General features: G+C 40.6%; 1 protein-coding gene across 1 annotated transcript; it reads right to left on the reverse strand.

Annotated features, from left to right (window-relative positions):
* Nucleotides 1-14,014: 14,014 nt before the first annotated feature.
* Nucleotides 14,015-108,408, reverse strand: LOC111652970 (transmembrane protein 132C). The gene is made up of 9 exons (XM_023403390.2): nt 108,321-108,408; nt 105,292-106,222; nt 74,593-74,736; nt 50,892-51,081; nt 34,703-34,846; nt 28,016-28,224; nt 24,023-24,332; nt 16,991-17,182; nt 14,015-16,422 (listed from the first exon to the last, which is right to left on the reverse strand). Exons 1-9 carry the CDS (start codon nt 108,406-108,408, stop codon nt 15,340-15,342), a joined length of 3,291 nt encoding a protein of 1,096 aa, XP_023259158.1. The 3' UTR covers nt 14,015-15,339.
* Between the last annotated feature and the right edge of the window lie 35,771 nt (nt 108,409-144,179).

Below are 144,179 nucleotides of genomic sequence, written 5' to 3' on the forward strand. Positions count from 1 at the left end.
TGAATCACTTCCTTCAGGTGCATTATCATCTTACTCCAAGAAGCACAGCACAGTAGAGACACACACCCTGTGCAGCTGTGCTGAAGTTATTCTGCACATACAGTTAACCTTACTTGCAAAACACAGCTTGTAGAGAAAAAGAACAAACAATAAGGGCAATTGGCAATAAATGCATACTGTGGTCTGAACTATGGACTTTTATTTATATTCGTTTACATATATTTATGAGATTATGTGTGTCTGCACATTTTTTGCACATATGCTGCATTTCTATATTATATTCTCACCATAATTACCATACTGTAGACCAGAGGCTCCCAAAAGAGGTGCTGTGGGACTCTGGTGTACCTTGACATTCTGCACAGATGCCACCAGCAGTGCCCCTATCCAAATTGGGGCATTCTGTCCTCTTGCTTTCTACAATATATCTACGTCGAGAACAATGTGTCTAGCTTTTTTGAAAGGTGTAGGAAACTCAAAATTGTGAATTTAGCTCAATAGGTTCTTATTGTCGGGCCGTTACCTCATCAAGAAGCTGCTTTGTTGTTTCTTTACCAAAAATTTCATCATCTTCATCGCAGATTTCCAATCCCTCCTTAACACTGTGTCCCATGTTTTATTGCCATATGCCACATGTCTCCAGATGCTTTGCATGGGCATGGTGTGACACATGTATTTAAATAGAAATGGAAAAAATGTAATTCCAAGTCAAGCTTGCAATAACTTTGGCCCACGTCTTAAATATTGTAAACGTAATGTTTTGTTGCTGTAGCTTTGTAAACTGCCTTTCTTTCTATTCTCATGTGATACAATTTGATTACTCTCAACACACCAGCGGCACACCCACACAGGTGTTTTTCAATAATTCTCACTCTTCTCAGGAGTGTGTGGGCATGTGCAGGCTGGATTGACATCTTGATCGCTCTCCTGTTGCACCCGTGACATCTTTCCAATTGTTAGGTTGAATTTTATCTAGTTCTCAGCATAGTTCATAGTTCTTACTCAACCAGAGGTTGAACCACCTGTGTGGGTGTGGAGGGCATTTATACACCTATATTATAAAACGTGAGGAAGACTGGTTGGAAGTGGTTTCGTGACACAAAACCTCTTCTCCATGTATACAATAGTTTTTCAAGCTAAGCCACCTCATGTCAGTAAACTCATTACTTTTCTCTTCTGAAAAGTCCAGACGGCAACACAGCAGAACCAGAATTAAGTTTTTTATTGTTTTTAAACTCACCCAGCTTGTAGCAGAAACACTGTATGATACTATCAGGGTTTTTTTTTCTGCTCCATGTCCATTTTTCATTTTCTTCAAAAATTTAACAACCTTCTTAGGAATTATTTCACCAGTTGTGAGGAATGTAGTCAGTTTTCTCACAGAAACATTATCATTTAGTGAAGAAATGGGCTTCGCACCAGTTTGCACAGGCATTTTATTTATCTGTTGGCTCACTTCGAAACAGTCTGCAGTATTTCCATCAGCAGCCCTTCTTTGTTTTGTAAGTAAAAAGAAACATTTTGGCAGTGGTTTTGTTTTAAGGTATGACAGTGACCAGACGTTTCCTCAACTGTCGGAGCAAACTCTGCAGTACAAACTCAGCTTCTCCTTTGGCCACACAGGGCACGATGGACAGAAAGGAATGAGTAGGAGAATGAATATTGATTTCTTTCATATGATCATAGAGATAAGGATCGCCAACAATGAAATCAGCAGGGGCATGATCCACAGGCCGGGGCTGTCAGCTGTAGGACTGCTAAGTATTATATTTTATTATAAATTATGTCAATGTTAATATTCACTTATCTTAAGATTAAATAGAAAATACTCTCTTCAATAAATATTATCAGTTTCTGCATCATTCTGTTCTGTGTGGGCCTACTTTTTTCCCCACAAAGGAAATTGATCAGGAATCGTTAAGGGAACAGGACCGATAAGCAGAATCGATAATTGGTATCTATAATATCTTATGTATTCCTTTCCACAGTGCCCATTATGTAAACACAAGTTAGATAAGAACGCAAGTGCAAATGAAACAGAAAAAACTACATGGCAATCTTAACCCGACTTGATGACTATCACTCTCTAGCACAGTTTACATGGTTATTAAGTTAGGTTGGACGAGAGAGCTTCACTCAAGAGTCAGCAACCAGGAGAAATTGGCACAGAGTATAACCTTCAAACTACAGAAACAAAGAATAAAATTGAATCACTGGAGCTTTTTGCTTGTGATAAGTATGGTGCAGAGCGGGACTGGTACCATGGACAGCTCCCTTTCTGCTGACAGCAGCAAGACCAGAACCTTGTTTCTACCTGGCATCATAATGCAGTCTGTATCTGTATATGTTATGTGGATAAGGAAAAACAAATGATAATGTCTGCTGTAAATGCATGCAAAACACACTGGGATCAGAATGTGATCTGAGCAGCCACATTTGGAAGCGGTCAGGCTCATATTGTGATCAGATCTCAGCAAGGTGCAAATGCATGGGGAATCTCTCCCATTACCACCACAACCACCACATGATGTGAACATGACATAGTGTAGAGTCATCCAGCATGCACTATAGCAAGGACCTACTGTATACTTGTAAATGTAGTGCTGCAACTATCTGATCCGTTAAACTCTTATCAAACTCGCTTCTACTCACTTGTTGGTATGACACAATTAATGCTTCAACTTTTGTTTTGATCATTGTCAACTTTCTTTCTTATATTTTTCAGCATGGTGTAATAGCCTTGACGTGACCATGTGAAATGTTTTGTTTTTTTACTCTTTTGGTCTGTTAATTAGTTATCTACATAATTTACTTAACGATAGAGACTCCATTTAACATGGTTCTTTATGGCTTAGGTTAGAGAGCTTTCATATCATCAGTTTGCAAAGTGGGGTAATGTTCCTGAAAGGGTGATTCAGCACTGACTCTCATCTTTTGGATTGTTGCCGGTACTTTGCAGCACTGAGAGAAAATTGCCACTCTGTAGCAAATACACATCCTCTGAGTCATAATTCTGGGACAGAGCCAATGACTGCTGTTGTCCTTTCACTCTGACATGAGGTGTGTAGTAAAAGACTCTTCTTTGAACACCAAAATTACCTGTTGTGTGCTGTGTCAGTCCAGGAAAACTGGCAGAGGCCTGTTGTTTTTAGTTATACGATAATGAGGTTGAAAACATTTCATTACATTTTAGTACATTTGTGTATATTGCAACACATGTGAGGTACATCATTCTTTCATGCATATTTTCCTTTCATCAGTTGTATAATGAGGAGCGAGATACATCTGGACACTCAGCAGGGCCATTTAAGCCACCGGAGTATTACAGGCTTTATATGGAAAACAGTAGGACCCCCTACCCAAGAACAATCACAACGTTGAAGCTAACACTTACACACAGCCTCTTTGTAGAGTCTGTATTGATGCATGCAGGCCCCATGGTCTGTATCATGCAGCCTTCATCCTCTATCACAGCCTCCTAATGTCCTGCTGAGATCTCTGACCAGATCGTCTAGGGCTCTGAATTTCACCAGCCAATCAGAGGAGCCGTGGTGAGAGGGCAAACAGTGCTGAAATAACACACTTGCATACTGTATACAACTAGTGGAACATAAAAAGTGAGCAATGGAGATGTAAAAGTGAAAACTGTGAAAGTACTATTATTTACCGTTTCACTGTTTACATTACCAGCATTGTACTATTTAATTTCCTTGTGGGCCGGTGAAGTTACATCTACACAGTAGCCACCAGCTGGTTCTCTTTATCCCGCAATGCAACCGTGTACTGTCAGTATCCGACTTGTGGAGCTCTGGCATCTGGATGGATGAATGGAGGGGAGGGGGAAGGAAAGGAAGAAGGAAGAATTTGCTCCTGTAATGGGGCTATTGTGTCCCCACATGCTCTTTTCCTTCTCTCTAGTGACTAGAGGAGGCATGTGTTGCGCTGGGAGACAGATGGTTTCAAGCAGATTTCTTTTGGAGCCAGGAGGGAGATGGAGGGAGGTAGAGGGAAATGAATGAAAAAAGTGGGAGGGCAGAGGGAGAGAAATATAGGGGGAAAAAAAAAGTGAAGAGATTATGCTCTGGATCCAGAGCTCGCTGTTGGAAATCCTTTGATTTAAAAACACAGCAGTTACAGTAAATCTTGTGTGTTTTAGACAGGATGAAGAATGAAGAAAAACCTCACAGGAATTGTTATAGATGGTACGTTATTTTATAAATTGTCAGAAATAGGTCGGTTCTTTCTATTATTAGTAGTATGCATTGTATGTAGCTAAGCTAAAAGTATGTCTTTCATATGTATTGTCATGCATAGAAGGAAAGTTAGAGGATCACCAAAGCTAGTAGAATTCATCCTCTGGGGAACATGAATGTCTGCACCATATCGTATGGCAATGTCATACGTGTCAACATGCTGGTGGCACCAGATTTATTAATTGAATTTGGGTTTATACAGAGTTGGCCAATATCAATGTTCTCTTTGTCTATAGTGTTATGTAATTACACATTTAGATAATCATTTAAGTGAAAGCAGCAATATTTGTATGATCTTGTATTAAAGCACTCTGGTTCCCTCAAACAGTGGCCTAGATATAAATTTTCAGGTGGAAGTACAGTAATTGCCTGTACGGAACTGGGACTCTGACCTTTCCAGGCGTTAATAACTAGGCCTACTCTGGCCATCAATAATGGTAATTCCAAGTGAAAGGTGCTAACCGTTGCCAAGTTGAAAAAGTGCTTTATCTAAAAGCCACCACTGGCCAGTATCAGGCCCCTGATTCATTTTCTAAGCTGCACAGCAGATTGTTTCAGCCTCCAGAGTCACTTAATCGTGCTCTCATTTGCTGCATAAGTAAAATGACATTTCTCTGCTGCTGCTTCCTCCCAGGCGGTTGGTAAAACGGCACCCAGAATTATTTCCACATTTATAACACTTTTTAATTGAGCTGCCATGTGCTCCAGAAAGCGTTTCTCCCGTCTGCTGCGGAAGCTCCGTTTTCGGCCGTCCATCTGTATTCCAGGGCTCTCCGCCGGTTTGTGAGGCTTTCATTGGTGAGGTTAAACGTCTGGCTGCGATTTGAGCTTCCTACTGTAAGAGGGTTAATTGAATCAGTAATCTATTTACACTTTGCCCCCAATTACTGACTTTATCAAATGCTGAGTCACCGTGGATGTCAGTTAGCACTGAGACAGAAAGATAGCACTTATTAGATTCAAACCACAGTCACTCACTTATCAAAATACCAAAATTAACTGCACTTGATCCACTCTAAACTCTTACTTACAGGAACTCTCAAACTTAAGTTTTAAACAGGTGGAATGAACAAAAAGTGTATTACAAATTGCATTACTTGGATATTAAACTTGTCATGATGCGTGATAAAAGAATACTAGCTGAGTTTTTGTCAACATTGCAAAATGCCTCAGTAAAGGGGTCACAAAATGGTGCAGGCAGCCTTAGAGAAATTCACAAGCTGCAGACTTAGCAGTACAGTAAGCCCAGCTCCCTGACAGAGAGGCAGAAGGGGCTTGACAGGGTATGTCAGGGCAGCAAATAAATGTTTGAATGGGAGAGTGGGCCCTAAGAAAGGAAGCATGCACTTGCAGACAGGCTGACACCACCCAGATAATGGAGCTGCCAGAGCCTCTCCCACATTACATCTCACCTCACCAAAACACAATCGCAAGAAAACACAACCACTTGCACATGCAGAGACGGTCCCACACACAAATACGCACACACATTCTTTACATGTACTGTACACAGATATGTCACATATATACGCTCTCAAGATTTACCCTAGAGGAAGACGGGTAGAAAGTGTGAGTAGACGATGCTTCATTGATTAGAGGCTAAGGCGTAGGGCTCAACTGAGAAACCACCTCTGCTCCATGTATTGGTAATCTCCCCTGTCAGCTCTTAGAAACAAGCTGTAATTTGATAAATCGCTGGGCTCAGAGGAAGTGAAAATAGGCTTGACAGTGCGGGGGCCTCCCATCCCCTGACACTGAACATCTGATCCTTTTTAACAGCACATTAAATATAGAACCCTTTTCTTCCATGGCTTCATGTTAAGAGACATGCTAACACTTTGTGTTGCCAGCAAAAGAGTAGGATTAAAAAAGCAAAAAGCTGTGGTTATCACAACAGAATGGCAGGAAAAGTGCAGGCCTGTATGACCCGGGTTATATTTTCTCTGAAACAACTCACAACTGTGAACCGCTACCTTTGATCAGTAGTTTGGAGTGGCTGTTTCAGGTCTGTTCACCTGTGTGCACAGGTGGTTGAGCCAGGCAATAATAATATCCCGAGCAACCCGAGTACAATGCACTGCACAATAATACAACACCACAAACTAGTCTCAAAAGTGACCATAGTGTGAATCAGCACCCCACTGACAATCTTATTGGAAAAAAGGGAAAAGAAAGAACATTCAAAAGCTATAAAAAGGTAGCATTGTTGCAAAGGTATTGCATTGGATTGCATTTATATTGTAGAGGTTTACCAGTAATAATTGTGTGTACCTGCGGTATGTTTTTCATTGTCTGCACACTATAGCAGGGGCCATCGTGTGTTCTTTTCTATACACAATAGTAGTATAAGAGGAGGTTCATGTATTTTTACAATATGATATCTTTCACTTTAAAGAGGTGTCAGCTGGAGTGTGTAGATATGCAAAGTGGACTCTCAGCCGCAGCAGCGGTCACAGTCTAGGCTGAACCTCTCCTACAGTAACTTGCAGCTTATTTTGTGCAACATGTGTAGTGTAAATGAAACTCTGTGTCCAGGTGCAGAATCATTACTCGTTCCTGGTAATGTGTGAAAGGAGAACGAAACAGAAATACTGAGTCAAGGCATTTTGTGTGTCTGTTAACACGGCATATGCTGTTCGTGATACAGCCTCGTTCAGGGTCCTCCGAATAAATTCTCAGTGTTGGGCAGTCATGTTGCTACAAAGCACTGCTGCATGTAGGTCAAACTGTAAACTGAAAAAAAAACCTGGTTTACCTGTTGGACTGTGGAAAATGATAAAAATACTGAATTGAAATGTTTGAACCTGAAGACAGCACACTGACATGTACCTGTTCATTTACTGTAGAGAGGAAAAAAAAAAGATATGTTTATCACAGAAGCTTCCTGTAGGAAACGAAGCTTAAACATATGCTCTCCCGAAAAGTGCTGATATCAAGCGGAAAAAAAATGTGTGTGTGCGCGTGTCTGTGTGTGTGTGTGTGCTTTCTCCTGCTGGCATTGTTTTTTTTTCTGTAGATCTTTTACTGGGAAAGTGCTGGCCAATATTTTTCTGTCTATGACTATACACAAAAACAAACACACTTGTACAATGCTGCCTGCTTAGTGCATGAACAATAGCAGAAACACACAAAAAACACAGAACACATTTGGTGTAAGCAGCTTCAACTCATTATGTTCTTGGTACCTGCTGGCAATTGTATTTAATTATTTTAACCTGAATATCCAGGGTTTATTTATTTGAGTTAAATTAGTGGCAAATTTATAGAGATTTGTGTCCATATCTAAATGGCAAATACTGAAATGCATTGTGTTCCAGATTTATTCTTCCTTCTTTTTTTTTTCCTCTCTTCCTTTTTTTAGCCTTGGGTGCTGCTTTGCATGAATAACACACCCATTACATGATGATAAAACACTGCAACACAGGGCAAGAGGTTTCTCAGCATGAAACTGACAGCTTTATGAAATATATATATATATATATCTTACTTATCAGTTGTTTCACAGGTTGTGGAAAGTAGCTCTACTTCTTACTATTTAGAATGACAAATGCTAAGGAGAGGCAGCGTAATAATAGTATGTGCAATGACAGTGCAAGTTGAAGGGCTGGGACACTGTGATCTGTGAGACCATTTTGCAACTTCACACTTCCTTACTCTGTAAAGTAACTTGTGATAATGTATGCTATGAATTAGGCGCTGTGTAAATAAAATTGAATTGAAAGTGATTTTAATCCTATGTTGTGCTGCCTGTTTAAATGCAGGATTGGCACAGCTATGCAGCCTCATTGGTGACTTCATATTTAGTACTGAAAAGAGGCCAGTTTGTCCTGCAAGATATCTCTTATCTCCATTTTTCTGCAGTCATTTAATCTGTTACTGAAACCTAAACCTGTTTTCCTAAAACAAATGAAAGAGAAACAAGCGTCTCATCCACATCAGTGCACAATAAAGACACCAATTTCCAGGAAACTTATTTCCACTGTGGGACCTCCATCATGGTGAAGTCATGAGCGCTGCGATACAGTAGTAGATAGGAGGTGCTGGGTTGAGCAGGGTTTAGCGCTGATAGTTGTAGACACAATTCTCTCCACAGCTCACCGTCTGACAACCAGACAGATTGAACTTAGGAACACAGACACCAAAGAGTCTCCTCCTGTCATTTTTTTGGCAGCAAACAGACAAAAAAAAAAAAAAGTGAGTGGGGCAGGGGATGCTCGTCAAAAATTCATGTCACAAATAATTTAGGAGATGGCTTTAATTGACTGTCACACTTACTGTTTGTTTTTTTGGGGTTTTTTTTTTATAGGAAAAGCTTTAAATAGTATTTTTATTTCACTGCAAAATGTCTTTTTTTTGCTTGACTCTGGCATGCAGTTGTGAAATTATTTTCCAAGTGAGCTCTATAGATGTTAGCAGATTGTTTCTCCAAAGTGGTAGCAATAGGATAAACTGAACCGAATGCCAAATGCAATGTCCAACATCAGTGGTGAAAGTCAAGATGAACACAATGCTCTCGCTCATCAAGTGCAAATGCTCCAACTGCTTCCCAGTAGTCTGTTTACTCCATGGCTTCTGGTGACAGAACGCCTCATTTAACCATGCTGCATTAGCACGATGACTGTGTGTAAAGACGGGCCAACTGGGCTTTGAAACCAGGCCAAGCAAGTTTTAACCTCTGAGGAGTCACTCGGACTCTGGCACACAAATCCGCACAAGGGGATGTCACAGGCAGCGGAGTAAAGGCTTAAACCTGTCCCATAGTTAAATTCCAACTTTTGAAGGCCAGAACCACAGACTCTTGGGTATCAGGACAGTCTCTCACTGCATTCATCACTCAAACCCCCACATCAGATTTCCCATTGACGCATCAGCTGTTGAACAGACTGGGCAGAGGCAGTCCATCACCAACCTATTTATTCTGTGTTACTGTCCCTCTGCTGCTTGTGAGCAGCATAAAGCTTATTGTAGCATAAAATAGAGGAAACGGTTGGCAGTGTGACACTGTTAATATGGCAGGTTTTGCTAACTGGTATCATTATCATCCCAGACCAGATAATCAGACTTTGAAGCTGATGTTGCAGCAGTTCTGTTTCTCTTCAGTGATCTGTCTGTTTGCTTTGGTTTTATCATTGAGGGAAGTCAGATAGGAGCCGACCGACTGTTTTATGGAAAACACCGGAGGCAATCTGAATTGTGAAACGTGAATGGCGGGTATCTCCATTTGAATTAATGACTGGTCAAAACTCAAATTCAAGATATCTTCAGTGCTGTTTTGAGTAATTTTGACTACGTTCAATATTTAATTTGGCACATATACAAAGATCTCAAACTAAAGATATTATGAGTCAAAATTTTATTATAGATAATCAGAGACTGGACTTATGACCAGTCAGAACTACATTATGCATGTCTTGAATTTGAGTTATGACTTGTCATAATTTGAATGAAGATATCTGAAATGCATATTTTGGACTGACAGAACTGCATGTAGACATCTCTAGATTCTCTCTTAGATTCTCCATATAACACCACGGATAAGTCTCACTAATGGGAAATATCTTACATTTTCACCAGTAAAATATAATTAGAAACACCTTAAATTGAAGTTTAGTTACAGTGTAGATACTTTTAATCTAAAGTGTCAATCTTACACATGTGAAAAGGGCTCGCTGTATGTTACCTGTTACTGCAGACTGACAACTTAAAAGGTTCACCAATGTGTAGATTATCAGATACTCAATTTTTTTTTCTTTCAATAAACTTTTCTTTAATCCAGAAGACATTTTGGCAAGGCTTTAACACTATATTGTTAATACATTAACAACAACTGGCATCTGTTTTTTTTTTAATTTTATTTAATTTTATTTTTTTATTCCTGAACTTCCCTTCTCTACAAGACTATTTCCAAGGGCAGATCTCTTAGCCTGGTCTGTCATTGCGGCATCGTGCTGCAGAACAAAGAAACCAGCGAGCAAGCCATCATTATCACTTCAGGGACCCAGAATACACATTCCCCATAGGACGATGGCAAACACAGACCTAAAAACAAAAATACCATCAGAGATAAAATAAGCAAAAATTAAATACCAGAGGAAAGTAGAAGTGATGCTCTATGTTCTGTTGAAGGGGGTGCGTTAACAGCTGCAGCCTCATCTTGGTGCTCAATAAGGCCATCACCACAGGGATTTCCAATGATCAACTGCACGTAGCTAAAAATGCCACCATTCGTTTTCCTTAATGAACTATTCATTGTTTTTCAAGGCTGCATCAAGTCTCTTATTATGACATTCTCTAAGGCTCTGATGCATCTCACAGAGTTGTGTACAACTATAGACGGAGCCGGTTCTCATTTGCTGTCTTTATCCCCACCAAGAGCAGTGTTTCAATGTCAGCAGAATAAAGGAAACAATACCACATTCAAACCTGCTTTAATTACACTGGTCTAACCCATAAATCACATTGACGCACACACACATGCAGCACTAACACACACATTCACACAAGATAATTCTTCTCAGTTTATCTACACCCACCTGATGACAAGAACGCATGCAGTGTGCCAGCAGGAATCGCCCTGGCCAGTGTATAGTGTACACAGGCATGTAAACAATTGTAATTCTTGCAAGCCCTCATGTCTCCAATAGCTTCTACACACGACCAAGGTTTGTTTCCAAAATAAATTTGGCTTAAATTAATGAACAGAGCAACAATACTTAATCATCATGTGTGACACTGTATTTGTGCAAACACACTTTAATACACGGGATGTGGATGGAGGCACATGGATGGAGACGGCAGACAATAAATTGCTTTGTGGGATTAAAAAGGAGGGCTAGTTTTGAATGTTTTTTTATTTATTCAGCATAAAGGAACTGAATGTGTTGGTTTTGCTGTTTTTCTCTGTTCTATTGTTGATTGAATGTTTTTGTGTTTTGTACTGTGGCTTAGACAAAACGAGCAATCTTTGGTATAATATTGGCCATGGTTGTGGCGTGGCTCTTGCAGTATCAGTTGGTTGGTCCACCACCTCGGTCCAAACTGAAATATTTCAAAATGTTTTAGATGGATGGCTATGAAATTAGCTATGGCTACCCATGATGCTCAGAGGATAAATATTAATGACTTTGCTGATTATCTTTCCTCAAGTGCAACCAACAAGCAACCAATCCTTTTGGTACATTCATTCATGGTTCCCAGTTAATGACTCCTAATGACCCCTGACTGCCATTGTGACCATGTTAGCATGCCAAAAAACACACTCACAGTGTCGCCAGGAGCTGCTGTAGACTTTTGCAGACTAGACAATCGATTTTAATTGAAGAAAAATTATTTTAGTTTTATTTATGAAAATAGTTTGAGCCCTATTGTAATCTACCAACATAAGACTATGGATCCTCATTTGGATAGAGTAAGACTCTGTACCAAAACAATTTTCAGCTATGTAACTGCTTATAGTCTGAATATGAAGAAATTGGGCTTACTGTAAAATCTATTTTTGGAATACATATTCTTGTATTTCTAGCTTAAAAAGAACTCAAATGGACCCGTTCCCTTTTTTTTTTTTTTTTTTTTTTTTTTTTTTTGTGGACAGTCTTCTTGGGGTTCCCAGACCTGTCTCTTGGAATCATTTTTTGAGAGTGCAAACCGACTTTAGAGGATAGGGTAATGAGTGCAGCGTAAACCCTGGATGAAGGTCAATTCTCTGCAAATCACATTTGGTATCTCGTCATTTCGTGTCAGTTCGTGAGTCGTGCCAGTTTTGTCAGCGGTGACAGAGAGATGGCCTCGAGGTGGTGGATTGATAGGGGACATCAGCAGTGTAATTGGTGATGCTCGGCCTAACCCGCATGTCAAAGGAAAGAAAATGAAAGGAGAAGCAAAGGAGAGAGAGTTTCGTTGAGGATTGTTGGCATAGCAACGGTTGGAAAATTTGTGAAATGGGATAACTAGTGATGTATCCGCAGAGTGAATGTCAGTGGAGATGGTTTGTAATGGTGACAGGGTTCTGTTCTATTATACCTGATGGGAGCTGTCAGTTAGTTAGGGTGCTTGACTTCAAACTCAGAGAGCCCCTGTGTCAGCCACAGGAGTACCTGGCAGTTCAGTGTCGAGGACATAGGCGCAAGTCTGAGAGCTTTAAGAGTGACGAGTGAAAGGCAGCTGCAGCAGTTTGGAGTGGCTCAGTGACAGGGGGGCAGAGAATGGAGCCGAGGGGAGTTTGTGGTCTAGTGTGATAAGAAGAAGCTCCACTGAGATGTTGGTAAGAAGATTTTTCGAAAAAGGAACAAAAGAAAGCAACACAGGTATTCAGGTTTTTACATGAAAAACATTGAGGTTGGTCTTGCAAAGATGGCAAAATTAATGACTACAGACAGGTAGGACTCAACCAGAGTGGTATTTAAAAAAAGATGACAGGAAAAAATGGAGTAGACAGTTAGCGATGGGTTCAAGGAGTAAGGAGGGGGTGAAGACGGACAAGCTGTGGGACTTCATCTGTGGGGTAACAACAAGACGTAGTCAGGGAGATGACAGTCGGGCCAGAGGCTCACTAATAGTATCTGGCAGAATTGACCCGAGTCTTTCACCCTTCGCTTCAACTGAGTCTTTTATATATTACAGACGTGCCACTTATAATTAATAATGAATAGCACCAGAAGGCCATGTAGCATATGAGAGAATGTGTAAAATATATTATAGGCATTGTCCCTTTATAGGTACCTTCACATTAATAATACATTGAACTATTTTGGAATCGTTGTTTAACTAAGAACTTAACGTAGAGTTGCACAATATCAATTTGGATGTTGAAATTAATTGACTTAAATAAATATAAAAAGTTTTGTAAACAGCATCACTACCAATCACTGTTTCTTTTTCAAAATAAAATGTTTACAACCTTTAGACTTTACTGGTAAGCTGGGGACATGTCCTCGGGTTCGCATTAATTAGGGGCCAAATTATATCTGAGTAGATTCATAGGTACAGTAAGTGGGAAAGACAAATTGCATAGGAAATGCCACATTAACATGTAATAAGACTACTAAACTAAGTAATCTCTAATTAGGTTGCCCTTTTAAAAGGGTGTATGTCTGTGATCCTGTGGAAAAAGACTAATTGTCTGAATGGGTTACAAGCTTTTTAGGGTTCTGGTGGACTTGGCCTAGAACCTTTTTAACAGCATATTATGATACTGAAGTGATACAGGTATTATTACACTGTGCTTAATGCAGATGATAAGAGCGCTGGATACTGCTTTATTTTTGAATAGTTATGTTTGACTTCTTGTGCTTAGGTATTTCTGTTTCTCCAACTCACTGCTTCTTTTTATCCACTAATGCATCAATCAACATCTAAACATGTGGCCCCTATAATGACGCTCATGAATATGACATTTTTGCCTTTTTGCCTAATTCTAATCACAGTGTGAGGTGGAACAACTCACAGATAAAACTAACAGATACCTTTTTCCTGATCATTTTCTCTTTTACAGATAAATGTCTAGCACACAATTAGGTAGAGAAACTACAGGAATATCTGGCTGCATCAATGGTTCATAATGGCGGGATGATCGGTGCAAGATAACTTATCTTTCCTGCCTCAGCTGACAGCTGCACCGACTGTCAACAACAACAGGCACTTCATTTTGATATTTGAGGAAGCCACTGTCTGTGTACTCACATACACCCGTCGGATGAGCAGAACTAGACGGACTGAAGGAAGAATTCGTCAGACAGATCAATGAATCACACAGCAGCATGATGGAGAAGAGTCACCTTCAGTTTTAATTAGTCCAGCAGCCAATTTTTAAAACAGAGATATAAAAGGATGGGCTTGACTAATACTGACACATGACAAACGTAGTGAAGAGGTCAGATTTGGGCTTTCATTCACACAGTTTGTGATCATTTGTTCACTGACTGTCATGACTCCTTCTGCGGGATCCCAAATGTCATTTTAAGAAATTGTATTTACTGATCTCCACCTAATTCAGGCCATATTAGCTGTAAACTGGACTGATTTTTATGGAACATTATAAATGAAGGAATTGAGTTGACATTATTTATGTGATTGTCTATTGATACTCTCGATGGTGATCAGTGGTTTAGCGTAACTTGTTCTGATTTAATTGTAATGTCAGGCCGTTTATATTTAAATGTAAAAAGTCTAGAATTTATGATGTATGCAGCAGAATCGAAGAGGGTCGTATAAATAATAACATTAACCTAAGAAGGGGACATGTAGGGGGATAACAAAAGTTTGTAAACCAATATCAACATATTGAAACCAACCCAAAACTCAGCTCCACAATGAATGAGTGCAGTAATACTAAACTGACATGTCTCCAGAGGTATTGGTATTAGCTATCTACACACTTTCATTTCAGGTGCCAGATCAGCCTCCTCTTTAATAACGTCATGCATGGATCTGGTTTCTGGAGACAAAACAGAAACAAAACTAAAAACAAAGCCAAAACATAACCAAACAGCACTTTTACAAAATGTTACTATACATATCATACCTCCAAATCAAACTCTGCATTTATATACAATACAAAATTGCTTTGAATTCTTCTCTCCTAGAATCTATAATTGCTGACAGGTGGTACAGGGCATACAGCAACTCTAAAAATAAAAGCAACAAAGCGCAAAAAGTACAACAAATACAACATTAAAACATGATGATTAAAAAAGAAAAGAAAAAAAAAGAAAACGTTAAACAAAGTACATGGCGCATAGAAAAGGAAACTGAACCTCAATTAAAGACAAAGAACAAACATTTAAGTTAAGCAACAACTATCAAGTTCACATTTCCCCCTTTTTATAACTATTCTGTGGTGTTGTGGCAAATCATGTCTTGTGGTAGTCTGTTTCTTGACCCTTTCTGAGTACTGTCATGGTAACAACAGAGGCTGAACGCACTGCCCTGTTGTTGGAGTGAGGTACAGTTTAACAGCAGTCCCAGTCTGTTTTCTGCGCCCACCATACTTTTCCTCTTTCCTCTTCCTCCCTCCAGCCCTCATCCCCTCCATATTCTGAAGGCATTCAGGTGAGTTTCTCTTTAGTTCGTTGAAAACACCCAGCACCCCCTATGCAATGTTCTTAATTGCATTCTCATTCAGCTTTTCCATGTAGTTCCTCAGATCCTTCGAGTCCCCAAGCTCAATGTCCGGACATACCCATTTTATCTCACTGGTCTGCACTAGTGCTAATGGGCTGAGCACAGGACAGCCATTACTGGACTTGACATTGGAAAAGGTGGTGAACTTCACCCTCTTTCTCTTGGTTGTTGGTGAGTTAAGCGACTCATTCCTGTGATCCCTCCCACTCGAACTACATCCTCCCACACCAGTATTACCACGCTGGACGCCTCCATTTAATAGTTGACTGCCTTCCTCTAGGGTGCCGCTCAGCTCATCCTGCTGCTGTTGCTGCAGACATAGCCCCTCCTCTTGGCCCAGCCAAACCCAGTCGTGAGCGTGGGGCATTGCCTCCGGGGCCTCCAGGGACAGGTGCTTGCTACGGTATTTGTATGCGTAAGAAATGCAGTTAATGAGAAAGACCAGGATGGCTAGGCAGAAGACTCCCAGCAGGGCATACATACCAATCTCCAGGTCTGTCAGGCCTCGGCGAGACGGCAACAAGTCCTCATCAGTGCTGCGGCTCCGAGGCAGCTCAGCCTGGTCTGGATATTCAGAGAATTCGCCTGGGATTCTAGTACCACTGTCGGCCGATAGACGGCCCCCATTAGGCCTCACTGGAACATGGCCTCTGATGGTAGTGGCTCCACGGTTGATCAATCCAGTTTCCATGTCAGAGATAGATCCACCATAATATGGAGGATCAGGCCTTGTTCGCCGATCTCCTGGTTGTCTGTATTGCTCTTCTGGCTGACTAAACCTTACCTGTACGTTTGCCATTCCAGTGGCTAAAACGGTACGTCGCTTGCCCTTCTGGCACACTTCTGACGGGCTCATTTCAACACGCACAAGCAAACCTTGACCTTCGCCCTTGGGCACAATGATGGGCCACTTCCAAGTTGGACTTTGCTGCACTGCTACCACTTGTTCATCCAAAGAGGTGGCTGCTAGAGTAAAATGGGCGGTGTTGTAGTTGTCTAGAGGAGTCATGGATCCATCGCTGAACTGAAGCCATGCACTGATGAGTGACTCCTAAAAGAAACAAAAAATAACAGACACAGACAAACAGAAATTGGTACAACAGCAGTAACCCAGTGTAAATAACCCTGAAAATAACTCCAAAAACAATAATGTGCTTATTTCCTATTAATGCATAAAGATGACTGGAAACAGTGGAACATGGTGAAGTCAAAGTGAGGCTTAATTACAGTAGAAAGGCTCGTTGAAAGAATTGGATAGAGTGCATTTGAAACTATTCTCCTGAAAGCCAAATATTCTCTTCTCTCTAAGGGAAGAGACAGTAGCCTTCCTCCATTTGAAATTATAATTACAGGAATAACAGAGCGGTTCACTGGTAGGATATGCAAATCAAAGAGATGGCTTCCCTATATCAAGAGTGAATTAATTATACAAGAAAAATTACAATGAATATCATAGACTCCATAATAACCCAGATCCAACCCTGAACTTGTAATCCAAATACAATGCACAGTACAGTGCTAGTACAGTAAAGATTAGACTTTCTCTCCTCTAATGACACGTTAAAGGATGATTAATAGTGTCGAGTGCTGCAAGATATTTGGATGTCTTCGAGTCGTACCTGTTTGAGTGATTCACTGACTTCCTGTGTGGTTGCAGTGGCGACGATGGCCCTGTTGCTCCCTGGGCTGAGCTGCAAGGACAGCGAGAGTCCAGATACCAACTGCACCCCAAGCTCTGTCACACTCACTTTATCATCCAACACCCTGATTCTCCTCTCAGCCAGGACTGATGACGTGAGAGGGGACAGCACCTGAAACACATGTAAACACTTGCTACTCATGGTAGTCTATTAAGATCCGAGATGACATTGTTAGTGCGAATTAAGAGGAAGAGCCAATTTGCTAGAGGCTATTGTTGTTGACGAAGGTGTCACTGTAGATGATAAGATATCCAATCCAGGAACTGTGCAAGCTAAAAGCCTGCACTCTGTTTGTCGAGAAATGCCTTTGTAGTTGCTTTTCTGAATTTAGTCATACTCACTGGGTTCTAGTGGTATGCAAAACAAAACAAAACATGCATTAAAACTGATATTGAGACACATTCACCCACAGCTTTAATGGGTTGCCACCCTGAAGCTGAGTGTTATAAAACAAAAATACACATTCTCAGAGTACACTGCTTTATGTCAAATATAGGCCTATATCTCTACTCAACAAGTCGTACAGCGTTTGGAACCACCCTCCCAGACGACACTTATAAAACTACTATTGAAAGGGCATTGCTTATCAGTGTCTGCAAAAATCTATACAAGTCACAGCTGGAAAAATACATTTACACTATAGTAGTATTTGTATTTTGTTAATGTTTTAAACATTACATTTTGGTTGGGGTAAGAATTATTACCTTGTTTGGACTGGGACCTTTGTCGTCATTTTTCCTATCGTAACCACATGATTATTGTTAATGGGAACAATCTCGGCCATGGTTAGGAGAACCTAACATTGCCTGTCTGAAGGAAACAGGAAACAAACAGCAGTCTCCTATGACAAAGTTGTAAGCTCTGTTGTTAGAAAAACATCTTGGTTTGAGTTAAAATGACCAATTTGTTATGGTAAGGAGACCCTCATTGTCACGGTTAAAATAATTATCACATGGCTGGGGAAAGATTACAGTCAAGGTTAAAAGGAACCAAAGTTCAGGGATTTACAGTGGTCTACTGTGGCAAAGGCTGTTTGTTGACACATCTATCCACCTTGATCTCCTCTGTGGAGTTTTCTGCTCACTGCTCTTGTATGATTTTCTGGTTTGCTGCCATTGACCTAGACTCATAATTACTGTGGCTGCTTTTTAAAGTTAAACATTTTTAAGCATTTGCTGAACCAAGATATGTTGTTGTTTTTCTTGGAAGGACAGTCTTGCTGCACTGTTCTGGGTACAGGGTCAATAAAAATGTAACGTAAATGGAAAAAATAAAAATAAAAGATCTCTTTTCTGTATTCTGAACTATTATATTCGGTAATGGAGACCACATGCCAAGAATTGCATAGAAACGGTATGATTATATAAACAAGCATACTAACAAACATATTATCTCCCACCTACTAACACATTATACACCTCCCTGAGTTGCCAGAGGTGTAAGCATGTAAATTGTTGTGATTTTGTAATAAGACGAGAACCCCTCCCATCCGCTCCAATTAGGGTTCCTGTGTCTCCTCCAACCGCCCCCACACGGCTGCGTTTACCAGCCATAATGAACTGTCAGCACCGATCACTGCCTCATTTGTGCAGACCCTTTTCCCTGTTTTCATCTCTTTGGTATACTTCTTTTTTATTTTCCCTTTTGGTCCCCACACAGTCAAACGGATATCCTTGAATGATAAAACGCAGCTAGAATCAGTGTAGTCTTATAAAAAAAAAAAAAAAGGGAAATTTGGTTTAACCTCATCTCTCAGCTGTGGGAAAAGGTTAAAAAGACACACTGGTGGTGATTTTTACGCGAACAATTAACTGTGCACACTGATTGTTCTTTTTTCTTTTTCTACAGATGAAAGGAAAGCAAAATAAGCAATGGCACAAAATGTTATTCATCTGAAAATTAGTTCCATGGGCCACTGGTTTTGTTATGAAATGAAATATGGACAAACAGACTGGGTTAAATTAAATAATGCAGTAGACCAGCTGCACAACTTCTGCATACCTTAAATTGGCAGTTACACTTCAGGCAGCCAGAGATCATTCTAAAACCAGCATCATCATACTTGCTTTACTCCAGCTTTGGGGTGTTTGAGGGCATATCATTATAGGTGACTATTGTTATTATAATTATTGGTGAGAATTCAAAAGATGCCACATGCTGTGCTAACTTGTAATTTAAGCTACTGAAATATAAGCAGGTAAATGGGCACCTGAGTGTGCAGTTTAATAGGTAATGTATCACTTTCTCTTAGCAGAAGCTGCCGAACTTCCAACCATGAAAAGAATGTCTTTCACTTTTAAAGATGCCAGGTTGGAAAATCTATAAACCTCCAACAGAACTATCCACAAGATGTCAGAAGCATTTTTTGCATTCCTCAAATAGATCAACACTTGCCTCAACCTTACCCTGACTACATACTAACAAATGTTCAGACTTCCTGCTGCTCTCATGTCAGAGATGTCAAGGCTCCTTTACTTGATTCTGTGGTAGCAGTCAGGTCCCTTCTCCTTCCCTTTATCAGAGTCCTTTGTCCAATTTTCAGAAATGTCATGTCTCTCCTCCATCCCATTAGAAAGACTGCAGGTCCTGCCTTTAGCCCTGATTCCATAGTTGTGAGATTTCCCCCACCAGACTTCCAGACATGTCAAGTCCCTTCCTCACACCAGTTCCAGAGTTTACAGGCTGCTTCATTCCACCCCCAGGGATCAATTAAAGATCCCTTCCAGACTTCCCTCTTCCTACCCAAAGCTGTCAGAGTCTTGTCTTGTATGATTTCTGTCCAAATCTCCGAAGGCTTCCTCTACCTGACCCCACAAAATCCCATTTGCACCTGCATCTAGTCTTGTGCAACCAACAATATTACCTTTCCCAGACCATGTGTCTCTGACTCATCATACTGACACTTTTGCAAAGGTTAATAGCAAAATGCGTTTTGCATGCAAGTAGTCTATCCATAACATGTCAGAGAGATGGTGCTTAAAAGGATTCATTCCTTTCTTCTGATACACCATTGAACTTGCAGCCCAGTGTTTTAATGATCAAATTGCCAATTCTATGGCCTCTACGGAATCTTCTAATGTATCAGTGGCCTTTTGAAGTCCTTGGCTTCCATTTAAATGTCAAACCCAAGTCCTTAATTGCAATTATTCACAGTTTGATCCAAATAAAATTCCTAATACATAATGTATTTAAAGCCTTAAGACATTTTAGCATATATTATTTCTATGTTTCTTGGACTTTTGACAGTGATTGAGGAGAAAGGACAGAGATGGGGAAGAAACAGCCCTCAAATTCACAATATCCTTTTTGCATTGTCCATATTTTCTTATTGTGTGTCCTCTGGGTTTGCCTCTCTTGACAGCATATCTCATGAAGCCAGTGCTGTTCAGCAGCCAACTCTCATCTCAGATTTTGGAGTCTCTCAACCAGCACATGAACACACATGACATAGGTGAGCAGTAGACTGTGGAAATCAGTCTATAGACACTTTCAGCTGTACTACCATTCAACAATACGGTAACACTGAAAAAGATTTAAAAAAAACAAAGGTATATTTCACATACCGTTGGTACAAAAAGATATTGGTTATTATTTTCCCCCAGTGGGCTTTCAAATATAAATCATAATAATACATTTTGTTAGAATTAATAAATTAAAATCCATTGGTCAATATTTCTTCTTATTCTATTACTTCTATTACACAATGTTTGAATAACAAGATAATGCAGGAAAAATGCAAAACAAATGTTTGTTCTTCTTACACATCCTTTGTGCTTAGCTGATTATCATAGTCAGACCCTGGAACATCCCCATAGCACAAATGTTGCTGGAAGCCCAGTGTGCACCTGCATGCTGCTGTATTTTTAAGAGCGTGACTGAGATGCTTACAAGGAGCCAATCAAGGGAAGAATGTAGTTTTGCTTCACATCAACTGTGAATTAAATACAAGGGAAGTAAAGGTCACAGGAAGTGGTGATATTTAAATGGGTTGCGTTGTTTTTAGGGAAATTAGGAAAGCCACTCGAACACATAACCCTAGTGGTTCGTGTGTTGCGCTTCAAGTGTTTACATGATTTCTCTGGATTAAGCCCAAAAGCCGTGTCCTAAATCAAGAGCGTGCTTTCATTCAGAATGGCTTAACCTTTCCACGGGGTACCTGGGCAGCATACCAAAGGCTAGGCCGAGAAACATAACTTACACTTTGAGTGCAAAATGTTGATTGAATAGTAAAAACATTCACAATCAAATCATGACTTCATTCAGTGGTACAATTAACCTTTATATTCATGTAATTTGCATTTCAAGGGAGAGACACTAACTTATTATAGGTAACAGCAATTAAAATTTGCTAAGTGAGATCTAAATCAAGCTGCACTATTTATGAGAACCAAAAGCATATTTGAAATGGTTTAATTGCCATGGAGAGATAATATAATATATTTTTCATGGCTTAAAATCCCATGTATTTGTATAGACTGTCCTTGGTAACTGCAGTGATTTTACTTTGATTGCAGTGTCAACAATTGGAAAGCACTTGTGTTGGAAATTGGACCTAAAATTGATCTGAATCAAACAATGTCTCAGTCTCCTTAACACAATTGTCAATACTCTTGAGTTTACTTAATTGATTAGGTTTAAAATGAAGGAAGTGATGGAGAGAGCAAATGCAGGAATACATTTTGTAGTAAGAGGAAGAGAGAAAAAGCTTTTTTGCATATTTACCCTCACTTACATATACTGTATATATGCTTTTATTCTGTTCATTAAGAAGTATTCACTATGATAAACCAAGCAGCTGCTGTCACCAGGACCAAGATCTGAGGCCAACGAGGCAAAACAGCACGGCTAGGAGATGATAGATACGTTTTCCAAAAAACGTCAAGTTCCCAAAAACCACAGCAATTGCCACTGCAATACATCGTCAGTTATTCTTTCATTTGATGCAGCCCCTGTTCAAGTACACTAGTGAACTGGCCTGAGCTGAATGTGTCATAATCAGACCTGTATCCATTACTGGTGATCAAGTCGCAGCATTGGAGTTTTTTTTTTTTTTTTTTTGCAAGAGTTGATGTAATGTAAAGTGTCTGTTTTGAGCTACAGTTTGAAATATGGCCAATAGGGCATTCACCCGTCTGACATCAAACTGCCACATGATAACTTTGAAGTAAAATGAGCACAAATGGCTGCACGCATTGTTAGTTTCCCCTTATTTGGCTGGAGTGTCCTCATTGGCTTTCAAAAAGAATTGGGCTAAATGATTTCCATTAGGGGGTGTTTATTGCTTGTTTATTGCTTGTTTATTGCTTGCCCTGTTGCCAGTGTAGCGCATTTGAAGCAACCTCTCAAGGAAGTCTCAGTTTGCTTTGCTGAGACCACCTCTCGAGGTGTGCTTCAAGGAAGGGTTCACTTGACCTGTGCATTGTGAACACAAAGCACTCCAGGTTCGCTTCACCTTTCGCCATTGCATTTAAGTTCTGCTGTAGGCGGATCACATGCTGCTGCACTGGCACGCTCGAAAAAACATATAGACGGAACCATGGCCGCTGGAAATAGAGAGTAGGAGAGAAGCGAACGTATAAATGGCTGACACTGGCTGAGATCCGGCAGAATGCGACCAGCCTATGACGCAGTCCAGCATATACTATGTTTTGACCTAGCTTCTGTTTCATGAATATCAAACTTAAAACAAGGTGATCTCATGTTTCTCTTTGTGACCTTCCCTTCCGTTTTAAACCATGTCCTGACCAACAGTCAGCCAGCACTGTGTTACATACATAATCACTCCTGTGGTGCACACACAGCTCTTGAATTGATAAATAAAGAGAGGGAGACTGATTCCAGTCCACTGCTTCGACAATGTTGCTCTGTGTTGTGCTATCTTGTAAATGCCAGATTGGTGTTGATTTACAGTGTGAGCGGGTACTCGGGCCGTCCTGAGTGAAGACCTGGTTGTTGTATTAGATAAATAGTTTTTAGAGTGTGTGTGTGTGTGTGTTTGTGAGGGAGACAAAGAGAGAACGCAGAGGTGCAAGCTTTTATTAGACGTGCCACGAATGCATGTTTCTCTGTCAAGTCATGATAGGCTTAAGTGTTTGTGCCATGCTGCAAATCAATGTAGTTGTTTTTCCAACTCCTTCCCTTTCCACTGCCAAACCTGTTCTTTCTTACTCCACATTCTCTATATGCGTAGCCTCCTTGCAGCCTCTGTCTTGTATTTTTCAACTTTCACTGTCTAGACACGCAAACTACTTAAGCAGCATTAATTATTTCGGCTGGCTATGTGGGAGCAAAAGAGCCTAACAACAACCTGAAAAACAAAGACTCTTGCATATTGTTGCTTTATGAAGTTGTTCTGGCTTATGTGTCTGCAGAAAATTGGCTATTTTACACATCCAGCAGACGCACAACAACATCAGCATTCATTTGGAGTTATGTTTCTAGCTACATGATGAATGACCATTTACACACACAAAGCTCTCAGAAAATTATTTTGGTTTTGCTAGTTGTTATCTTTGTCTGTCGGCTGGACAGGTAGTGTACATGGGGGTTTATCAGAGCGTTTTTGGCTGTGTACAGATGCTTGTTGCCACAGGAAACAGGACTGAGAGTCGAATCTGTAAACTTTACAACCAAAATAATGAGTTAAGAGAGGCCAAAAAAAAGTCAATCAGCTTTTATAAAGGATCTAGACTGGGGATGTATTCGTCCTGTGTCAGACTCAGAAAACTACTGATGGGAACTGATGCAGCTTGACAGCTTGGTCTAAGTTGACATAGAGAAGTAATAACCTATAAAACAACATATTTCTTTGATTGACATGACAACATTCAGTTACTTGCTCCTAACAATAACCTCTGCAGCCTCTGCGTCAGCTGAACGAGACAGATGTGTCAGTCACTACTGACTGGTGAAATGAAATGGCACGCACAGCATACACACTCATACAACAACCTGTAGTTTGGTGGTTCCTGCGCTCAGTCCTATTAGGACCTGGCCCTCCAGCAGTTGCGCAACCTTTGGGTCCTCCACCCTCAGAGAATCCTTGACCAGTTGTGTCACCTCCACCTGCCAGTCGCTACCCAGGAGGAAGTTCTGCTGTCCCAGCCCGTCCTCCTCCGCGGCTCCTCTGACTTCTTCTGTATCTGCTATGAAGTGCGTGAGGACGCGCAGGGTGGTGCTCTGATACTGGGGTGCACACGCATTCTCTGTCCTCTCATCCGCTTGATCACCATCATCCTTGTCATCTGTGACCCTCTCGTACCTAAAGGAGCAATGGGAACAAAGCTTGATCAGTTATTTACAACAGCGAGGAGATGGCATAAGTACACTCCAGTTTTATTCTAAGGTGAAAAGTACTGAAAGCCTTTTGTTTTTGAAGAAGTGCTCAGGAGAAAAAGACACTTTAAAGGTTAACACTGATATAATTCTACTTTTTTGACAATTCAATGTGATTCATTTTTATTCTTATTACCATTAATGCCTACAAAGTCTAAATCCTGTGATGAATTAACTGCAGTCAAGGCCTCTACTGTCGGTCGTGCTGCAGTTTTTTTTTTTTTTTTCTGACCTCCCAAAAGTCATAGGCTCCCAGTGTTTTCAAAAATCCATTAGAACAGCTTGCAGAGACAAACTACTGCCTTGCTTGCCTTCTCATTTTCTTTAAAAGGGCAGCTGATATTGCTGTATGTCTGCCATTTATTTGGCCCACGGCAAACACTTTGCAGATATAGCCATCTCAGAGGATACGTTGGGTAGCAAATGAATGTTTGCAAACCCAGCAGTGGAATTTTTTGAGACACATTTGTCCTATTCTTTTTCCTCCTATTTAAGCCTGATGTATACAGCACTTTATCACATTAACAGACCCACGTTAAGACTGGAGACGGCTGGAGAAGGAAAAAAAGAGAAAACAACTCTTTATGCGCAAAATGCTGTAAAGGATTACAGAAGAGGGCTAATGGGTGTCTGAGTGCACACGACAAGACACCCAAACAATGATATACGGTGCAGAATGAATATGGCACCCAGATGTTTGATACAAATGTTATTGTACTTCAGAACAAGTTAATGAATTTCTAAAACACGAAATTTGAACTTAAGATATCCTAGATCAATTGATTCTATTCTGCTCGACTACGTTGTATTTTCTAAGCAGTTTGTCTTACTTGATGATTAATGCCCCAAAAGTAGGATCCAATTCTTCCCAAAAAAACATTAAAACGGCTTGTAGACACAAACTACGCCCCTGGGCTCCTGTAATACATCATATTAAACAACAACATATTGTATTTTTTGGGCTCCAGGCTGAGCTGTGGGAACTGCAATGAAGGGTAAAATGTGGCCTTGGGACATAGATCTGCTCCAAAGTCTCGACCCTGTTGACGATGAAGAGAAACATCGCACCGGCTGTTAGTCACGTACGTCACTCTTATCCATCCGCCCTTCATCGTCCATCACTCTTTATCACAGGATAGGTCTATTTTGTTGCTCTGTGCATTGCCACTGTCACCTCTCTCTCTCTTTCTCTTTCTCACACATTGCAAGTCAGGCTCTCACTCTGTATTTCTCACATCAGTTCCTAACATGACTTTCCTGTAATCTATTTTTTAACTCTCTCACTTTGCCTGTTCTCTCACCTTTATTCTTACTCTTTCAAGCTGCTGCCTGCATCTGTCTCTCTACCAGTCAGGTGGCCAGAGGGGAGTGACAGTGACAGTTTCCATTAGGTTTAATGAGGCATGGCCGGTCAGGCAGAAAAACGGGCTGACAGTTTAACATGCTGTGGCCCAATGGCTTGGCTTAGTTCCTAACCTCCCTTCACCATCCCCTCCCCTTGCCTTACGCCACATCAGTGAAGGGACGGCAATCTAAACCAAGGTGACATTTGTGGCTGGCAACAGAAACAAGAGGTCAGGTCATGTTTGTAGCAGTGAGCGACAGGTCAGCCAAGGTGTCGGACTGTAATGAGGTGGCTCGCACGCATAGTCGGAGCATGCTCGCATTGATAAACCTGTGCCAACAAAAACATTTGGCTTCCCCTCCATGTTTTTTGTTTGCCCACAATTTTGCAGAGAAGCTTCCCATATCATGCAGTCTTCATGCAGAGATGCACATGACAGACATGACTGGTGTGATCAGGCACGGATAGCAGGGGGTATTTGTGTTAGAGTGCCACCCTGTGGGTTGTTGGGCCAATGGGAAATGACACTGTGAGTGACTTTGTGGCAAGAGTGTAGTTTGACAACACTTTAAGTCCCCTTATTTAGCATTTATAAACACTATATGAACACTTAAATGGGTTAGAGTACACCATACTGTAATTCAAGATGCAGATGTACTGTAAGTGTTTGTTAATGTATTTGTCAACAAGTTTAAGTCCACCTGTGGTCACCCATAAGCAGATGCTGGTGATAATCAATCGCAATATAGTAAAACATAGTTGCAATGATTTAAAATATGACTTCATAGTAGAAGTTGTGGCTGACAAATATTTTACATGACAAACTTAACAGTGTCCTATCGCTGTGGACAACTATAGTGTTATAAAAAAATGGTAAATGTTTGTATACTGCCTAGAAATGCCAAATAGAGGTGAGTAAGTAAATGAAATATTTTATGTAGAGATGTTTAAAAGCAGATAACAGTTCTTATTTGGGTTGTATTTAAAATATCTGCCTTAAATCGGGCTACTGAATCTGAATCACTAGTACCGGAGCTAGACATTTAAATCGACCAGCCTGATATATCAGCCGACGTTAGCTTGTAGCAGATGAGCATATCAGTATTTTTCTATAGGTCGGCTGATAAGTGAGATGAGAGGTTGCAGTACAGGAATGCACAACTAACGTTTGAGATAATATAGAAACAGTGTCACCATCACATAGTATTATTATTATTATTATTTTTTTTTACTGTTAAATATTCTGCTTAATATGTTCAAAAATACTACAGGCCAAAATGGTGATGTCCGTATCAGCTTAAAGAAACCTTAAAATCTAACAGAAATATAACAAAATATAAGCAACTTTTCCCATTTACTCTATACTGAGTTCATATTGTGACTTGAAGCTGTCAGTCATTCATCTGAATGAATCACCAACAACAAACAGGATGTACACGTATGTCAACTGGCAACGTCATGTGTTTACTGTTCTGTCCACAGTAGGAATTGTGCCTGAGGTCTCTGTACACAAGTCACAGTTTCACTCCTTATTTCCATCACAGACACTCCAGTGCCTCATATCTTATTTTCTGTATGATCATAGGAAACAACAATGATAATAGCTATTCTTGAATGTAAATTAGTAAGTATGCTTCACTGATCATCTATTTTAATTTGAATAGGATTATTTCTATTCTAATTAGCCACATTCGTATTAGTGGAAAAAAATCACTGATTTACATATTTTTATTAGAACCGTCTTGTGCAACTCACGATACGCTGCACAGATCATTATGGGCCGTGTCACTTTTTTAGCCTCAGGAATTTTGTCCACTTCCTCAAAATTATTAGTAATTTCTTGTTCAGTATAAATACCTTTTGGGAGACCGGTCCAGTGAATTATTAGACACTCATTATAATTTCTCTGCAGCTGCACCTGCATTTTATGCCTCATATGTCTGCACCAACAAGCCAAGTAATTGTAGCCACCAAGTGAAGAATGTGATTCTCAAGCAGGCATTGTTAAAACCTTCTCAGGTTAATGACCTAAATAAAGAGATTTGGTCTTGTCTTGGGACTATTTTAAAATAGCCAACCTCTGGAGGGATATGTGGGTACACACTGGATAAAGGCACAGAAATCACTTTGCTTCTGGTAGCTGTCTCCAAAGCTGCTGATGTGTTAGTGTAGTGTTTGCTTTATTTAGAGGTAGGTGTCAATTTAAAATTTAATGCATAATACAGCACGCTATAGTACAGATGCAGTAGACAATCAGATCTCACCTCCTGTTGCCCGCGCTAGCGGGAACCCTCCAGCCCTTAATCTGGCTGAGCTCGGGGTCGGCCACGTCGATGAGCAAGGGCAGGCGGGGCATCCATACGCTCATCTCCAGCTGAGCACTCAGGAAACTGTAGGTGAAGTTGAGCATCACCCTGCTCTTTCCCCTCGTCTCCTTTCCGTTGACGTACACATAGTCACATCGCTCTGACACCTGAAGAGAAAAGGGAAGAATATGAGAGATGACAGGATGAGAGACAGACACAAAGACGCAACGAAAGAAGAAACGGAATCAGCGTCAAACTGAATACTTTTACAAATGGTGATGCAAGTATGCAAATCCTGCATAGGAGGGCATATAAATAGTATGAGAAGTCCTATAAGAGTAATATTTCTAAAGTTTATTGTAGCTGTAGGAGTCAAATTTTGTCGTTTTAACTGCTTTGATGAAGATTACTTCTGTTCCTTTGTCCAGCTGAAGTTTTTCAGTCAGCAGCCTCTTCTGATGCCGAAGGGTAGAAAGATTTGGCATCGCTTGAATGAGAGCTAAAGTCCTAGGTCTGCTCAGTTTCTTTGTGTGTGTGTGTGTGTGTGTGTGTATGTGTGTGTTTCTGCAGATGCATATTTAATGCGAGTGCATGCAGGATAATATGCGTGCAAGTAAATGTGACTTTGGTCCAACTTAACAGATGGAGCTGAGAAAGGACACAAACCTGCTACATCCAAATGGGGAACAAAACACTCGCTCAGACTGGATTATGATTGGCTGGATAAAGAACAACTGCAGTCCGTTACCGAGGTCTCTCAGATGCATCTCCAACACACAGAAACGATATAGCAGGAACATCAGAAGTGTCTGTCATTATCTTCAAAGCACCAGAATCTCCTCATCAAACACTTTTTCCTCACGACAGCCAAATCTATTTAACAATCTGTCATTGAATTTTATTTGTAAATCGCTCGCATTTCAATTCATTTCAATCACAAATACCATCATAAGCTTGACTGGCACAACTGATAATTTCAGCACGTCTTCACTACTGACAATTGCTTCTTTATAACAAACCAGTCACAAGAAGACTGTCATCTGTCTCCACTTCTTTGCATATAGCTTGGCAGCTTTACTCTCAAATGATGTCAGACCAACCCCTCTCTCTCTAAGAAACAAAACTGACAGCTTGGGATCTGTCAGTTCTCTCCTCCTCCTCCCTTTCACTTCCTCTTCCTCTTTCTCTCCCACTCTTTCACCCTCAGTCTTCTGCAGTGTTACTGTACATACTGTCTTCCTGTAGAGAGAACAGACTCTACTTCAAAAAGTACAGTATTTGTTGGGATAGAATTAAAGAGGGTGAAGGTTCAAGTTTCATAAGTTAAATAAAGGTTCAACTGTCATGAGTTTTACCATGACTGGTTGTTGTGAACAATATCAAGTTAATGTATGGTTAATTAAAAATGATTAATTTGAAAGTGTTGCGTTTGATTAGGGTTGAAATCAGTGGATTAATCAGTTAGTTGACTGTCAGAATTTTTTTTTTTTTGATAAACAATTAATCATTGAAGTCCTTTATTAAAGAAAAAAAAGGCTTTTATTCACTGTTTCCTGATTCTCAAAATGTGAGAAGTCTGTGTAGTGCTGGGAGCCGGCCGTTCGCTGATATTCGCGTACTCCACTTCTAAGCTACTGTTGGCCACTATTGCACACTGTTGGCGCTGCAGGGGAGTGGAAGAGAGGCAAGGCTCTTGGCAGAAAGCATAAACCTTGCAGCCTTTGGACTTTCCGGGAAAATTCATTCCTGAGTCCCTTTACATAGAAATCAGTCCCCAGGCTGTTATAGGCAGCCGAGAAAGTTGGGAAAGGTCTCATTTTTTGAAGTTACGTTACAATCCGTTCACACATTGGCAATAAAAAATGATTAATACATGTACATTGCTGCACATTCTTACATATATAGTACCTTTGAGTTCTGGATGGTCCATGAAACAAAACAAGACATTTAAGACTAAGCAAATAATTTATTAATTGTTAAAAAAATAAAATAAAATAAAATAAAAAATTGACAGAATAATGAAAAATGCAACAAAACATGCAACTTGTCTTCATATAAACCCTGTACAGCCAGTGAAGGGAAAATAAATAATATAATACTCATACCAGAAACACTTTTAGTGCTTATGACCTTCCACAAGAAGAAAAAACCTGACAGTTATTAAGTGTGAAGCAGCCGAACCGGAGTGAGATCTATTTTTAAGCCGACACTGGAGCACCCTTGGGGAAATCCAAACTGTGACTCCACTCATGTAACTCGGTAGGCTACGGCATATGGACAGTCAGTGGAGCACTGCACTGTGTGTCTCATATAGTATTTTACACTGCAGTATCCTAGGTGCACATGTACACTGGTATAAGAGAATTTTTTTTTTTTTAATTGTTTTTATGCGTGAAGAATGAGAGTTGTCAGCCCTCGTTGTGGCTGAACAACTCATCGCGGTGCGATGAGTTGATGATAATGGATGATATACTGTATGTAAATGAATCTATTTGTGAGTTTTGTGTAAGCCGAAACATGAACACACACATACACGACACGCACTAATGTGCAGGGTTTTCTAAAGGCAACCAACCAGAAAGTGAGCTGAAAGAATCCACTTCACTCCTCATTGAGTCTCTTAAGCCTCACCTCTATTCTTGTCCCTTTTTGCTGTGATCATTCTCCCTCTCTCACCCTGGTGCTGAAATCTATTTATTTCAAACCATCTCATCTCTAGTTTTTTTTTTCTGGTGTCTTTTCTCCCACTTTGTTTCTACACTGTAGTGCCATCTTTATCTTTCCTTATGAAAGGTATCGAAGATGATAACCGTAAAGATTTAACTGAGATCTCTGGAAGGTGACATCTTCTGCGCTGCATGAAAAATTTAGCACTTGACTGATCTCTGCAGCCTCCGTTATCACCATGAATTTGTCATGAAACCGCGCACAAATCAATGTCACTTCGCCATGGAAACAATCCATTGTGTTGCTAATCATGCAGGCATGGAATTTATCCGGAGTGACACGCACAAACACAGATAAGGACACCGCGGAATCCAATTGTGGCGTACATGGGTGAGTTCTTGACTGAAACGATAGTTGACGAAAAGTGACTGAATGTCCAGAGAGAGAGAGAGAGAGAGAGAGAGAGAGAGAGAGAGAGAGAGAGAGAGAGAGAGAGAGAGAGAGAGACTCACAGTACACTGGGACATTTGTGCTGTGGGCATTTTCTAAAGGTTATGTAGATCTTTTTTTATTTTACTTATATGTTAAATTGTTTTAGCTGAAATTCAGAACATTGAGCCACAGTGATTCTTTTTTCTTACCTTATTCCCGCCTACAGCAGCAAGAATGATGTGCAATTTCCATCATTGTAAACTATAAAGACTTCTTCTGGTGGGAGACTCGGTGGTTTATTGGATACACCGCAGGGGGTCTACACCATTGAGATAAAGGGTGAAACATCTATTATGACTTATATTAAAACAGAAGATGAAAACATTTTCTTGTTTTGATTCTCTTTGTTAGTATTTGTCTTAATTTATGTTGAAATCAATGTATGTTTTTTAGAAATAAACATAATTGTAGTCCCTAACTTTCAAGGTAGTTTTGTAGATTTGATAGATATAATAACACTCCCCTGAAACCCATTCTTTTTCTGTTTTTATTGTAGTAGAAAATACTACAATATACAATATTTGTTTTGCCCAGTCATGAAGCATGAACATGAGCTGGAAGTCAGTGGAAAGCAGCGAGGGTCCACTGAGCTGTTTTGATTCCTATGGCCTCACTTGCCAAGGTACTGTGTGCCTTATGACCCTGATATCAGGTAAAGCTGAACACGAACAAGCTCATCAGCATGGATCAGAGGAAGACACTGGTGTGTGTTGCGCCGCTTCACTATATCATGTCTAGAGAAGGGCATTTCAGCAGAAGAGGGCTGGACTTGCCACAACAAAATGGGCAATCTGTTAGATTGGCTGTGATTTATATTACAGATTGTAACCCATTTGCAGAGAGGAAGCGTTGTTGTCTTTGCGTTTAAGGATGGTGGCCAAGTAGCAGCCTTTCTCATTGAGGGATATGAGCGAGTTATTCTTATTCTAACCACATTTTGTGTGTTTGATTTTCCAGCAGCATGGGCTGCCAGTATCTGATACTGACGCTCTCTTGAATGTCACAACAGAGACACTTTTCAAAGCAGTCCCTGGTCAGCATGACAAGATCCTGCCAGATGATCTTGTAACTTTGATGAAAAATTTAAAAAGTGAACATAAACAAAAGTACGAGTTCTCGCTGTGATAGATATATGGGCAGGGTTAGAGTTTTCAAGCAACTTTTTAAGTTGCAACTTTTTGTCTGTGCCACTCTGCTACAAGAATCTACTTAGAAATCAGTTAGGGCTAGTAATAACTAATGATTAGTTTTATGCCTGATTTTTGAAAAAAGAAAATTGTCCTCTGCTTAACCGGGGGAGTTTGAGATAATTTACCGCTTTTGAAGCTAGACCTGGCCACAACGGTTACGATAAGCCTGCGGACTGTTTTCTTAATGAATCAATGATTTGTTTTGGGGGTGTAAATTGTCACAAAGTAGGGAATAAAAACAATCATGTCTTCAAAATGCTTTAAGTATCATGGAAGACTAAGCAAATCAGCATATATTAAATAAAAAATAAAGCTGGAAAAAGTGAATTGTTGCCACTTAAGCTTTAAAAGGGACTTGAATTAAGCCATTAAAAACTCATGCTGTGATATCAGTTCTCTCTAACATACAACATATATAGTTTGTAGTAGTCAAACGAACGGCCTGGTTTAGGTTGGAGTAACGTGAGCGTACAGGCACCGTGGTGGAAATGAAGGACTTCACCCTCAACGTTTGAGTGAAACACTGAGGCAGGATGAAGATACCTCCCAATCAAACAGTGTTTTATTTTGAGTTTCCTTTGAAAAGAGGGTAGAGGAGGGAGAGGAGGGGTGCCGCATACTGTTCCCAAGCCAGACGGGTGGGCAGGGGAGTATGCTACCGAGGTCAGCGTCACAATGTGCGGTACTACTTCAGTGGATAATTAAACCCTTTGAGAGATCTGCCTCTTCTCTTCTCTCTGATATGCATGTATGGTACACAGAAACGCACCAAATCAGCTCCTCAATACAACACAGGCTCGCAACACCGTTCTTTTCCTCTTGACGCACACACTCACAATTAAAAACAAACAGTTTATTTTTCTCAGTTCTCTCATGACATTTTTTTTTATTTTTTGTCTTGCTTCTGCTTTGGCATAATACAATGGGGACGTGTTGAAGGGCAGATATTAAATCTTATGTTGCTACAGTCTTTACATATATTATATTTACCTGCTGGATTAATACTAGTGGTTTTGCATTTTTCAGATGAACAATGAATCCTGTGTTGCATTTCCCAAAGCGTTCAGTAAGGTTTTGTATTAATTACCTAAGCTCTCTGAAAGCCAATGAAAATCAACTTACAGAGATTTGAGACTTGCTTGAGACAGGAAATCGCTGATGGTGAACATGTCGTCAGCTTTATAGTTTGTCAAAGTTATGTTATTGGCAAGTGGTAATGAAGCTGCAAACAGTGGCTTCTTGTTACAGTGGCTTTCAAACCACAACACCTTTTTAATGCAAGGAATGACCAAAATTTATACTGTTTTTCCACAACATAGGCTGCTGCATATGCAACGCAAAGCCATTATTTTAACATTAGTCTGTAGCTATGCACCAGTATCTTACACCCTCCAAGCGATAAGAAGAATGAACAGCAACTTCAGTATAAAATGAATCCGTGCTGCTGTCGTCTTGAATTTTGGCTCCTCATATCAGACGAGGAAGTATAGATGTCAGGTTATAAGATGATGAAAAACAAGCACAGACTGGTAGAGTTTATTTTTTCTGTGTTTTCTCAACTCTTTTACAGCTACTGTTCTAACATTTTTATATATTCTGCTGCTTGTCTCTGGAAACACAACTTGTATTTTTAGTCATTCACCCTGAACATTAAAATTAGGGCTAGAATGATGCATAAATACATAGATATGCACAGAATATGTCGCACTGTTTATGTTCATCCTCTGTTTATAAACTGGCGTTCTCTGCCCATCGGGTTTGCCAAATCAGCTGTAGCAGTAATTTATGGTATTCTGGCCTTTTCTGCATCAATTAAACTCATTTTAGACACTTGGTTTCCTTATAGAAATATGCACACAGTCAATGAAAATCATGACTTTTAGCCAATGTCACAAAAATGCATAATGGGCCACAGGAGTGCATACACCTAAAAACAGAATACAGGGAAACATGCTCTCTACCTGCAGTATGGTAAATGAAGTTACCCAAATACCTGCTAATTGTTGCTGATTGTTTCTAAGGTACTGATTTGTGATGTAAAGAAAAACTTTTAATTTCTGGCATACCATTCAATTAAAAAAAGAAAAGAAAAAAAAAGCCCATTTTGCTGAAGGGAATTCAGGAACTTCTTCCTTGACTACTATGCACAAACCACTTCTACACCAGCGCAACACTGTGTTCATTCTGTTTACCCGCCCAAGTATCACTACAAAGCTACCCGTGAAGCAGAAGGCAACAAAGATGAATTGGAAAAAGTAAAATAAAAGCATCTGCTCCAAACACAAGCCCCACTAACCTTGATAACCTGTTCATCTGTTGACTTGCACTCCACCGACTCCGTCACATCAGAGACCGCGCCGTCTGTTCCTACGGTGACCACCTTCACTGGCATGGCGACCGTGCGGCCATTGAGGACGGCCGTGTTCAGGATCTCGGTGTCCTGCAAAGGGAAACCAAAAAACCTCAAATCAATATGTCTGTGACGATAGAGTTACTGTTGGGACTAGAAACTTACCAATTCTGACTTTTTAAGCCCTGCCAGTATTGCTATTTATATGTTTACATCTTTTTTGTAATTAATTAATAATTATATTTCAACCAATATTCTTTTTTTTAACATGATCACATAAAATACACAATCAAGGATCCCTTAAATTCGGTCGTCAAAGAATATTGACCGAGACACGAACCAAATGGAAGATTTCACGGTTGAAAAACATCAACTACAAATACCCCCATTTATACCTTTGGCATTTCTGCGCTGCAATTTATTGGCAGACATGCTTTATTTGCCAATATTGGGGATGAACAATTAATAAAAATATCATCAAAATCGCAACATGGCCAAGTGTAATAACCAAATTGCAGGAGCTGGAATTTTTTGATAAAGTTAAAATGAGTCACAGCACACCATACATGAAACGTTGTGGTGCTACAGAGATGCTACATATACATATTTTCCAGATGTAAGAGAACATGCTTATTTGGTACGGACCACAGATAAATCACATCATCATCCATCACATTGTTGGATTTTCTTTCAGTGAAAATGAAATGCAAATTGATCATTTCTACTAAAGTCATGACTCGTATCCAAAACACAATATCTGTCAAAACAATTGTAACATGCTTCTTCTGCAATTTCTTTTTTTTTTTTCTGCAAATCTTTTTGCCCTCGAGCTAAGGCCACAAATGATGAATATTTTTAATTGTCATTATGTTTTTTGATTAATTCATCATTTTATTAAGTAGAAAATTGGGAAAAATGTCTCTCACAAGCTTATTCATTTAGATAGATAGAGATTTTTCTCACTACACACTCAGCTGTAGATTGTAAGTTTCTCTGGTCTAAAATCTCAGTGTTGGTCTTCACTGTTTTCTAACTTCATGTAGCTTAAACCGTTCCTCCTTTGTTTCAGTCACAATATGGCGTTACTCTTCATCACTGTTGCTGTCACTGCAGTCAGCTACACCTGGTTAGGATTCCTTCAGTGTCAATTCATTCAGGAGGTTTTTACAGGGAGCTGAATTATCCACAGGGGTGTCCTCTTCTCCAAAACAAACAGACCAGGTGATTAAATTGGGTAGAAACACTGAATAAAGCGGCTTCGCATTAAAAATAGGCCTGGAGGGGATACGATACGAGCCGAGCTGCCGCTAATGTCTGCTCAGCTTATGAACTTATGATCCAGGTGTTCTGAAGGTTTTTACCAGGGTCCGAATTACCCGCAGAGGTCTCCTCCGCTCCAAAACAAATGGACCCAGTGATTAAATCCAGTAAAATCACAGAATAAAGCAGTTTCATGTTAAAAATCAGTGTTTCTCTGTTTGCGCAGCTTGTTTTTCTGATTAATAAAAATTCAGACGTCCAATGACTAAAATCCTTCATCTGGTTAAAATATGCACTTAAAAATTGACTAACATGTAAAAAGTGTAATTTAAAAATGTGGCTGAAAATAAGATAAAAAGTAAATTTCCATTGCTAATGGAAAACAACCACAACGTTGACGTGCGCATAGGGGATATGTTGCTATTGACGCGTGACAAAATGAAACAGACTATTACTGTGATTTTTAAAATGATAGATATGTCTTTTGTTTGAAAATTCAAATTTCAAATGCTCATGGCTAAGTTATGGAGGAGCTTGCGGATATAATGTGTATAGTGATATTTCTCAGTGTCACAAGTGAAAACAAGTCACACAGTTAACTTGAATGTCTCAATAGTTCAACAAGGTTTCATCAAACAGCCGCTAATGCCCTTCACAGTCACCTGATCTCGACCCAACTGCACGGCTATTTTGTAATACCGTGTTAGACAGCTCTCTCCACCGCCATCACCAAAACACCAAATGAGAGAATATCTTTGGAGTGTTGTTCAGAGACTCAGAGAATCTATGACAAGGAAGCAATGAAGCTGTTTTTGGAGGCTGAGGGTGGAACAACACCTTACTAAGACACTTTATGTTGGTTTTCCCATTAATTTGACACCCATCTTTGTGTAGCAGTGCACCCCGAGCTCTGTAAACAGACTTTGATGTGCAGTGGAGTTCCCCTTTAATGAATGCTTTACACTGAAGTAGGATCACACTACAGTTATTTTAGTCTTTATATAGCGATTTCCCAGAACTCATTTGAAGCGGGAGGGGAGAAGGAAAAAAAAAAAAAACTTTGACAATGATACTTTATGTCAAATTGCAGGCATTGAAGAGATATCAGAAGATCCATTTGAGAGTGGAATGCCTTAAAGAGGAGCTGGAAGAAGATAATGAGATCAATTAAGACAACGCCTGGTAATCCTTGAGCTCTCAGTGTGTTGGTTGTACAGAGGATTTGCTATAACGGTGGATCCTGTTCATCACAGCTTAGTTTCAATAAAACGCTACTAAGAGGCCTAAACCTTTTTGAAAGGCAAAGGAAAACTGGTCTCCAGACAGCTCTTTGTTCATCAAAACCGATGCCACCGTTTGCTTTGTTTCTTCACACTCATGCTCCTTTTGAGAAAAAAAACAAAAAAAAAAACAAGATACAATTTAAAGTTTAACTTCAAATAAAGGAATTCAAAGGCTGTTAATAAGAGGTCTTCTCTGCTTTGTTGCTTTCTCTCTTGCACATCTGAAAGCTCTCTCTGACATATGTTTGGAAGTTATTTCACCCAGATTGTCAATAGATTTCTTTTTTCTTTACCCCTATCTACTGAAGGTGACTATTTTTAGTACAGAGCTTTGGTGTCTCATTTTCTTTACAGCAAAATCCAAAATAATGCCAACAACAGTTTCACCACAGGCTGGTGTGACTTATTGAAAATACCAAACTTATTTAACCACCACCTTTTTTTTTCTTTAAAAAAAAAGATTAGAAAAAGAGTGAGACTGAAAGAGTGAAAGGGAATAGGACTGTGTCCTTTCTTACTCAAGGCAAAATCTTATAGAGAAGACTCAAAGAAACCCGAGTCATGCTCCGACACAGGTAATGTTATTGACTATCCACCATGGCTTTCATACAGACAACAGTTCGGGCTCTTTTTAAAATAAACAATACCATCCAATCTTAGCTTTTCACTGACGTATCCAGGGAAATGTTACCTCACCTTGAACGCGCCGGTGATTCCAAGCTTTTCTTTCACATTTCCCATATTTTAAATGTGTGAATGACTTTCAGTGTTTATCGCAGAGCTTTCTCTCAGCATCTGTGAATTTGTTTGGTCTGCCACTAGGGAAACAAAATCCGCTCCTGAACATTAGGTAGTGGCAGGGGAGAAATGAGGTATTCTTTTGCTCTGGCAACACTGAGCTAGTTAGTGCTATTCTGTACATAGTCGAGGCAAAGTCATTAGGCCTCTAATACATTTCAGGTTTCGTAATGATATCTTGCGAGCTTGTGGGTGTGTGCTAGATGTGTTTCACATAATGCGTATGTTGGGAGTTTGGGGAAAGAAAGAAAAATGAATGGAAGACACAATGCCATACAGTCCCTCCCTCTCTCGACTTGAACTGGAGAGTGAATCACATTTCCCACGGACTAATATGCAAATGACATTTACGTACACTGGCGTGCCATAAAGCCAACGCACGCCATCTGAGACCCTCACATCAACCCTCAGCCTCGTTCCTCGGTGAACAATGAACGTCGTTGCTCGTAATTATATGATAAGACAGAATGTACAGTCTCTGGTGGCAAATAAAGCACCTGTAAAAAGTGGTGTGTTCTGTACTTCTGCATGTGATGGCAAGAGTCTGTTGACTTAATGAGCCATTAACACTGGAATTTCATTATGGAAAGGGAGGTCTTAATGAGCTCCAGAAACATCTATTATGGAGAGTGTTTGTGCCACAAAGATCTGAATATTGAGTGAGCTCGGATATAATACACGCGATTACAAACACACTGAGTGAAATAAAGTGAAATTTAATGAGACGGCTCGAGTCACGCGTGAGGTCCAAGAGGCTGAATCTTTTTTCCCATGAAATTCCCCCACCTGTCACCGAGCACCAAGCGGTTGCTTAACACTTTCCTGGGCTCATGACGTACGGGAATGCACGTCTTAATCATGTGGCCAATTTTTACACAACAGCAGATGAAACATTTGCGTCTCTGAGTGGTTGTTTTTACTAGCATATACACACACACATGCTACACGTTCAAACCAGCCACACACATACACACACATGTATACGCATGCAGATATATTAACTTTGACACAAGCACAAACACACCCTTGCTTGCTTGGCTTAAAAAGAAAAAGAGGCATGGCTCCCTCCTCACGCAGCAGCTTATCTTAACAACCTCTCATTGCAGTGCAGACAGCAGAGCAAGAAAATAGAAGAAAGACGGCGAGCGAAAGAAGAATCGATAAAAGGCCATTACGCTTCTGTGCAGCCGCGGTACAAGGGTGGAGTGTGTGGGGGCTGATATGGTTGTGGATGAATGATGTGTAAGGTAGCAGACAACCTCCACAAGCATTGCTTAAAGAATAGTTACTGTATATGAGCGTCCGCAAGCTCAAGGACAAAATCTGCTTTTGGTACACAACACTGTGCCAGTCTATTCTGGTGGCCGTGGAGAATGTTTGTTTGAAAGCGCGTTTTTTGGATTTGTCTCCCATTCGGAGCATTAGAGCATTGTGATCCTGACAACAAATTGTTGGACGGCCACCTATGCCATCATAAATCCACTCTGTTAAATTATAGTTAAACTGTGGTGAAGCACTGTGGGTTGAAGGAGTCCTTGGCCTGGATTCATCCATTTGAAAACACAAGCCAAAGGTGGGAAAAATAATCCCAGATGACTCATCGGGCGATATCAACTTTTTAAAAAAAAAAAAATGCTTAAGGCTCCAGGTTTTTTAGTCATATTAGTGTCTCAGTACACTGCTGCAGCTTCATTGTTCCTTCCATGTGTCCTTATGACAATTTTTTGATTTTTTACTTCCCATATGAGATAATTTTTTGTGACAATCCATTGGCCATTGTATGGAAAAGCATGGATGGCGTTGTAATGCATCCTCCATCCTCACATAGGTCTAACACATTGGGTGTACGCAGACAATTAACTCAGATTCACATCTACGAGCCTACATTTGTTCTGTGGGTGGTTTAACACCTGACCTGTTTGGTCCGGTTTAAACAAACTCTGGTACGTCGTCGAAGGTCTTGGTCTGCTTCCAAACAGAATCCGGTGAGGTTTGTTTGTTGGTGGATTGAGAGCAAATTGACCAACCACAGGACTGTGTGAGAGTCGAAAGATGATTTCAGTTGACTTCGAAAGCTAAACTGCTTCTCTGAAAGCTTCTCTTTAATCCACCTGCTAAGTTACACGTTAAGAAAGCAATCTCCTGATCTGCATAAGCGACATTTAGAATTAGAATAATTTTCCCTACACAGTCAGTGGAGAAGAAGTGGCTGTAAAACATGAATACAGTTTCCTGAATGTGGCAAGCCACCCAAAAAAACAAATTCATTCAAATTTGGAAAAGTCTAGAAAAGTCATGTGATTAAATTATTTTAACCCCCTCATGTGTGTTAGAAGCCAACAGCAAGTCAGCTGGCTCGGCCAGTGGAAGACTTGGAAGCACAAGCTCTCAGCCGGCTTGACTGGAGAAGGACTGTAGCGCACATGGGCCCAAGAACGTGGAAGTAGACTTTGGCGATTTCTACCAAATTGGAAAATGACGATGTCCACAGTGAAGCATTTTGATGGAATTTGACAAAAATTATTTTTATGTTTGCGTCTACTGGGGCTGTAAGTAGTGTAATTAAATAAACTGTAGCTTATTATGAATAAACCCATCCTTCATTTTTTGCGCTCTCTGGCAGACTCTCCTTAAGATACATTTTCATCAGTTCTACAGTTCAACTTGATCTTCAGGGAAATCCCCGCAAATAAGTAATGAATAAGAGATAAGTAATAAATATATTATATTGAATATATAATATTGACTACATCCTTGGTGTTACCATTTTAGAGTGAAGATTTTTTCTAATAATTCAGAGGAGTTAAATCAGAGTTGTGTTGAGCGTGAGCCCACCTACTTTCCAAGTGTAGTGACCACACAGTAAGCCGCCTGTAATATTACAGCACAGATGCCTCCGTGTTTGTCTGCATGCCGCTATTTATGACATGTAAGGTTCAGTCTCAGTCAGACTCATAATTTCCTTGTGTGCTCTTTTGACAGCAGAGGAGATACAGGTACAGTAAAACGCTGCGTGACGTGCTTTCAGTCACCGGAATTGGATTTCCCCACGTGGGTCAATGTAGCAATCGTGGCGCAAGATGACATCACCAACGTTGTCCAATCAGTGAGCCACCTGTCAGTCCGAATGACTCGCTCACAGCTTAAAGCTCTTTTTTTCTTTTGTTAAATGAAAAGCCAGCGTGAAAGCCGGTGTGGGTGGAATATAGCTACAAACTCCACACTTCAAGGCTTTAGCCGGCTGGTAGATTTAAACTCATGACCTTGCAGAGGTATGAGCGCCAACCGCCGCACCACTGTGCTTCCCCTGTGCTATTGTCAACAGTGGCTTTCTCTGGCATGAAGACATCACCTGTGATTGTGGCACAATGTACAAAATGTGTTGTGCCAGAGGGGTTATGGCGAGGAGGACTAACGGCTATTGATATGTACTTATTCAAAAGGACGGGAGGAAGGGAAAGAGACAACGGAGGTATGTTTAGCTTAGATCATGGCCGCTACGGCCGCTTAACACCGGTCAGCGATGTATTATTCATTGACTGAACGGATGCCTCTGACCCACGTTGAACCGCAGCTCAACTAAACACAAAATCGGCTGAGATTGACAATAAGCTTAGTCCTGTACTGTTTTGGCCTACAGCGCTTGAGAAAAAGGATTTACAGTATATTGCAACTGCAGCACTCTCAGCTATTCAGTTCCTATCAATTATCAATAAAGAGAATCTGTTCCCTGCAGCACCTATACACCCTGCCACTCGCAGACATCCGAACCTCTCGTGGCGAATAGCGGGAGATAAAAGGAAAGCAAGGGCAGGGGAATCGACACCTACAACAGTTTTGTTTATTCCGTTTATTTATTTATTTTTCACATCTTTTTTCAAAAGCAGTGATACAACAGCAGGAGAGAGCCGTGTTCATAGAATGTAATCTCTTTATGGTTATGGCTCGGGGAAAAAAGAAAATAAAAGGCACAGGAGTTATTCTGCACTGCGATGTTCAAGTCGGAGAAAAGTCGGAGCAAGGTGCTGATAACTGAAATGACAGGGGATGTGATAGAACGGGCAAAAAGATGGAGAATTACTTTTTTTCTTCCCACCAGTGAGGAAGATGTCTTTTCGGGTGCAGCTGTTGAAACTTTTTTTTTTTTTTTTTTTTTTTTTAATTACCAGCTCTTGGAGATAGGGGAGGTGCGCCGAGATGAATAAAAACAAAATACCTTATTTACTGAATCATTTACCAAGATCATTTTGTGTCACCTACGCTGCACCTCCTCAATCTAAAAATAAGTCTTCTGAGTATAAAACAAGCTGAATAATCAACTCCCGTGTCTCCACTTGGCCAAGCAGCTACAATTGCAGTATTCTGCCATGACCAGGAGTAAGAAATACCACTATTGATTATTAAATCAGGACCTGCAGTGATTTATACTCTCCTCATTAATTAGATATTGATTTATTACATAACCTGTTGGCCTGACAATCTGTTGGATTTTGTTATCGTGTACCGTGAGCTCTAAATACTTTTAGTGAGATTAAATATTAAGCCTCTCTTGTTTTTTCACCCCCTCATACTTTCTCACTCTTTAACATTAGGAGAGGAAAAGCCGAAGTCAGCAGTGGTAAATTGGCCATCTCTGATGAAAGCTTGCCCACAGTTTAAGGACCCCTCTCCTGTCTCTGGAGGTCATTTGATTAGGAATAAACCCGAGAGCTGCTCTCTGCTCGACCCTGGCTGGCCAAGGAAAAGATTCTCGAGCCAGACTGACAGAATGGGGGAAAGGGCGAGAGAAGGCAAGGCAGTGAAAAATGAACAAACACACAACAACAAATTACAGAATGTGCAGGCTTAGCTTCAAAGTAAAGCCTGACTGACATACATAGAAGCTGCATCCTGGGTCCTGGGAGAGGGAAGAGAAAGATGTTGGGTGGCAGGAGTGAAGTAACGTTTGTGTGCACGACTGCTGAACAGAGGACATGCATGCTACAAATATGTGTGTTGTTCATCCAGGGAGTGTTGCAGTTACAAGATGCCGTGACTCCTACTCCGGCCACAGAGCAACTGCAGTGGAGCAAATGGCGGCCATCTAAATTGCTCGAAGGAATCTTGGCCTCAGTTTTTTTTAAGCAAGGTGGGGGGGTTCTCATTGCTAATGTATGTAGGCTAGAGTCCAACCGATACACTGGATTGTGGTTATTCAGCCTGTAGCCTATCCACACATTTTCTTTCTATCTGGAGTCACAGGGGTTACGTGCGGACATGGTCCTTACTTTATCATCTACATATCTTAACCTAGTCTGTTCAAATAAGTTTATGTATTCACCCGAAGGAGAGCAGGGTAGACGTGCGGGGATTTCCTGGCTCCTGACACACATTAAAGCGGTTATAATATAATTTTTTAAAATTTTATTTTAGAATAACAATGAATGTGCCACATTAAACAAATGATTATATTTAATGTGAAAAGAGTCACTCGTACTGATGAACTCACAAACAGTTATCACCTGACTCTGCAGTTCCTCTCTGCATTATGGAGCTCTTTGTTTTCCTTCCATTGTTTTGCCTTTTCAACCCACGACTGCACCGATTTGGTTCACAGACGAGATTAGCGACCAGCTTGTTAGCAGCAACAGAGTCAGATATTTCTTTCACAAATTAATGGAGACCACAAATAGAGCTAAAATGAAAGTGGCCAGAAACATGGCTCCAAATTAAAGCTAATGCTTGCTGTGTATTTGCTGGATATGCAAGTAAAGAACCACATCAGCACATGCAGGTTCATCATCAGAATATTAATATGGAGCTATTTTTATGATCAGTTGATTGGTTTTTGGCCCTAATATCAATACAGACGCATAAATTGTTTTAGAAGAAATTGCGGTGCAGAAATGGCAAATATGTCTTTGAGGAAATTTTAGAAACAATAATCATCTCACAGTTTTTTTATCAAAACATTTGATTTGCATATTTTAAACAAATATTTGTGGTATCGGCTTCAAAGCCCAGGCAACTGCGAGGGAAAAGACAAAGAAAAACCCCAACAAAAAACACAGCATTCTAGAGCTAAATAAAACAAACAAGTGTTGGTGAGTTGAGCAGAGTTTCCCTGTTCTGATCTCTCTCTGTCTGTGTTTCTGTCTCCCTCTCAGACTTTCAGAACAGGATGATCAAGACAGGGAATGAGAAACAAGCCTGGTGAATAAGGCTAAATCCAGCGGGGGTTAGAAACGGAGAATTAATGCTGTCAAAATGCACAGGAGAAACATGGAGCAGTAAATTACAGGCTCACACATATATATACACAGACACACACACACAGGAGGACTTAATTAAGCTGTTAGGGGCATTGTGGCTGCATGCAGATGCTGCCTTGAGGACACTTAGCATGCCAATGGAAAACCTCACTGCACAGCCTATTAGTGCTCTGCCAGGCCATTTCCAAATACAGTTCCTGACAGTGTGACAGTGTGACTGATGGCAGCCTGCTACAATACAGCTGGCTGGTCCTGATGCAGCGATAGCACTGTGTGTAAATTACAGACATGAGGACCGCTTTCTTTTTTTATCTGTTTCTCTTGCCTGCAGTGGACACAGCTCCTTATTAATTCTGTTGTCCTTGTTGCCTCAGTCTGTCACTATCTGTGCAGCGCTGCTATAGAGTCAGTATGGAGAGAGCAACATTTGGTCAAACCCTAATTATTCTAGACAAAGGCGCTCACCCGTGATACAAATAGGGGAGAAAAAAAAGAGAGATAGATAGAAAAGAAAAAAAAAGCTAATGTTGAGCTTCCTGCTAATGGCCCTGATTATAATGTTGTGGGACCGTGAGCGCAAAGCTAATGTTATTGAGTTTGAAATGCGGTGAGTTTCAGAGGCTATGAATAAAATGCTAATGATAGCATTTGGGATGTACTGTAAAGAGCTATGGGGGCCACACTGGCTGCCTCTTCTAATAAGAGAACAGAGAGGCACAGCGCGGCAAGCGGGAGATCAAAAATTCATGGGAGGATGCCGTAACAGTTGCGCACTCTCAGTCGGCATGTTCCCTGCATGTACTGTTTTTCAAGCTCACTAATGAAACACTTTCACCGCCTCTCTTCCCGTCTACCTTGTTGGTTCCAGGTTCCACTTTGTACTGTTTTCACGTTTGAGTTTCACAGTTTCCCCTCTCTCTGATTCTCCACTTGGAATCCGAAAAAACAACATTATATTCGGCAAACAATACAGGCGTTTGTCTTCAACTTGAGTTCAGTGATCATAATATCAAGGGGATGCCTCCCGTACAGTACGAGGTATAGGGTGTAACGGGGGCAGTGTCTCTGTAAGTAAAGACAGCTTCCTCCAAGCTTCTATTCCTCTGTTTCCACTTTTGATCATTTGAGAGTTTTTAGGTCATTAAATGTATTGATTTAAAAAAAAAAAAAAAAATTCAAACATAGTATCTTATAAACTGAGGCACAGAATCACACAAGGGGTAACGGTCTCTAAAAGATACACTACAGTACAAAAACTCTTCATCTGAAGACACCGTGGAAACTGTTATTGAATCCTCAAAGCATACTCTTCTTAACTCGATCGAGGATTGGGACTGTTTCCGATACAAATCAACTTGTTCTTAAGATTTTCCCATCATAGTCCAAGTGTCATTTCCTGATATTAGCACAGCAGTCTCTCTAATTCTGTCCAGTTGGAAGATAATGATACATTAAACATCCTTGAAACAAGGGGAAATTGCTTTGAGAACCAGTGTTATTATCTTATCCCAATGCCAATATTCCTCTTTCATTTTTCAGAAAAAATGAAAGTTTGAACCGCATGTGAAATTATTAGTTGAGATAAATGTTTTCTGCAGTGTATTGAGCACTGAGCTAGCATTCTGAAATATCCGGTCTATTCACAAAAGAGACAATGTTGTGAGTCATTGATTGGACTACAGTAAAAATTGTGCGACCAAATTTTTTGGAAAAGGACCTTGAGATGATGGCTTGATCCATTCCTGCAGAATAAATATCCGCTGCTGATCTTTCTTGCTTTTATGCAGTGATTACAGTCCTGAGGAACACGAATGAGTTAAAGAAATAGCACCTCTCTTTTCCTAAAGTGAGCAAAACTTACATACCGTTATTGTCTGTGTAAAGCTTTTCGGCTGAGTTTTTGTACTTCCTCAGACTCTTCCGTGTCTTTTCTCCTCTCTTTTTACTTTTTAAGTTCTCAAGACCTCTGCCTTTCTCCATTGGTAAATATATTTTTTTTCTCGCAATTTCAGTCACTTATCCTTGAGGACAGTTTATAGCAGCTGTCAAATCAATATAGTCATGTAGGAAAGGCCCTGTATTTCATGTTTTGCAGGCAGTGTGTGTGTGTGTGTGTGTGTTTCTGTGAAGGACTGTGGGCCAGAAATGATCAGCAAGAGTTTTATTGAACAGATTCTTCAACTTCTACAAACCTGCAGTTTAATTTAATTATTTGTTGACACTGTCAAAACATGTGCACTATTTTTATTTAATGCCAATTAACTGAAAATGTATTAAATTATTACAACAAAGAAATAAAAACACAGTTTTAGAGGAATCCAGCACAACGAAGATGATGAGATGTCTACTGTAGAGTCACACTCGTAATACTGTATCACTCGTTGCTGTTGATATTCACTATCAGACCACATGACAGGAATAGAAACATGTTATTTGCTTATGGCTTATGGTTATCAAGCCTGCATTGTCTAAATTTCTCATTATATCGGTGATGATATCAATGATAGCTATAACTTATTTCTCTGTTTGCACATTATGTAAATATCTTTGTAACTAGCTATACAAATCTCTACAAATGAAGGTACTTATGTATATACCTCCTTATTTATGTTGAGATGTCATTTTTCTGCTTTATTCTGTGGTTGTACTTGTTTTTTCTTCTACCTTGTTCTCTATGCTGCTGTAACAAGTGAATTTCCCTGGTGTGGGATCGATAAAGGTTTATCTTATCTCATCTTATCTTATCATTAGCAAAAGAGTATCTCCAACCACAGCTAACTCTCTGCCTTTGGTTTTTATATTCCACTAGACAGATGGATACATTAATAATAGGAATTTCATATTCTTTACAATGCTATTTAAATGCCCGCTTGTACAAAACTTTAACGGTACAAGCAAGTAAAATGAAGTTACTTTTACTTGGCCAAAAGTCACAGTACAAAAGTAAAAAATCAAAGTTGTGGCAGTGTAAAGTCATAAGTTACTCTAGCTTGGAATAAGTTAATAAAAATGTAAACTTTTAAGATGTAGAAACTCGAAGACAAAGGGAAATTTAAGTTGAGGTTTTGTGCAGAATCATGCCCACATAGGAAACACTCATCCTGTCCTCCCTGCAGGCCATCCCACTTCATTTTAGATAAAACTTCACCTCACCTCTACAAATCTCCTCATGTGTCTCAACAGCCACGTATAAAACTTCAGGCAGAAAAACATGTCTCTTGGTTGATCTCTTCACTTGGAACAATCTCTCTCTTGTGTTTACGGAGCTGCACTCTGCTGGTGTTTTTATATCCAGTTTAAAAACCTATTTATTTCCACTATCCACCATCATTTGGTCAGTTTTGCTCACTATTAGAAAAATGACTCAATCCCTTCTCATATTTTGAGGTTAATCAACTTCAGTGCGAGTTCACAGCTGTTTGTCTGAGTGGGGGGAAGCATACGTGTTTGTCTGCAACCTGCTCCGGAGCTTTGTTTGTAGCAGTGTTGGCATCCTAATCACAAACCTGCTGCTATAGATGCACCAGATAAACATTTTTCCTGCTTAGGTTCAGTTAAATGATCAATGCAGAATTTCTGGCAGTTTTTAGCATCATCTGTATGTCACCCTTTAAAATGTCAGTTTAAGACGCATACCTTGATGAGACCCTGAATTTCAACACTTCAGTCGATGATTAAATGTTCAAATTAATGGGGTGTTGCAATATACTGGTATTGACAATAACTGTGATATTTAAAAAAAAAAAAATGAAATACTGAAACTGTGTTAATAATACACGTATAATACGATGATGTCAGATGTTTTGCCTTGTGGATCTTTTTGGATGTGGATCTTTTTTTTTTTTAATCAGTTCATCTGGTTTCCTTTTCACTATCCATTAACTGTAGTTGTTGTTCTTGTTCGCTTTTCTACAGTTACGGTTACACACTCTCTCCACCTCCCTGCACTTGTATTTGAGACGAATTTCTTTGCCAACAAAGAGATGGCCCTGATTCAATGAATGAAATCTAATCTGGTGGTTATAATGATCATTTAATAACGTAAATGGTTTTTTTTTTGCTGTATTTCTAATTCAACATTTATCGATTACACTTCCCTACACACCTGTTGACCAGATGTGCATTAGTCATTAGTCCATTAGACAAACACACAGTTTGTCTATTAATCAAATCAAAATGCCATTTCCACACTGACAAAGAAAGCTGCTCATTTTTAAAAAGACATTAAAAGTTGAGAAATGTAGTCAAAGTCTCAAGGCTACACCAGTGGCCAGAAACTATAAATCAGTGCTGAACTGCTGCTTCACCAAATTGCCATAATAAAAGTTTATAAAGTGCTCGAAGGCATCTGATTTTTACGTGGCCATTATCAGAGAGGAAAATTAAAACTATTCTTATCTATTCCCAGCATACTGAATAGTTTTCCTTTCATTGTGGAAGAAACAATTATACAACAATTTATCACGTTTACATAGTAATTAACATAATGCAATTAGCAATCTGAAGCCCCTCGCCAATTCAACCATGTTTGGACTGTCTAAATCCAAACACAATTAACTTCTCAGTCAGCCAGCTGAAGGCCGATTGAGAACTAAGAGCTGACAGTTTGTGGACAGTTTAAAAAGGACAAGCATTGTGTTAAAAATACTTGAGCCAGACTATTTTTTGAAGAGGCCACTGGATTGGAATAATTTATCATAATTTCTTCTGTCACCATTAGTCAAGAGTCTAAATGCTCAGTCAGAAAAAAGGCACAGCCCATTCTGCACCAGATTTATCTCGGAGCGAGCAGAAATCCACAACAAGCTGTGCAATACCACATGGTGCCAAGGCTGAGAAGCCCTCAGCACAGAGTAGAGGATGCTTCTTAGACAGAGCTATATCTGCTGCTAGTCACTGAGTCTAACTGTGTGCAGACATACACGATAAAAATAGTTTGTTCATAATATTGGAAAATATGGTCTTTACACAGAAACATTGTGTTTGTTCACTTTCTCTGTTGCTCCTTAGATAAATGTTACAGTAGTCATTCTAGGAAATGTCATATAAAGAGGTTGGTGTCTATGTGTGTGTGTGTGTGGCATCTATTTTGTTTAGCTGTCTAGTTTGCTCTGTCAAAATCTGAGGTTTACTTCACTTTCCTTATCGTTTCTTCCTCTGCCTCTACAGGTAGGAGGTCAGGGAGTCTGAAGGCAGTGTTGCCTCTGTGCTCCAACACACTGGATTTGAAATGAAACAGTGGCTATCTCAGATTGAATCTGACGGTGTTTATACCGACATCAGCTGAACACCGTAGAAATTATGGGCCCTTTTTATACCTTGTTCCTCAGCTCTGGGGGAGAGACAAGTATGTTCAGAAGTTAACAGCTTAAAAACAAAACAATCTGGTTTAATATTCAGTAAAAATGATTCATTCAGGGAGTTCCGAGGTCTGTGACTGCTAGATATTAGAATACAATGCTATCTTCTTTTGGTTTCGCTTTTTGCCTTCAATCTGGTCTTCAGGAGGTGAAAAACATACTTGGTTAGGTTAGGTTAGGTCAGCTGACTGACTCAGCCAGTCAAGAGCATGGTTGGTATGTTTTGGCTCACTGTCCTGAAATCGGAGTTCTTTGGGTAAAAAGGACTAAATGTGTGCTACACTGTTCATCAAGTAATGATGGAACACACTCACACCCTGAGCTGAACATCAGCACTTTAACCTCCTATAGTCAATGTTGCATTTGTGCAGCAATGGCTGTTGCCCAGTGTGCTAGAGCGTGGCCAAAAGAATAAAGAACACCGGATGTTTTCTGGCTGCACCCTATGATGTTTGTTTGGAGTCTTAATGGTTCCACTCAATATTTTCTAACCAAGGCACAACCAGAATTATATTCAGTCCCTTTTGGATTAATGGGGTGCTATTTAGTTGCTGCAGGTCTCAGGTCTGCGTATCTAACATCTAAGTGGGTCTGAGTGGACTCTCGATCAGTTCTGATCATGTGGTGTGTCATCATCATCACATCATGTTCACATCATTTTGCTTCTTTCCATCCCTGGTCTTCAATTGGAATCGGATTTAGTTATTGTTGGTTCTGTACTTGGGTCCCTTTCAGATTAGGTCCCTTTTTTTATTTAAAATAAATGTTTGCGCTCTGGTCTGGACAGGTTTTCCACAGCTTCTTTTCAGACTGGGCCTAAAATTTTAGAGCTCCAAAAGGTTTATATTAAGTTAATTATTAAATATTAAGTTTATATTAAAATCCATGTTGTTCTGTTAGAATTTGAATATGTGAATGACCACTCCAGTTTTCATATTCTTGTGCAGATCAGAGGAAGGATGAGGATGCTTTGTCAGATCTGCCCAGTATTTTCAAAATAAGACACATCCTCAGAACCAAGCATTGTTTGTCCTCATGTTGTATTTCTGCCTTTACCTGCATTAAGACGGACTTTACAGGACTAATTGAGAGCCACTGCAACACTTACAGATGCACAAATATTAGCAAGCACACAAGCTTCCACTTCCACAGCTCATCCACTCACCCACCCTTCCCCTCTCACCATGGCTAGCGGCACAATGCCACCCAAGTCTTGCGGTGCCAGGCGAATGCGGGTCTGCACCTCGCTGGTCAGGGTGCGGGTGAGCGGATACTCGACCTGCCACGTCACCTCCCTGCCCCCCTGAGTCACCATCAGCCCGTTCACCTCCAGGTCCACCTGCAGGACTCGCTGGTAGCCCGCCGCCTCCACTCTGCAACGGGAGAGAGGGAGAAGATGTGTGTCAGGAGTGGATTTAGATAAAAGAGGATGGTGGAGAATGATAGGTAGGTAGCAATCAGAGAGGCACAAGCGAAAGGATAAGACCGAATAAGGTGGGGGGGATAAAGTGTATAAGGGATGAGAAAGTAGCAGCGAAATAGATGAGGTAAAGGAAAGAAACGGAAGAGGCAAAACTAAAACCATGGAAAAATGTGAACACTACAGGAAAGGACAAGAAATGGAAGACGATAAAAACAGGGAGACTATGAATAAAGAGAAAGAAACATGAGAACATGAGTGAGAGAAGGTGGAAAAGGAATGAGGAAAAATAGAGCAGAAACAAGGAGGAAGAAGTGGATTATAGGAGATGGAGAGAAAGCGACGGGGGGAAAAACATAAGGGAAATTGGTCTTTATCATCCATTAACAGGAGTGTTTGGTGTTGGGAGGGAAAAAGGGACTGAAAAACAGACTGAGAAATTAATTGTACATTTTCATCAGGTGTAAGAGAAAACATGTTAGACAAATAGTTAATAGGAAGTTGTAATGGTTCTGCAGTATTACATGCAGATGCTCTATATGGATATGCTATTTTTTCCCCCCATAAAAATTAAAGCAACGCATCCCTCATCTCAGAATCTGATATGAAACTAATCGCAGCACTATTGAAATTCATTCTCACATCCACACAGAACCATGATGCTGGCGCAAAAAAGCAATTTATTTTTCCTCTTGCAATATGGAGCCCCTCTTGCAGAGATTGCCAGGGCCAAGCAAATAATTTTCTCTCAGCTGATGGAGATGCAAACAAAGCAGAAAAACAATGAATGCAAAATAAAATCCTCCAAACTTATTTGATTTGCTGAGTGCTAGGTTTGATCAAGCCGCTGCCTCTCTCTCTCTCTCTCTCTCTCTCTCTCTCTCTCTCTCTCTCTCTCTCTCTCTCTCTCTCTCTCTCTCTCTGATATTCTTTGTCACAGTCAAAAGGCGATGCAACACCTTCTTCAACAACACAAGACACACATACATATACACATGCTGTCTTGAAAAATACAATTCACACTCGGGGATCTACAAGTGGCCCGCAGAGCTAAACATAACATGTAGCGTAGCACCATTCTTCAGATGTTGGCAAAAACACAACTTTAAAGCAATTTATGAGGCAGTATGGAGGCCATATGTTTGAACAACAAAAGGAGAAATCTGTAGTATGAAGTTCTTTTTAAAGTATACCATCCTTCTTTTATATTTCTGTCTTGAGCAGTATGTTTGTTGTTTGGTGGTCACACAATTAAAACAAGGCTGGAGAGAGCCCAATTTGAGCATGAGGAAGGGGTAGCTGGGGGTAAGATCCAAGGTTTTCCTTGAGCATATTTTGGCCAAGCCAGCATTTAAAACTCCCCCATCTCCCTCTTATGTGTTTGCACTTCAGACACTAGCCTCACTTCAAAGTGCAGATTTAAGGCTCCACTCCGGTAGCGAAGTGTAAGAAAGAACCGTTATGGAAGCTGGAAATTAGTGTGGATGAAAACAGCTTGAATAGCAATTCTGGGTCGGGCGGAAAAGCTTTCCAGTTTCAGTGGGTAATGTTCTGAATTATACTAAATATGTTTCCAAATTACCACTGAGAAGCTTTGGCTCAGGATGATCACATGTGAATATTGATGTGAATGTGGCCACACAGTGAGTGCTGTTGAGATAAAAATCTGTTGTTGAAAGCAAGGGAATAATACAGGTATGCGGAGGTGCAGCACAGCCGAGTTGGTGGTGGTTCTTTGTGATATTGTTCACACTGTTGAAAATGTTCCTGTGACTTTCTCACAATTTTTTATCCAAAACACATGTATAGCACTTCTTTCAAACCAACACTGTTTTTTCACACTGGTATATTTTTCAACTTAAGACTAAAGGATAAAGGTGGTGAAAGTGTAGAATTTGGTTTTCATCAACAAATCCCATGAAATCACCAAATGGATTTACTCAGGTGTAGCTTATTCCTGTCCACTGTTGTTGGACACCTATTTAAAAACACATAAGTGAGTCACACTGGTGCGCCGGATAACATGTTCCTTCATTCTGACGAACATGGGCACTGCAGTTCATATTCACTCAATGCCACTGTACGTGTACGCTGCTCTGCTGCTGTATATACTCCCTGGAGAACAACGTGTATTAATCCACGTCTGAAAATAGTCCCCAACAAGTGTCAAAAATGAAATATTTGTGACCTGTTTTTCAGGATTGAGAAGTTGCTAACCTGCTAAGGGATTCACAAAAATATTCCTACAAAATCAGTTGTGATGAAACGACCAAAAACCAATATGAACTATTACATTAAAAGCACTTTGTTGGCAGTTTTTGAATCATGTTTTTATGTAGGGCGCAGTTTAGCACTTTCTAGGCTAATTTTTGCTCTTTGAAATCTATTTCCTTTTAATCAAAGTTAAACATCAAAAGCAAAACAGAGGAAATAAACTGCTGAGAGCAAACAACTAACACCACCCGTACTGCAGATTGTAGTTATATGTGGTTACCCACATTAAGTGATTGGTTGAAAATCCATAGTTTCTGGGTTTGTGGGTGTGGACTGTGAGGATCAGTCATTGACTGGAGCTCAAATTCATCCATCACTTTCTTTTCCTGTTGTGTTTCTTTCTCAGACAGAAATTGGGAGTGCTGCAGAGCCGCAGTGGGACATCCTTGACTGGCTGACAACATGCTGGGCTCAGGGGTAGTGACTGCAGTGATTATGTGGTTTACGCTTATGGTGTACAAAATATAGCCAGATCAATTATCTGGAGCAGACAGTTCTGCTTTACAATGAAGCTGCAAACAATCAGGGCTTTAGTGCTGAACACTGCAATACAATTCTCCTTCTGTGCTTTTTCTTTGTTGCCTTCATTGTTGTGTCTTTTTCTTGTCTTGTCTCGCGCTTATTCTCTCCATTCCTCCCTCACCTGCAGTGTTGTGTTGCCTCCAATAGAGGGTGGTGTACCCTCTTTCACCCCCACCCCTTCAACCAGTGTGTGTTTGGGATGATAAATGTCCTCAGCCCACCGGTTGGAGAGGTCAGCGCGCTTCCTCCATGTCTCATTAGAAGCACATCTGCACCGTGTGCCCTTTTCTCAGCACAATTACCATACAATTCAATACACTCACTGGCAACCATCACTTCTCCTGCCCTGCCTCATGGGTGGGGATGAGAGCGAGAGGTGAACACAGACAAAAAACCCCAAAAAACAAAACAGAGCGGAAATGGGGTTAGAAGGGCTACAATATAAAAGCAGAGCGTCTGCTGGGATCACAGAACTGACTGTGCCACTACAAAAGCAGCACGGCGACAATGCCGCGGTATCATAGCAGGTTTGTTGTGGTGAAACGAGGTGGAAAATCGGTCATGTCATTTTGAGGGAAGCTTTTGAGGGTGTCTCCATTTGTCAGTCCTATTGTTGGGTGTGAAAGCGCAAACAGAACAAGGTAAAAGAATACACTCAGAGGAAAATACGTACACACTTTCAATTCTGTAAGATACATTTCAAAAACACCCTTGTAGCAACAAAGGGGCTTTGAGTGGGATGAAGCGACGTAACAGTAACAAAAAAAAAAAAATGACAAGAATGAGATTTTTTTTTCTTATTCGAAAACAGGAAAATAAAAGAGGAGCTAAGAAACACAAAAGCCTTGTTAAACATGGAGCTATGTTTTTCTTTTCTCTTTTCACTCTTAACACCGCCGTGGATATTTGGCTCTGAGAAAAGTAGCGAAAGAAAAGTCTAGTGTCTCTTTTGGAGACCCGAGGGGGTTCCTTTCATGCAGAGCGGTGATTTGGTTAGCGCTGACAACAATGATATATCGGAGACCTGAATCTGTTTGAACACAGTGAATCAACAGCGAGTCCAGCAATAGGAGGAGAAGGCCAGGGTGTATGCTCGAAGATTAATCCCTCAATCAGCTCCATTGTGGATATATTGTTGTCCATTATGGGAGCCAGAAAACAATGGGATTTCCTTAAAAACCAACATGTCCGACCTGTCTTCTCCGCCAGTGTGAGGACGTGCTGTAAATAAACATGTTGGCCGTGACTGCACTTTTTTGTGTGGTCAGATTATCCGTGGTGGATTTTCATGCCAATGCGAGTTTGTTTGTTTGATGTGCTGTGGCTAAGATTGTTTGTTTCACGTGTGTGTGTGCGTGTGTGAGTTTTGACTGTGAAACTGCATTCCAAGGCGGATGTGTTAGGATGCATACAAACACTGCCTAAAGAGATTTTTCACATTTTATGTAAGTGGCACTTTGTTGCTGTTAGTTTATCAGCAGCTGGAATACTTGCTGTAGTGTGTTTTATCCAAGGTCAGTTGCTGGCAGTTCATCAGATCTGTAAATGTTTGGTATTTTACCTTTCAAAAAAAAAAAAAAGGAATAATCAATTTTCTGTTGTTGTTTAAAAACCTCCTTTATCAAGTGGACTTTTTTGACGCAGAGCTGTTGGCAACAGGAACATTTTAACAGATGGGAGAAATTGTATGGACAACAGTATGCACAGCTGCCTCGGCCATAATTGAATCCTGACATGTGAGCCCAGCAGTAATTCAACAAAGCAGGTGTGGCCATGGGTAGAATGAGAAACTCCTGCCGGCCATCTGTCTTCACATAAAGATCCACCTTCTGCTTTGATCTCTCCTGTGTTAGGCAAATTTTTCAACAAAAAAAAAAGTATGAAATCTTAATTAGCAGTCATTTGCACGTCTAAATATGGGAAGGGAACCAGGAGTCCCGCACACTGCAGGTTGCACACTTCATTTCAAGGAATTTTCTTCTGGTTGTAGAGTTTTGTTTTTTTCCCCCAAATTTATTCAACAAAGCAACGTTAAAGGAACAGTTTGACATTTTAGGAAGTGTTTTTTTTTTTTTTTTTCTGGGGAGTCATATGCCGGAATTATTTGTTTGCATGTAACTTCCAGTAAAACCACAACTTGTTGACAGAGCCAGATTAGCCCCAGGATTCCAGTCTTTACACTGAGCTAAGCTGACACTTCATATTCACAGTCATGTGCGTGGTATTGATCTTCTTGACCTCCGACTTGGAAAGAAAACATATAAGAATATAGTTCCCCAAAATGTTGAACTATTCCTTTACTGGAATCCTCACTGTGCAGAGAAAACGGTTGGGTAATTACTGTTCTTTCTTGCTCTCTGAGTGTCCAGATGATTTGCTTTTGCAGCTGTTTTAATTATTTGTAGTTCACTTACTCTCCAGCTGTGCGGCAGCATGCTTTCTGTATTGGGAGTGAGTCTCCACGTCTCTCCAAACAGAATCACATTTTGATTCTAATTGGTTGCAAGACCTCAAGGGGAATCGGATAATATCTCCAATGAATAAAACCTGGTGTCAACAGGATCTCCATCTGCCGCTTACTACAGTGTAGCAGTGTAAAGGTCACATCAACAGTAAAGACTACCTCTGACTCTACTGGTTTAGAAGAAGCTAACCCCCGAATGAGTGTGTAATGAGGTCATTTAGCCTGGCGTAGTCCAGGGTCATTAGAATATTATGATTAATAAATTAGGAGTTGGTGTAGCAGAAACCATATTTTGTGTGTGTGTGTGTGTGTGTGTGTGAGCATCTCAAGGGAGTCCAGGCTCCCCTCTAATGAGTTCCACTATCTGAAGTCTAATATCTGTCTCTTCTCTACGATGATGCTAATGAGATCGTATTGAAACTAGCAGAGCCCACCCCACCGCCCCCGACACTCGTCCTCCACTGCACCAGTGAGCGGCGGACCCTGCTCGATGCAACAGAACGTGATGTAGTTTGGGGAAGGCTGTTACAGGCTCCAGGGCCATTGAAGGCCCCTGTGGGGGTTGGGAGTGTGAATGAGCAGGAGAAGAGTGACAGAGAAAGAAAAGGGTCACTTAATAAAACAAAGTGCTTGGATAGCTCAAACATCATGTGCGACTGATCACGATTTATTCATGGTGAAATGGCTGAAATGCCAAATTCTTCCCCAAAGACAGCTCACTGAGCCTCATCGGTCATATAGTAATAAATGTACGGCGCTCATAAAACACTATAATCCTAACCTTGTGCTGTCTGGGGGTGGGGGTGGCGATGCCCGTTTCATCTCTGTGGGATGGATGTGTTTATGGAGCGATAAACATTGACACATGACAGACAGATAATGAAAGAGATCATAAAATGAAACCATGTCAAGAGGCAGATGAAACGTAGAATAACCAATTTATGTATGCGGGAGATTTCCCCCAGGATCTATCAAACCCTTGACACCAGGCCTGTCCCTGCCTGTACAGATTAGTTTGCTTTCACAGTGGGCCTGCAGAGTGCAAAAGGGTTGGGGGGCAGAGGGTGAGAAAACTGAAGGAGAAATATTGCATTTCTCCCAAATTGCCTTTTTTGGTCGCCTCTCCTTCAACATTTTCTGAAATAACCCCCCTCTGTTTTGTTCTCTTGCTGTCTCATTCCTCCCCTGACCTCTTGTTCTTCCCCTCTCCTCTCCTCCTCTCCCTCTTCCCTGTCCCGTTCTCTCCCCTCTCTTCCTCACCATTCCTCTCTCCTTTCTTAACCCATCTTGCCTTTCTCAACTGCCTGCTGGTTTTTTGTTTTTTTTTCCTCTGTGCCACATTTTTCTATATTCCTCTCAAACGGTGTGTGAAATGAGAGGATTCAGGCTTCCTGCATGAAACAGATGTGGCTTCATGCATCAACCAATCCAAAGGCAGTGTTGCCACTCTGTACCACATTGTAGCAAAAGCCAATCAGAGCTGAAAAAGCAGCCGAGGAAGCACATCTCACATCTACCGGGAAATTGGAGATATAAACATGGTGCAAAGACTCTATGGTGAGCTCATCTTTTACGAGTTGAATCAAAGTCACATCATGACCAGATAGGCGATGTCAAAGCAGCAACACTTTTTTTTTTTTTTTTTTAACCATGTGACCAACATCATCAGTTAGAATTTTATGTCATTTAAATTCCTCACACTGTCACAACAACAATTTTCTGAAAAGAAGTGTGAAAAAATTGCCAATTCTTTCCGTCAGCATACTGTGTCTGAAATACCCTGCTTATCACATAGCAACAGGGTGCCAGGAAATGTATGTAAATTGATTTTGAAAGAGAAAAAACACGCACACACACACACACACACACACACACACACACACACACACACACACACACACACACACACACACATATATCAGGAAATGGTTCAACCATCTCATCAAAATGTAAAACTCAAACATAAAGGGTAAAAAGTTTACCCGTCGAACGCTGACACATTTCACAAACAATCCTGCCTTGTAAAAATAACTGAACGTAATGAAGTCTGCATTTTTTGTTCAGATACCTTTCACTGTCGATACTTTTCATATATCTGCTAGTGGCAACGTGAATAACATTTTTATGCTGCGCTAGAATCCGGTAAATATCACCTGCTGAACATCATTATGTTAGCATCGCCAAGGTGACCATGTCACCGTACTGATATTAGTATTTAAGTACAACTACAGCCTCACACAGTTGTTAGCATGACTGTGAACTCTCAGTCTTGTAACGATTGTGTGGTGAACACTATGTTGATTTAAATCAGATATTTCCCCAAAACCACAATCTTTCCTTAAAGGTACCATATTGACTTAAGTGAGATATCCATGTCTTATTGATTATAAAACAGGTCTAGGTTCTATATTAATACTGTGAAAGTAATCATCGCTCTCATGCCCCAGGCCCCGCCCACCTGGACCCACCACCAACCTTACAAGATTTGGTTAACTGAAATCTGCTATATTTTTATTCAGGCACTCAGAAAACACCTGTTGTTACCAAAGCTCCAGAGAGAAGCTAGAGAGATAAGTAAAACTGCACTGAGATGTTTTTTGGTTCTTACAACCATAAATATATCTTGGACATCAACACTTAAAATAAAAAGTGTAAAATATGGGACCTTAAGTGCTTATGTGCCTAAACCGTCTGTGCTTTGTGCCTAACCAATCAGCCTATACTCTGTAGATCGTCAGTATAAGAGGGCCACACTTCCTTAATGAACGCCAATGAACGTAATCCACACAGCAATTACATTTTCTCCAAAATGCACGGGGCATCGCTATTTAGCAGTAGATGAAAAGATTTCTTAGGATCAGGGATTCAATTCGACTCAGTTTTATCTGTCAATCTCAAGGCACTTTACAGAGTGAGGTCCAGACCGTACAATTTTATATAAAGAAACCACAATAAGCACTTGGCAACAGTGGAGAGGAAATGTTTACAGTTCACAAAAAATTGTTTCCCTTGTATGGTTTCACTGATGTGCTGCTAAGGTGCACACACATTTGAAAAGACACTGATTATAAATTGCAGGTAGAGATTACTACAACTGGTTTGTATCAGAGAAAGATGCTTTTAAAGAAAACAGAAATAAATACAGCCTCTTAAAACCCTTTGAAAACAAGTGTTTGCCTCAGATTCAGACCCACTTTACTGAGATTTTAAAGAATGCTCGGAGGTGAGCGAAGTCTCGGCAAAATTAGATTTTAAGAAATGTTTTTCTTCCACTCCGTCTGGCTATGTCATTTCTCAAATGAGTGAATTGCTTGACAGACGAGGCATACGGAGACCACACGGCGTCCACTCAGGATCCGCCATCACCTTTTTAACTGCTGGCAACTAAACTGCTTTCATGGACCAGCTGGCGGTTACAAGCCATACTTAAGACAGTGAATACAATACTACACAATCAGTCGATGCATAAACACCACCTCCTATTCCCTTATTGATTTCTGTGAGCTGTAGGAGTGTTAGGAAGATTCTCCAGAGGGCTATGATGCTCATCCTCTTATCCCGGACAATAAGATCAACTCAGTGTGACTGGCTAATCTCCCCTTGGAGTTTAAACTCTCCACCAGAAATGACACTTCTTCTTTTCCTTGTTACTCACACATATACACACAGATGACAAGGGATTAGATTAAGTTGTCCTTTCCATTATTTGCTGCCTGCTACTGTTAAATCTCATGATGTGCATGATTCTTGGCTTTGTGCGTTGCGGTCTGAGAGGTATCTACTGTATTTGATCGCACTTGCCGGGGTTTACTTTTATACTTCCATCTTTTCATCTCTCTTTTGGTTTACTTCTCCCCTCCCTTAATTCACCCCCCCATCCTTCTATTTTTTTATGTTTTTCTTTCCTGTTTTTAGTCAATAATCTCTCAACGCACCATAACGTTGTGGGAACAGAGGAAATTTGCCATGTAATCACCGCTGCCTTCCCCATTTCACTTGCCTTTTCTTCTTCTGCACAGAAAGGAATGGCAGCTGATGTGTTTGGTTATAACGTCTACAGAGCGAAGGCCAAACAGAACATTTAGATAAATGAAAAAAGTAATTTTACCCCTGCTCATACCTTTGGCGGTGTTAACTTTTACAGCGCTGATCTGTAGAGTCTAAGCAAAATGATCGTTTTGAATATGTGCGCACCTTCAAGTCATTATAACTTCTGGCTTTGGAAAGCTTTTTGGATCATTTTAAATTTAAGTCTACGGTGTTTGCTTTTGTAGAGGGGGTCTTGCCACTTCACATTTATTCTGCATTAGCGATGCAGGATTTTCCAACCAATTCCTTAGGGGCTGCAATGGTGAAAAAAAAAAAAAAAAAGACTGATTGAGGAGCAGGCTGAATATGGCAAATTCAGCCTGATGTGGCAAAAACTGTGGCTGAATATTAGAACCAATGAGATGCAGATCCTCTCGTGGCCTCTAGCCGTGGGCGTCGGGGTGTGATCCTCACTGTGTTAAAGTTGTGGTGAAATCTTGGCAGCAGTTTTGAATATCGTTGCTCACAATAGTGCTATTTTTTTTCTTTTTGAGTATGGACTGTTTGCAGTCATTGAATTACGACCTCCTGCCTTCGAACTGCCAAGACGCTGTGAAAAGTCGGATCCCTGAACATGCCTTCACAAACACAACGTCACAGACGCTGTGTCCATATTTTCCTTCAGTCTGCGTAGGAAAATACTTTGTCACAATCAACATACTTAATCACAATTAACATTCAACCACACTGGAGAGCATAATGTGTGGGAGGGGGGATTTATGAACAAGTAAGATATGACAACACAACGATGCATGTTGAATGAATCATTGCTAGTTACATGCTAATGTAATTAGCCCTCTGGCTATCATGTAAATCAGGTGGCTGTAGGGACTTGTGCTCCGAGGAAATCGTAGCATACTGACTGTGAGGTTTTACTGCACGCGGATACTAGTGTGCTTATTTTAACCTGCACTAACCCTGCCTAATAAGAATTTACAATTACATGATTGTTAGTTTTTGCTTTTTCACATGGTGGTGTAGACCTGTAATGCTCTGCAAATCTGGATAAAGAAAGGTTAAAAAAAAAAGAAAAAATCAATGATAAATGTATACATTATTGCTTTTAGCTTCATCAATGCAAATTGTCTGCATAATCTGCCTTTCATTTTTTTTTCTCTGTTAAATTTCTGTTGCCAGAAGCTTGTTGTCTCGCCTTACTGCCCTTGACATAGAAAAACCTCCTTTACTGTAAAATTCGGCAGGTAACGGAAAGTTTCTCATGTAAAAAGAGATTTGAAAAAAAAAAAAAAAAAAAGGAAAGGAAAAAGGATTTTGGGTAATTTTCTGTGAAAACAAGTCAAATCTGACCCTGACGCATCGCAAGAGAGTTATGTTAAAAAAAAAAAAAAACAGCTCTTTGTCTTTGATAGTTCAGTAAAATTATATTGAAGGATTGGCTTGATTTGCTATTCACATCACAAAGGGTGGACTCTGCTGTGCCCTCGCTGTAGTGCTCAGTGCCGCTGAGTTTTTTCCTGTTTGTCTAACTCTTCGGATGAGGTCTCTGTCACTCTTTCATTCAGTGTTAGGGGCTGTCAGCACTCGTACCAGTGCATTGTGGATTATTTATGATGCTAATGGGTCATTGTTAGACTTTCTTTTTATCTCACTCTTTGTTTTACTTGTTTCACCGTTTCTGGCAGAGTAAGTCAATATAACAGCAGCACTTATTTTCCTCAGAGATTGATTCTGCAGTGTTGTTCTTTTTTTTTTTTTTTTTTTTTTTTTTTTTGCATTGTTTCACTTGTATCACCACAATGGTTGAATTTAAGTGTAGCCCCCCCCCCAAAAAAAAAAAAACCCAAAAAAACAAAACATTGCTAACTAGCGGGCCACACAATCAGCAGGCTGGTGGCTGGAAGTCTTGTTTACATCTTTTCGCTTGATTAAAGCTATGACTCACATAACTGTTACCAGCAGTAACACCTGCATGATTTCTGTCCTCTGATCTCTGTCTGTCTTCTCTCTCTCTCTCTCTCTCTCTCTCTCTCTCTTTCTCTTTCTCTCTCACACAAACCTACATGCATGTGCACGCCCCAACACAAACCTAAGCAAACAAACAAACAAACCTCTACCTGCCTCAGTTTATTAAATTAGTGTATCTGGACAGGGTTAATAAGAAAGCCGACCCCACCATGACCCCGTCGCTGAACCTGGAGCCTTACTTCTGCTCCCCCGACTCATTAATCTGTCAAGTACACAGAGCCTTCTCCTCCTCCCCCTCGGGATGAGAGAGGGATTTGATGAGAGACAGAGAGGCATACAGAGCCTTATTTTGCCGTCCCTTACGGTTCTCTCCATCTGGTGTTAAGGACAACAGTTGAGCAAACAACTTTCTAAGATTGTAGGCTTGTGATTTATCTCCACTTTTCACCCAGCACAAACACAAACACACACATACAGTCAATACTGAAGTCTAAACAATATTTTTAGAGACATCGCCGTCAGATTCCATTTACACCTGTTTGATTTCTGAAAAATATCCCAGTTTGTCTCGGATCCTACTATTAACCTCAGCCTATACAGTATGTTTAAGTTATTGGTGTGGAAATCCTTTAACAAGTTCTTGCAGTACCACAAGTATAAAGTGCACCTCAAAGCGAGCTCTAAAGCATTAACAGGGGCCAAGGATTCAGCGGATGATTTATTAGAAGATGAAGTGGATCAGAGGGTCTGAGCCCAGGGTCCCAGGGCCAATAGACCTGCCTTATCAAACACCACCAGGCTTCGTGGCCAATCTCCAGCTTGTCTGTGGGCAACTCCCCACCAGTGCTGGCTTTGGTTGCTGATAAAAGTCAGATTAACTACAGAGCTTTGTTAGGAGGGCGGGAGACTTTGCATTACTTTTACTTCAAAAGTATTAATGTGCTTGATTCTTAAATGGGAAAAAAAAAAACTCAAAGAAACAAGAAAAGCTCCTTTTTAAAATGAGCGTTACTGTATAAATCACATGGGGAGAGTGTGGACTGCTTTGACACACACACACACAATTATGGCAGGGCTTCCCTATCTGATTGTTGGTCCGTGTTTAACTGCTTACTTGACAACATCAGCAGACCACTTATGAATATAACCCTAAAACACAACAGGGGAAAAAAAAAATACAACAGACTGGCATAGTAGATAAGAGAAGAAGTTGACCTCCTGGTGGCTGTCCAGCTGATTTCATGCATCAGCGTCTTTGGCTGCTTTACCTGGATTAGCCACAGGGCCAAGGCCAGATTCACAGTCCCAGAGGGCTCAATCAAGGATGTTTTACTGCACACAGGCAGATATGCTGGTTCATCTATAACACACAGGTCAAGGATATGATAGAATCCACTGTAAATATCTAATTCATGTCTCCAGTTGTTAAGGGAGAAGGTTAGATGGAGGAGAAGGCAGAGCCTATCTCTGAGTCGGAGAGGAAGTGGTATAAATCATTCTCCTGAGATTACATTCATTATATTTCATGAGTGGCATCATGTGCATTTTGATTTCCATTAATGATGACAGGTTGGGGGGAATGAATACGACTTGTGTTTTTATTTTGCTCATATTAGAGCCAGGGGGCTGCTTCCTTTATGGAGCCTTTATGATTGAATAAAGCATGAGAAGCCCCAACAACACATAAGACCCACATGCCACTCATGCAAATTAAATTACAGGCGATCAATACTGCAGATCCATCTAACGATCACATAGTTGCCTGTCTTGGACTGCTGTAGAAATGTTTTTTAATACGAGGGAGGCGGTGAGGAGAGAGCATTTCACCAATGCATTAGTGGCCCTACGGGTAAACACAGTAAAATAAGATGTCTAGATGATTGCTTTAAAGTATTACAGAATGTATTCAAATATTTTTCATAGCAAATTGTATGCTACTCGCACCTGTGATAAACCAATTGAAGAAAACAGTAGTTCACAAACATACAAATTAGACCACCTGGGAGGGTAATTGCTTGGCCTCCCTTATCCATCATCTGTAACATTGTACTTTCAAAAGACCATTCACACATTCAAGGACACATGGGAAAATACATTCTCACAGACACACACACACACACCTGCAAAAAATAAATGCATTTTATCTTTCTTTCTTTCTTCTTTCTAACTCCACATACCGTCTGAATCTCTTCATTTTGTCTGCTAGAGTGCATTGTTTTGAAACAGTGTTAATTAAGCCGATTACAACATGAACTAATCACAGCTGCCATGCTCTTCAAGGCCCATACTAATGGTAGTCTATTCTTGAATTTCCCTCTTAATCAAATACACATGAATAGGTGCACACACACACACACAAACACACGCGCGCGCACACACGCACGGAAGCAGCAGCAGGAGCAGTCGGGTCATTAACATCCATGCATCTCACTGATGCATGGAGAGTTCCTCCATTGGAATCAGATTGCACTGACGGGGCCTGTGATTTAACTTGGGTTGTAAATGCAGTCCCACTGGCCTGGCCGTGCTCTGGCCATTGATTGTATGTGTTCATTCCCTATGTGAGCTAAGCTCGGCGCAATCAGTAAGAACAGCACAAGGCCCTCTGACCTCTCCCCCGTGAAGTGAAGAGGAATGAATATTGAACTCCTTTCTCATTCAATTTTCACTCATCATTGTTCTGTCAGTTACTCCGCTTCCTAACGACTCTCCAGCATGGTGTAAAGCTGACTTATAGACACATATTCACTAACCCAAACAATGGACATTTGCATGGACTTTCACAGTTCATGAGGTGTAGTTAAATGTCACCACTGAATGAACAAACCATTATCTATTATGTCCAAACTGTAGCTCTGCAGGCAAATTCAAATACAAAAATTCTCAAGTTACACACCCAGCCTACGTATGGAATATAATCATTATATCCACTATAGGATGACACCGATGCTCGGAATAACAAATGCCTCTGTGAGTGACAAATTTCTACTATTCTCCAATGACAGGATTTCCATAAGAGAAGCCTCATAATAACTGCCTTGCGTTTCATATGGAGGGTTGGAGAGAGTGAGAGCACCTGTCATGGAGATGGGGCGAAGAAGTGATGAGAGCAGGAAAAAGATTGCACCCCATACAAGGCTTCAGGCTATTATTACCATATCGAGAGAACAATCAATCAAATTGGGTTAAAATGTACATGCTGTTTCAGAGCCACTTAGACATCCATAATGAGATCATGAATGCAGCACAGCTTCCATATATGGCGCAGAGTGGGCTGTTCACACTCCCGGGGCCCCAGGTAACCTATTTGTGATTGAACACAGCATGTAACAAAGGGACCGACACCCCTCCATCTATTTGTAGATTGTTGTTCAGGTAAAGGCTCTAGCTGCAAAACCCCAGCTGGATGAATTAAAAAGATGTTTTTTCTTTTTCCGCCTTTTATCCGAGGTTGATATGTTTGAAATTATTATCACTACATTTACACAAATCTTTTCTGGTATCAATATATATATATATGTCAATATGGCAAATGTTAGCAAACTGAAGTAAATGTTCAGATGCTTCACTCCTGATGTGCTTGTGTTTTACCACCAAGCAGCTGCAACAGGAGCAGGTTTGTTCGTGTACTTGCCTTCATTCTTTGTGTGAACAAGGAGGACAACAAAGTGTGCCGGAGCTAATGACTGCCCTGGTCATCAGTCGAATGTTTGATTGTGCGCATCGTAAACATAATTTAACATTCTGACGCTCTCAGCAGTTAGTATATTGTTAATGAGGAGATCGCTGTGCCATCGTAGATAAGTATCCCTTTGAAACATTTCCATTGAGTCTGCTTCTGACCTCACTTCCCTCACCATCCATGGGCTTAATTAATTCTTATGGACATTCGAGGATGTGCAAGGGCATAATTTCCTCTGGGGACGAGAGGGACCAATCCTGTTTTTCCCTTGAGTTGTAATGCTTCAGCTTGATTTTCTTACTGAAAGAAAATTACTCTCTTCATGTTCAGCTTCCACAGTTCCAGATGGGAGAAGATCTGAAAAAGATCAGAAGATCTAAAAATGTTGATACCCTTAGCTGACTTCAGTTATTACCTTGTGCTGTGGGCAATGATCCCTACAAGCAGCAGCAGTGGGTGGTACGGTCATGTTTGCAGCCTGAAAGGAATTCCTGCAGACATTACTGAGGACTGAAAAATGTAATGCCAGCTTTGCTTTTCAGGTTAAAAAAAACAAGTCCTCCAACCTGAAAGACCGTATAGGTTGTTTGTCCCTAGCATCTGATACGACCCATAGGATATAGCGTCCCTATGATTGGCAGACGTACGGGACCTTCATCAACAATGGTACAATAGTAAACTGCTGTAAAGCTCATGGAACAGTCTCAGTTTGGTTCGGTTTAGACACAAAACTGTCTTGCTTAGGTTTAAGGTTCATGATTTGGGTTAAAATAAGTCATCTCTTATGGTTAGAGGACCTTCGTCATCTTGGTTACAATAATAAACACGCTGTTAAGCTTGTGGAATGATCGTGGATAAAAGAAATGAATATTGGTTTCAAATGGGAAACGAACAATGTGTCAAAGTCCTGTGTTTTGTTGAGCTGCCAACCGACCTCAAACCTCCTCCTGATACAGACTTTGTCGCTCTTAAACTACATGACCGAACTCTGTACTTTCCCTCTATTGTAATTACTACAACCACTAAAGGTCGCCTAACAAGGGGAAACAATTCGCCAGTCATGTTAAAGAAATTAATTATCTTGATCTTTTTATTTGCAGTTAATATTGTCCTAAAAAGACCTGAATTGAACATTCATCAAAAATAAGATTGTAAACCACAGTGCTTTTTGTACTATAGATGCAAATACAACATTATTTATCAGAATGTGTGATATATCTTGAATCAGTCATTCAAAGCCAAAACTGTCCACCGCTCAAGCTGAAAAGTCAAGGGATCGCAAAAGTAATTGGGCTTCATTCGTCTGGGGAGCATTAATGTCCACCCAATAATTGTTGAAATATGACAACAACCAACCAACTGACAGGCCTAACGTTGCCATTCCTGAAAAGAAAAACTGTTCAATATCTTTTTTAATTCCAGCCTGTTCAGAATCATTGATTTGGACAGCAGCAACACGACGAGATCCTATCATCACTATGTGTTTCAGCTGAAAGTTGATAAATGATAGTGTTGCGTTATGGACCAGCCCCCAAGGAACACAACTATTTACACACCTCAGCAGGTAATTTCACATAACAATAAAAAAGGATGTATGGTGCACTTGAAGGAAATGTTGCATGGCGATATAACAATGCTTAGCAGAGGCAATCTTATCTAACTAGAATCTTTATGGACTATTTATATGGGAATTGCGTCTTTCTTCTTTCCCGGGCACACTGCAGAGTATGCTAATCATCCCAGTCTAAAACGAGCGTGGGGTTTCCATTCCCCTCATTGATGCGTGCTTCCTCTGTTTCACAGAAAGACCCTCAGAGAAGCTCATGTCACCTCCCTCAGCAGATGGCTGGGGCAAACGCAGAATGACAAGCCTCGATTTCACTGATGCTTAAAACATGATTTCACCTACTGCTGGAAAACAATTTGAATCTTTAACCTATTTTCACACCGGGGCTTGCACACTGAGCAGACTTTCCTCATCAAAGGCACAGCAGAAGTCTCAGACTCTTCATGTAACTTCTCTGTGAGATTTTTTTTTTTTTTTCGAATCCTAGCCCTAAAATACATTTCACGACAGCTGCAATAAGTGGAAACATGATGAAACACGTACTGGAAAGCATATATTGTTGGCTCAAATGTAATTCCAGTTATCTGTTGTTGTGCTGTGTTGTCACTCAGATGCAACTCTGTGGTGGTGTTGTTTTTAGATAAGCAGCCCTGAGAACTTTGCTCCTCATGGCTTGCATCATTGTGTAGTTGTTGGAAGGCTGTCTTGTCAGTCTTGTAGAGTAAGCCTGACTCCCACTTGCTCACAGCGGGAGTCCTCTCTAGAAACAGCAGACAAATTGATTGTGGTGGCATGTTTCATGATCCCATAGACTTTGAAGGTGAAAAAATTCCTCGGGGTGGGGGGGTGGGGGTTTATTTGTTCACTAGTTTGTTTGTCTGGGTGTGCCAGTGCGTCAGACAGATGGCACTCATTTAATATTTACCGAAAGAAAAACACATATTGAATATTTCAAAGTATATATACAGTATACCATTTTTCAGACCTGCAGGTAATTAAACGTGATGGAAGTTTTCCATCTTGTGTCTGATGAAGCATCTTTTCTGCAAAAGTCAAGGTAATATTAGTTCATGGTTTTTTTTGTTACACTTTCAACATGGCACAAGTCACAATCAAAGGATGCCACATTAGTGGAGAGGCTACACGAGCACAAGGTTAATTAAACAAAGTCTTGCTCAGAATAAGATTACTGCAATAAAATCTTCACAGGAAATAAAATAATTTTAACAAACCATGAACTGCTGTGAATGAACAAACTTAACGTGCTGAGAATTTTTTTTTTTTTTTTACCTTTTTCTATGAGGCCATCATCACGCCATCAGTCCCCCTCACTAAACTTTAAACTTTCATTCTTGCCAGCAGCTTACAGTTTGATTATCCAGCAGAAAATTCAGCATGCAAGCAAAGAGGGGGGCGTACGTGACACTCATAACCTATGCGTCTTGTAATTTTTTTATTATGCTTGGCTGCTTTCATAATATTGAATATAGAATTCTGCTGCCTGTCTAATAAATGATGAAATTGATGAGGAAAAGTAGGGAGCTCACAAGAGAGAAGCACGGGTGAGTTTTCCTCACAGTCACAAAGGTAATTAATTCATTCATATTAGAGCTGTAGTGGTTAGTCAATTTGTGGATTAATCAATCAGTAAAAAATGAGTTGGAAACTATTGTATTTTCAATGTTTCAGTCATTTTAAAGGAAAAAAAAATCCTGAAATGCTTTTCTTTGTTATTTATGATAGTGAACTGAATATCTTTAAGTTCGGACTGATGATTGTGAAATACTAATGACCATCAATGAATGAAATCAGAATATTATTATGGATAATATCTAGCAGATTAATTCGAACAGATTCAAATCCCAAAAGATATGATTTAAGAAAATAGATAAAACCAATAATGTTGGAGAGTGAAAAAAGGCTTGTGTTTGTCAAAAGCTTTACTGCACGTCTCCCTGTGCACGTGTTAATTTGAGAGAGTGAGAGCAGATTAAGAAATGTTGGCCATTAAATTCTGTTTACTTTAATTAGTTGTTAGATGCCGTGCCTCACATCCTGCGGTTGCAAATCGAACTCCCATTGCAATTTGGACAAGCTACTGGTTGACACGCTGAGTGCAGGGCCACAGAGCTGCCGCTGCTGTAACAAAACCTTCATTTGCTTCCTTTTCTCAACTCTTCCCCTCAATCAAACAGGAACTCCAAATTGTGTTAGCTTCCATTAAAAAAAGAAATAAAGGAGCCAGAAGCAGCTCGAGTACCTGACATGCATGGCTGATGACTTTCTTTTTGATTTTGCAATGTGATTATCCTTTAGCAACAACTCCATTTACATGGAGGGCCCACCCACTGCACTCACATCAACATGTGCAGACACAGAGTGAATGTGTGTGTGATTCCCAAGTGTGTGTGTGTTGCATTCCCATGCTTAATTAAGCCAACAGCTGATGGGGATTTTGAGTTGAATAGCACTTGCGGCGAAAAAAGAATATGAATTAGCTTGATGATAAAGAAAAGAAGTCTCTCCTTCCATGGTATCAGAGAGCTGTGAGGGCTGACTGGTGAAGGACAGCTCTTAGCATTGAAGTGTCCTAATACATCTTCGTAACAGAGCAGACAGAATTGTCTCGATGACCATTATACCACTTTGATCTCGCATCAGTCAGCTTTATTACAGCCCGGAGACCTGCACAGACGTATACACAGTAACCTATCCGAGGCTAAATCTGCTCAACATGGACTTTTGATAAGAGGCATAACTAGAGTACGTGTTGTCTTCTTTGATGTTTTATAAAACTGTGCTCAGTGTATTGTTCGGAAGAGAAGACATGCCATCTGTTTAGAGTGGGGCTGTGGTGTGTCATGGCCGCTTAGTGCACCAAACATGCTGCCAAATAGCTTTTATTTGGAGTTATTTTCTGCTGTTATAACACTGAAACACAGAGGTGTGCAGCTGTTTTGATGAGATATTTTCAGTAAAGTCAGGGTCAGGTCTACCTCACTATGTCATTGAGTTCCCACTCTGCAATCGTTGCTTTCTGCATCCAGATGTCCTCAATTTAGAAATAAATAAAAAAAAAAAAAAAAAATTGAAAATAAGCTGTAAATGTTTAAGTCAGCTAAATAAGCTCAACCTTAAACAGAGTAATGTAAGAAGACAAATTCAACATGATAATCTCGAAGATTTGCTCATGTTACATCTACAGATTGATGAGCAACATTAAGATTTATGCTTCTTTGATTCTAACTGAAGTCCAGTACTCTCACATGAGGGCGAGGGCTTGAAGAAGAGTCTTTGAAAAAAGATTCACAGCCAAAATTGCACAGTTCTTGTTCTTGAATACAAATAGAAAAAGGTCCCAATGAACTTGCCACAGATTGGCTTGAAAGCCACTTTAAACCATTAAGATATTCTGGTTGCAAAAAAACAACAATCTGCTGATCTGCACAATTTGCTTTGTAGCAAAAACAAAAAAAGGATGTAAATGCAACAGAACATCCCAGCCTTCTTGTTGAAGCAGCATGCACTTGACTTATGACACTATGGTTATGACTCTAACTATCTGCACACCCAGCATGTATGGATTTTTTATATACTGTACAAAAGACAGTCAAATGAATTTCATTTCACATGCTTCTTGTCCTCCTTGACTTGGTGTCACCTCTTTTCCTCTTCTGTACTGCCACTCTATGCACACATCAACTCTCAGCTGCTAGTTTCTTCTAAGCACATGGTCAAAAAAATGTAGCTAACACATCTGTGTATACATATATCTGTGTGTTTGTGCAGTTTTCATACAAACAACTGTCACTGTTAAGTGTGTGTGTCCATGGTTGATACTCCCCTCCCCTGATTGGCGGCTGGAAGTTTAATCGTCAAGCGTGTCTGAGTGCGTCCACCACCTGCCGGTTACACCTTTGGCTGTAAAATCTTTCTACCACGATCCAGAGGAGACACGTTCAGCTCCTGCTGTTTGTCTTTCAGGTCCTGGCAGTGATGCTGGTTTAATGGATGGTAAAGTGAACTTCAGTTGACATTTGGAGACATTTAATGTTTTAGGGCACCTATCTTTTCTAACTCCTTGGCTTCCATCTCCACATATTTCCATTACCCCCATTCAAATTCTGGCTAATGAAGATCTTTTAGTACTTAACCTGACTGATGGAAAATGTACCCACGGGACAGCAGCTGAATAAAACGACTCCCCAAGTATGGATCTATTACTGGTGAGTAGAAGAAAGTATGTCAAAAAGGAAATCCTTGCAGGTACCATGGTGATAAAAGATTAAAATAATTTGGGAAATTACTTTCAAGGCCTTGAGACAAAATTCAGGACAAGTAAGCCCATATTTTACATTATTCATTCTTTTCTATTGTACATTCACTGGAAAATATCTGTAGAGAATCGACAGAGCCCACCGGCCAGACCAGTTGGAGAGCCATAGATGATGAGACTGGGCTCCTCGCCCAACTCTTTGTTTTGGTCTCATAAGTGAAGATGGATTTTGCAACTGCTACGGCTTATTCCTCTCAAGCAACTGATTCAACAAACAGTTTTACTGGACAAGTAAGAATCAGGAAAGCTCCTTTTGTTCTGGTTCGTAAATCAAAAGCAGAAACCGATGAAAGCTCAAGAAACCTCAAAACACAGGGTCACGGCAGGTGTTGCATTATCATTTCAATACTTCAAGGTGGTCTTTTGTCGAACGCAGACCTGCGGAGTATAATACCAGATTCAACATGTATGACCTTGATTTGAGTGGCCCTGTATAATTCAGAGTCTTCTCTCCTCAGCGGGGCTGTGAAAGAGATGCATGTAAATGATAGATGACTCGTCATTCATCACTGTCGTCACCTTGACACCCGGTAGGAAATAACAGCCCAGCCAGGGTGTGTCACTTCCTGTGTGCGGCTACTCTGTCTTCGCCTGAAACCGTTTAGCTGTTGAGTTGAATGTCAAATACTGTACACACACAACACCACACCACACCACACCACACAACACACAGTTATTATTCATTAATTGACACACTGTCATGTAAGCAGCAATCATGCACACATGAGCACACACACTGTACACGCTTTAAATTCCTTTGTCATTATTAGGTAGTTGCAGATTTTCTCAGGCTCTGACAACATTGAGCTTTTTAAATTTCTGATTCAACAACACCAGAGCTGGAAATGATCAAATTATCCACATAATGGTTTTATGTAAGTGTCTCAAACTTTTAATACATTACACTATGCTTCCTTCCCTAAGTCCCACTCAAAGGATGACTAGCTGGCTTTGCTATTTTAGCCCATAAACTACAGTGCATATTAGGTGTACTCTGTGCCTCACATTACTGCCAACCCTTTTCAAATCGTACTGCACCCCAGGCTTTAGATGGAGAAGATTTCTTGCCTTTTTTTTTTTGTAGATATTTAATTTCTGTCTGGTATGAAAAACAACTTGCTTTGATGTTTAATGGTTCATAGTAAAGAATTGTCTCAATTTTTATGTCAACTTTTATACTGAGTTACGGGATTGGACTTGTTTCAGATTCCTGTTGCTACATTCAAAGCCTCACTGTCAACACAGTTTTGAGTGTCAGCTATTGAATAACAGCCTCTTTGATGTAACAAACAACCAGACTCATGTTCATGTTCATGATCATATTCTTTTCATAATATCCATATCAACTTTTCTTGTCTTTGGATTTGATTTTTCTCAACATAGACACAGATTATTAGCATAACAACTCTGAGTCCTCGGATGCTGAAGCATCTTTAAATACATCACCAGTTTAGAAAAAAGTTTCCAACTGCGTTATCACATGATGATAAAACCCCACTGCGGTATGCACTGTGATGGATCACCCATCTCAGGGAAGTGTCAAGTGTCTGCTGGTTGATTTTCTTGCTGCACTGAAATGAAGTGAAATTAATGGTTGTGTAGAAGGTAGGGAATCAGTCTTAAAAGATATGGTGCGCTTTGAAAAATGTTCTGCAGCTAAGTATACATGACTTGTACTTAATAGGATAAAACATGCATAACCACCAGTCAGGTAATTTAAGACCTGAGAGCTTGCTATTTGGGGGAACACATTTTATCTGACTGCCGCTCTCCTAAAAGAACTACCACTGGTGACATTTCAGACTCTTCTTTGCACTTTCGCTGGTCAGTTGTCTGGTTGGTAGGTAACTTAAAATGAGTAATTTAAGATGATTGGGGCATGATTACAGTTATGAAAAGTTACTTTGATTTCTGCTTATTTTACATTACAGCAACAATTTCAATCAGATCTGATGTAACACGGATGAGGTTTTATAGTACTGCTGTTTTGTCACGGAATATGTCTTTTTCCCCTGCTTTTAGAAAAAGGTGAAATCATTTTTTCTAAAACAGCTGGACTTAGTTTCTATCAAACATGACTCAAACAGGAGGGAATAGTGCTTTTGTTGGACTCTTTTCAGGCATGCATTTGCAACAGCAGCAAGGTGAATGTGGTGTACTGTATGCTCATGTTCAATGCAATGAAAGAGCAGGTCACCCAGTGCACCAGTGTGACTCCATGATGTGTTTTAAGGCAACAGTACTACTGTACAGCACAAAAGAATAAGCTGTATCAGGCCTCTTATTTGGTGGCAGTAAGAAAAATATAGACTATTACCAGACATATGCAAGCAAAACGGTAACACTTTGTTCCTTGAACAATACATTTTATTGACTGCACTTTGTACTGACTGAAGACTTGTGTGAATGGCAGTGCCAGGGAGTGAGTGGATCAGATGCTGAGTCATGTCCTCTTTCATCCTCAATCTTTGCAATCACTCTCCACTGACAGCTGCCCAAGAAATGAACAAGTGTGCCTTTGCTATCTGGTTGTTCAGCAGGGTGCTCACTTCATATTTCATTCCAACGCTGATTAATTCCCCAGAAGGAGGGAGTCAGACGTACCTTTGACTAAAACTGTTCTCCTTCTTCCGACAGTGGAGGGTGACAATTCTGTGACCTTCACTTCTGACATCCTGGCTCACCGTCCACACAACAGGGTTACTGGCTCTGGCTCCAAGGAACGCCACGCCATCCTTCAGCTTGACCCTGAAACACACACACATGCGTGCACATGTGCACAGGTTAGAAAGAAGAACTAAAATTAAATCAGATGATACTTGGAGTGTTGCCAGAAAAGCTCACAAATTTAGTTTTAGAGCCTCAATAACACACGTGGCCTCTTTTACTCGTCTTTCTTCTTCTCTGATGCACACAAAACATGTCAAAAGAAAGGAATTAAATGAGACGGTGCTTTAATTGTGTCTCGCAGAGGTCACAAAACAAACACTCATGGTCTCCCTCTCACGCTCACAGACACTCAACTAGGTGCTGAACAAAACATCACATTGGACGATACTAACAGATTCATCAAAAACGTGCTTTAATAATGTAGAAGCACAAAACTGGAGCAAAAACAGCAGATAAAAAGAGTTAGTAGTTGCTAAGTCTTGAGAAAACTAGACTTTTCCTGGTTGACGAAATAAATCTTTTCTACTGGATCTTATCCATTTTGAACGGTACATACAGTATATAATAATCAAGTGAAGAAGATTAAAATGTTTTCAAAATTTTGCTTCAGGAAAGTGAGTCTGGCAGGTACAAGCCAAATTATTTCATTAGCTGTGATGAAACATAACATTAGCACAACAGATGGCATGTTGGCTGAGCTGAAACAATCAGAGTCAGGGGGTAGCAAGCTCAAATTAACCTCTGTGAAAGTTTGGTTATCACAGTGAGTGTACATATTGAATGAAGGGGTAGCCTTACATAACATGTCTTTTTGTACATCGTGTAATATCCCAACATTAGAAGCAACACAAAAGGCAGCAAGCTCCATTTCAGACAGGTTTTAGTCATCTTCCCCCACACCTGGGGTTTTAAAGGACTCTAATCACTCCTGCCTCCATGCCACCTCTGCCCCTGCCCCACCCTTTTCGTCCTTGTATCACTTCCATCACTCATGGTCACAGTCTGTGGGTGGCTGTACAGGTGCCGCAGAACCATGACCTCTTCCTCCTCCTCCTCCTGAAGTCAGAGTAGACTGACTACACTGTTGCTCTCCCTCTCCTCTGTCAGATGAAATTACCAAGAAGCACATGAGCTGCTTTCACCACTTCCTTTTCCAACATGACAAATCGCTCTCGTTCAAACCATTGGTACAAATGGGGCAGAATATTTTATGTGGGGGGGGGGAAAGAAGGAAGGGAGATGGCAAGAAAATGCAGATCTAAAGTAAAACACCTAGAGCACAAAAAAGGTGAGGAGAAAGAAACGTTTCTATTCAGTAAAGCGTGAATGCTGGGTAATTTCTCCCCACATCAAAATAATTGGAGACCGTCCTCGTTCTGAGACTGCGAAAGACTTGAAGATGAAAAAAAAAAAAAAACTGAGCATTAACGGGGGGGATAATGACATGACAAACCATGCAGCAGTCCTTAGAAGAGCACAGTCATTTCATCTTCCATGTTCAACTGGTCCTCTTTGATCTTATCCCGGCCGCAGGGGCAGTAATAACTGGCCTCGTGTTGGTTGCTGCTCCTGACGAGCAAAGATAAAGGCCGCTGGTGTGGAAGATGCAGACAATAACTAGGAGGAGATGACTGATTGCCGTCTGCCCTCCTGTTTCCCAGTTGTCACCTTAGCCACGGCACGGTAATAACTACAGACTCACAAGCAGATTCAGCACTGACAGTGGACTACGGGGGTAGCAACAATCAGCAAACGGCGACTAAACCCTTAGAGTATACTTTATGATGCATTGCTCAAACATCAAATTCCAATTTGAGGGTTGGAATGCTTTCGGACCCCATGATGATGCAGGGCAGCTGCTTCTCGCTCTCCCTTTTCTGCTCTTTTGCAAATTAGTTGTGAAAAGTTTTTGTGCTTGCATTAGTGCTCAGTTTATTGAACAATGATTGTTTCATTCATTCAATTAAGAAAAACTGATCATTTTTGAAAAAGAAGAAATTTTTGTGTTTAATCCGCTGGTCAGAGGAAGTGAGCAATTTCAGAAAATCTCTTTGGCTTCTGGGGTTGTTTAGTTATTATATTTGGCATTTCATAGAGTAAATAATTAATCAATTAATCAATAAATTAACTAGTCGTTTGATGGATTGATCAATATTGATTGATTAATTTCTTTCTTTCTTTCTTTCTTTCTTTCTTTCTTTCTTTCTCATGTTCCATACTTGCTGTATTTCTCTCACACTCATGTGCAACTTGACACAGAAACCCGAGCTGTAACCAACAAGCGAGGGGGCTAAATTAACAAATGGCATTTTGTAAATGAGATTGGTTTGGCTAATATGATTTCTGGTGAGGGAGGACGAGGGGGGTGCGGGTGGGGGAGGCAATAAAGGAAAGCAATCTGAAGGGAGCGCCCCCTTTCACATGCATCAGCACATGAAGCTGCCTCATTAATTCCATGAAACCCTGCATCAGTGGGATGAGTATTTACAGATGAGATGAGGCTCCTCCTGATTGATGCTCAGAAATCACACCCCTGGATGGCCACTGCCCAAATAACATGTCAACACACCTTGCACTGACATGCCTCTTGCTCGCTGAATGAAATGCCCCAAGAACATTAATATTAATGTACTTTACACAGCAGGAAATTACATGGCATACAAACAATTCTGAATAACTTGGAATACTGTGTGAGACTGGGCATTTTGTGCCAGTAACAACATTTTAAACACTATACAGTGAAGACTTTAAACTACCAGTGTTTCAAGATAACAATAATAAAGTAACAATACATTACCAATAAAATCAAATCCAAATTCTACACAATTAGAATGCTGTAAAAAGTTAAAAGAAGACTAAGACTAAGTCTACAGCCATGCTAGTGGCTCTGTGAGGCTGCACAGGGACAGTAGTGCTTTCAGCTAAATGCGACTGTCAGCATGCTAATATAGGCTACTCGCAGTCAAAATGCTTACATGTTGGTTAGCAGTTATCGTAGTAAATTAGTATAGTAGAAAAAGTAATTATAATTTTTACCATGTTCTTAGTTTGCATGCTTACATTTGCTAATTAGTGCTAAACATAAAGTATATCTGAGCCTAGTTTTAAATTAGCTGGTAGCCTATTTTGTCCAAAATGTTGGGGAAAATTATATTTTGACTTGAGGATGGTGCAAGATGAAAAGTTAAGGGGTCACCAAAGGGATTACCAGTAATCCCGAGGGATGTATCAAAGTCTTTCATGGCATTCCATCCAATAGTTGTTGAGACATTTCATTGCAAACCTCAAATTTAAACCTAATGGTGCAGCTGGGAAAAGTCAGAGATCACCTAAGTGATTAGGATTCATCTTCTGGGCGCTATGTACCACATTTCAAGGCAAACCATCCTACAGTCGTTGAGATTTTTCAGTCTGGAACAAGGTAGTGGGCTGACAAACAGACAGGCCGACGTTGCCATCTCTAGAGCCTAAAAAGACATTGTTGATCAACCTTAAGTAGAGCCTGAAATCTGTTCTGTCCACGATACTGTTCAGTATCAAGACAAAACTAAATGGGAAAAAAAGTGATTCCTGATCGTACTGTACTCTTTGGGACCGCGTTAAGAGTTAGAGAGTAAGAAATACATCCAGCAGCCATTTGTAGACATGCAGTCAGTATGACATTAACTTCAGTTCTAAAAGGCAAAGGTAGCCATTTTTATGATGATAAAATTTGAGTGTGTCTGGCAGAGTGAGTCTTAGAGGCTCACACAGGTATACAGAAAGGTACTGGAGACAAGTTGTGACAAATGCATATATAAGAGTTTTTGATTATATATTGAAAAATAAGTATTATATACCTGCAGTTTAGTACACACAAAACTGGGGCAGGACAGATTTGTGCTGTACTTGAAAACAAATGAAAAACAGGAAGCAGCACACCTCTCTGAGAAAATAACTGCACCCAATTTCATTGGACCCTATAATGATAATGACCGGATAGCATTCACAAAAAGGGTAAAATTACAGCAATGATGCATTACATGCTGTCTTTCAAAAACATGTTTCTTACTTGACACGCCGAAATGGGGCTCTCTTGGTTCCCATGACAATAAGTGAAGATGAAAAAAGACTTGAGACTGAAGAAGAGGAAGAACAAACAAGAGGGCGGTGTGTTTGTAAGGATGCTGGAGAAGGCAATGTCATGTAAAGGTCTTTTGTGGTTATGTTTTTATCTGAAACTTGGCTGAACTGCGATGCACATGCTGTTCACGTAGAAACGCCCCCCTCAGTCTATGACTTCCACCCTTTTAGATGGGGAAAAAGGGAGGTGGGTTAGCTGCCATTGCTCCTATTGCCTTTTAAGTGCAGACATGTCTCCTTTGATGTTTTTACCTCTTTTGAATATCTCACTACTTTTCAATTGCCAGTCACCCATGCTAACAGTTACTATATATAGAGAATGCATTTTAACTGATTTCTCAGAGTTTTGCTCTATTCCTTTGGCAAATTATGTTAAGATTGTTATTGTTGGTTGTTTTAACTTACATAAAGACAACATACATGACAAAAGAGCCATTGGTTTTATTAATCTATCAGAAGACCTAGAAGATGTCTATGGACCACAATCATGGCCGTGCTTTAGAACTGATAGTTAGTAAGGGGCTAAAAGTTGAAATGTCATCAATTAGAGATGTCGCTCTAGCCGACCATTGATGCATTGAATTATTACATTGATTTTAGTGTGACTGTGACCATGCCCCGGGTTAATGCTGAACTGTGAAGAGAAAACACCTGAAGTGGCTCAAAGTTTTATGTAGCCCTTACAAACTCTCCCTTCATCTGTTGACAACCATTGACTGCCAAAGAAAAAGCAACAAAGAAACAAAACAAAAAACTGTTGAAAAGACAGTCACCACCGCACACCTCACGTATCTAGTGCATGTGCCAAAGCCAAGGGTGATGCTCAATGCTCATCACAGCAACAACGTCATCACGGATAAACTTGAATCTCAGCCAGAGGAAGAGTCACCATGTCACCATGTCCATACATGTCAATTTCGTCTTTTTTTTCCACAAAGTAGTTTGAATTACTTTTTTAAGTAGCTTTAGTTTACCAAACTAGACTTCTCCCTAAGATAGCTTTGCTATACAACTTCTTCCAATGTGTTAGTAATTTGCGAAGCGATGCATTCAAAGTAGTTTCCCCAACAGCTTATCCCTTGTGTTTATCTATTTCACTGACTTTTATTTATTTCTAACATTTTATTGCTGGAATTTCTCAATCTTGCAAAATTCTATTCATTCTTGTCTATTTTTCTTTTTAGCTTTTTTTTCAGTGCTGTTTCAAACTTCCTCTGTGAAGCCCTTTTAGCATATTTGTATGAAGGGTGTTTAAATCAAGTTGAGCAGGGTTGAGTTGGTGAGCACAGGCATGGAAGGATGGCTTGGTGTTAAAGGTGTTTGAGCAGAGAGCGGCGGTAGTTTACACTGGCCCACCAGGCAGATTAGACAGGTGTTGTATCAGGGTGGATCAAAAAGTACAGATGGGGATGGAGGAAAACAGTCGAGAGAGGAGGAGTTGAAAAGATGGCTTGATTAAGACGCTAGAATAACAGCTTGTAGTCAGCTCTGGCATTTTCTGCCTGTTCTGGTTTTATATTACAAAGAATAAGAAAAAGATTTATTTTATGTTACTTCCCCCCACTTAGCTTTAAGTTAAAAAACACAATAATGGAAATGAGAAGGAACAGGAAGAAAATGGTTCTCTGTACTGGCATCCAGGTGATAACAAATCATTACTGCAGATGGAGACTCAGAACTGAGAGGAGCTAATCACACACCAACATCCACACATACATGACACGTACACACACCTTAGTCTGTGTCTACATCTGATATAATGTTAACTCATTGGGAGCGAGTGGGCTAGTGGACAAAGCTAACCTTTAGCAGAGATAAATGAAAGCGAGAACAATTGCTCTGATATCAGCTGCGCCACAAAGGAACCACCTTTGGTTCCTCCATCATAGAGTGGCCACTGCAAAGGGAGAGCCACATGGAGAAAAGCTGCAATACAGACGAGTCACAGTACATTCATATATAACCTGCACCCAGGTTCTGAGGCGTCATTAACTAATCCCGCTGAAAAGCTTGAAACCAGTGAAAGAAAAAGCCCCTTAGCTCACAAATTGGTCTGTTGGTTAGTTAGATAAATGTGAAACGTGCAATAACTCATGGTTTAGCATATTTTCCAAATTAATTTCAAAAAGGTAGTTTAGCTGAATTCAATTTACTGACAGCAGCTGAAATTGGCTAAATCACATTGAGCTACTTTAGCTGGCCCGTGTCCCTTAATTCTCAAACACCTGCAGCTAAATCCAGTTATGAAATAAACACGCAAGCTGTTGGGCTTGCTTTATGTTCTCTCCCTCCCACTCTATTCCTCTTGCTCAAAAACAAAATAATCTCCATCACCTCGGGGTAAAATTAAATTAGATGGTAGCCAATGACAAGTGAACCAGGCTGGGAGCTGGTTCAATAAATTAGGAAGGTGAAACAGGGCTGTGCTGGAGATGCTCCGAGTCAATTAGCTGAAGAATAGTTGTCGGTGAAGTGTTTTTAGGGGCGAGCGGACACAGGCAGATGTGGAGATAAAGAGAGAGCTAATTCAATTAATGAGTTTGATGCTGTTCTTTCCATTATCAGAGCTAGTTAAAAGTGCTGGTGCATGACAACGCTGCAAACGGAGGACAAGATTAACACTATCAGATAAAGACGCTCACCAGACAAAGCTCATCTCCCCCCATGCATTCTGTCGCGTTTCTCTCCGTCTCACCCTTTGCTCTCACTTTCAGCACGTCTCTTTTCCTGTCTCTAGCGTTTCCCTCTGAAACACGCTGCTTCCTTTACTGTACATACCCACTCAAGCCTTTCTCATATCGCTATCTATCATCCTCCTTCACCAGAGCTCGTCGTCTAGCTTTGGTGCTCTGCCCTTTTGTTTTTTTATTTTCGAAAGTGAATTGGAGATCCTGCACACTGTTGGGCGCTCTCGCTCCCTTTATTTAATCACTTCATTTTGGCTGGAAACCTTCATCAGGTAAATTGAGGGTCTACCGATTGAAATGAGAAAAAGCGAATGGTGTTTTGAAAGTTTTTAGCCACACTAGCAGTGAGGCTCAAGGATCAGCTGGTCCAGCACTCAGCAAACATATCAACAACTTGGTGGTTCACCATGAAACTTGGTACAGGCATTCATGGACCTCAGAGGATGAATCCTGCTGACTTTTGTGACTTTTATCCCTCTAGTGCAACCAGTAGTTGACAATGGTAGTTCACTATGAAATGTCTCGACAAGTTTTCAAAGGACTGAAATGCAATTTGGTGTAGATGTAAATGTTTTTCATTCAAACAGTTTGGTTTTCTTCACAATGAGGGCTATAGCCTCACAGAGATGCTAACATGGCAGTAGACTTAGTCCTGCTCATTTTTTAATAAAGGCCCACTGTCCCTGTGCTGTACTTTATAATACTACTGAATGTGCTTGAGAAAAAAAATCCATGAACAAATCCATGAACTTTTAACTTTCAGAACGAGCCGAAAATAGTGGGAATGGACACTGTATTTACACCTATACACTGCAATCCAGTACAATAATCTTGCAACAAATACTAGCCAAGCTGTAGATACCATCGGTGGTACTTTGTCAAACTTGTGCAGAGAGGGATCTCAGGGTTTAAAATTCTCACCAGAAATAAAGGACAATTGGAAGGATGTTTTGTGATATATTCAAGCAGGCTATCATCACCTCACCTTCATCCACTCCCTCTAAATTCGTCTGGATGTGGCTGGAAAAGTGCTGTTGGAAAATGAAGCTTCATGAGGCTCATCCTGTCTTTCACTTTACCCTTGTGAAATGTCAATTTCACTTCTTGCTGCCATTGACCGCCTCCTCATCTCTCCATTCTTTACAGATCAATATTTGTGTGATCCAGACCAGACAGTGAATGGATGGGTAACGTAGCTGTAAAGGGTTAAAAGCTACATATCTATCAAGGGACAAAGATGATCAATGGGAGTGCCCCTTAAAGTGCTACTTAGTCATTTCACCCTGGAGTGGATTGTATTGAGTGCTACTTAACTGAGAAGATGCTGACTGTCACCAAACAGTCGACATGTTTACAGTCAGGTAGCTACACACAGACCTGTGCTGTCCAAGAAAAGAGTAAAAGAAAAACAGCATATGCTTTTCACACACACAGAGGAGAGGAGCTGGCTGCCTTCAGGCGAATTCTCTCTACATCTATGTCTGGATTCCTGAAAAACACACAGAGTGCGGTGATGCCTCATGTAACGCCTAACATCTCCTTCACAGTCTTTTTTTAATTAAAAGGAAGAGCAGGCAGATGACTGGCATACGGAGCTTGGACCTGAGCTCTGGGAACAAACTCGCACCTTTTTTTAAATAAAAAAGCAGAAGAAATAACTGTCAGTTAACTGTCGGCTGACTTCAAATGAGAAGAGGTTCAAAATGTGTGCTGGCCATAGCCTCATGACATGAACGAATCCATGACAGATCAAGAGCAATCATATGGGCAGGAACACTGAGAAATGAATTCAGAGAAGCCCCTGAGCTTCTCCACGGAAAGGAATATTTCATTTGAAAACCTGGGCAAGGTTACATATTAAATGCATCTTAGTGCTGAGAAAATCATTATTTCACTGTCAGTGAATAACAAATATCATTTGGATCCCAAAGCAGTATCATTATAATCTACAGTCACAAAGACTAGTTTACTCTTTCACTCATTCAGCAAGTGATCAACATCTGAACAATGAATAAAATCAATAGCGCTATAACTGTGAAGAAAAGAAAAAGGAAAAACAGAGACTGGAAAGCAAATGATCATTTCAGCAGTGAAGTTCAGAGTGTTATGAAGGTTTTCACATTAAAAAGAACAAATTAATCTGACACCGGCTTCATATATTGAACATTAAACAAATGAGCCTAATGGAATCCTTAAAACATAATTTTGTAAGTAACAGCCTGAGGAATGCTATTATAATATGATGACGAGATGGCACTAATGTGGAGCCCATTTCTGCATAATGCATTGCTGCTGTTTTTGGGCCAGAATGCAACCCATACATGAGCCATCACAGAGGGGGTGTAGGATGTAATTAAGGCATTATTGTCTTAAGAATGGGAGACAAAGGAAGAAAACGAGACCAAAAATAATGGGAAATGAAATTGCTGCTCACAAAAAGTAAAATTTATCAAAGCCAACAGCTTAAAGCAGTCACTGACTTTGTTTTCTTTAATCTGCCCCAAGCTCTCATTATCGCCTTATGTCACATTATAAGCTTATTTCTAAAAGTGTAAGAAAAAAAAAAATGTCAAAGAAAAAAAAAGGCAAAAAAGACTGCATGATATTCTGAATAAAGGAACAGGCTGGATGTGGGTGGGTATTGACTGAAATAACAAGGAGCTCCTTGTGTGTGCAGCGACTGTGCACATGAAAGCAGGCCAACGGGATGACGACACTGAGGGGCATGACAGCGCAACACCCACTGTGGCCAAATGCTAGTCACCTCCAGTAAATCACAGCCCGGCTCTCCTCACAGCGCAAGACTCAAAACGTAAAATTCAAGAACATTACCAATCTGGTGCCCTACATGTTGGGTTTTTTGACCCTCATTTGAGGCACGGGATTTGTAGAGCAAGCACGGGATTTCAGATTAACACAAATTTGTGTCACGATGGTTTTCCTTTTTATTTTTCATGTTTGCATTAATGTACACCAAGCAGTGTACTAAAAACTTCCAATTTTTCATTCGCTTTAATACTGGATTTCAGGAACTCACTACCAGTGCTGCTGTAGATTAGCTGAAGGAATGAGGTCATGTTGTCGCAGACAGAAGCTTGATCCCTATGGCTGCCATTTGAGTGGAAGCCTAGCCAGTTAAATAGGGGATAGGGAAAACACATGCAGACACTGCTTCCAGTAAAACCTATTTGACATAAGGTTGCATCCAGGGGATAAAAATTAGACTTTGCATTGGCTCTGTTGGTTCGGATGGATGATCCAGGACTGATCCAATATTTGGATGGACGCAGAAGGGGGCCAAGCAGTATAATCTCAGTATGTAGTGGAACAGATTATGGCAAGTTGGTAAACCTGATGTAGAGGAAGGGTTATGCAGATTAATTAACACCGATGCTGTCAGTTGGTGCAGTAACAACTGGGCACAGCAGGGAGTAGTCAAGTCAATTCTTTTTAAACGGCCCAATATCAGAAACTCTCCCCAAAGGTCTCTAAAGTGTGTACAGCGTGTGACATCCTTTATCGTGCTTTCATATTAACGTCAACTTGACAGGTGAGGAAAACATTTTAATGGCACATTGTGCAAAGCATTCAGTTCTAAACTCATTAACTCGCACACATTTGCTTTTAAGCCGTGCTAGCGCCACAGACAGTGCTGTGCAAGTTCACACAAAAAGCTAGCTCAAAGTTCAGTTCACCCAGATTAAAATGAACTAGATCATGTCCATAGTTAACAATTTTGAATTTAGAACTAAGTTGACAGTTCCAAAAGATAAACTAGTTCATGTCCATGTCTTTTTTTTTTTTTTTTTTAAATGAGCAGCGCTTCACTATTCTTTTTCAGTGAAACCTCCTCCTACCCTTCCATCCCCAACCCCTAATCATCTCCACATTACTGTACACTGCTACAGTCACAGACAGGGGTTACTTTTAAAAGCCGAGAAAAACCAATGTGATATGTTTTACCACTTAAACAGTCGGTTTACAAATGTAATTCAGCTCTATGTGCATTGTTTCTGCATAATAAAAAAGATGTGTATAAGAGACAGGGATAAGGGGTCAAATGTTACAGTATGTCATTCAGCCGTCCTGTCGTTGCGGACTATTGGTATTCCTGTTGCCATTGATTAAATGCTACCTGCTGGTGTTAACTGAGCTGAGTGAGCCCTGGCTGGCAGCAATAGGTACATTCATGGTCTGAATGTCATGTGCCACTGTATTTGTCAATGTTGTGAGCAGGAAGTACAGTAAGTGTTGGAGTGGCAACATGACAAGAGGGATGACAGCCAACATGCTAACCCAGCATTTCAGACAACGTCTGTCTGAAAACTGTCACAGTAGTGCCACAAAATGTTTGCACAAAGTGAGAGAATTGACTCTTGCTGAGGAAACCCAAACTCCAGAAAAAAAATAAAGTCCATCTTGGTTTCAGTCATAGTCCCAAGGTTGTGTTCACATGAAGTCTCAGCTATCCAGAGACAAAATGAAAGCAATTCTCTAAAAAGTCCACACACTCTCATCTGCATTTTGCCATATGCAGATTATTGCAAAACCCACAAGTGAAATTGCAGGTAAATCAATTCAGGCCTGATCTGTAAAAGCTGGCATGTCAACCAGTACATTAGCTCCATTTGCACTCCATTATTTGCACCAGTGGGCACTGCTGAACAGGCACCATCAGCAGGCTCCACTACATACAGGGAAAGAACCCAAGTCTCTATAGTCATCTGGGCAGGGGGTAAAATTTGTGTGTGAGGAATGTGAAAGGTTTAGTGGTGATGGAGAGAAAGAGAGGCAATCAAAGAGAAGATAGAGGAATGATTAGGGGGTTGAATACTTGACTTTGATGACGGCCTGGACAGAAAAACAACAGATAATCTCTGCTGGCTGCTGTGATTTTCTTTTCTTTCCAAAGGATACAGAAAAAGTAAGAAAGAGGGACTTTTTTTGTTCGAATCTTTGTTTTTGAGTAAAATACTACCTTACCTCTCTCCTTGCAAGGCAAAAACAAAAATCTTGACAATCAAATGGGGATTTACAGATACAAATGTTTTTTTGTGTGTGTATTTTGCAAAATGGAGCTCTGTTATCAGTCATCATGAACAATATATAGTTTCTCCCGCTCTCTTTTTTCCCTCAACATCTCGAACTTATTATTTTTCTCCCAGCTTCCCTCACAGGGACCTGATCAGAGACGTGAGACTCAGTAGATCTATAAAGAACAACAAAGCTTTCTCATCACTTTGTGTCTGTGAAAAAGTAAATAAATGTGGTTTTTTTTTGTCTTTTTTAAAACTGCACAGCACGTATTTGTGTGTACACTGGTTTTGCATGCAGCTTAGAGCAAGTCAATAGTATTGGAGCCACATACTGTATTTAAAAAAAAAAAAGGGTTAAAATACTAAAGTAAGAGTTTAGATCAACTAATCAGACAAAAAAAAAGAAAGTCAGACTAATTGCTTAGCAGACGGTAAACTGCAATGAAGTCAACTTAATATGATCTGTTTACTGCGTTAACATCCATACAAGAAAACTTCATCCTTACAAAATGGTTTCATCATGCACTGTTCATGGTGTACATTTCAGAGAGGCTGCAGTAGCTTATTTCGCAGTCGCTGGAAAGTGCATGCTTTACATCACCAAAGGCAGGGTGAAATTTAGGGCTTATTTGCAAGCTGACCGTGGACTTCATGGCAGTCTCATACACACAGAAAAACACATACCCTCAGTTTATATGCTGAGAAGACATGGATTTTTTTTTTTTTTTTCACAATGGATACAGACCAATGTGCTGCTTTATTTGATATTTTGGGCTTTCATTTCAGCCCCAGAGAACAAATATTTGCTCATAATGCAACTGTTACTCTTTTGCTTGTTCCTGTTATCATGTCAGTGCTTCCAAGGAGAGCAATTTTGTAAGAAATGAGCCCATAGCAGCTTATTATGACCAATAGCTATGTTTTATTGTTAGGCGACCTCTAGCGGCTGTAGTAATTATGACTGGAGCAAAGGACGAAGTCGGGTGACGTAGCACAAAGGATGAAAACTGTTAGGGGGAGGTGAGATGGATGCGTCAACAAAACACGGGACTAACATATGAAACCACTGTTCATTTCCTGTTCAAAACCAATAGTTGTCCGTGTTTCTTTTGACTGTCGACTGCATGTTTATTCTTCTAACCGTAACAACAAAGGTCATCTAAGCTTAAGGTAGTACCAACCAAGTAGTTTTATGTAAACCTAACCAAGCCGTGGCTGTTCCATGAATTTAATGGAGTGTTTATTATTGTAACCATGACGACGAGGTCCTGCAGGCTGCCGCCAGTACACTCCGTGTCTTTATTATTGTAAGCGATATTACAAATGTCGAGTCCAGTGGAAAATGTAAACATAGGCCTTTTTATATGTTTGACCAAACCAACAGTGGTATTGTATTTCTGCTGAGACTCATACATAGATCAACTCATGTATGATTGACCTGATGCTCCCATCTGTACACACATAAAAAAACACTTGCACAAACTTGTACCGTAAGTGCAGGCTGTGTCATGCCCTTGCTCCATTTTTCATTTCCCCTGCAGGAGGCTGATCCCTTCCTCAGTGTGATGCAGCAGCACAGTGGCACCAGGGGAATGGGTAGCTGCTGGTATTTTTAACAGGGATGACCAACTCACTTCTCTCCTGTACGTTAGCAGTGCTTATCAGCCAGCTCCATGCCCTGACCACCGCTTCCACTTCACAGGGCCACCAACACCTCGACTGCCACTGGATGTTTACACTGATCCCTTCATAGAGGACTCCCTTGGGCTGCTCTCTCTGTTTGTGAGTGTGTTTGTGTGTGTGTGTGTACACGACTCCCCTGGGCCACAACACAGCTTGTCTGCACTGAGCCTCGTCGAGCGACAATGCAGAGTCTGTTCCTCCAGACCACAGTCAAACTCAGTGTGCCAGGGGAGGGGAAAGTGTTAGCAAGGACAAGTGGTCATTCAGGCCTGAACCACCTTGACATGAAGAAAAACTATAAGGAATAATGATAAATTATTGCTGATAAGTAATTGTACTTTGAGAAACGTATGTTACACTCTATATACTCAATTCTACATTTTTTATATTTAGGTTTTCTAAGGCTTGCAAATTATTGAGTGAACACATCCCCCACCATGGTTCACATTGTGGTTTGGCTTGAGTATGGCTCTGACCATAGTCTATGAATAGGACATTAAATATCATAGCAAATGACTATGGATTTAACAATTAAACTGCACTTTAAACTCACTCTAGTGAATTTGCCTCTTTGGTTCAATTTGTTTGGGCTGGTCTGAAAGCTGTCATTCACACTCAAACTTGGCACAAATTCAAAAGCTAAACTATTGTTACACCCATCTGATTGTGAACAGTTACCTAATTGATGGTCAATATATGTACAGCCTATATTTGTTGCATCAGAAAGTGAAAAGGGCTCAAAGTAGAGGTGTGTTAAGCTCATGTCCCACATTGTGTATTTTAGCATTTCCCTACTAAAAGGTGAGTGAAATGATTCTCTCATAATATTATGATTCAAAATGCCTCTGTCCCATTTTCATCCATCCATCAGTATTTATTAGTCCAGCTGCAGTCTTGACACAATCTGTTAATTTTTTCAGGAGCTCTATGTGACACCAGAGAACACAAACACAGCCACTCATTAGGTGCAGGAAAACGCTGCAGGCCCTGCTGTCAATCACCGGAGTTTGATTTGACCACCTGCAGAGTCGATGATGCAAGGTGACACTCACGAACACGTTCAATGAATAAGATATAGATCAGATTGATAACAGATTGAGTAAGAACTAAATTGCAATAGTGCATCATTTTTTTTTTTTTTCTTTCTCCCCTTTGGCCCGGATCCAACTGACATGATCGATGAGTGTGAGAGCTCAGATTTACTCTGGAGGGTCCAGATTCAGAAACACTGCCCTTAGATGTATTTGCTCCACGATTTGCTTTGTCAAATCCTGCAGATGTAAAAAGCTAGAGCTGTAGCTGCATGGGTCTTTGCTGGCTCCAAAGCTCCTGTTAGGAGTGATGTGGGGTTTTTTAAAATTTTTTTATAGTTATTTCTGCAGAAAATGTACACCAGGTAATGATTATTTTTTTAATACTTATTCATAAGGAAAAGCTTACGACATATAAAGCGGATATTTATGCCAACAGGATAGTCTGTGATGATGTGGGGCGATGTTTTAGTTGTGAGCCACACTCAACATATCATAAACGTTTGAGGGTAAGGTTTTTTGTTAAACATACTGACATCTGCTCTTGAGTCTGTTAAGTAGCACTTAGCTAAGCACTGAGCAAGCAATCAATACGCTGCAGCCAAAAATGAAAACATTTTTGCTAAAATTGGGCCGTGCTTGAAAGTCCGCCATTAGTCACTCAGCTAAAGAAAAAGAAAAAAAAAAAACAAAACACAAGCAGCCACTGAGGACTCAACCAGCCACTTTGCATTTAGTTCTCCCTTGCTTCCTGTTGCTCACTCTACTCGGCTCGATTTCACTCTCAGGTCTTGACACCGGCCAGCAGGAAGTGACCGAGACAGGCCTGTAATTTTCTCCTCTGGCCACATTAATTAGCAAAAGCCTCACGCAAACGGATCAAGATCCAACATCACACAAATAAATATGTACTTTCACACATTTTTTTCTCCATAGTTTCATGACACATTAAGAAGTTTGTGTGCTCACATTCACTCACACACACACACATCTGCAACCGTTTTTTCTTTTTTCTTTTTTTTTCACTCACTCGTTAGATCAGAAAACAGATCTTGAGCGCTGAAACCTGCAAAAACACCTCCAACATAACAGCTTTTCCCATCCCAGTTCTGTTGAAACGAGTTGCTAATTTATGCTGGTGTTTGAGGAAAATGACAAGGAGGAAAATGCAAACGTTGGATGAGATGGCGGGTGAGGAGGTGAGGGTGACGCGGGGCTGTAAACTTTGCAGAGAGAGCTGAAGGTGAGCGAATCTGTGAGACTGAGGTGAACTTCAGGTGGCTCTTCGCTGCAACCCGATGAACTCAATTATAAAAATAATGCTCCTGGTACAAAGCACTATTTTAGTGTTTGCTTGGCATTTCCGTCCATAATTTTTTTCTTTCAACTTTATCGCCTAACTGTCAGGACCAACTTATCCACACCGGAGCAGAGTCAGTCGTGACCCCCAAATCGAAATGCGTCTCCTCGCCTTAAAACGCACACACACACGCACAGACTGCTGTTGTGTTTCCAGTGAGTGAGTTTCTCACAGAGCTATCAGGGTGAGCTACATGAAGGTCACTGCAGTCTGGACATGGAGCTGTGACCCTGTCCTTGGAGATGGCTTGTAAATGGACTGAAGCACATTTCGTGTCTCTCATGAATACGCTAAGTAGCAACTAAAGCTGTTGAAAAAAGTGGGGGAATTGATTTGATGTGTTTGTGTGGGTGCACAGTCTGTGCTTTTGTGTCAGCTTGCATGTCAGGAAAGAGAGACAAAGAGAATCAGAGTGAATCCTTGGGGCCACAACACAGCTCATCTGCACTGAGAAAAGTGGAGCGACACTGCCAGATCTCCCCCAGAAAAGGGCCGACTGGAGAGTGAATAAGGTGAAATGGTCATAGAGGACTTTACAAGCCTTTACATAAATGATAAAAAGTGTCAGGAGAGCAGATAGAAAAACATACACCAGCATTCTGGACTGATGCTCTCCTCCAGGGTTTTGTGAAGCAGCATCTAGTGCCCGACAGAGACGACAGTGGAGGCTCAAAGACTGCTGTGCAAAACACAAAGGGAGCTTCACTCCAGGGTGAAGGCACCGTTTTCTGTTGTATTAGAGTTGAAAATGAGGAGACATGAAAAATGTTGTCATTCAGACTCAAACTTTACCATCATCTCCATAAAAGCAGAGTTCAGTGTCACACAGTAATGTTTTTTTCTTTAACAATTTATAGTCTATCAGCCTGTAAGCACTCATCTCTAAGGCATGCAGAGTAACACCCAGTTTTTGCAGAATTATTCTCTAACAAATTTTTTCAAGGTTGCCATCCCTTAAAATGAGTTTAATGAAGGAAATATTATCAATTCAAAATGCTAACGTGATCTATATTTACAGTTTCAGTGATGTACAATAATTATATTAATTTGACCATTTTAATTAGTTATTCCTTTATTTTTTCACGTTAAGCAGCTGCACACAGAATCTGTTACCAATCACCATTATGAAGAATAGATATTATGTATTATACATAATGATCTAATGATCTGATACTTAATACTCAACATATTAATAGTGCCTCTCTTTAAATGTAGCAAATTCAAAAACATTTAAAATCCATTAAGAAAAAGAAAGACCATCTTTAGCTTGTTTGAACTTGTTTGTTTGCAGGCTGATCTGTTTGTATAAGGTTAATCATACTGACTGACGGCCCTTTGACATTACATGAACAAAAAACATCTTTAATCAGGTTTGATCCACTTACTGAAAGGAAAGTTCTTGACAAAATGAAGAGAAATTCAGCAGAACAACATAATGAAATCTGTTCATCTTGATCAAATAAGGTATATCTCTTATTTATCAAACTGCAGGCATATACAACCGTAATTATTTTTAATTCACAGGAAACCACAGCGATTCTAGGAAATCTCAAAGTCGTGAAATTAGTTCCCAACTTTAACTTACTTTAATCTTTTACCACAAGGGATAGTTGCATCACCTTTGGTGCATTGTTAATGAGAATTTCAGGCAGAACTTGAAATTAATTAACCTATAATGGAAAATGGAAGTAGGAAAAAAAACGGACTAATAAAACTCATCCTTTGTGGATTAAATCGACAAAACCAAAACGTGCTTTTGTTAATCTAAAGTAAAAATCGACACTTACTCTTATCTGGCACAGATTACTATTATTTAGTCTCCTATGCTTCAAATCACTTTCCTCATTGTTGGTACTTATGCTTAATGCACTGCGACTTTTTAAAGGTACTACATGGAGTTTTTGACCTTGAGTAGTGCTATGGAGCAATGTTTGCTTTACTCCATCAGACACCTGTACTACAGAGTAAGTTCAACAAAACCAGGATATTTTTTTGTTTTCTGGCTTCAGTTAACCCAACCACTGCAGTCGCACAACGCTGGTTATCAGCTTGGCAAGTCAACCCAGGCTTTCCCGAGTGCATTCACATACGAGGGGAGGTGTCTGTAGTATATGACCAATCACCAACATGGACAAATCTACTGACAGCAGAGTTGGATACTCTACAAATAAAGAGCAAACTATAATCGACAAATACTAAGAAGTTGAACACATAATCCAGGCTGAAAGCAACACAGTTGCTGCTGCCAAATCACCAACTATGTGAATGCGAATGATAATAGACTTGTAATATCACTAACCTATCATTAGGGGCAAGTAAATGTGGCTATAATTACATTTTTGTATTTCATTAAATTCATGTGCTTTGATGTATTATCGCTTGTATGACAAGTTTAGCCTTATTCTTTCAGCTGTAACCCTGGTAGCGACAAACAGACTCGGGAGCAAAAAAGTATAAATGTAAAAACATAATTCAAAGCAATAAGTACTTACTATCGTATCTTATGAGTACAACTTGTACAAGGCTTTAGCGCTTCAATAAGTCTCTGTTGTAGGGTGATATCAGTATAGAAAACCACAATGGAATGGCTTTGACATTGCTTGAAATGAAGAAGACAGGAGGGGGGCCCTCCTACACAGGAGTGCACTCCTACTGAGGAGCTGGCCCTCTGCAATAATGGGGGTCATTATAAAAAATTGACAGGGAAAGCCAAAGCGGTTTGCCGGTCTCTGAACACTCTTGCCCTCCTAAGGAGGGAACCTCTGCAAATGATGATGCCTTTTTCCAAGAGAATTGATTGTTCTGGAGACGATGCTTTTATATGCGTTGATCTGTTATTTCAAACATAACCTGCTCCGCCGCAGGTTAAGTGTGCAGCATAAGTTACCATGGCTTTGTACCCTGGGTAGAAGTAAACCACCATCGTAACCCTGGAAACCCAGGTTTAAACCTCGCTTACCCCAAGTCCTGCTTTGTAGCACAGACCTCAGGTATAGCACCTTTTACCATACCCAACATTTTTAATCATAAGGGAAAGTTGCATCATGTTTTTGTTATTGTTGATGTGTATTTCAGCCGGTGCTTGAAAATTTCAGTGATGGAAATAGGAAGGGAAACGTGTGGAGAGGACACTCATTTTTAAAGTAACTAAATCACCTTAGAAACGAGCAGCTGAGTCATTAAGTTGAATGGCAGTGAACAGGAGAAACTTGTCACTTGTCAAAGACACCAAATGTTAACATCAGTCAAAAAGACACAAGACACTTTTTCAAAACACAGCCCATAAATTCAAGTCAAAATGTCCCAGATTCCCAACTATTTGCTGTCAGCTCTCCATCAGAAATAGATGACATCAACTGTGGTAAACTGAAGTTCACCCTGTCATTTAATCACCAGCTCTCTGATGAAATACTGTATGAATTTCATCTTGTGAGGTTTATTCTCATGTTGCTATTGAGTGATGTTTCCTTTAAGTTTGAGTTGTTTTCCAAATTAGTGCACACACAAAATGCGTCTAATGAGTGCGTGACGATCAGTTACACAACCTTCGCTTTTTTTCTTAACCCGTAATTCTGTTTTCATCTTTTCATTCCCTCTTTTCTTTCCCTCACTCCACCCAGCGGGGCTGCCACTGACGTAAAAAGAAGCACACGGCGCACACGTACCACACGCACAAACAGAACGCAGCCACATCTGTAGACATATGTGGACGCACACGGACACTTGCATCATTTCTCTCAATCTGCGCGCGCACACAGACTGACACACACACACACACAAATCCGAACCCCCCCGAGCAGATCAAGGCTTATCCACCCACAGTGGTGGTAACCCTGCAGGATGATGAAGGCTTGGATCCAAAGTACCAGCTTATATCTGCAGATCAATGGCTGACCTCCCAACCAGCTACAGCCAGACCGACCAACACTACACAGCTTAAAGCCCAGCCAAAGGCACTGCTCCAAGCTGCATGCAGAATATTATATCAGTCTAATGATTCTCCCCTGAAGCCCAGACTCTTGTCAGTTTGTCAGTTCGTTTTTTTCTCTGTTGCTCTCTCTAGGTCTTTGTCACTACTTTTTTTTACTTTTTTTTTTTTTTTTGTCACTGCCTCGAACTCTGTATTTCTGCTTGAAGACGACCTGTTCTGGGAATGAAAGCAAAGCACATAAAACAGCAATATTTTTGGAGGAGCAGAAGGTGAATTTTAACATTCTGTAATGTAACTATCATCCCCAACGCAAGCGATTTGAAATGTATGAAGCCAGGAATGATACTGTCACTCTTGGAGACTATGGAGGGCTTCTGTCAGATACCGAGATGCCTCAAACCTCTTTGTCCAAAGACGTTCCTGACTGGCTATAGAGTAAATACAATTTGAAGAAAACACACAGAATGATCACGTATAGCAAGAGAAAATATACGTGTCTGATATTTTGCAAATGCTGTTTTCTTGTTTAGCCCTGTTGTATTGAAAGGTGATTTAACATTTCAACTGGCTGAGTGAGGGGGAGGGGGGGCAGTGGCAGTGAGATTCACACATTGTGACATTTTGAGATGTTTTGTGTAGAACATTGACGCCCCGTTGATGTCTCTTAAACTATAAAGGTGCTGGGAAAACAGATATGCTTCAGTTTGAATCAGTACAGGTGTCTGTAAGGAGACTGTCCTTCCTAGAAGAACGACATCATCATTTAAGCTCACGCCCAAAACACATCACACGTTTACGTTGAAGCGGCAGAATCTTCTAGCAGTAGGAGTAGCATGCTGTATTAGTGGCACCAACATTAATACCATAAGGGAACACTAGGCATGAGATCTGATCTATTTTCTACTGACTTACACATTTAGCTACATGTAAAATACATGCGACAGTATTGAGGCTGAGAGGATTCAGTGTAGACACTGATGGAGGACTGTAGCTGCTACTGCTGTGCTGATGACACAACACACAATACAGAATGTATACAACACAATAGCCAGTGAAAGAAAGAGCCAGGTGTCCCGGTGGTGTCGTCATAATCAGATAAAATGCCCAGAATTGGCAAGAATTTGGCATCTCATGTCCCACTTCAGGTGTAATATTATTATTGTTGTTATTGGTAGTAGTGGTGGTGGCAGCAAGAGTGTGTAGCATCCGCATCGTCATACCTCTATTGGTGAGAATTTACAATTTTTGGGGGTAGGTCTTGAAAAACATTTCTTCTGGCAGTCTTAGTCTTGTTCTACCATTATGTCTAGAAGTTTGTACAAGCACAATATTTGTGTTATATGTCTTTTTTTTTGCCTTTAAAAGACAGGGATGTGAGCTATTACAGTACTGGACTCTTTTGAATGAGCAAGAGGTAGAAAGCTGAAGCAGGAAAAGAAAAAGCGCCACTAATCCTCAGTCAACAGGCACAGGGGTAACAGGCTTGCACAGATGACACCAGGCCAACTGCCACGATCAGGCGCTGGTGAGCTCTCTCCTTCCGCTGCGCAAACACATCCTTGCTATTTAGGGACATGGCTCCCTTCATTTTTTTTAAGCCAAAGCAAAGCACGGACTGTAGTTTAAACTGTTTTTTTTTTTTTATGTCATCTCGGACAGTGCTTGCCTTTAAATGAGGAAGTTCCCTTCCTTTGTTTCCACACACAGATTAAGTTTTAATGATTGAGATTTTGGGAATAAAACCAGTTGTGGCACTGTTCACATGGGGTAGGTCATTACTCAAACACATTTTGTTCCATGGGGCAAACAACAAATGCTTTTTTACTTTGAATTAACTAGTAGGAAAATCATTTTGGTGTCTTTGCTTGTTTTCTGTCTTTTACACTCTCTCGTCTACTCTGACTCCCTATTTATTGTTTGTTTGACTGTGTTTCAATCTCTGTGTATATCTCTAACCCCACTGTGGGTGAAGCAATTTCTTTTATATCTGAGATGAGTTAGTGCATTTTGTCTGTTTTTGTGGCTGACTGTCTGTTTCTAAAATGGGCTCCCGATGTATGGCAACCACAACATTTCATAATTTCTCTCTCTCTCTCTTTATTTCGTTGCCTCCAGTCCACATTAAAATATGCATGATTTTGAGTTTGTGTTACAGCTGTCAAGTCTGTGGGATCAAACTAATCAAAGTAAATCCTTATGAGAAACATCAAGGATAAACAAGTGATTAGAAGGCCAAGCTTATGATTGTCTGGGAGAGAGTTTGAGACGCCAACCCACAGTTAGCCAGCAGAGCTTATTCTGCCAGGACGGCTTCACCACCTAATCCCACCCTGTTTGTCACCGCCTCTAGCCCCAAATATATCATCTTCAACTCACATTGCAGGAGCTGGAGTTATCAGTGTTGCAGAAGTTGGAGTAAAAGTGTTGCCTGGAGATCTTAACAACAGCGTGATAAGTTAAGGTATTGCATCAGCAGTCCCAGAAAAAGATCTCCTCTGGCTCATGACAGGGCCATTAAGCGGGTACTCCGGTAGATTTCTGATCAAGTGCGATATCTGTTCTTATCTTAAATGTAGTCCTTGAGCTGTGTCCCATTTGGCCTTAACAAAATTATAAGACTATTCCTAATTGCAACCCAAATTGTTTGGGTTGAGGTTTTAGATGTCGAGGCTGATGTCTGATCATGAGCTGCACAGTACATTCAGAACATAATGGCTGTAATGGCAGTCAAGTCAAATGAAGATTGTTTTCACAGCCCTAAATCATAAGTTTGTCCCAGAGGGCTTTGCAATCTGTACAGCACACACCATGCCTCTAATGACAGTGGTCTGAGAACAAATTTAAGAGCAACCATTCATTATTTATAATTTGTCATTTCGGTGTTAAGTACACTGTCGATTTTGTTTTAAAGCATTACTCTGTGAGCGCCTCATTATTTTTAATAGGAACAATTAGTTAGCATTCAAAGACAATGTGATTCTCAGCCTTATTTGTGCAATCAAAACCCCCACGTACAAACTGTAGTTGTTGAATGTGGCAAAATTTTATTCATTTTATTTTGGAAAAAAAAAATAACTAGGAGCTCAAATTTTTTATAAATCATTGTGTGCAGTTTGGCTTCCAGAAGTAGTGTTGGAAATGCTCAAAACTGATTCTCAGAACTAATATCAAAGAGGTTTAAAATCTTTAGAAAATTTGAAATATTTTACTCCGGTTTACAAACATATCAGTCAAGAAAAAAAAAAAAAGGTGGTTCAGTTTGACTCTTTCTGAGAAACATCTCTATCAGTTAGTGATAGAAATGTCTCATCTTGCTTTTTATTGCACTCCTCTTGTCTCAGTCATGGAGGATTTCTGTCACAATGATTAATGAGACCTAAAAGACAAAAGTCAACCTCTGAATGTAATTATCTAAATAGCTTTTCACCTGAATGTGAACAGAAGCACATTCAAGGATTTTATTAATGCTTTCTCAAGTTTAAAATTTGTCAGTACAGAACCATTGATGTTGCTTCAAAGTTGACATTAAATATACAAGTGACTGATTCCAGTTCTAGTAAGAGCCACTTCAATATAACATTCCTTTCACTCTTTAGGCTCCTCTTATGTTGACTCTATATAAAATTGCGAATCAAGCAGCATTGCCTCCTCAGAATTAGATTTATAGCCTACAAATATGCAAAAGCAATTACATTTTGTCAGAAACTTAATGAAGAAATGTTTTTAATTAACAAAGTCGCAAATTGTTGATAGCCTACTGAACGCATCAACAAAATGTTCGCTGACAACCCATTTAATTTGTTTTGCCGGTGACAAAAAAAAAATCCTTTGTCTTTGTTGTTGAGAGTCATGTGGTTGAAATTGATTTTGATAGTTTAGCTGCCATTTGTTGTCTCAACACATAATGGGAGTGACTGCTTTGTCGCTGGGCAACTTTATGAAAAGAGGCTGTGAAGAGACATGAACCTTTCTGGATACCAAACCCACAGCCAATTTTCGCACTTTAGTGAGATTATTTATTGTGGAAAAAACTGCTTGTTATAGTTTTGCACTTGGTTTAAAGCTGAAATATTTTGACAAATGTCAAAAGACAGTAACATTTTTGCAGGAATAACTCATCTATACATCTGTTGCCTTTACCAACTATAGCTATGGATGTTGTAAGAGGCTCGGTATTATACTCAGTGTCGGGCATAAATTACTATGCAGTCATGATAGTATAACCTACTTCTGGGTGTCAAGATGAACCGATATACACTCAGAATCTGATAAACATCATCGATATCAATATGATTGAATATTATTAAACTGTATTATTTTGTATCGGATTGTGTGGAGTGTGTATCCCGATACAAATTGAAACATATACGATGGACAGATACACTTCCCCACCTACCACACACACTTCAGTAATTCTAACACAGGACCAGACATGGAGCACTGCTCTCTTGGGAAGACCCACTCCAGCTTCCTTCATTCTCTCTGCTGCCCTTATAAAAAAATAAAAAAAAAAAGCCTGCAAGACATTCACAAGTTCAAAGCAACCAGAGAGAAACAGCGAAGCCACCTCTGGCCCTGTCAGTACTCAAAGTCTTGGAGGCATGTGTCACTCTGAATGGTACGGCACATTTGTATGACCCACTGCCAAGCTGTGGGATTCCAAAAATCCCTTGGGGACATGCAGCCTTTCCAAAGGCAGATGGACAGAGCAAGTGCAAAGAAAAAAAAAATGAAGACAGGCAGCAGGGAAATGGGAGAGCAATGCATTCTGGGCTTCCAATGTCCAATAAATTCATCAGTTTAGACACAAATTCAAGAGGAGAAAAGTGATGGGAAATCATTATGGTAGAAAATACAAGGATTCAAATTACTTGCTGCGGGGAACTGGTGATTGCTTTGTGGTGGCAGGGCCCAGCAGAGAGTGGGATCCACATAGTGAACACTCTCCCCAGGCCACAAATCACTAATTGCTTATTAATGAGTGAATGAGTGCTATCAAGTAAACACTGGTGAGCAGGTCAACAGAGCGAAAGGAAAGACAGAGCTGGTTAAAGAAGGGGAAAGGAGGGTACGAAGACTCTGAACTTCACACTGAGACAGAATCGAATTTTAGTTTAAGGTACGGGTCTTGTGGACATTTAGATCTCGAAAACAAAGGAGGTTTTTTGCCCAACGTTTCAGCACAAAGTGGAGGAACTGTCGAACTCGGAGACAGCAAGAGAGCATGAAAGGAAAGGAGAGCACGTGTAGTGCAAGAGAAAGGTTATACAACACAAGAAACCAAGACAAAGCAGCAGATACAATACAAGAAAAAGTACAGAAATGGAAAATGGAAAAAGAGACATACCTATCTTGGTTGACCTTTACCAAGAACTGAGTCACAGAGGAGTGCAGTCAAGATAAGGCTAATACACTGAGGAGAACATCTTTATTCTAACCTTTTCTCCTGCTGATATTTCAACAAACAATGGCCAATAACAATCAGCCGGGGTCACACGACCTGTAAACCTGAACTGCGTTAAGGAGCGATCTCTGCTGACATGAATCACAGCATCACGTCTGCATCACTTCCGCATAACATCTGACGAACACTGAACCGGCCTCAGCTAAATCCACTTCTTTATTCATAGCCCGACACTGAACCTGGCTCCTTCACCTGCTCAATCTCTGAATAATAAAACAACTCATGCTGGCTGTTTGGGCTGGCACAGCATGAAGAATCTCATACTCATACCTTCACACGCTCAGATATTAGAAATTCATTTGCATTCATCAGCAACAGTGGCCCCGGGGGGGATCTGTGGAAATATGTCGGATTGTTTAGTCAAAATTACAATACAGCTGGGGCAATTTATCTATTGAAAAGCCTGTTAATTTGTTCAGGAGGAAATGGTGTTTTCATTTGCATGTTGAATAAGGAGTAGCTGGAGAGCCCTTTCCGAACCTGCTGCACCACTCTCTCCATGGCTAATGAGGCAGGGAGCAGGGAATTACTGATTCCAGCGGGAGCCTTTAGCTTGACAAACACACCATGACTTTACAGTTGGCACAGAGCAGGTCCGCACATGTATGAGTGTCAGTGTCAGTATGTGTCTGCAAGTGTGTATATGCAAATATTCATGACTTTGTGTGTGCTCCAATGTAATTTTTCAAGTGGCAGGGATTAAAAGCCCATAATTACATTCAAAATGATTACATTAGATTAGTTTAAATTAGATAAAATACAGCCAATTACACAATAAGGCAGATAGAACAAAAATGACCAATAAAATAGCCCTTTGGTTAAGTGGTCTGATTTGGCTGTGCAGCCAGAGTGGAGAGCTGGCGAGGCATCAATAATATACTGTACGATAACAAGGACACATTTTGAATGTTATCGTTCACATGTTACACCAGTTTTTCAGCTGGACATTATCATCTACCCTCATAGTTGTCATGTAGAAGCAACATAATGTCTGGTATCATTTCATAATCTCATATGCCAACAATTCCCTTGGAGAATATTTGCTATATGTGTTAAAATCTGAAGATCCAGAGACGTGACGGTTTTAAAGAGCTAAAAATAAAAGAAATGTAAGTTATTCTTGTGAATTCATCTTATTTCTCTCATGTAAATGTAGGTTTTAACTCTTAAATTATGCACGACTGAAAAGAAAACAATCAGCGAAACTGAACAAATATCAACTGTCTGATTGAGACCGTTGTGCTGTAATGGAACGACCCCTTAGCTCGTCTGTGTCAGCAGCTTATTCCGTCCTAAAGTCCCGTTTTATTGTTAGGTGACCTCTAGCAGCTGTAGCAAAGGAGGGAGTCAGGTGATGTCGTGTTAAGAGTGATGAAGTCCATGTAAGAAAAAGGAGGTTGGGTGTGGATGGATGGGTTGATAAAAACACAGGACTTTGACATGTGAGACTGGTGTTTGTTTCCCATTCGAAACCAATTGCCAATATTGCGTCTTTTAATCATGACCGTTTATTATAGTTACCATAACGACGACCTTAACAAAGTACTTATTTTGATCCTAACAATGATCTGTCCCTAAAACGAACCAAGTAGGTTCTGTTTCCAAACTTTACCAAACTGTGACAGCTCCACAACTTTAACCTCATCTTTATTATTGTAACCATGACGATGAAGGTCCTGCACTCTACAGCTTCCTGTTTTAATAAGTTATTATGATATTATATAATATTTCAGCTAATTCCAATTCCAGCTAATGAGGAACATTTGAGAGTCATTAAATAGAGTCATTAATTCATTGAAGTAAAAACTGGTCCAGTGTTAACTGATCCCAGTTTTAGGAAACACATTAATAGACTTTTTTGCCATGATTCTTTCCTATTTGTCATACCACAATAGGTAGACCAACGCATACACAAGTTATAACTAAACTATCTAGAATTAACAGTTAAATAAAAGTGTTTCCATGCATATTGCATTGACCTGATTTCTCCAGAAAGTTGAGTTACATGATCGGTTTAATCCTCCCGTAAAAATCCTGAAAGGACAAGTAGCAGCTGACAGAAGACATCAGTGTAACATCAGAGCAGCGAAGGAGAAGGAAAACTGTTGCTGATCAAGTTCATGGTATCAGTGCTTACACTTATTTATTAACTGAAACATGGAAGCCGCTTTACAGATACCAGAGATCTTTTTTTTTTCCAAAACTAGCCGAGCTCTGGCTTGTGCATAAAATTACTTTTCTGCATTTGGGTCACTGTGGCCTTTTTGCACAGGATTTAAACACAGAGACATCAGAATAAGGCTCACACTAACCACCGTGACCCAAAAAAATTGATTAGTTATTCAGTTGAATCAAATGACACGAGTGCATGAAAGCCTGCTGATTATATCATAAACAAAGCAGACTAATAAATGATTACATACATTGATGCATCTTTTGAACTGAATTGACGATCATTAGCCCTCGGGAACCATCTTCACATAATCAGTCAAAGGAAATCGCTTGATTTGCCTCACTGTGTTGTCACACAACGCAAGCAGTGATGTCTTAGTTTGCCTTGTCATTCGAGAAGAGGAAGCCAGCTGAATTAACTGTACATTAATTTGCAGGCATGTCATGTTTCATTTAACATCAACGTTTTGCTGGGATTAATGGACAAAGTGTAGAAAATTCAAGGTGCTCTGTCTGGGCAAATGCAAGTAATCCTTTGTCAATTAATCTGATTGTAAACAATAAATCAAAGAGGATTATACACTGTGTTATTTCCCCAAAGTACTATAGAGTTTTGCAGTTTTATCAAAAAAAAAAAAAGTGTAGCAAAATGCTACAAGTATAAAAAAGCCAACTGATTCCATCTGACATGAGCACATGTAGGAATACAGACTGTCCAGAGAGATTCTCAGTATTCTTTTGTGACAAGTTAGACAGTGGTGGAGGAGAGGGGGGACACAGATAAGAGGGGGGAGAAAAGATAATGTGGAAGAGAAGGGAGTAGCTCCAGAGAATATGAATAGTTAATGATGCCTTTGCTGCTGGGAGAAACACACCAGAGGTACTTGTAATGTAAGCTGTCCATAAACACACCCACACCAGTGAATAGACTAACACTGGCCGACAGTGTGCAAACAAACACAGTGAGAGGGAGAGGAGAAGCAGAGCCTCGGCGTGCAAACATTAGCGGCTCAAAACGTTCGTCTTGAACAAAGATCAGCACAGATGCTCACACTCTGCAGCTCCCACCTCCTGTGGACACGGAACATGAATTCACAGCACCATCAGGAGGATATCAAATGCTTTAAGGGTATTTTAAAGTGAAGTTTTTGCTTTATCAGGAAATCCAACAGCTGAGACGAGATTAATCATCAGCGTTCGGATGTTCAGTCACAGACTTTGGTAAGCTGGCAGTCAAGTACTGTAAAGTAGCCTGTGATTTTCAAACACTTTGAGGTTTTAATCTTTTGGTTGCTAATGAGGTATTTTGGTTGAATTTTAAGTCTGCGCCATCCCAACGGAAAACATAAAAAAGATGAACTTCTGAACGATCGGGGTGCAACAGTGGTGCAAAAAGGCACTGAAGGAAAAAATACCGCCTTTAAAACCCCCTCCCCATTTACACACATGCTGACAAATGTGATAAACACACACTGTGAACACTAATACTTCGCGGGAGTTCATCATCACTGGAGTGAGAGAAAAAGCAATGAGGCTTTTTGGCAGATTTCCTGCTTACCCAGGGTTGACAAATTGCCAAGGCTCTCTGTCACAGCTCCACTTTGAGGCTGCTAACTGTTTCATCTGCCATGATTTAGATCTCAGGCATAAAAGTAGCCCAGTGGAAATGCATATTGCTTACACCTTAATTTGCATCAAACAACATGGAGCAATTACAGTCTCTTTGAATAGTAATTTGTATGAGACAAAGCTCAATGAATCAATAACTACTTTGCCGTTGTTGTGCGGAATCACCTCAGATAAAATTTTTCCTCAGACAGGCAATTTTGAAGGTAAGCACATGAAACAATTTTCATAAATAACACGAAGGCGTAATTAAGGCATTATCCAGTCAAAACAATCCCCTCCAGACTGTCATAGATGGTGGTTTAGAAGGTATTTAGCAGTCCAATATCCGTCTCTTTCCAAAATAATTTGGAGAGCTACAACAGGCACAAATAGACCTTCTCTACTCTGCCCACTGCAATTATTAAGAAATATTTCCTCTATGGCTGCCAGTAAAGCTCTCCCAAAGAAGCATAGCAAAATAAACTCCTTGTTTTGGGGGGTGTATTTAGTCAAAAGATTATCATTAATGTGAGCAAAGTTTAGGGTAAAAGTATGAATAGAAAAAGAAATCTGTGATACCAACTCATGAACACGACCCTTCAATTAGTAGCTTGTTCTTCCGCTTGCACAAAACTTTTAAATAAATACCAAGGGGCTTCAGGTCTGTCCAGAGCTGTGGTTTGGTGTGTGGAAAGCTCTTCCTTTGTCATATTTCATAAAAAGAGAAAAAAGAAGTGAAATTAGCATTTGCTAACAACAAAGGAGGTTAAGGATCTGTGTGTTGTTTGTCTGTGTTGTCTGCACACACAATAAAGTCACAGTAATGGACTGCATGAGGGCCCTGCTCGTTACTTATGTCTTTTCATTTCATTATGTTTTTTTTTTTTTTCTGATTAGTTCAGAATGACCTAAATGAACAGGCTAAATAACCCGTCTGCTGCTGTGGATGGCAGGGAAGTAGTGTCATGGCAACGTTTTCAATGGACTGCACTTTGCCACACCGGCAAATTAAACGCTTATCATACTTGCATTTTCTAATCTCGAATTGCCAGAGATTATTCCTTAACTTTTCCAAGTGCAGATTAGATTGGATTGAACGAGCTGTTATAGGTAAAGTCACGACAGCGTCTGGTGAGGAAATGCAGTGACACTACTGCTAATGTGTGTGTCCTACAAACATGTTTGACCAGTCTTTATAACAAAGCTACATACTGTACAGTGAAGTATTTGAGAAACAAAGAGGCATTGTGCTGGATTAGTTATACTCAGCATGATTCATTTCAGTACATGACTCAGACAAACAATGACTAAGACTTTGTTTAGAAAAATTATAACTTGTATGCCTCACTGTAATTTCACACTTGAATGACAGATAGCTATACTGTAAATGTTGTTGTGCATTGACAGATCTCACTAGTGCTTTCTTTAATATCCGACCCATTCTGTCTTTTCAACTGCGTGCATGTATGTCTAGTGATTTCTGTTTATTAGTGGAGCAGCAGAGGAAACTGTGTTGTCCCCGGGAGGAGGTTTACTCACCTGAGGGTGAAAATTTGCACTGAGGAAAGCGTGGACAGAGCCAGAAAAGTCGAGACAGTTTCCCTCTGACGGATGGGTTTGGAGGGCGCCATCACCACAAAGTTATTGTCCAGCTTCAGCTCCGACAGCGGCTGAAACAGCCTGACACTCCCGATGCGCTGCATAGGCGTATGCCCTGCAAAATAGCCCATCGGCCTCTGCTGGTCTGTGTGAACGGAGCTGCCCTTTCTTGAATCCTCTGAGCTGCAGTCTCCATTGTCTGTGGTTTGAATCATGTAGTAGAGCTCCACGGGAGTGCCCTGGGCCTGCTCAGAGACCCTCTGCCTCCCCGGCCTGACGGTGGGAAGGCTGAACCAGCTGGCCAGGGGCTCCAGCTCGGCGACACATAACCCCAACTCACCTTTTAGCCTGCATGTGCCACGCACTTCTTGAGTCTCATGGAAGGCGAACATCCTGACACAGGGCAGCTTGTGGATGGCGCTGTAATCGTCCCAGTCCCTGCCTGCGATGTAGAACAACACTTGAACCTTAGGCCAACTGGGGTGAATCCTCTCGCTGATAATATAGGTGTGGACCTTCCAGTTGAATGTAAACAGAGGTGACGATGATGAGGACGCAGATGTTGGCACTGATGATGAAGTGAAGGAGGGGGTATTGAAGGGCCCCGGCAGGGTTTGCAGCAGCTCCAGTGGGACAGGCTGCTGCACGGACAGCGGCCCGTAGCTAGCATTGACAAGGGGCATCTGCCGAGCCTGGTGGATGAAGAAGGACTCTGTGCGAGCCTGCAGGCTGGAGTTCCTCATTAAGTCCTGGTTTGCCTCCTGTAGGAAGAATGCTGACTCAGCGTTGAGGATCTGGTAGCTGACAGGCAGATAGATTGGGGTGGGGCCGTACCTCTGCAGGCCCTCCAGGATCACCTTGCTTTCCACCACTGAAACAGAGAGAGAAAATGACAGTGACTACCCTTTAATTTTTGTCTCAACAACTGAGTTACAAAACTCAGCACACTTGTGGTTTGGCATCATTTTATTTGTAGCATTATGAGAGAGACTCATTGTCTAAACCCTATAAACAAAACCTGAGCCAGGTGTGAAATCAAAGAGCAGAATGAGAAAAATTGGAGGAAATAAATCACGACCTGGACGGTAGCACTTCACATTTAACAGCACATTTGCATGCATTGCCTGCAACCTGAAGCAATCATATCTACAGTCAGTTCCAGCGGTGAATGTTAAATGGTTCGTTGGAACCATTTCCATATGATATCACTTTCATGAGCCGCTGCTCTAATTTAAAAGAATTTGTTAGACTCAATTCCAAACATTGGCGTCTTTCTGAGTCACTTGCTTATCAGGCTTGTCCACGTTCCCTCCTGCTCTCGATCCTTTTCATTATGACGCACTAACTCGATCTGCTCTCTCCTTCAGTTTCTCCTTCCTTTTTTTTTTTCCTCACACGACTTGATCTGCTGTCTTTTTGCTTCATTCCCGTCTCTGTCAATCAAACCTTCTCTTCGATACTGTCAAGTACAGAAAGTTGTCATGGAATTCCTGGTCTGATTCTTAAGCTGTGTTCTCGGTTCATACATTAGTAATCCTAATCAGGTTTTGTGTTCACACTGGAAAATTGACAGAATCACAAACATTTGTGCCGCTGATGTGCACTTCTGTCCACAATGCAATGCAAATAGGAAAAGTAGGAGCCACACTCAGCTGTAAAACAAATTGTGGATGCTGGTGAGCAGCTCGGGGGAAGATCTCCGAAAGCAATCTTACTTTCTCTGTGTGAAGTTTAATTGGCAGACGCATTTAAATGCCTCTGTTTGATTGATGTCAGTTGGCTCACGTAATGCATAATTTCCTGTTAGCACAGAATTTTATTGCTGCAAAAACATTATACCTTGACATTTAGTCCATAGCATATACAGAATGGAATTGGGAAAGAGTTTTTCTTTTTTAATTCTTTGAACAAATTATTCCTAAATCTACATAAATCAGGAAATCTGGAAACTTTGATTATTTACGCTGTTATCTGTATTCAAGTTCTCACACTGTTTTTAGTGTTAAAACAATGTTAAACATGATGCGCTGAGGGATCTGACATATTTTGTTTAAAGGAAACAAAAGGGTGTTTAGTCATATTAAGGTGAGTTTTCAAGGTAGTATCAACTACCAGTAGAGAAATGCTGAATTAGCAGCTCCTGTTTGTAATGCACCGTGGACGTGCACATAACTCTCACTGGATTACTGTCTTTTTTTTCTTGTATGATTTCTAGGTGTATTTATGGACGTTTATCCACAATAAAAAATTATAGTGGTATTCTTGGAGTGCGTAAATCACACTGGATATAAAACTATGTGTATCGTGTCTGTGTTATGATTCTGAGAAGGAGTAGGAATTATTCTGCTGCAATTGAGTGCTAGGGGTTTTTAAAGTACCATAATTGCCTCCATGAGCTGTGTGTCACAGCCAGTGTCGTCTGGCATAGTCAGACCTACGTCCTCAGCTCTCTGTCAGTGCAGGAGAGTGGTCTGGCACATTCATTCAAACGCTCTGGTTTGTTTGTGTTTCATTAAACCAATTACAGTCGTCTTGGGCGGTGCTGAGACCATGCAGGATGCAGTGATGGTGCAAAAGCGTGTCGGGGGTGGGGGGATTGTTTTGCTGGAGCATTTATGAATGGGGAGGTGATCGCTGTCATTAAAATTGCTAATTCACTTCAAAGAAAACGCCACAATGAACAGTAAGATATATGCCGACTGTGTGATTGCATGATCCGAATCTGCGTCAAAAAGCTTTTCAATTTTCAGCGTGAGGGGCTGCTGGTTCAGAGGTTGGTGCTGCTGTTTCCTGTAGCGAGGAGTGTTTTGAAAACAGTAACAGGCTGGAGGCAGAGAGGGGGAGGAAGGGAGGGGATACACACAGCCGGTGAGTCACACTTACAACCAGTGTTGCTGCTTCATCTGCTGACCTTGTCGATAAGCCGGAGAAATTAGCGGGCCGAGCTCCCTATTGTTTTCAGGACACACTGGCATGCGCCTGTCCCCTCCAGCTCATGTAGCGTCTTGTTTCCCCATTCAGCTCTGCAACCCTGGGGAGACGCGTCAGACCCCGCATGGCTCGGAAACCCGCTCGCATCCCTCCCCCTCTCCATCCTGCAAATCCTTCTCACGGCCTCTTTGCCTACGCCATCAAACTCCAGATATTTGGACAGATGGAGTAGCCCATGAGAGCCCATTGATTTTCTGTCCCGAACCCTGCGTGCTGTGGGGAGATGTGGCGTGGCGGTGATTTGTGACAGTCCATGGCAGCAGAGCAATGACCAGCTGGCCTGATGGACAGAGCCAGCATCAGGCTCAAGAGCAGCACTCGAGACTGGACCATCCCAACTCTGACACAGCGGAGGGAGGAAAGGAGGATCGCCCCAAAACCCTGTTTTATTCAGTTAAGATAAAAATTGTGACTTAATCTCAAGATCAAGATTACGGTACATACAATAATATGTATACATAAGGTTTACTATGATTAAAATGGCGCTATATATATTGATCTAATAATCAATACCTCTCGTAAGGAGACAGATATGGAAAGGAATACCGTGCCTTATACTGTCATGCACCAGACTGTTTAAGAATAATGGGTTTTCATTATCCACTTTTTATTTGTATGTGTTTCAGAGATGTCTTTTATCAAGAGGTGCTGTCTTTGACCGTCACCCAGCCTAATGGGAGGCCTAATGAATCCACTGGAGGGTTAATATCTCATCCTTCTTCATCTGTTTTAACTTTTAAGTCTGGATATAGAGGAGCAGCGAGGTATATTTTGGTATATTACACAGGTCAGGACTTTACGAAGGAGTATTAGGGCAATGGATGACAAAAAAAAGGGGGAGGAGGAATATTTTTTTTCATCGTGGAGAAAAAAAGTAGAAATGTTGAGAATAAAGTCAAACTGAATCAGAAGAGAAAGATTTTTATTTTTTATTTTGCCTTTCGAGAATAAAGTCGAAATGTCGGGAATAAAGTTGCCATTTCGAGATTAAAGTCGACCTTTTGAGACGATATCAAACAGCGAGTATGACAGCCAATACAAAATGCCTTGTATAGATGAACTGATGAAATCATACTTCAGAATCGGCTTTAGCAACAAAAAAATTCTCTCTTTCGGCTCTTAAGCACAGTGTAGTTGTCAGCATTAGGACTTTGAAGAGATTGTGCTGAAAACTGCGTCTGTACAGATGGAAAAATCACACAAGGCTGCATTCGTGCAAACTGAAATGGCAGGTAATAGACAAATGCAGGGATATTGTTGGTAACACCTGCGTCCAATTCAGAGGGGATATCTTGTATCATAAGACACAATAAGACAACTGATCAAGTTGTTTGATCCTGAAGGTGTGGAGCTCAGGCGGGTGCGGCGTCTGAGACGCAGGCGATACCGCAACAAAGGTCGCAACACGGTTGTGTCTATCAATGGTTGTGCTGATGGTTTTAGTTGCTATGTAGTGTGGATGGAGGTCTACAGAACAAACAACGACCCCAAAGTAATAGTAGCCTATTCCTTCACATCCATTGCGCGCTTGGGAGGATGCGTGGAGCTACTGTGCGCTGACAGTGACACAGAAAATGACGAGGGGAGTTGATTTTGTCCTCAAAATTTCTACTTTATTCTCGAAAAAATCTTCTCATTTTCTTTTCTCATCCATGGCCCTAATTCTCCTTCCTAGGACTTGGATTAAAGCTTCAGTTGCACAAAATCAAAAATCAACCTTCCTCCATCAAATTCCATTTTGTTCAAAAATAAAATAAAAAATAAATTAAATTAAAAATATTGAAACTATTGCCTGCGTCTCCACCACAGCTATGAAAATTGTGTTGGCCGCTCAAATGAAAAACAGTCACACAGCTGAACCTAATTACAGACCTCTCTACTCTATAATCATATGCATTAATAGTGAAATGTCTGACACTGATATGGGTAACAAAGCCATGGAAATAATAAGAATGAATCATAAATATAAATTAGTTGCATTATTCTCTAAGCGGTTGCTTTTATGTTTGTATTCATGTTGGGCACCTTCTTCAAAATACTCGGACTCCAGAGTTAAACTGCATTTACATTCACTGCCGCATCTCTGATGAGGAAGGAGGAATACTAAAGGATGTAAAGGCCTTCACTGAGACAGTATACAGTGAGACTGCTGCTGCACAGTTCTGACTGAGAGACCAGTTTTTACCCTTAAACATGACAAAACAGAGAGTAATGTCAGGGGAGCAGGTGCTTAGTTGCTGTTGGATCATGCTTACAGTGCAGTGAGAGGATTTGCTTGTCTCTTTTTCTCTGTGGGTTGTGACACACTGTCCTACTTTCCACTTACCATGACACAGATGAAACTAAATACCTCATTACAGCCAAAAAAAAAAATGCTGTAATTTGTAACTTCAGATTTAGAATATGTCCCGTTCTATGACACCAATAGGACGTCCTAAATAGAGAGGCAAAGCCAGTGTGATTTGTAGCCCTGAGTTGCCCTTGGATTTCATGTCTGCAGCTACTGTACTTGTAAATCATTTCCGCAGGACTGTTTCTGCAAATGAAAAGGGGAATGATTTGCGCAGATAACTTAACCCCTGTGGTAAATCCTGGTTGTAAACTCTTGTGGAGGATTTCTTGGCGTTGCCAACCCCTCAGGATGCGGACCGAGGAGTCAGATCACATAGCAAATGTGCAGCTGAACCGGACTGGCCTCATCATTAGACAGATGTTAGATTCAGGGTTTAATGTCTTGATGTTATATTCATGTAGCCGGAGCCAGGAGGCCCGAAGCAGCATGGGACTCCAAATAAAAATGCATTTAAAGCATTTTCCATGACGTTCCTACAACATGCAGAAAGCTACTTCTAAAATAAACTCTTAAAATGGCATTAAAGCATTTATATCCCCAAGAGAGACATTTGTGACTTCAAATCAAACCCTTTTTCTTTTTTTTCTTTTTCTTTTTTAAATAATCACCTGTTCTCTAAGTAGAACTTCACCCAAGAAATGTAATCCCTCCCTCCTACTAGTCCTCCTCCTCCTCTCATCTTATCTTTATCCTCCACCATGTGTGCATCTCACAACCACTCCCTGATCAAACATATTAAGTTGGCTCAACTTCAGTAATACATTAATCAAACAGATTTTTTTATATCAGATCTATAGGGGGAGAGAGGGGTGATCGAGGAAGGAGGTGGGAAGACGAACAGCAACAGGGGATGGAACGGGAACGTGTAAGGTCGTGATGGTGGTGATGCTCGGAGAAAGTCAAAGATTACAGCACAGCGAGAGATTATGTGTATGGCCCACATGCCTCCTTCACTGTAGGATTCAGTTTAAAATTAGACTTGTTTTTCTTGCAGAGCCATCACAAACATGGCAGAACATTGCTCTAGCCTGTTTTAGAAGCACCTGTACAACAGTTAACAGCTTTCCAACCTGCTGATGCCACTTGGTATCGCTTCTGTTCCCTAAAAAAAAAACAACAAAAAAAACCAACCACAAGTTGCCACTGACGGGGAAGGCATCTAAAATTTAAATCTGGTCCATCTGCCTCTCCATCAATCATTTACCTCAGTCTCTGTTTTGGTCCAAGATAGGCTCGAAAGAAAAGGCTGGATACAGTCTATGTTTGTCTTATTGTTAAGAAATCCCTACTAACAGGCAGAGTCTGGTAATAGCTGAGTCATCTGTGTCCTAGAGCCTCAGTGTTGTCCAGAAACACATCAATGTGCCACACCTTATTACAATGAACATGGGCACTGTAGTTTATTTAGAGTCACTGCCATAGAAGCAGTCCTGGTGCCCAAATAAGTTTAATCTACAGCTGGAAATAAATTTACTATTCCTGTTTGTTTTGCTACAAATAGGAAACTCTCGAACCTTTTACCTGCAGTGATGTTTGTAGTTTTGTGTGAAATGTCTTGACAACTGTTATATGTTTTGTCATGAAATTTGGTGCAAACATTCATGTTGCCCTCAGGAAGAAGTGAATCAACTTTGGCGATCCCTTGTCTTTCCATCTAGCGCCACCGTCAGGTCGAAATTTTAATTAACCAAATACATTAAATCAGCGTTAGCATTCTAACGCTCTGGACTAAGATGGTGAAGTCAACTCAAGTCAACTTTATTTCTATAACCCATTTAAACACAGCTTGAGCTGACCAAATTGCAAACAAAGAGCTATTAAAAATAAATAACTAAAATACTTGGTATGTGTGAACATGTTAAACATTACTGTATACCTGCGAAGCATCAGGATGTTCGAATTGTCATCGTGAGCATTTTGATTTTGCCATGCTAGCATCACCATCTAGCAACGTAGGTTGTACATACGTACAGTCTCACAGAGCTGCTAGCATGGCTATAGGTTGTTTCAGAATGAAGCATTATATCTGTGACTTGTTGAGGATTTTGTTGGGCCCAGTGTGCCTGGTGGTGAGTTGGTGGCTTAAAGTATTACAAGACAGTTTAATGCATTGTAACCTCCACCAAGGAGGTTTTCACCTGTGTCTGTCTACTTGTCAGCAGGATTACGCAAATAGTACAGAGCTGATTTGCACTGAACTTGGTGGAGGGATGGGGCATGGGCCAAAATCCATTAAATTTTGGGGCAGATCCAGATTATTTACTATAGATTAGATTTCTTTTCTCTGAAGTCTGGTTTATGTTGTTTGACATTGGCCTTGCAGAGGTCTGAGTGCCGTACTACTTTGTTGGATTGTTTGTTTGTCAGCAGGATTACACAATAAATGCTGAACCAATTTGTGCCAAAGACTTGGTGGAGGGATAGGACATGGGGGAAGAACCTGTACAATATTGTTGTGGGTTTGATTAAAGGGTCAGCTCCAGGAGTTTTTTTAATTTTTCTATCACTTTTTTAATAATCTGGATTTAGTGTAAGAAAATGTTTGGCACTCAGTGCCACTCTAGTTTTGTCACTGAATTCTAACATTTATAAAAGAAAAATATAGAGTAACACCAGCCCTATCATTTAAATCAAGGTAGTTGTTTCCAAACCTAAATCATTTTCACAAAGATTGAATTTGTGAAAAATTGTCTTTATTGCTTAAATTAAACCTTCAATATCTTGCAAAAATGTGTCTTTTCAATTTCCACTTTCAAACTAAACTCGTCCTCTTTCCAAAAGCCACTAAGACTTGTAAGGAAATGCTGTTTGATACTGTCATTTGTTCCTCTCTGCTCCAACTTTTGTATCAGGTAGTGCTGACGCTTTTTAGTGTGTTCTAAAGAGGAACAGCACATCTTGTTTGGTGACTTCTAATACTGACATTTAAAAAAGGTTTTGAAATCCCAAATTTTCGTAAGTCCACAAGGTAAAACATTAAGATTTGATCTTTATGTGGCATTTTCTTTTGTTAAACATGTGCTCTATGTGGTGGGTTGCTCTGCAGACGAACTGCTTTGGGGACCTTGAAGTCACCATCAATGGACCAACTGTCGGTCAGTATGAGAAGTAACTTTTCCATTTTCGACCACAGAACAATGAAACGAAAAGGGTATTTTGGGCTCTTGGAGGGCTGAATATAAATGTCAGCTGCTGCTCAGATGAAGAAAATGCCATTGTCAAAGTCAAGAAGTTTAAAAACCTTATCAAAGACGGCTTCTGATAAAGTCTTGTTTTGCACACGAAGGGGAGAGTTGGCTAAATGTCTCCAAAGCCACAATGCAGCACGGCAATTATCTAAGCTATTGAAAACCCCCAACAATTTAAATTACTGTACTGACTAAGGACTGGTTTAAACACATTTAGCTGAGCATTATAGTTTTATAATAAAGAAAAAAAATACCTGCCATCGCTGCCCATCTTTTCTGTCCAATACGTATATTTTTACGATCTGTCTCAAAAACACAATAACAATCTTAAGAATTGGTCCCTCTTAAATTCATTGCAGACTACTGGGTATGGAACCATGTTCAGTGGCCAGCAATATAATCCCCTGGTTAGTGTAATGTTCTAGGTGATATCTCAACACAAACTAAACACACGCAGGAACACTAATCACTCTAAGTGCCCATCACATGCACCCTGACACCGCAGGAGAACCCAGGCAGAGCAGAGAGCCCGCTCCCAACTGGAGGTTAATCGGATCGCATAAAAGCAAAGCACACCTCATCTTTCATCACTAGGCAACACATTTATGCAGCAATCGATAGGTGGAATCATATTTTCCCCTTTCAGAGAAATGAGGGAAAATGAAGTATTGTGACCCGAGCGAGATTGATGGGGCACGGCTTCATACCTTACGGATATCAGCAATAAGTCTGGGCCTTGTGTTTGTTCAAAACTTGACTTGTTTTCATCGCTGACAGAGCTTATGGCCTCTTTAGTTCCAAAATGGCCTCTGGGTCATTTCTGTCGATAAATTCCCTGAGTCTGAACATAAGGAATTTACTACATGCTGGTCATCTCTCTTTCTCCCAAGCACCTGCCTCTTATCTCACCTTTCAAACCCACATCACACACACACACATATATAATCACATCAATACACATATATTAGCAGGAACATACGCTGAATTCCTTTGGGACTATTGGTCTGCAAGAGGAGAGTGAACGGCACTCTCACATAGGCTGTGACAATCTTATAAATGAAGCTGCTGGCAGAAAATGTACATTGCTTAACAACAAAGAATGATTCATTACAAAGGCATAATTCAGCATTTGCATATTAAGAATAGATATTTCAATATGTTCTGAGATTATGAGTTCAGCAGGGATAATGTTGAATATGGCCAAGACACAAAGAAAATGGATGGCTTTGTGAAATATGCTAATATATTTGATATTAATGATCATTTGGTGCCTGTTGCATCCTTCAATAATTAAGTAAGATAAATGAACTAAAAGACCCTGAAAAGAGAATTAAAATGCATCGTTCTTTGATCGTTCTCTCCACTATTTGGTGGTCTCGAGTAGGAAACCCTTGTTTTTTTGTCTCGGACAAATTGGAAACTGGAGGTTTTTAAGCTCTTTGTAAAGAGCAAATCGAAAAGTTCAACATTAACATCAAGGGGCACAGAAAAAAACAAAGAGCTGAGGTTTCCTCCTGTTCTCTGCGTGAATGGAGATGCAGAGAGTAATTATATATTACACGGTCTAAACAATGCTGAAAATGAGTTGTTTGTAAGCTCTGTAAGCTTTCTCAAACAGCCAGCGTGTTGCACCACAAGCTGCCTCAATTAGATCTGAAAGGTAACTGCTGCTAAGAATGACATTTCCAATCCATCCTCCATCTCTGCTCTGCAAATCTTAAAGAAAGACTAATGGAAATAAAAAAGATACACCTTCAGTCTGGGCATTAGCTATGCCCGACTGGGGAAAACTTCTAGCAGCTTCCAAACATCTCTTTGTCTGCAGAGAGAACATTTTCTCACACATTCTGCAAGGCGCCATGTCTCCCTGGTGGGGGTACCGAGCAACAGCAGTGAACAGCACTGCACCAGTTGTACAGAGAGGAATAAAAACACTCAGAGCTTTCTACCTTGAAGACGCATTTGGGACATGAATGGGATTTTTATGACACTTCAATTCTGTCCATTGCCTGTGGGGCCCAGTGTTGTGCAATGTACAGTGTCGGGGAGGGAGGGAGGAGGTGAATGAAGGAGCAGGGAGTCGCTGCGGAGCTGGTGGTTGTTTAGATGAGATGAACTAGGAGACGGGAGCTCTTGAAGGAACAGGGCCAAATGTGCTGAGCAGAGCAGAGCAGCAGTTAGCCTTCCTATGAGGACACCCGCAGGGGTAATCGAAGGCTTCAACTTTAACTATGTGGGCTCTGCTCTTGTCATTTAAGAGTGCGTATTGCCTCGGCGAGCTCATGAATGTGACCAGCTCTCGCTTTTGAAGTGCTGCACTTTGAAAGTGAGTCAAATAAAAGTAGAGACAGTGACCGATGATGGCGTTCTTAGACAGGGGTGGAGGGGGCGGACCTGTGTCATAAATATCAACGACTCTTGGCACATGGTAATCATATCCAAGTGAATCCATTTGAGGTATACTGTGTATTATACACTGGGGAAGTTGTTGTTTTTTTTTTTTCCTCTCCCTTTGTGCAAATATATGAAATCAGATGCAGTTAAGTGGGCAAGAATAATGCAGTGTGTTGGCAAAAAGGAGCAGGGTGAGTAATGTCCTGGCATTTTCAGCAAGGTTACATTGTAAGAAAGTCAATGGGCCCTGGACATCAAGCACTGCAGCTGCTGCATGAACTTTAAATACAAATCTAAGCGTGGAGAAATAGTGACAACGTCTTGTTCCACAATTTGCATAAATCTCGCACGAAAGTATCATTTTTATATTAACAAGTCAATGAAATTAATATCAGTTAGATGATTTGATATGCTTTAGGTTACTTGGCTACATTTAAAACATGAAAATGTGTTAAAGATAATGAGAAGAACATCCATAATATTGAATATGAATGATTATTGTCACTATCATGGTCAGTTATGTTTAATCTCCTCAGCTACTGATAAGAGATTATTCCTGCCAAACATCTGCAAGTCCACAGCTGATAGGTCCATGTAAATATCTACATTAATCATAAGTTTGATGTTTAGAAAGTACTGCCCTGGCCATTGAAAGCTTAGGAGGAATGATTTCATACCAATAGCTGAAGGCACATTGTCCAAGCAGTTGAATAGGGGACAGAAAAAGGATTAGGAAAAGGAAATGCAGGTGAGCTGTGCCAGATAAATGTTCAGAAAGCATCTCCACACTCGAGGATGCGATTTTGAGAGTCAAAAATAAAAACACGCGCTCAAATGTGAGGAATAAAGATAACAACAGGACACAATAGGAAACTTGACAGTTGTCTCTTCCCAAATGTGTTCAGGTCTAACTTTATTTATCCTATAGAGAAGTAGAATAGTATAGAATGACAGTCTGTTATTTCATCCTCCTCTGTAAAAGTGTTTTTTTGTTTTTCCATATCACACAGACAGAGGGCCAACTCTGTAATAACAGGTTGTAGAGATGTAAAAACAAATAGGAAAGTCAAGGTATGTGAATGTGACTTGAGTTGCAGACGGTTTACATTTTCTAGATTTTCAAAATCTCCACATGCTAGCACATGGAGGAGAGCAATGTAAAAACATCACTACATAGTTATATTGAAGTATTCAAAGATGTTAGCGATGAGGTCTCATTACATCTGAAGGATCTGTTATCTGGTGCTTGGCATAGAGGGGCAGGAGGCGTGGGGGTTTGTGCATGAGTCAAGAGAGGTGGGCAGGTGGGTGATGGGGTTGTGTGCTTCAGTGAAATGAGTGCTCTTCGTGTGACAGCATATGTGTCGAGGTTTATGTGGTTTGGGAGTAGAAAATCCAATGATCAGATCATGCAATGAAGACGTACGATGAAAAAAAAAAAAGTCCACAAGCGAGGACGTGTGGATTGTTGATGTGCTGCGTGTGTGTGCGTGTGCATGTGGATTTCTGCTTGTGTGAGAGTGAGTGAGTGTGTCTGCCTAAGCGTGAACACATATAGAACTCCTTATGGACGCCTGTAATACAGCCTCAGGCGAACAGCATCAATAGAGGTTTAGATATAGAGCCAGCATGCACCCCACTGGTCAAACTATAGATGATCAAAAGTTTAGCCTCTGAAGCTGTAAGTGTAATATCTGTAAGTATGGCACAGATGCAGTGTGTAGTGAGCCTCTGGCGCAGATACAGTGGACCACGCTGATCGGTGGCACTGGCGGAGAGTTGTGCACCTCTGACGGCGGCGAGGTGGTAAACAGCATGGAAGAGAGGAGCCTGGTCTCATACGGCCCTCAGGACGTCTACTGCACGCTCCAGCAGGAGCACAGGGAGAGAGCAGACAGTCATTTCGCTGCTGCTCAGAAACTCTGAAATGAGATGAACTCAGAGGTCTCTCCCCCTAGCAAGCAGTGCTCACGGCATGCATTTCTTTATCCATATCCTCCCCCAAAAGTGCCACAGAGAATTTTGAGTCTTTGAGTGAGCTTAGTGGTTAGGGGAATAAGCGGGAAATGGAAATAAAGATGCCAAGAGAAAGGCTGTCTATCATTTTCACTCAATGCTCAGACCTAGTTTTATTTGTCAGCCCCATCCTTCTCTTGCCAGAATTTGTGACTAACAGAAGCTGTTAAAGGTTTAGTCAGATAATTACCTCGCGATCGCCTTGGGTTTTTGCTGAGAAAAAGCTTTTCAGAGAGTTTCTTCATGTTTTATAGCTGGTCATAAAATAAGATGCCACGCATCATAAAATGTCTTTACATCACTGTGGCAGTCTTTAAAAAGCTGTCTCTCTTTGGTACATCACTCATGGTTGAAATATGCGCGATACAGAGACCCAAGGTTACTCATCCTGTAGGCAGGTAGGATAAATCTGGATCAATCTAAGTGAGAGATTGACAATGTGTGATTTCATCTTCTTTTATGTTGTAAAACTATGAGAGTTTCCTTTTTTTCGCTCCTTATCCCTATTTCACACGAGCAAAAGGACAACTCCAGGGGCCCCCTCCATAATAACAGGTTGTGGAAATCACAGAAGAGAAAAAGGCTGTTGAGATAGGAGAATCTTAAGTTGGAGACACACTCCGGAGTTGAGTTTAAATTTCCTTGAACAAGGATGAGAAGTCTGACGGTACAGTGAGGTTGGCAAAAGTAAATTACCTTGTCGAGAAAGAATAAGGGCGTACAAATGTGGAGCGCCCTGTGCTTCAGCAGCAGAGTAGAGAGAAGATGAGTGGCTGCACTGCTCTCAGTGTGTCCTCTCACTGACAGTGTGGAATAAATGAATGAATGAATAAATGAATGTGTGAGGAAGATATGTTCTCGATCTACGCATCTAAAAATGTTCCTTTTGTAGTAGGCTTGAGAAAAAAAACCCTTGAAACTCTCCTTCCGCCACATGTTAACACAAGATTTTACTTAACTAGTTTGAATATCTGTCTAACTCTTGACACACTGAGACAATAACTAAATGTAAGACTCCTTTTCTGAGTGGGAAAAAAAAGCCATTAAAACTCACTTCTTCCAAGATACTTGAGAGCCCATTGCAAGGTGAATACCTCAAATAAGTCTCATCACGATGCATTACATCAGTGGGATAACCTTTAACACCATTCACTCAGGTTTTCTCAACGATGGGTCTCTAATAAAAGTGAGTGGGCAACAGCACACTTCTGTACATCTTGGACAAGGACAGAAAGAGGTTTCCCTGCAAAGTAACACGAGGAAAATGCACCGTTAGAAGAATTCAAGACAAAACTGATCAAATTGTCTCTTTACTTTTAAACCCGTTTGTATATGTGCGCTTTGATTGCCGGCTGCTTAGGTGCTACACACTGTATATAGATGGACGCTATAAAGCGAAGACATGTGGTCATACATCACAGCTGCAGGATATTAAAGCGTTAAACTACAGCAGATCTAAACTGCAGCTTAGAAAAGCCAGATATCCTAATCTTTACTGGGTTGTTTCTGTTTCTGTTTTCACCAAGGGTGTTCCTTTAGTTTACAAGTATCGACTGGAGAGTTGTTGTTTCCTCTAATGGAGGTGATATTGTCAGAGGTTGTTTAATTCTAAAAATGATTGTTATTCCCTGTATCCTCATGCTTTGGTGGTGGTGGTGTTTGTGTGTAAGAAAGAAATTAACATGAACAATTATGCAGGTAAATTGCACTAGACCTAAAATAGAAACTAAACACATATTTGACTTGTGTACTACAGAAAGGAAATGTCTTTCAAAAAACTTTGTGTTTGATTTTTTGCTTATCAGTAGTATCATGCTGGCTCTTTCAAAATAGAGAACATTGGTTATTATTTCAATATACTGTTGAGTATCTTTGAAATTACATTGACAAAAAGTATGCATGCTCAGTTTAATACCCACACAAAGTGACCAGAAAAAAAAGCAATATAAGATGAGGATAAGTGGTCTGGCAAATATCTCTCTGGATTATAACAATGGCCATAATTGAGCTATAATGTTGAGCTCTATGCAGGTTATAACCAAGCTGTTGTTTTGGGCTTCTGAACTTTTACAATGACATTTTACTTTGCAAAGTTAATTTTCACAGCAACCTCCAAAATGTCCTCCTAACTGTTCATGAACTCATTAAAGAGAGTGTGTTAAGCACTGACAAGCAAAGCACTGGTTACACCACGAGTTTCTTTTTCTGGGATCAGAACATACAGCCAACATTTGACACAATGACATCATATATTGCAACAAGACTACCCTGTAAAGGGTCAGCATTGCCATCATGGCTGAAAGCTGAATCCAATATGAAAGTGCTTCAAGCTGAAAGACAACAAACATCTTCTGATCTTGAAAGTCTCCAGCTTCATTAAAAAGATACCAACTGGATCTATGTTCAGTCCAAGTCCAGACTGCCATATCTTAACTATTGGATGGATCGTCATGAAATTTTGTAAAAACATTCATGGTCCCCAGAGGATGAATCTTCCTTTGACTTTTCATCTAGTGCCATCATCAGTTCAAAATTTTCAGTTATCCAGTGAACCATTCATTGTTGCCAGATGATGCAGGTTGACATTTGTGGTTTTGAGTGAAATATCTCAACAGTTAGTGGATGCCATAATTGCCATTATTCATGTTCCCCTTTGGATGAATTCTAATAACTTTAGCGATCCCTCAACTTGTCCTCCAGCATCATTATCAGGTCAAAGTTTTACTTTGTTTATTTTGGTTTATGACAAAATACCTGCAAAACTATAATGACAATTCCATCAGTCTCAGCCGTACTTGTTACTGTGCTAATTAAGTGCTAATTAGCAATGTTAGCTGTTATACTAACAAGCTAAACTAAGGCAGCTAGCATGGAAATTTTAAAATAAATCTTAGCAAGTTAATATTGTCATTATGACCAAGGTAGCATTCTGACTTAAGCATTTAACTCTGAGCGTTGTAGCTGCCTAATCCATGCTGGAAACCCGATTTGCTCTACGCATGTGCGGAAATGCGGATATTGGTTGGGGTTAGGGATAGATGTTGGGTCAGGCAGATTGGAAACAGGTAAAGGCAAGTAAACTGTCCTGGCCTGGAACCACTGATGTGTGGATTAAACTGTTATTGGAATACAAACTTGTTGTAGTTGGTTGCCTGAAGTTGCTGTTTTCACATCTATTCTGAGCTCAGCTGCCACACAGTCACATCGGTTTTTCATGAGCTTTCAGGTCTCCACAGTCTCTGCCTCTCCCACTTTGTGTAGGCCATATTCTTTCCTGACATATACCAACATGTAGCCACAATGACATTTATGTCACAGGCGGGCACTTCCACATCGATTGGTATCCCTGGAAATCAGTAAAAAGCATGTACAGACACAGACATATACCTTTGTGTTCCCTGTCGGGGTTGTTCTCATGCTGTAGATCATACAGATGCCATCAAGCTAGCAATCTGGGGATCACTTACCCTCTTAGCTGTTCTCAATATTAACAATAACCCATTTATCAGAGGGGTAGACGATGTTAGTGCTTTTATTCGTGGAGATTAGAAAACTGCAGTTATGAAAATTAGCATCATACAGCTGTAATGGCGTGTGGTTCACCAAGAACTATAATGAGTGCACTTATACGTCCTCTCTTGATTTTCTCTATTGCATGAGTGCATTTGTGCCTCCATGCATTAGTATTCACGTCACATGCCTGGGTGTCCAGAAAGCAGGGCAGGCTCTTAGAGAAAAGCAGTCTGTTGATGAGGGCAGATCAATATCTAAGCTGCCTATTATCATCCAACCAAACTGGGAACCCAAAATGATTCTCTATTCACAGTTAATGACGGTTCCTAAATACCAGCACAGGTGAACTCGCTCGTTTATGCTAGTTTGCATCGATCTGACACAGAGTGTGTGGCCCTGTACAGATTCATTGTATTCACACCGGCCCTGTTTACACAAAGACTCTGCCTGAGTTTGATCATGGCTTCCAGGACAAAATGTAAACCAGCGTGAGTGGCCAGCCAAGCAAGACAGGAGGTCCACTGAGGGGAAAAAAAAAAAACAACAAAACAAAACAAAGGTAAAGGTATTATTTTTTTTCCAACAGTAACTGCAGCTGATTTACCAGCAATGTCTTTACTTAAAGCTCACTTTCACTGGCTTTCAGTAGTCATGGTTTTACAACCCAGCTGAGCTGCTCATGAGCATCATATTGGGCATCATGCCTTGCAACTCTTGGCAGCTTGGCACCGCTCCCGTGGCCACCAGCAAGCTCTTGTTGTTTTTATATTCACACTTCAGCAGCAAGAGCCATCAAAGATAAAAGCACAGTCGGTCTTTGTCACACAGAGACAACAGTCATGAAATTTTAACAGCTAGAAGTACTGATCGAGGAGTGGAAAGAGAACTAGTCCCTGAGCAGAACTCCAATCCAGTGACACAGATTCAAGCAAATGAAATGCACGAGTCAGCCTGTTGATGGAGGGATAAGGCTTGTTATGACGTTTCCTGGGAATTGAAATTGTGCAGGGGGTTAAAAAATAATATTATGACAGTGTAAATAAATTTTAAAAAGCAACAACAACGACTCATTCAGCTGTCACAATTATTCCTGTGAGAGATTAGCCTACAGTGTGGATCAGTGTCTTGAACGGGGCTACATTTATTTTTCTCTATTAATTAATTTACTGTTTGGTCTACAACAACTAAAAAATGTCCATCAGAATTTCCTAGAGTCCACGTGACATCTTAAAAGCCTTTTTTTTCCCCTACCAACAGTGAAAACCCCAAAGACATTCAGTTTATATTGACATAAAACGGTGCCAAATAGTTCATTCTTACATTTGAGAAGCAACAGTTTGGCAGTTCTTGCGTGATAAATGACTGAAATTCATAATCTATTATAAAATGTGGTTGGTTAATTCTCTGTCTGTCAGCTAATTTCACAATTTATTCAGCAAATGAATTTGATATTATGGAAATGAAAAGCAGAGACAGAAGAAGGAGCAAACAAACAAAGGAACAATACAAGAGCTTTTTATATTTATATTTCATAAAAGCGGCTTCAAACTGCGCATACCGCCCAGGCCGCCCATCCATCACAGAATATTACAGTCTGTCGGCGGCTACAGAACTCCGGCCTGAAATCCCCCCACAAGGATCCCGCTCATAGCTGGGCAATCTCTCTAGGGCTCTCATTCTCAAGTCGGTATAACTGTGAACTCATTTCTGAGCCACACAGGATGTTTCACGTTCCTCATTCAGTCAGAGATGAGATGGCTTCAAAGGTCACACTGCTTTCTGTGCGAGGGGGTCTGCTGTGCTCAGGAATGGAGTTTGTGTGTGTGTGTGTGTGTGTGTGCGCACACACATGTTGTGTAAATATACAGTGCACAGGTTAGTGCATGTACCAAATGTGTGGCGTGTGTCAGTGTTTGTGTAAATGTGGGCGTAGATACCTCAGAACGTAATATGGACCTGTTTTATAGGAATTGTGTGTGTGTGTGTGTGTGTGTGTGTGTGTGTGTGTGTGGGGGGGGTGTGTGTTCCAGATCTGTGCTCAGCCCCCTGTAGAGATCAGTGGGCCATGTAGAAGAGTGCCTGTTCCTACCAGTACACACTGCTGCTGAGCTGACAGCACGCACTGTTCAGTGGCTTGGATATGAAAAAGAATATTGGGCAGCTCAAGGGGGGGGGTCTTAGAATACCCCACACACACACACACACACACACATACACACACACACACACACACACACACACACACACACAGTCCCAGTGGCTACAGTGTCTCTCTTGATCTTACTGGTGAGACGAAATTAACAGTGGACATCTCTGGGGTTTCACAGTCATTCAAAAGTAACGACACAAAGATATTAGCTAAAAATGACCCAAACCTGTCTGCTCACATTCTGTCTCCCAAGTTCTACTTCAAAATCTCCCTCTTTTTCTTTCACGCGTCATTTACTGTTTCCTGTTAAGGAATTTTTCAACTAGTGTATGTGTCGGCAGCTATTGCGGAAAACACTAGAAGAGAAAGCCTGATGAGGCCATGCTTTCCTGGTGCAACATTGATATGAATTAACTGCATGTGTGACCCCAGTCTGTAACTAATGATTATTTTTGTTATCTTTTAATCTCTCAATTATTTTTTCATTAATTGAGTAACAGTGCATATCATGAAAATGCTTATTACAATTTCCTGAAGGAAGATGATGTCTTTAAATCAACAGGCCCCCTAACCCTAAATGAGAAAGTATGCTGTTTGTTAATGGCTTCAACTAGAAATGACTGCCTCGTGGTTGTATGTCTCCAGCATGACGGATGGATATGTGACAGCCACGTCAGGAGGCATTGTGTTTAAGGGTCGTCCGTCCGTCAGTCCTTCCGACCGTCCGTCAGTCCTTCCGACCGTCCGTCCCATTCTTGTGAACGAGATATCTCAGTAACGCCTTAAGGGAATTGCTTCACATTTGGTACAAACATTCACTTAGATTAAAGGTTGAACTGATTAGATTTTGGTGGACAAAGGTCAAAGTTCAAGGTCACGGTGATCTCACATTCTTTTGAATGCAATTTATCAGGAACACCCAGCGGGAGTTTCATTACATCTGCCATGACATTCACTTGGGCTCACTTGGAATTTTGTCAAAGGTCACTGTTACCGTTAACAGAACACATTTTTGGCTGTAACTCACACTTTTGGCCATTATTCAACATAGGAAGGGGAGATTGAGACCCTATTTCCTGCAACATGGCTGGTTGGGGAGGCATACAACTGTGAGGCGGTAATCTCTGTAATAAATTGATATAGAATTAATTGACAGGTCTGTTTTCTGACCTGCCACCTGTCTAATCCACTGATTCAGCATTGGGCTTCAGCATTGCATGTCGCACAATGGACAGTTTAAAAAAAGTAGCAGAACGAATGCATTAGAAACAGAGATATCAACTTTTTTATCGCACGCATTCTTCTTCCTTGTCAAAAACCTGATGCCCACAATGCAATACTTGCCCGCCGACAGTATGGTTGGAGATTCTGGTGTTTTATGCTAGAAGCCACAAACTAGGCCTCGAGCTGCTCGCCTCAAGCAGAGATGAGGAACGGGCTACAGAGGTCTGGTATGCTCACTTCTTTCTAACTCTGCAACTACGGATTCACTACACAACTTGTAGTCTTCAGCTACAAACAACTCTGACTCAAATGACATAATTTGAGGCAATTTATCAGACTTCATACAGTTCCCCCTGGACCCACAAAAAGCTTTATAGAATTTTTCACATATGCAGTAGTCGGACTGTAAACAGACTTTGAAGTGTAAAATCAGTGAATTTACCCTTGAGAGTATTTGGGAAAGATGAACAACGGTATTCTATATCAACGTTAGAAAGTGTAATATCACACTACATCTACCTGGATAACTTTGTCAGGTAAAGATTAACATGGATCTTTTAGGCTTTTGAACTAGCAACTCATGCTGGTTTTTTCCTGCAGCCTGTTGAAGCAGCTGTGCGTAAGTTCAAATGCTACATGTTAGTGGAGGAGTTCTGCAGTTTGCACCATAATAGTTAGTTACAACATAGAGTTATGTCAGGTAAGTGAGATGAGAGAGAGCCAGTAAAGAGAATGATAGGATCAGTAAAACCTTCTTTGGACCAATGCAGCAGCCCCACTGGGATTTGTCCGATGGTCATTTTGACTGTGGCTGTTCTTGTTCTAATGGCGTTGGGGTGCTTGCCGGCTACGCCTCATTGATCAAAGGCTGGGGGGTTAATGAAGCGCTTTAGCCAACAGATGTTGCTGGTGAGTTTTTCAGCCACTATATCCATGTTGCCGACTGAGCCGCCCCAAATTCCCCAAAGCTTAGGCTCGGCGGGTTTGGAATACATTGGTGAAAACCCTGGAGATAATGGATGCATCTGATCGCTAGGTCACATGTGGAAACACATTACTTTCTCTCCTTTGATATAATTGCTATCACTAGTGGCTTTCTATCCCAAAAAGACCAAGTGCAGCACTGGATGAATCCCTTTTGATCCCACAATCTCGCAATAAAAAAAAAAAAGGAATTACATTCGTTAAGTTGTAGAAGGTGCAGCTGAGAAAAGGGGTGAGTTTAGTCTGATACTAACTAGTCTCATTGTAGCAGTTTCAGTGTTGACTGATCTAACATTCAGCTGCATGTCTTGTCTGATGCACAGTCTAAAACCCAAAGCCATTAGATTTACATTAACATAAAAAAGAAAAAAGACAAAATCCAACAAATTTAACAACAGAAAATGACTGAACTCATTAACCTTTTATCAAAATTGCTGATTTGTTTTGTTAGACTAATTAACAAACATGATTAATCAATATACTCTTTCACAACTGTGACTCTCTCTTTCAAGTTAAGTACAAATTGTAAAAAAGTATAGGCTATTATTTGCGATAACAGTCATTATTATAATTATAGGTCCTGATATCTAACTGCAATAGCTTTTATTCCCTTGTGAGTTAAACATTTAGAAAATACAGTGCTTGCTGACATCAGGGAAAGACTGAAGAGTGCCTTCACTATTCACCATCAAGAGGATAGGCTTAATGAAGATACATACCAGGAGATCAGATTAAGACCATCCGAGTCTTTAGTGTGATTGATTATGGCAGCACACCGGCAGCTAAATGCAAATGACAGCTCATGAGTCACGCACACATTTTCTCTGCCTTTCAGGTGCCTCACTGAATTGAAAGAGCTCATATTCCAGTGGAGTTTTGACATATAAATAATACATGGACAACTTGAATGTGGATGTTTTATTTAAAAAAAAATATATACTTAGTTTTGCAGATAGATTCAGACAGGCCTCTGGTTTGGCATTTACAACCGGGCATGGTCGTGAGCAGCATCGGTCTGTTAAAAAGAAGTATAAATCTCTACACTCTGCCAGTTTTACAGCTGACACTTAATTAAGTCTATCTCAGTTTATTTCGTAAAAGCGCATTATTTTTTTATCCATCTTGAGATAAAGTTCATTTGGTGAGTTTATGCAGAGTAAATATGCACTTTTGATTAAAACAGCTTTTTTTAATTTATCCGTCTATCTTTCTTCCTCTCCTCCCTCCCTCCCTCCCTCCCTATGAATCTGATTCATCCATCTTTTTCAACTTCGCCTCCTCCATCTGTCTCTCCTCCTCTTCCTCGTCTTCTTGTCCTTCTCTACCTTAGCCTGCAGCTAAACCCTGGAGAAACAGGAACCTGACTCCCTCAGGTCTCCTTCAACACCACATCACAGAGACTTTGCAGTGACACCCTGCCAGACACACACACACACACACACACACACACACACACACACACACACACACACACACACACACACACATTCAAACATAGAAACATGCACATAGAGTCATGTATGTGCAAGCATGGCCATGTACTGTGTGGAAACAGATGTAAAATGTGCACAGAGACTTAGAATGAAACACCACCAGCATTCCCATGCAGCCACTCTGTATACATACAACACCAAAGAGGGACAGACAAAGGCAAACACACACTCATGCATACACAAACACTCACAGCGGCTCTGTCCCCAAACACAGGCGACACTGACTCTGTATGGCAAGCTGAGAGGAAGTGTACAGCGGCTGTCGCGGCTCCTGTCACGGTCAGCTGCCTTTCCCCCGCTGCACCCTGCTCACTACGCCCAATCTACAACAGTCAATATTTACAGCCCGCCAGAGGAGATGCTCCCCGCTGCCAAAACCAACCATTTTACTGCACCTGCTGCCTGGATAATTAGACACATTTGTCTTTCATTTAGCCAAACTTGAAGTGTGGGAAAGGCATCAAAGGCGTGCAGGCAGCATCCCTGATTTCCAGTTTCACTCAGAGCGTGTTCCAAAAAAAGAACAGCTTTGTTTAGCAATTTCTTCATCTGTGAAGATGCAAAGGAAAAGTTGATACATGGGTTGTTGTCTTCTGTCTGTTAAGATTATTAAATGCTGATTTTAATGCCACAAATAAGCTTTCAAATCTCCATTATCCTTTTCACAGTGTCCCTGTTTGTGGATTGCTTGTGTTCTGGTAATCAGAAAGCATCCCTTTGTGAGCGTTCTTCAGGAGTCTACTTTCAGGTCTTGTTCATCAGATTCCACCACTTCACTCACATTGCAATTCACTGATTATGTAACTTTGACAAGAACAAAAGGTGTCAGGATGTGATGGATTGCCTCTGACAAGAAAGCTTTTTTTTTTTTTTTTTTGTAAATCTCCAAGTAGCTGCTTTTTCATTCAGTGCATTCTCTTCTTCATCTCTTGCCCCCGCGTCTAAACTCTGATTATCTGTTGTCGATGCTGCTCTCTGATTTCAGCCCGGGCGAGTCTGGTGCCACTTCACACTACATGAGCCAGATAAAATCAGACATGTTTGAAAACATTTTGTCAGCCCGCAGTGCTGCACTCTGCAGTCCTGAGCCTGTTCACACTACAGGGTAATCTTCCCAGGATGCAGGGATGGTCAAGCCAGTTGCAGAATTACTGTTAAAATCGTCTGGTGTGACCTTGGCTCTGAGCACAAATGGGATAGTTGTGTTGAGGGGTAATCACGCCGAGATGTCTCTGCTATCTCTCCTTGTCTGGAACTCCAACCCCAAAGCTCAAATGTTTTGTTTGTTTTTTGTTTTTTTTTACTTTTTCATTTCAAATTCAGTTTTTTTCATACGGAGTCCAGTGCTCTGGACACTAGCAGTATATAGATGCTTGAGGGGAAAGTTGGCCTTTGGAACAGATGGCTATAACAAAATGGTCCCTCAGAATTTATCTTATGGTCATGGCAAAAAAAAAAAAAAAAAAAAAATCTAAATTGAATTCCTCATTATTCATGTTCTATGTGTCCATAAATGAGCAATTAGCACAGACTACTTACTTGCTGCTGGCAATTAAAGCTGTGGAAATACTAGTTCAAATAGTGTTGGGCAGTGGGATCAGACAGGGGACATGATTTAATTTAATTGCTCATTATTGAGGAAATTATCCAGTGTCTCAAGGTTATCAGTTGGTAAAGATATGTAGGAATGGAAGAACAACATTTTATATCAACTCTAAAGAACAAGCTACCTTTTTGCTTTTATAAAATATCTGCCTCTTCCCATTATTGTTCCTCGAATATTCATTTATTCTAATTGCGTGGCTGGCTGTAAAAGTTGCTAAAGTTCTCAGTGGGCGATGGATGCTTGCAGAAGGATTGGAATATACTAATGAAAACACAAATCTCACACAGTCCCTGCAGCTCTAAAACAACACTGATGAGGGTGATATTAATGGAAAGCTAAAGAGAAGACAAAGCGTAGTCGTAAAGTGGGAAGCCGCAAACGTTTGATGCTGACCTTCCGTAAAAGATTTTCCGTCCGTGTGATCTTCAGATTCCGAACTAAGTCCGAAGAGTTTTCATCACTTTCATTCGCATTTGTGGAGAGCATACGTACATACACTCACAAACGCACACGCACATGTGAGCAAAGGAAGGAAAGATGAAGGGAGAAGGAGGTGTGGCACAACATGCTGCAGCCGCACTGACAGCAGCGAGCAGACAATCTGTTTAAGATACAGTCTGTGCAGCTACAGTAAACTGACAGCACCCCATCCTTCCATCACTGCTCCTAGTCAATATCACAGTCGGCCCCAGAAATATTTATTAAAGTGGGGGAAGAGCTGATTTTTTTTTTTTTTTTTTTTGCTATGTGCACGATGGAAAAAGAGAAAGGGTGGGCGAAAGAAATTGGCACTCTCACAAACCTGGATGGATTCTGCACAGTTAATTAAGATAAAACGATTCAATTCAAGAGAGATCGAGGCAGCGATTCAGTGTGCGCGGCACGTGGAGGCCATTCTGATTAGTAGCCAGCCAGCGCATTCCTCGACATTTTGATGCGAGACAATCTTTTGCATTTTCAATTACACACTCCAACAGCCCTCTAACTACCAAAACCAAGCTCATTTGCATGATTGAAATATAATTATGGTGTGCCAAAAACACAGTTCTGTTGTGGTTCCTGTTGGAATCCTTTTCACCCTCTCCTGTTTTCTGGCTGAAATCAATCTCCAGTGACGAGTCCATAAGCAAATGCATCAAGATAAAAGTTTGTCTGGAAATACTTTTCCCCTTTTTTATTTATGGATAGAGCTGATTATTCTACTTTTACTATTAGTCTCATTTTCAAATATCTCAACAATTCAGCGTTTCATTTTTTTAACCTTCCCAAAGTTTGGTCCACTTGTTTGATTTTGTGTCCGATAACAAAACAGGGTTCTTTTTTATTTCTTTGCTGTTAAACAAACCCTCAAAATCAAAGTGGTGCAAGACAAAAAATATGAATTATTCATAAAAAAATACTCCAATATTTGAGAAACACAGAAGGCGTTCTATTCTAGATATTTTTGGGGAGCCAGCCTCAGAGCAGAGCCCTGAGTCATCATCAGTGCCTCTGTGGACGAACACAACGCCTCAGCATACACACATGACAGCTGGTGGGAGAGAAAGTAAACGTGTGTGTGTGTGTGTGTGTGTGTGTGTGAATATGTGTGCGTGTGTGAAAAGGAGAAAGTATGAGAGAGAATGAGGAAGACAGACGGAGAAAAAGTGTGAAAGAGAAGCTTTTGACATGTAACTCTACTGCATGCCCCGCTCTTCTCATCCTCTGCTTAGTCAGGAGATTTATTAATAGAACCAATAGAGGCAGAGCAGATGGCTGTTATGACACTGTCATATCTTTTCACGGGTCACTGAGCAGCTTCTGGGCATTAGTCTGTTGTCTGTTAGCAGCATGCCGGTCATTTCCCTGCAACACACACTCGTTGTAAAGGTGAAGTTTTCTCACCTGACACACAGATGGTATTTACGCATCCTCTCAATGATCAGCAGCTGGGACTGCCGGCACCACAATCATTCAGCAAGTGGATGCTTGTTTATGTTTTGTGTGTGTGTGTGTGTGCGTGTGTGTGCGTGCGTATATGTGTGTATATGTGTGTGTGTGTGCACTCACATATTTTGAACATGCCGGGTCAGCTCTTGTTTTTGTTGTCTAAGGCTATAAGTATACTAGCAAAGTAGGCAACCAAATGCTGCTTGTAGACCCCCTACTGGTGACAGCAGTGACCTGTTATAAAAGTGATTACCAGGCAGCAGCATTAGCAGATAGCATAGCAGCATGTGAAATAAATAGGCTCCACTACATCCTCCCAGACGCCTCCCAGAGCAGAATCAATTGTCGGGAGTCCACAAAAGATGTTTTCTCTGTTGTGGATGCTTTGAATTTTACTTTTTTCACATTGCATTGTGGATTGAAATGGTTTTGTTAGCACAGCATTGTTTGCTGCTCTTTGTTTATGTCTGGCAAGTCAATTCGAAGGGTGTTCTCTGGCTGTAGCACCTGAAGCCAAGGATACTGGTGTTTAGCTCATGCTACCTGCTTGATTTCCTGCTGGAAGTGGGTGATGGTGATATTACTGCAACTGCTGCTTATAATACAAGAAATTATAATACGCCCTATGAGCAGCACTACATCTTGGCACAACATTGGAAGCTACAGTGAGTTGCTATCGCAAAGTGAGGAGACGGGCAGGGGCTAGCTGGTTAGCGTGCTAACTTCAGTAGAAGAAAATACATGATAGAGACAAGAGTTAACATTGGTGTTGCTTTCCACCAGTGGAGACAAGTTTGAAGCAGGACTCACAACGTTTCTTCTAGACTTGTTAGTAAACAGCTGCTGAAGCTAACGTTGTCTATGTAGGCAAAAATATAGCAATAGCAAAACTAACAAATAGCTCCTTTAAAGTTAACAAGGTCCAAGAGCATAAAAAAGTCTACATGTCCCCTCTTGGTCTTCTCAAACTGTCCATAAGAAGGGTTATTTTTCAACTCCAAAATAATCAATCATCCACAGACCAGATGCTGAGATTCATGCATCCCAAGCTGCTGACTGCATTTTCTGTAATGCTGTTGAACTCGATCACCGGCAAAGTATGTGCTAAAATGTGCTATATTTGACAACTTAAAAGCCCTACTCACTGCTAATCTGTTACCACAAACATGCTGTTAAGATCACACAATGGCCCAACAGTGGAAAAAGAAGTATATAACATATTTTATGACAACCAGTGCTCAGCAGAGAATGAGCAGCTATCGGCTTGCAACAGGGTTAGCAGGTGCTCCCACCTCATGTTATATCCTGGCTCAAATAATCCACAGGAAGCTTGTTTTTTGCTTAAACATATAAAATACCGTGTGTGGTGAGTCACTCCTTGAAGCAAGCAATATCTACTTTCACCCTAAAACACTGGATAAAGCAACTGTTACAATAGTTGTAGTTACAGTCGTGGTAATGTGCTGAGTCGAAGTTGGACTGTGGTAGTTTGCCATCTGTGTAAAGTCAACAAAGCGATAAGAAGTGCTCTGACAGGAAGTAGTGCACAGTCCCTTCATTAACGCAAAAACATCCTCCATATTCTGACTGGATGCCCTCTGGCGATCCAGACTGACCTGACTCAGCAACAACACTACGCTGTGATGCCCCATCACTCCAGTCTCAGCTGCTCCACTGTAGAGAGAAGTCACAGCTCATTTTTCCTGAGAGATAAAGGGAGTTAAATCCTTTAAACAGTTACATAACAAAGTTATTGTTTCTTCAGATAATGAAATACTTGATGAGTAAATTTTCTTTGTACAGTTTTGTGTTATGTGCTAGATGTGGCACTTTTAGATTTATTCTTTGTGGCTTTTTGCTGTTGGTGATATACTATAGTTGGACAGTGAAGACAGGGCAAAGATCCAGGGGATGACAGCAAATGCTATTGGCCAGATTTGAAATCGATTATGACTTTACTTTAACTCTGGCCAGAAGCCTTTGTCTAAGGAGTTCACAAACAGTTTGTATGCCAAGGACACCCAAAATGCTTTCAAGGGTGAAAACTACTACTGTGGACAGCACATTGCAACACTAATTTAATTTCCAATCACCATGTTCAAACAATTCAATTTATTACTGAGTTTTTGTCTCAAAATTCACTGTCCTCAACATAGGCTACCTCTCAGTGAAATCAGCAGTGTTCACGCTGTCTCTTTAGTCCATTTTCTTTAGTCAGATTCTCTTTTGCAGGTTGTTTCTCACGCTCAAAAGTAACAGCGACATTGAATATTTTCATACGCTCTGTGCTGCTGCTATTCAAATCATGTATGTACCTGAGTGAAGTGGCAGAGGAGTTGGATTTAGAGCAGACTGTGGAGGACTTCATGGAGCACAGTACTCACAGAGTGACGTTCAGAAAGTTGAATGCAACAAATGACTGATCGTTGTAACTCACTGTACAGCATCAACAATTGCTGCATTTTGTGTCTGTTTGTCCGCCACAGCCACTGTGGAGTTTATGTTACATCTCCTTTTGGACACCGGCTATGGTATTCAGGTGTGTCTGTTATTTTATCCACCCCATGACTCTAGGCTAAGTAACCTCTCTGTATAAAGCAGCACAGCTCAATAGCAGCACACACTACATCCTCCAAAATGATAATACAGTTGAATCAAAAGCTCTGAACACAAGTGATTTGAGTAAAACTTTGTAACAGTACTTTTACTTGAGTACAATTTTCCAATACTCTCTCCATCTGTGTTTGAGACCGATAGAGGCAGAGGAGTGTATGTACAGTATGTGTGTAAGGTGTCTGTGTATGGGATGGGAGGGCTCAACAGACACCAAATGCAATGAATGTGGCAAGCTTACCACATCCTACGCCATGGCACTTATGTGGCAGGTTCATATTTGTTTGTGTTTCGTGCAGCTGACCCAGGTTGTTGTTTTCATCAAGTGTTTATACATCTCACATTTCATCCAATCACAGAATACTCTTTAGTTTCCAACTTAATGGCACCCTGCTTAATTATAACCAGCTGAAGAATGTGATTCAGGAGGAAAAGACACTTAAAAATTACAATAGGAACGACGTAGTGTCAAAACAACATTTTTTCATCTGGTAATGAGATTTATTTCTAAGTAAGTTTCATTTGTTTCTCTATCTGCTATTGCACAAAGTTAACCGGCCTCTTCAGTGTATTTCACTCACATTTTAAAATGCAAATCAGAGGCGAATAGTGGCTGAGATCTAATGGTCTCATTTGTTTGCATTAATGTCTCAACATTAATGTGGCAATGATTTACTGATGCTAAAATTGCTAAAAGCAGCAGTTTCAAAGTTTCCAGGTTCATTTAAAGTTTCAATTTATGCTCGTTGACGTCGATGGACACACGCGAGCAGTTTCCTTTCCCTCCTAGTTCATTAGGCCGTCTTGTTGTTTCAGAGGTGAGCAGAAATCAACCCCCAAGTTAAACTCAAAAGTTTTGCCTTGTGCTTGGTAGGAATTACTTGAACGAGTGAAATATTTAACACACGTTTTACATATGTTTGAGATGCAAAAGCAGTTTTGTGCACATACACATTTTCCCCACAAAGTACACCCTCTTGGCATCTATTATTGTGGCATTTATTTATACGTTAGGAGTGTGTGTGCGTGCATTTATGTGCATGAGGTGTCTGAACGCTTGAATAACTACATAAGACTGGGCACATTTGTTCATATGAGCGTATTTGTATGCATGTGTCATGATGTTTGTGTGTCTGTATACGCACATGTTGCGTACACTCAATCAGCAGATGTGTGCAAACACATCCAAACTCACATTAATCATTACTTGTTTTGATCGAGCCTTACCCATTATGGACTTATTTCCCATTCAACAGCGAGCAGAACGTGCCGGGGGCATTTTAATGTTCCACCTCCTCAACATTCCTCAACATTCTTCTTCATTACAATGCCACAACCCCACAAACATGACCTGCACCAATAAAATGTCCCATTAATTTCATCACAGCCCAGAATAGATTTCCTGCAATCCTAGTGCTGAGGCAGGGATTCGGCACAATGCGATGTACTGTAGCTGGCCAACATTATCATACAAAATAAAAAATATTAGGAATAAGATTTCTTTATTTCACGCAGCCCCTCATCAGACACTTGTGCACGCAACACAGCTGCATCAAAGCAAGAAATCAATTTATTTTTCTGCTCTGCCTTATTCAGTCACTGCATGCAGTCCCCAAGTTTATGAAGACACACATTATAATTAGTCTACAAAGACTCACTGAATATTCAGTGGTCCAGATCCACTGTCTTATTTTACCACAATGTGGAATGAAAATAGATGAGTACATAACACAAGTTTGGGGCAATGTAGCACAGAAATAGATTAGTATACATAAAGAAAATAGATGAAAATAGATTCATTTCACCGCAGTGCTTTGAAGGATGATCCATCTAAATGTATTACATCACTGATAATATATAATGAGCTTGTTTGAAGATAATACTACATTTGGTGGGATATTAATTTTCGGCCACACTGAACCCACCATTGTGGTAAAATTAGTCGTCTAAAGCCTTTTCTCCTCTAATAACATTATCACCATCATTTGTGTATTTCTTTTTCTCTTTTGTCTCTGTTACTTAACACTGAAAGGAAGAAGGAAAGGGCCTTGACATTGGCCTGAGGAGCATCTCTCCCTGAGCCACAGCAGCATCGCAACCACACAAAGACACAACAGGCACTCGTGCCCCCCTCTCAGTGGCCGCTTGTCAGTGTCACACGGCCAACAGAATGTGTGCCCTTCACTTTGTCCCAGCTCCCAGTTATGGGAAAGTGCACTGGGATTATGTACAGAATGCTCTGCGCAGTGCAGGAGCTTATACTTCACACCACAAGTCTGATGCCCATTGAGAAGCCTGTAATACCACACCTGCAGAGCTAGATAAGCCCTCAATCCTCCCTTTTATTCTACCACTATTATTCTCCTGTGTAATATCACATCAGCTAAAAAATGATAGAAATCATTAAGAAAGAAAAGCTGCGAGCAAATGAAAATACGGCCACAACTTATGGTGTTAATATTTATAAACATACTGTACCTTGTCCTGCATGTTTTGCATGCCGTCTGCACTGCAGGGTCTGCGGCAGCTTATTCATGCCTACGCTTTGAGCGGTGAAAGTTAATCGGTGTACCACAACACTAACATCATAATCAACTAGCCGATCATTCCTCTGACAGCTGGAAAGATAAAGTGTTCTTTTCCTATAAAACTGCAGTCGGGGGTGGCGTGACGCTGCAGAGGTAATTTGACAGTGGGAGAAACGGGGGTTTATGATTGATGGCTACCTCTCTAATTTTTTTTTTCTCTCACGATTAGATCCACTGCTTTCTTTAAACAAGCTAACCTAAAACAGTCAGTCATCCTGCAGATACATCCATAGACAGCCCAGCTCAAACCCTTAAGCAAAACAAACTAAAACAAACAGAAATTGTGATGCAATGACTTCATGCTTCTCTATGAAAAAGTGAAGATTCGAATTTCAAAATAAAAGATGTATCAATCAATTATTCATCAATAAAAAACAAAGATGATTTGCTCAAAAATCTAAGCCTAAGGATGAGTAAAGTCTTCCATCTTTGACTGACTGACACAAATTTGGTGTCTTGACTCTACACAGGTCCAAAATACTGAATGTATCTACCAGAGGCCTTTGATCTGCTCTCTGACCCACTTAATTAACCGGCTAGGCCCATTACAGAACCATGAGAGTGTTTAATATAGCAAAGTGAACCACGAATTTGAAAACAGCATGGTGCCATTTCCTAGCTTTGATGAGCAGACATGACTTTGTGAGTGTGCAGTGCTGCGGCGGTGGAAAAGCTGGCCGGGAAATGTCAGGTCATCAGAATCCTATGATTGCAGTACTCGCGAGAGGTTTCGGGAGGAGGGAGGTGGGGGGTGGGACGGAGCACAAAAAGATCTCTAAATGTAAATCCAATCTAATGAGCTCACCCCGGCATAATTTAATCAAATCTACATATGAAAGACCATCTGCCCTGTACAACATCGGGATGGAATTAGCTTTACAGATTGGAGGTATGTCCCACCTTGTGAGGAAATCCAACAAAAGAATGGCAAGATAAATATTTGCAGTGCGTATGAATATGCATTGTAGATAAATCAAACAGGTTTTAAAGACGAGAATAATACAGAGAAGTGTTTGATGCAAGAGCTCCAAGTTACCAGGCTATAAGTATGGAGCAGCAGATTTCCTCAGTGTGATGAAACGTGATCTGTGCTTTGTTTTTGTCAGGCTGATTTCATTTGGTGCTTTTTACTCTCTCACTCCTTCACTTTTTATCTGCCACTGATGATACTAAGATTCAATTCCTTTTGTTTTACCTGCAGTAACATCTGTCCCGCTTTCATTTTTCTCTCATCCGCAGCAATTGAATAGGATTCCAGGAAAATTCCTCCAGTCGATTTCTCCATATAGATTTTGGCTTTAAAGGATTTGCAAACATTTGCTTCCTCACTTTACTCTGGGATATTTAGACAGCGATTCATAACACACATATACATGAAGTGCTGTGTAAATACCCTTTATATTGGTGCTGGAACTATTACGCGATCAATCAGTTGATCAACAACAGTTTAAAAAGTCAATAAATTAATAAATTTACCACAGATTTTACAGCTTATGCTAGTGGCTGCAGTGGGGCACAGCAGAGGTTAATACAATTGTCAGCATTTAGAGGATCACCAAAGTTCTTCGACATCATCTGGGAACCATGACAAAATTTGGTGTCAGTTCATCCTGTAGATGTTGGGATATTTTGCTGGATAAGTGAAAATGTTGACCTTCCTGTGGGTGAGTCAGGGAGTCATCCTTTTCATCCAATGGGGACCATAAATATTTGTGGAAAAATCTCATAGCAATCCATCCAATAGTTGTTGAGATATTTATAGTCTGAACCGAAGCAATGGACCGACACACTGACATTCTGCTAGTATGGCTGAAAACAATTTGCAAACAAACCAAGCTATTTGAATCCTCAGTTTGTGCTCTGGGAGCTTGTGATGGGTATTTCCTGATATCCTAAAGACTACATTAATGAACTAATTGAGAAAAATAATATATAAATTTTGAATATAATCACTTGCTTTTAACAATCCTGCCACATTTAACAACCCCTACAATGTACGAATGTGCCTCATACTGAATCAGTGATATCTGTCTCCTCTAATACTGTTGTGAATTAAACAAAGCCTGCACATCTGCAGTCGCTGATAACTGTGTATGCTAGGCAGTCACTGCGTCGAGAAAAGCTATCTGATCCTGCACCCTGCCTGGGAAATATAGAGCAAATATTGTACTGTATCACAAGGACAAACATGTAAAATACTGTAGTGTCAGGTCTTGTTTACTCAACATCAGTATATCAGTATATCAGAGGATTTTCTCAACATTTCTGACTCCCGAGACTATTTTCCTAGTCCAAAATATATCATGACCCAAGCAACTCAAGAGTTGGCAAGTTGTCAAGTGGATGTGAGCTTGGCATATTCCTGTTTTTTTTGTTTTTTTTTCTATAAAGGATGGGGGAGCTCGACAGAGATTATGCAGAGACGATGATATACCAACCGCAACCTATTTTTATATGAAATTATTTAAAGTGAAAATCAGTATCAGTCTTTGAATCTCCTGGGAATCCACGAAGCAAACCCACACAGGGACCTAACCAGAAAGATGAGAAGCTAAAGAAAATGAAAGTGCTGATGGAAATCACACCTCAGGCTGTGAGTGATAGGGCATACACTGACTGGACCACATCAATCCAGCTGTCTACCTCATCAGTTACCCTAAATAAAAGTGGCATATGTCTTTCTTCGTCTACTTTGGAAAGGGAGGGGCCTGTACCCTCACTGTATTCATGGAGATCTTGTGCGTGCACGCACACGCACACACACACACACACACACACACACACACACACACACACACACACACACACACACACACACACAGGCTCAGAGAGGCCCAATTACCTGCTGGAAAATGCTGGCACCCAAGAAGCCCAAGACTGGTACCAAGAGCCCACACAAGGCTCACTCACTCAGCTTCATGCCCACAGCGAAACAAAGGGGATTTCATGTCTCTGTTTAAATCCTTGGGCTTTGGATACATCTCGGCTTCCCTCTATATGGACCTTTTAAGAACTGATTTATCATCTATTACTGAGGCACCGGGCCCAGATCTGGCCCTGGGCATGCTCAGAGCAGCACAGTATATTGCTCATGTGGGAAACGAGGACAGGATGACTAAATAAGAGACATCGTAAAATCACTGTTATTGCCTTGGATGGGGTGTAGGCGCGTGCTAAGCATAGATTAAAGCACTCAAAATACAAATTACGGCCTATAAGTGATCAGATATTTGGGGTAATCTGATCAAACGGTTTTACAAAGCCTTCAAATCCCCTGTGTGCTGACGAATGTTGGAGTTACAGCCAGATGAGGGAAAAGCTTCAAAAATGGAGGCAGAGATTTTGTTTCCTTACGTAGCCTATGACTGGATAGACCTTCACTGGAGCCGCATAGGGTGGGAAATTGCAATATCGGAGCTCAGGGCCACAAGCTCGTCCCTCTTCACTTTGTCTTTTGGTCGAGCCAGCGCAACCAGCCAAAACAGGCGACGGATTGCCCATTCGTCTTCTGTTTAGATTGATTCTGGTGACAATTCATGTTGGTTGGTCTGGTTACCCATGGTAATTCAATTCTGCCGAGAAGTAAAGGCCATGGATGGTGCGAGAGTAAAAGGAATGAGTTCATGGAGACTGATTCATAGATACAATGGGCAAAGAGGGAACGTGGATGAAAGATCTTACCATGGATTACAAAAATAAAGCATGACCAAGAGGTCAGTCGATTTTGGCCAGTGAACTGCCCTGTAAAGTGATAAAATGAGGGAAACTATTTACAGCATGGCTGAAACGGATCATATAACAGTGCTGGGTGAAGACTATAAACACTAGGTCGCCGGTGACAACAGGCAGAGAGCTGCTGATGGGTAACGGATAATTTAAACTGGAAGATTTCAAAAGAGTGAAAGAGAGTGTTTTGTAGGATATGGTTTTATACCCGAGTAAAACCATATACTACAAAACAAACACAAGATACACAGAACTTCCATCATATGTATTTAAAATACAAGCAGACTTCAACACATAACTCATTATTTGTTCCATTATGTGAAGTAAAGGAAGGGAGTTAAAAAAACACAACAACAAAACAAAACAAGTGCTCTCTCGACAAGAGATAGATGAGAAGATTGATGCCACTCTCATGTCTGTATGCTGAATATGAAGCAACTGCAAGCAGTCAGTTAGCTTAGCACAATGACTGAAAGCAGGGGAAACTGCTAGCTAAGCTAACTGGCTGCTGACTGTAGCTTTAAATTTACGTCTATTAAGTCTTGCCAAGAAAGCTGAAAAGCTTATGACCCAATATGTCAATATGTCTATTCCTTTCATTCATTTGAATTGTTATTTGGTATAAAATGTATTGGAAGGAGATCATAACAGTAACAATTTTTTTTATCTTTCTGTTTGGTAATATTCCTAGATATTATACTGTTACATAGAAAAACAGCAAGCAAAAAACCTTGCTGCCAAATCTGTCTCTTAAATAAATGTGATATTTCTCTATTGGTGTATTCAGCTTCACTCTGTGATGAAAGAAACCAGAACATGTGAGAATAAGAGATGAAAAGAAAAAAAAACAGTAAATGAAGAGGGAAAGAGAAAGGTTGCTGGAGATGAGAGGGTGAGAAGAAAGATGATGAAGATGTGAAGCTGAGGGAGAGTATGGTAGGTGGGCAGAAGAGAGGGAGGCGGTGAATAGATGAGAGGGGGAGAAAATGAGAGGGTAAGAAAGACCATATGTGTGGAGCCACATTTCAGATTATCCTGAATTTGATTACAGATTCTTTTTTTTCTTTTTGGCAGGCTACAGCACTATTGAGGAGCTAACACTTTTTATGTCAACATTGGTAATACACACGCATCCACACACACGCACGCACACACGCGCACATGCATGCACGCACGCACACACGCAACACTCAACTATTGAAGCTCAAAAACAGATTTTTCTCATTTCGTGCTGACATCTGTTCCACCGCTGCGCAGATTGCAATTTTGGGACCTAATAGGGCCGACCAACTGGTCATCAGCAGATTTAATGTTAACTAGAAATTGACCAATAACAGTTTTTTAAGGCTGCTCACAATTTTGTGCTCATGTCTGGCCTGAAGTCCACAGATCGATCGATCGATATCTTCTCTCGTTCTCTTGGCCAAATAAACCGAACATACATAGAACCACTGAAAAGCAATCCACAAAACCCTGGTGGTGTATGAAGCTGAGTCTAACCCTATAGCCTGCTCTTACATCAGTTAGTTATATATACCGTTACAATGTTCTGAAGCGGTACGTAGTTAGCGACATTAACATATAAATTACGCAGTAAGAGCTTCATTTGGCATAAATGTTAGACATTACATGCACATCTGCAGACTTCTGATCATCTTTTTTCATCTAGTTTGAAAAGTGCAGAGACGATTCCAGTCCATTTATCACTACGGCTGAAGTGCTCTGAGCCTCACTTGGCTTACTGCAAAGTATTAACACCTATACAGATATAGGTTTTGGAAGATGGAAGACCTATTGCTAATACATTTTTTTTATTGGCTGGAGCTCTCAGCAATGTTTACCTCTCTTGAGGCAGTGTTGCTGAAAATTGGTAAGGGAATTGAGTCTTGGTTTGGGAGCCACATTCCTAAAGGTGTGGAATAGTTTCCCCTCAGGTTTCAATTCTGTAGTGTCTATCAAGTTTGAAATTAAAATTCACCTGTATGGGTTTTTCTTTTCTTTTCTTTTTTTTTTTTTGCTGTTGTTGTGCCAGACTGAACTTTTGATATAATAACTTGATATTTTCTCATCTCTTAACATCTGATGAACCAGGTGGTAAATCAATCAGTGAGGAGTAGCTCTTAACCAGAGTCAGAACCGCTGATGAAAACCAGGCAATTACGAGAAAGATAGAGACAAGACAGACCAAGAGTCGGTTGCATGCTGTGTCTGAGGAGAGCAACAGAAACAGAAAAAAAGACTACACGACAGTGCAGCCCATCGGGGCCATTTCCACCGTTATCAATCATGTTTTCCTGCTGGACAAAAAATACAAAAAAAAAAAACACAGCTTCCTCCTGCTCTGACCTGAGCAGATAACATCAATCCCAGAAAACTCTCCCACTGTCATCATCTCTACCTCTGTACCTGCAGCATTCACACACAAACACTCACAAAAAAATGACACAAGAAAAAGGTTAGCGACTTTCTCCAACAACTTACTGCAAAACTTCTGCACTCCTCCTCTGTAAAGTGATGCAGCGCGAGGCCGGCTCTGCGGGGGCTTGAAGCCCAAGTGACAGACTTGTAAGAGAGAGGAGCACGTACTGTACCTCCACTGACGTATGGGACCGAAACTAGCGAACAGCGATAAACGTGTGATCTCTCCCTGTCAATCTTTCCTACAGGAAGTGACAAAAAAAAAAATGCTGTTAACATTCTTCGTCTGCTCTGATTGTGTAGCTTCATTTTCATTTCCCTCTGATTTGCTGGGTGTGCACTGGGTGTTCTGTTAGTTATGCTAATTGTCTCTAGACCTCCCGCAGAGTGCGATCCTTTCCCCAGTTGGATGGCTGTGAAGTTGTTTGCCCAAGGAGATGAGTCTGTGTGTGTCTCTCTGTGTGCGAGTGTCTGTTTACAGTGTGCATCTACAATGTGTCACAAAAAGCTTTAGCGATGCTGTGCACGTGCATTTGTGTGTGATTATGTGTGTCGGGGTGCATCAGCACGGATCTTCATGCGCCAGCCATGGTTAGGCGGGCTGTATTCCCAATCCCCCAAACGTTCGGAGTGAAGAAGGAAAGCGGGGCAATGTTTGATCCTAATGCTGTCATATATCGATTATTCTCCTTTTCATCCTTCCCAGCTTTTGATCCTATTAGTAAAGCAAAACCTGTGGGAAAAGAAAGACACTCTTCACATTTCTTTTTCCCCAGTGGATTACACCCTATGAATTTCTGCAGAAGCAAATGACCATGTCCTATGACTGAAGAAATAGTTAAGGAGTAAAATTCCTTCATTTGTCATGCTGTCTAAAGCCCACGCCTCTCTGAATTCTCACGTTTAACTCAATATATACCTCTGTATTTTCATAGGAGTTGAGCAGCCCAAGCCATCCTGGCTTCTTTTAGTCATCATAATCAATTATTGCTATGAATTCATTTTAGAAAATTAGTTATTAGAAAATACAACTAATTAAACAGTAACACTCGACACACTTTGCTGGCTTGGAGAAAAAAAAAAAGGAAGGCGCTTCATTATAACTGTGGTTTGAATTCCCTGCACAGAGACAAGCACTGGACCGTCCTTGTGTGCTACAATCACTGTGCAACATCAAAGTCAGTTCCTGTCAATCACTCAGCTTCCACGACTAATAACATTAGCTAAAGCCATTCGCTAACTAAAGAAAATAAACCCTCAACATGCATTTCAGTTAAAGCGCTCCAAGCCTGATGCTGCTTATGAAATTCTCCACTGATGAAACAGACACCTCTTCCAAAGCGTGTGTGGTAATGAAGATAACGCAACCAAGGCCATCCTGTACTTGTGTCAAATTAGTTGCCAAAAAATAAAAATCCCCTGGAGACATGACCTGTGTTTCTGCTAGTATTTGAAGTTTGGATGCTCAGAACATTTTTCCAGAGAGCCTAAGTTGTGGCAGGTGGATAAAAAGGGTGTATCAGAAACCCTTCAGTCCAGTTAATCAATTAACAATTGTTCATTGTCATTACCCCCACGAAGAGCTGCTTATCTGCATCATCCAGGCACAACTCATATACTGGATTTTTTTCTGATTAATATTT

This window comes from Seriola lalandi, unplaced genomic scaffold (assembly GCF_002814215.2).
Source record: "Seriola lalandi dorsalis isolate HSWRI2012SDOR001 ecotype SW California unplaced genomic scaffold, Sedor1 jcf7180002054133, whole genome shotgun sequence".
Lineage (NCBI taxonomy): Eukaryota > Metazoa > Chordata > Actinopteri > Carangiformes > Carangidae > Seriola > Seriola lalandi.

Bases quoted from the DNA above. Each gene is read 5' to 3' on its own strand.
- LOC111652970 (XM_023403390.2), bottom strand. From the start codon at position 108,408: ATGCGGGGTCTGACGCGTCTCCCCAGGGTTGCAGAGCTGAATGGGGAA. The intron at 106,223-108,320 runs GTGTGTCCTGAA...TCTCTGTTTCAG, and splicing joins GAGGGGACAGGCGCATGCCA to TGGTGGAAAGCAAGGTGATC. The intron at 16,423-16,990 runs GTACGACTCGAA...TGTTTCTTTTAG, and splicing joins TCAGTGAATCACTCAAACAG to GAGTCACTCATCAGTGCATG.